Source organism: Pinus tabuliformis, chromosome 2_1 (assembly GCF_031772625.1).
Source record: "Pinus tabuliformis cultivar Carrire ecotype Pingquan chromosome 2_1, CPIR1, whole genome shotgun sequence".
In the NCBI taxonomy this organism is placed as follows: domain Eukaryota; kingdom Viridiplantae; phylum Streptophyta; class Pinopsida; order Pinales; family Pinaceae; genus Pinus; species Pinus tabuliformis.
This window is the reverse complement of record NC_142299.1, coordinates 323,714,436-323,858,614: the sequence shown is the minus strand read 5'-3', so window position 1 is coordinate 323,858,614 and position 144,179 is coordinate 323,714,436. Positions and strand designations below refer to the sequence as shown.

Sequence of the window (144,179 nt, the reverse complement as noted above, 5' to 3'; positions counted from 1 at the left end):
TGCAAGGTCCATAAGAGTTCTTGAACTTGAGGTTGTGAGACGTAAAGCAACACTGACTAAAGACCCATCAACACTACTACATGCAAAGGCAAGCACATCCCAAGCTAGCTCTTCATCATCATAAGAAGGTTTTCCCTCTATAGTAACTCCAACAAATACGTCCACACCTACAATTATCTCATTCAAGGTGCTCAATCCCTACCAGAGATATTGGTTGATACAAGGTAGAGAAACTACAAAGACAACATTGAGGACTTACAACAACACGCATGGCTCAGGAAAAGTCTTTGGCTTTAACCTTATTGATTGGGATAGAGATGAGATCCACCTTTCTGCATTTGTTGAATTGGATGAATCCTTTTATAATCTAATCCAAGTTGGGAAACTATACATTGTTTCGAATGGAACAGTGAAAGAAACAAACCCAAACTACAACCACCTAAAGAACAAATGGGAGATTTTTTTGTTTGTTGCATCCACTATCAAGCCATGTTCACAAGATGATCCAAGTTTTCCTTATCAATGCTTCCATTTCAAAACCATCAATGAAATCAAGTTTGGAAAATCGAATACCAATGTTGATGTTATTAGTATTGTTAGTTCCATCTCATCTTCCTCGATAATTCGACAAAGGGGTGGAACCGAAACACTCTGGAAAACCCTCACATCAAAGGACATGTCGGGATTTAGCATTGATGTAACATTTTGGGGAGAGCATTGTGACTTTGAAGGGAAGAAACTTATTGAATTGTGCTCTTTTGATAACCCATTAATCCTTGCAATTAAAGAAGGTTGTGTGTCTCAATTCAACCGAATCACCATAGGGACTGTCTCCACCAACATTCTCATCATAAATCTGAACATTGGAGAAACTCAAAAACTTCAAACATGGTTCCGTGAAACAGGCTTCGACTCTTCCTCTCCATATTTGAGGAGAAAATACAACATTTTTACTAAGCAAGCCCAAGAACAGAAGATGATTCATGACAAATTTCTTGCATGGAAATCTTCGAGAAAGAAATATTGGATTTCTATTCGTGAAATTATAACTGCTCTTCACATGGATGACTTCTACTTTCTTACATTCCAGTTGAGTTTAGATGTCAAGCAGTGCATGAAAAAAGTGATGCACCATTCTGACAATATGTAGAACTGCACAAAATGTAATGACGACTTCCCAGAATGTGATTATCATTACAAACTCAGACTTGAACTACATGACCATATTGGGCACTTAGACAACATCATAATTTCAATGGTGTTGGAAATGAACTCATGGGTGTTACAAAAATATATTTGTTTCTTCTTTCTATGGAACCATCTGATTTCCATTTGTGGAAGAATTTAGGTTGTCTTTTCCTCCTAACATTTTCCATAAAAACATACTTTTTCAATGGTGTTTAGTGTTTGCAAACAGTTCTGGTTTTCTTAGAAGAAATTTGTTACGACTCTACATCCAAAGAGGTCCTCAAAGACATCCAAGCAATGTCTACGACACAATGATATACTATTTGTCACCTTCGAGATCTCTTCATGGCTCCAAGGACCACTGTCATTTTGTACATGGAGTATCATATCTATAGAAATCATTGTTCCATGATTCTATAAAATATCTCCATGTTGTTGTAATACATTGTTTCTAGCCAAGACTCTTATTCAAAAAATCTAAAATATGTATGTTTACGCCTTTAAAATTTATAGAAAATGCATAGCAAAATTTGTAACAACTCCAATTTATTTTATGTTTTATAATGCTTATATATCTATACCTTAAATATTTGTCTTTTTAACTATTCGTGTTATCTCTGAAACATGTTCAAAAAAAAATTTGAATATCTCACTGCATTAATTCCGATATTTGAGGCTACAATAATGAAATTTCTCAAAATTCTATCATGTATCTTTGTAGACTTTCAAGCATGTCATGGACACACTATTTTCCTAATAATGCTAACTTTTCTTCTTTATTATATAAATTGTTTTTAAAATGTAAATATTCATAATTCATTTCCTATACATGTAGAATTCGTTTATACTTCTCTATAATTTGCTTATACCTCCATTCTAATAATAAATTATTTGCACTTGCTTAGATATGCCATCCAACAGTGAAAATGTGGATAAAAATGCACGAAGGTATCTTCTTTATGCACAGAACAAAAACACAATAAATTCACAATGGTGACTACTTTATAAAAAACACAAAAACCTCATTGCCTCACCTACTTCCCCTCCCATCTCATGTGCTCCCCCAAATGTGCAAACCAACTCACCTCACCTTTTCCAAAACCATCACAACCCTCACAACCCCCGCCACAATGATGAGCATCATTGCTTTCAACAAAGGATAGATAAAATTTATCCCATGCATGTTTGCACAATATGCAAAGAATCATACCCAGGAATGAAAACAAGGCTTCTACATGGAAATATTTCTTATTTTTGTTGTGCCTCATATAGTCCTCCATATAGTTTCTCTCATTCGAACAACATGGACCCCGACACACAACCACTTGTCCTTTATAATTTAACACAATTTGAAGAAATTCTCATTGCATGTGTCAACCCCATTCTACAAGTTACTCATGCTTGTGGCAGTCAATACAAATACAACAACCATACAATAAATTTCCCCCAAGACATCACTATTATTGCCAACTATTTACCTCATATGGTTTCCAAATTTGACATCCTCATTGTCAAAATACACAATACTTCTGAAAAGTTTTATGAATTATTTGTTTGTAAATCACGAGTAAAGGCGACACTTGAATACAAACTAATAAATGATCCCTACTACAAGGATGTCCAGCTCAACCCATCTGCAATTAATTCTTTGCCAGATTAACCTACAAATATATCTTTTCTTCTTCGTAGTGTAACCACCTCTTCAATTGAACCCGATGAAACTGTAATTGATTCTAATTATGACCCTGATGTCATCCTCACTCCATTAGATCTCTAACCTTCCTCTTTTGTTCCAATTCTCCCAAATTCATGTACTAAGCTTGAGCACATATGTGCTTATTTACACGACTCATTCAAATTCAACAAACTCACTTGATTGGCCTACAATATCCCTATCCCCTATAAATGAATACACCACCGAAGGCCTTTTTCGCCATGTCATTCCCCACACTTTTTCCTACAGGCATTGCCATGATCACACAACCAAGAATTACAAAATTTGAGATGCATGAATATGCTTTGCATTTAATGAACTACCATGATAATTGATTTTTCCATCATCCAAAATTTCGCTACTACTTATACAAAATTCTAATGCACCATCATGGCCGAGCAACTGCTACCATATTTGTGAAAAAACGCATTGAAAACAACATACCAACATTTGTTTCAGATCTTCGACAATGCCTTTGTGACTTTCCAAATTCCAAATTCCCAAAAGAAGTTATGCACTTTGGTTCGGGCCTTCAAGGAACACGTTCTTACTGGAATAAGTGATGATGTGAACTGACTAATCTGATCACAGAAATAGGAAGCCTGACATTGTTCTTCACCCTCAATGCAGTTGATCCCAAGTGGCATGACTTGCACATGGTCATGCCTAATAATGTTCCCTCAAATTTGAGCAATCTATACCAATGGAGAATTCAAAACGTAATAAAAAACCCACATATTACAACCCAATATATGCATTGCATATTTACAATTTTCCTTGAATAAGTTCTACAAAAAGGCTTTTACACACTTGATTATTGGTGCAAGTTTTCATATAAGAATTATTTTCTCGATTATTTTTCACATGTGAATATGCTTCTTCTACAAATTTTTCCATTTTTATATTTTCCATATATGAAAGGAAACATAGATTATCTGCACACATACATAGCTTCATTTGGCTACAAGATGCACCAAACATGGACACTCTTGATTGGAACAATGAAACAAAATTTGTTGATGCTAAGAATTATTTCGATCGATACATCACTGCTTGGAATCCACGTCATCTATAGTATCACAACCATATGCTTCATCAATCAACAATCCATGACCCATAAATTCTTGACACAACATCGATCTTCGCATCGACTTTGTCTAAAGGCTATGAAGAACTTGTCAATTATTTTCAATGACACAAAAGTGTCATGAATCTTCTTACCTTCGTAAAAAGGACAATGTCCTTAGTTATCAATATGGAGTACCATGGGAATTACACTCCACATCTTCAATGTTCATTGATTATAAAGGCTAGAAAATTTACGCACCCGCTCATAATGATGATAGATTAAACATCCAAAATGCCAATATGCTTTCCATTTGGAGAGAAAATTTTGATTCCAACATGTTCTATCGCACCATGATTTGTTAAAAATAAAATCAAAGTATGTAGAAAAAGTATAAACAAGATCATAAAGCTATTATAAAATGTTATCATACCTCTCACAACTTGTGCCTCTAGAAGCACCTATTGTTAATGTCGTCTGAAAAATCCTAACAAAAACTATTGCAGACAGAGATATTGGGGCACAAGAAATATTCCATATGCTACAAAAACTACCACTTTCACTCTGCAGTCGCATATTTGTTTCTTTTAATGTCCAAATTGTTTTAGACGTGTTTCCCATGATTCTGAAAAACCCCTATCAACACCAATTTTCATTCTCGCATACATGAATAGACTTGTTTCATTAGAATCATTGACTCTCCTTGAAGTTGCACATTCTTGGTCATTTTCTACTTGCCAAAAACAAAACCAATGGAAACACATATTCCCTCCATTGATTTTTCATGTATTACCACGATACAATACTATTTCTTCCCCTAGTGATCCTTGTTATCACTTTCTGTTGGAATGAACTATTGTTATATTTTCCTTTCCGTACGCTCCCTACTGAATTTGGTTCTACTAATGAAGAAATAATTACACATAAGGAACAAAAAAAGGGGACATATACACCATGGAATATTCATCAAGAACCCGAAACCCCACAATCCCTACATCTCGAAGATCCACCCACTCCTATGGTTGCCCCTCCTGACTCCATTAACATCGATGAATGGAAAACCCTTGCTCAACTCCACCTAGGATACAAAATTGAAGTTGATGACCTTGAAATTCTTAGCCATCACGACTTCGATACTAGGCATAATCGGTCATACTACTATTCCTCTCCACTTGCAAGAAATCACCATACATTTCATTGGATTCAACTGCTCAGCTACCCAAATCCAACACCATCACTTTTCAGCCCCACACCAAAACCACTCCTTCTGTCCCAACCAAAGAAGAACTTTTGACATTGTTCTTTCTACTACTTGCACCTACTAGAATTTCAACTTTCAACATAAATGCCCTTACAATCCATTCTTCCCTTCGCATCCCTATGCAAATAATGCATCCTCTTGAAGGACAATCACTTTTAAACTTCCAAGAGAAACTTCGCCATATAAAGTACATTCTAATTGATGAAATGAGCTTCATCAATCAAAAAATTCTTTCCCATATTGATGATCACCTGAGAGAAGAATTCTCTTCTGAACGAAATACACCATTTGGAAACCGCTCCATTATCATGGTTGGAGATTTAGGCAAGCTATCGCTTGTGAAAGACATTCTTCTTTATGTTGGCATAGCACAGGGTAATGCACTCTGGCACAGTTTCAACACATTCATTACACTTTCAACTATTTTTCGTCAACAAGGTGAAACCACTTCCCAAGTTGCTTTTCGTGAACTCCTCACAAATATTAGAAATGGAACACCTACTCTAGAAGACTATAATATTCTAATGTCAAGGAAAAACTCATATCTCACACATGAAGAGCATCAAATATTCGAATATTCCATGCACCTATATGCAATGAACCATTCGGTTACTTTGCATAATAAAATAATGTTAAAAAAATTGAACATGCCAATTGCAATATGACACGCAGAGCACTAAAGACAACAAACTTCTTTTGCAACAGAAGATGAACATTTATATAAAGAGGTCCTCTTATGCAATGAATAAAAATTTATACATACCAACAACTTGTGGGTCAATGCAAGCCTTGTTAATGGTGTGCTTGGAAAATTCATTTCAATCTTTTATGCACACAACTCAAAGCATCCAATATTGTCATCTTTTGTGGTGGTTGACTTCCACCAATACGGAGGGAAACAATGGGACCTTTCACATCCAACATATGTACCCATTTCCCCCATTACAAGAGGTTCATGTCGGTAGTTTCCCCTTTAAATGGCATGGGCTTTAACAATACATAAATCACAGGGCATGCCATTATACTAAGCAACTATAGACATTGGCACCAAAGAATGAAAGGGATTAATATTTACTGCCATATCAAGAGTAATATTGTTGTTGGATCAACGATTCAAACCAACATTTCCATTCTTATGCTTCTCATGTATGCAAGACAATCCATATCTCAAGCGTACACTTCTCGCATCAAAATACCCACAAGAAAATACACTATAATCAATCATATGCTATATCCTCTAAATTTACCAATGGTAAACATTGCTTTCTACTTTACCAACTTTTACATACAATTACTTTTTATTAAATTTACAACATATTGTTCTATTACTTTTTAGGAAAAAAAGATTTCATATTTGCTTATTTTGTTTAAAAAAAAAAAGTAATTCTCTTAACATACATTTCCACTAACAATTATTATATCTCTCTTTGTTTATGACCAACTCTGGTGTAGGAAAATTCTCTCTGCGGATAAAGACAATCCAGGGGAGAGGGTCTAGCCACAAACAAGACAATATAATATAAGTTCCCTTAGATCGAATAAGGATAAGCTCCTACCTCTTGTATCACTAATCCTTGTCTGATGAAGTCCTTGTGCCTTTGCTCCAACGATCAACTTCTTAGTGTCAAACAAGTCCCTAAAACAATGAGACAAGAAACCAAAGCACACATGATAGCATATAAAATATTCAATCTACTTAAGAGGCTAAGGAGTCTTAAGCTACCAACTAACATATGCAATTGATATAGGAAACAAAATATCAGTTGTTTTATTCATATGAAAAAAAGGAAAGTACAAACTTTGCCTTAGCGTTGCAGGTCTCCTTCGACGTGTTCGAGTTCCAGCACCACTGTTAGCATCTTATGATTCACCATCAAAACAATGGAAGTTCAAGGATTCTTCCTCTTTGCTCCAAACCAAACGCTACAAGCTTATTCTCCCTTTACAAACATGAACTAGAAGGCTAAAGCTATTAAGATATTGTTGGTTATTCAAGCTCCTTCATTAGCTAGCTGAGGTTGGAAAATGAGGAGTTTATATAGCTTTGATAGAGGGGATATGGATCCTCTTATGATGGGAGAGGCCTTCTCTCTTTGGTTTGTTCCATTTTAATAGGGGAAAGGAGCCCAAACAGTCTCTCTTGGCTCTATCTTGCTCAACCATTTACCAGACTTCCATTCAAAAAGCTTCTAGACCTGGAAGCTTCGACTCCATTTTTAAAAATTTTCCAAAAGAGGGTCGGCATGGGTCATGAATGGCTTAGAAGCATTGTTCGACGCTAGGCCTAGTGTTAGACTCTACAAATCGGCACAGGGAAGAAACTGAGTGCTAGCACTGGTCTTGAAAACTGAGTTTGAAGGAATATTCTTAGGAAATGATGTAAGAGGGAAATGTTCTGCAGATGAAGAGGGATGTAGGGACATGTTCTTCATGGCAGGGAAACACATGAGGGTCACTGTAGAGGTCCTCTAGGATCGAGGAAAAAGGAGTACAGGGATAGTGACAAAATGTTGTGTAACAGATGCCCCCTAAAGCATGAAGGTCTAACAAGAGTGAGGGGTGAAATGCTTTACAAGTAGGTGCATGGAACCGGAGACTGTCGTCGGAAAACGTGCAAGCAAGAATACATATACATCACTGAAACCTCTGATACATCCAGTGAGAAGGATCATATCTAACCCAAGATATGGTCGCAGCCATCCAGTAAGAAGGATCATATCTAACCCAAGGTATGGTCGCAGCCATCCAATAATGAGAAGGATCACATATAACAGACGCATGGTATGGTCACAGCCGTCCATCTGAAAGAGACATGTACATAAGCATGATCATGACACATTGTCTTGCAACCTGGAATTTTGTAATATGAGACCAGGGTCATGCGCTCCAACATGACTTGATAAAAGTACAAATTATAGCATGTGAATATATGTGTTGACGTAAAACATGCTAGAAAATCACTTGATTACCAATCAATAATGTGAACTGTTAACAAGCGCGAGAGAAACCACTAATAATGATAATGGCTCTCAAGGTACTAGCAACACAATTCATGGAGTGTGAATAAGGAACTAAAGTTGAACACCCGTGAAGTCACTCGATCGAAAGCCAATAATGAGAACTTTTCGTCGAGTGTGAAGAACTTTCCATTAGGGAATACAAGCTCTAAGGTATTGGGAGGGAGTCTCTCAGCCAACTTCTCGGATAATGAGCTAAAGTCGATAGGAAGTGACCTTGTCAAAGGAGGGCCATGATTTATCCCACATCATCGACACAAGACAAGGGATGCAATGATTATGGATGATACAGAGAATCAGGAATGAGTGTAAATTGCAGAAGGATTAACTCTTGAACATATCAGTGACACGACTCTGGAGTTTGGTAACTTTTGGATCCATAGGATTGGAGGTCATGATGACGTGGAAAAGATCAGATGGAAAGGCAAAAAGTGGTAGCCCAAACCCAGGAAGGTCAATGATGAAGTGGGGATATCCCAACCCAACACGAAGCAGAAAAGTGTCATGTTCAAGAGTGACAAGCTGCCGACACAACTGGTAAAAATTTTCCATTTTCCCCCACCATTTCTGGCAGGTACCCCAATTATTTTTTATCACAAGCTTGAAGGGGATAGCATATGCTTGTAATGTAAGTCCATCCTTCGGATAGATACGACCTAGTAAGATTAACAAGCCCTAGGAAGGAGGAGCTCGTGTCCATCATGGTGACGAACCCGATGTCATTTAAATTTTAATGAGTTCGACAAAGGGAAAACTCGGTATCTTTTTCATGTTTAGAGAGTTTGAAAAAGACATGGAAAATAAAACTCCAAAAGGTCCATTTTCGTAAAGTTGTCTCTCGAGCCCAAAAAGGTATAAAACAATACTTGAGAGAACCTCCTAGTCATGTTTGACTAAGGTATTCCTTTTTCATAAATAGTTTTGTCCCAACCCGAAAAAGGGGTAAACGTATACTGGGTAAATGATGTTTTGCAGCCTTTAACGAGTTCAAAACGACAAGAGCTCGTAAATATTTTCATATTTTGAGAGTCAGAAAAGAGATCAAAGATGACTCCTTGCTTTATTTGCTTTAACGAGTTTAAAAGATAAAAATACTCGGCAATCTTTTCATTTTTTACGAGTCAGAAAAGAGCTTAAAGATGACTCATCCTGAAGGAACGAGTGGTATAAAGGGTAGCAACTAGTTCCGGTTATGGTGGAACTGCTCAAAAACTAAGAGGTCAAGAGGGTGGCTAGTAAAACCACTCATTCCTACGGTTCCTCAAGAAATGAAGAAACAACCAAGTGAAAGCATATGATCAGCCAAAGAGATGGTGGCGATGGAATATAACAACCAAGGCTCATCTAGCAGAAATTAGCTAATAAAAACGACAATCACGAGATGCAAATAGGGCATGGGTTCATTTTTACACAAGCTTGAACCATGGGGAACTCTTCTTGAATTCGGTTTCATGTTTACACAAGCTTGAAACAAAGACAAACTATGCTTGAGTTAAGTTTGCATGCCCCCAGCATAACCACTCAATTCGAGGTACATGCCCCCCAAGCTTCATTTCATTCAGCGAGGTGGATGGAATGAAGGTTCATTTTCGAGATCTAGGAAAGACTCGATTGGGATTTTATGAGTTCTTAATCAAAGACTAGATTTGGAAAAGGGATTGGTTTCCTTTTTTAACGAGGTTGACATAGTAAAATAACTATCCTCGAATATTTGTTTCATTTTTAAACGAGGTAGATACAGGAAGAAACTATCCTCGGACATCGATTTCATTTTTTAACGAGGTTTATACAGGAAGAAACTATCCTCGAACATCGGTTTCATTTTTTAACGAGGTTGATACAGGAAGAAACTGTCCTCCTCGTAAAAGAACTATCCTCGGACATCTGTTTCATTTTTTAACAAGGTTGATACAAGAAGAAACTATCCTCGGACATCAGTTTCATTTTTTAACGAGGCTGATACAGGAAGAAACTATCCTCGGACTCCTTGATTCGTTTTTTAACGAGATTGACACAAGAAAAGGAACTATGCTCACATCCCTTGTTTCATATTTTAAGGAGCTTGGCACAACAAAAGGAACTATGCTCCAAGGTCCTTGTTTCATTTTTTAAGGAGATTGAAACAAGACAATCTAATATAAGTTCCCTTAGATCGAGTAAGGATAATCTACCTCTTGTATCGCTAATCCTTGTCTGATGAAATCCTTGTGCCTTTGCTCCAACGATCAACTCCTTAGTGTCAAACAAGTACCTGAAACAATGAGACAGGAAACCAAAGCACACATGATAGCATACAACATATTCAATCTACTTAAGAGGCTAAGGAGTCTTAAGCTACCAACTAACATATGCAATTGATATAAGAAACAAAATATCAGTTGTTTTATTCATACGATAAAAAGGAAAGTACAACCTTCGCCTTAGCGTTGCAAGTCTCCTTTGACGTGTCCGAGTTCTAGCACCACTATTAACATCTCATGATTCACCCTCAAAACAATGGAATTTCAAGGATTCTTCCTCTTTGCTCCAAACCAAACACTACAATATTATTCTCCCTTTACAAACATGAACTAGAAGGCTAAATCTATTAAAATATTGTTGGTTATTCAAGCTCCTTCATTAGCTAGCTGAGGTTGGAAAATGAGGAGTTTATATAGATTTGATAGAGGGGATATGGATCCTCTTATGATGGGAGAGGTCTTATCTCTTTGTTTTGTTCCATTTTAATAGGGGAAAGGAGCCCAAACAGTCTCTCTCGGCTCTATCTTTCTCAACCATTTACCAGACTTCCACTCACGAAGCTTCTAGACCTGGAAGCTTCGACTCCATTTTTAAAAACTTTCTAAAAGAGGGTCGGAATGGGTCATGAATGGCTTACCAGCATCATTCAGCACTAGGCCCAGTGTTAGACTCTACAAAATCGGTGCATGGAAGAAACTGAATGTTAGCGCTGGTCTTGAAACATTGAGTTTGAAGGAATATTCTTGGGAAATGTTGTAACAAGGAAATGTTCTGTAGATGTAGAGGGATGTAGGGACATGTTCTTCATGGCAGGGAAACACATGAGATTCACTGTAGAGGTCCTCTAGGATTGAGGAACGAGGAGTACAGGGACAGTGAAAAAATGTTGTGTAACACCAACAGATATGGATACGAGGTACATGTGCCCATTATATGAATATTGTCGAGAAATTCAACAAGAGGAACTTACTTTACAAGATTTACAATCTAAGATCATGCCACCACAATCTCTACCTCTTTATCGTCTACGACCAACTATTATCTTGTTAAGATTCCTGCAAAAAAATATCCACGTCCATTAAAGAGGCACACAGGAAAATACGAGCTGGGTGGCAGGAACGTCATTCACATATTGACATCACAATAAATATTAATTGGTGTTATCGATGCCATGAATCATTTTATATATATGATTAGTTCCTCACTGTCAACTACGTTTGTATATACCTCATCTTATATATATGGCATCACATACTTTTAAAGAACCTTTAGTTCCACATTGATCATGTTTTAGATTGAATATAATGCTATATTGTTTATAGTTGAATGCATTGTAAGATAGTCTTCAGTTATATGCTTTGCTTCCCCATAAAATAAGTTTGTTTTCCCATACCTTGTACGCATTATACATCTTTTTTGAATTTTTGGAGTCATCATTCTTGTTCATGTGCTCAAAATTGTTAATGTGTTTTGTTGTTATAAAGAATCAAATAAAGAAAATCATTTTCAAAACAGAGATAATAATCGTCACAAAATTCAGTGCTATTCTATATGTATAACATTATTCATGGCAGCCATTTCTATTCAAAGCTTTTGACTTTATCTATAATTTGCAGTGAATTCTTTAAAAAAATGAAAAATTTTATAATGCGTTGTATTCCAAGAATAAGAGGTCCCTGTTTTGGAGAATAAGAATAACACTACTTTGGATGGTAACTGGTTAGGTTTCTAATCTATAAATTTACTTTTACAATTAGGGTTATGACATAGTTCCCATATGAATATTAATACATGGCCCAAAGAGATATAGTCTCTTAGACTACAATCATCACAAGTTATCGTCTACATGGCCATGGTAAAGATGCCCTTGTAGTGTTTTCCCAAATCCAAGAAATAGGTGTAGATCTAAATCGTATTACTTTCACCCGTGTCATGTCTACTTACAGTCATGCAGGCCTAGTGGATGAAGGTAATTTTACGGGAGCGAATTAGCATTTTCCCAGGGAATTATTACATGGTTTCTTCATAATGTCTGCATAATTGGTTAGATATACTAATTTCGTGGTTCTGAAAGTGTTGCAAACATTTGGCTAAGACTGTAACTATCTTCTATATTCTTCATTTGATCCATCTGATATGTGGGACAACAACTTATTGGGATACATATCTTGTACAAAGGTTATGTTGGGTAGTTTCTCGATTAACCTTCTCTATATGTGGCTCCACATTCCCATTTTACTACACACTACTCCACCTAAATAATTATGCTTCTTTGATGTGTACAAACGTCTTTAAAACTTCCCAAATTCCATTGAATTATGCATGCTATGCATGTATATACTACCAAACTCCTGTAATATTAGAGCCTCGCCTTCACAAATAAATTTTGTGTCATATGCTCATCATACTTGTTCGCTTGAGATTGTAGGAGCATTATTTTGGTTAAGTGAGGTTGCATCTGAGTACATGTATGGTTGGCAAACTGACCATATGGTTGGATGAAGCTAGGCATCTCGATAAAGTTATTGAAGGTATATAATTGCTCAAACAACTGTATGTTTTTCCTCAATCCCAACGATTATACACCCTACAAGTTTTTCAATTATATGAAAACATTTCAGGACTCACATTTACAACTCTGAGATATTATTGGCAATGTGTAAGTTCAAGTCATACAATCATAAAATAATAAATAAGAAAGTAGTTTCCAAAAAATTGGTTGTTAAATTAAATCAGTTTTATGAACTTACCAGTTGGAGGCCTCTCCCAAACTTTATTCACTTGTGAATCAAGTATAGAAATTTCCCCACGGTAAGATCTATTAGCACCAAATATCAAGCCCAGTACAACAAAATTGTAACAAACCTGGTTAAAATTCCATGTAATAAAGTTAATAAAGGAAAAATAATAACCAAGGTCATGGGACACATATTCCAAGTTGAATGTTGGGCAAAACATCCTAGTGTGGGTGTTCATTTGGTTTATTATGGCTAAGGAAAATGTAAAAGGAAATGACTAAGGCTTTGGGAATGCATGGGGCATTAATTGGCATGTTATTTATGAAAATAATGGAAATTAGGATAAAAGGAAGGTGAAAGGTCATAGGTTGCATGTGAGGAGGAAAATGAAGAAAAACAATGGAAAGTTGAAGAAAATAGAGGCCTTATTAATAAAAACGCTTTTGAGGATCAATTGGCACATTTTTGTCAGTTCATTTTTGGAGCTCTCTCTATTCTTTCTCTCTCTCACTCTTGGACACTTAGATTTTTCTTGGAGTACTCTAGCATTAGATAAAGGAAAGCAAAGGAAGGTCTAATAAGTAAAAGGAAAGCAAATATCAAGCAAGGAAGAGAAACATCTAGCAGCTACAACGAGATTATTTGCAGGTATAAATTTGCATGTGTGATTTCCTTACTAGATTTGGCATGCATCGTACATGCATGTGTGATTTCCTTACTAGATTTGGCATGCATGGTACATGCATGTGTGTATTTGGTTCTCTTGTTGTCATTGGCATGGGTTTTGCTAGGTGTAACAGTGTTCTTTAGCCTTTCCTTTCCATTTCTGGATAGCCATGGTGTGATGGGTTCTCCGGTATTTGGTTGAGTTTGATTTCTAGATGGTTTCAAAACTAAGGGAGGTGGTCTCTGAAAGAAAGAACACAAGGCCTAGGAATCCCTAGACTAGAGAAGGTGGGATTGCAGTAAAGCTGGCTTTTGTGTGCCTCGATGGGCCTAAGAATCCTTGATCGGTGAATGGCGATATATACAGTAAATCCTAGAGGCATGCGCCCTCGATCAAGCCTAGGAATCCTCAACGGATGAATGGCAGGATATATAGTAAATCTTGGAGGGTGGAGTCTTGATTAGACCTAGAAATCCTCGACCATTGTATGGTAGGATATATGGTAAAGCCTAGAGACTAGGAGACGGGAAATTCCTCATGGTGTAGGTGGAGAAATCTGGTGGCATCCATGCTTGTTTAGGTCTTATTGATCCGATGGGGAATGTGGTAAAGCTGTGGAAACCTGGTTTGGTTTTGTTTTGAGCCCCACATTCATGTTTGGAATATGGCACGGGAGTGATTGACTGAAATAAATATTTGGTTCAACCAATCTATGGTCGGGTGGTTCGTGGAAGTCCAAAACCTGGTTGGATTTTTCATGAATTAATAAGAGCTCTTTCTCCTTGGTATTTCATGTGTAAATGTACTGGTTTATATGTGGATTTTATGGTTGTTATGTCCATGTTGTTTCTATTGGTTATGAGTACGTTTTATGAAGACTTGATGTATGTCTCTCATCATGTTTTGATTTACAAATGAATGTACAATGAATATAAGACCTAATAGATGATAATGCAGTTATTGTGATATGGCAACAATGCTTCTTTACAAATCTCAAATAAGTATGAGACCCCTATGCTCAAACCTTTTGTTATAACCTATATATTGCATATTTGTGACATGTTTGAAGAAATGTTTGTCATAGCTAGTGGGGGTCCGGTCAAGTCCTTACTCAAGTTTTTGCATTAGTACCTTTGATTCAATGTCATTACTCATTCCTGAAATTTTCATGAAGTTATGGGCTTGAAAAAGTGGCACAAATCCGGTTTCGTTGGCTCAAAACTGCCTGGAAAAGTCCACAATCACTAGCATGCCTTGTTGTGGGGGCAACTGGAAGGATTGGATCACATGCATGCCTTTTCATGGGAGTGACTAAGGCTCTAGGACAATAAAAAGATAATTTGTCTCAGGGGTTAAGCACCTAGAAGGGTTGGTTATCTCCTGAAGGGTCTGTAGCTCATGGGAAAGGTCAATTTCGTTGTGTTTTGTCGGTTCCACTTCCCTAATTGTATTTGGGGAGTTGAATCACATAACAATAGACTGTCGTCACGTATTTACCCCAGTGGACCAGTTAGCTTGGGTAAATGTGGGAGGAGGGCGTTACAAAGTGGTATCAGAGCATGGTTCACCCCTTAGACTAGATGGGCAGTGTGTTGGTAATGCAGTCATGTCGGTTGCATATATGTGTTCTCTATGCTTTTAGTCTATGTACTTGTTGTGTATGCATGGTGGTGGTCATGGTTGTAGTGGTGTCGCCATGTGAAAGTGGATGATGTGCTATTGGATGTGGTCATCATGAGTGTATGTCAGTTATGAATTGGTTATGCATGTCAGTGCTTATATTGTTATGCATACATTGATATGGTTGTAGTTATCATGCATGATGTCATGGTATGTGTTTGGAATGATCAGGCATTGATAACAGGTAGTGGTTAAATTGATGCTATATAATGATGTGATTATGATTATACATGTATCGTGCTAACCTGATTGATCTTGCAGATGAGATATCCTCCCCTAAACTATACTTAGTTGTGTTGATTATGTTATGTTTTGGTTTTAGCTGACATGGTGTACTTGCAGGAAAGAGATCACAAATGACTTGAAATATGGTAGACTACAGTTCACGAGATTCTCCCTAATGTTATGTAACCAATTCATAGAAAAGATAGATCAAAGACTTAAAAATTATCCTCTTTGAGGGGGAAACCTCCTTTACATTACATAAATGAACAATTCTTGGATGATACAAATGATAAGGCCTCCTTTTTATATATATGAGTCTAAGAGGTCACAATATAATCAGAGCTTGCATAACAATAATAATGTAAGGGAACAACAATAACAATAGTCAGCTTCTATGGGGCACAACAATAACAATATGGGGACTACATGGGAACAACAATAAAAATAAGGGAGATACACTAACAATAACAATAAGGGGGCTACACTAGTATTAAAGGGACCTAAATTGCCCCTCTCCTTCAAAAAAGTGTTTTCCTCAATGTTTGAGTAGTTCTAGATGCTTTTATATAAATTTTTCATCCTCCCATGTGGAATCTGTAGTGGGTAAGTTCTTCCACTTAATGAGATACTCTGAAATTGATCGCTTCCGTAGTTGTCAAGTTCTTGTTTCTATGATTGATTTAGGCTCAAATATGATTTTTCCTTCTTCATCAAGTTATGGAAATATTGTTTGAACAGGAAGCTTGTCATCTATGACCTTATTTAAGCATGAAACATGGAAAACTTGGTGTACTCGGGAAGATGCAGGCAGCTCCTATTTGTATGGCATAGTACCAATCATTTTCAACACCTTGTAAGGACCGTAGTACTTGGGTGATAATTTATTGTCCTTCTTAGTTTTATTGAGAGACATTTTCTTGTATGGTTGTAGCCGTAAGAATACCTAGTCACCTACATCAAAACTTCTTTCACTGCGATGTTGATATGCATGTTGTTTCATTTGATTATGTGTTAAAGTGAGGCTAACTTTTAAGAGTTGGAGAACTTATTTTTGATACTCGATGTGATCTTCCACTTCTTGAACCCTAGAATTTTCTCTTAAAAATGATGTGATGGATGGTGGATGATATCCATAAAGTGCCATAAATGGGGTCATTTTTTCTGCAACAGGGAAGAAAGTGCTATACCACCATTCAGCTAGAGGTAACCACTTGACCCATTGTGTTTGTTTATCAGATTCAAAGCAACGAAGATATCCTTCCAAACATTTGTTCACTATCTCAGTATTCCTGTCACATTGACGATGATAAGATGAGTTATGGCTAATTGAGTACCAAGACAAGAAAATAATTATGTCCAAAACTTTCCAGTGAAAATGGGATCTCTGTCACTTACTATAATCTTTGGGTTCCGTGAAGCTTTTGAATTGTTTCCATAAATGCAGTGGCAACTATATTGGATTTAAAAGTATGAAATAATGCACAAAAGTGTGCATACTTGGTAAGTCTATCAACTACCACCATGATGACACTCTTTCCTTCAGAGTTGGGTAAATTTGTGATAAAATCCATTGAGACCTCCTCCCAACGCTGACTTGGAATGGCTAAAGGTTGTAACAAACTCATGGTCTTAATTATCTCAACTTTATTTTGTTGGAAAACCAAACATCTACCACAAACTTCTGAATATCAGATTTAAGGCCATCCCAAAAAAAATTCTTCTTGACCCTATGGTAAGTTTTTAAAAATCTTGATTTCCCTCCTAAGGGAGAGGTCTGAAATTCCAAAAGAATGTTTTACTTGAGTTGGGAATCCTTACAAAGATATAAGTGATATTTGTACCATAATGAATCACTTTTCCAACTAAATGTATCAGATGTATTGGGATCTTGCTTCAACTTTTGAATGAGAGTCCGCACCTCTTCATCATTCTTCCATTCATACCTTGCTTTGGTTATCCACTTAGTTTGGATAATAGAAATGGCACAAAGCAATGCTTCCACATCCTCATCCTTTCCTGAGATTGTATCTGCAACAAAATTTTGCTTCCCTTTTTAGTAGATGATTTAAAAGTCATAATTCAACATCTTTGTCACCTATTTTTTGCTTCTCTTATGAAGATAATATTTGTTCCAAAAAGTATTTTAGACTATCATGATTCGTTTTTACTTTGAAGAGTCTTCCCATTAGGTAAGGTAGCCATTGTTTTAGTGCATTTATTATTGCCAACATTTCTGTCTCATAAATAGGTTTATGTAAATACTTTCCTTTGATTTGACTACTTTCAAAAGCAATGGCTCTTCCTTCTTGCATTAAAGCAACACCAATTCCATTTACTGAGGCATTACATTCAACAATAAAGGTTTTTGTGAATTCTGGTGTAGCTAAGAGTCTTATGGAGTGAAATAAAATGCATCTTTCTTTAGTAATGATGTTAGAGGTGCTGCTATTGTCCCATAATCCTTAACAAACTTGCGATAATACCCCATCAACCCAAGAAATCCTCGAAGATTCTTTATGGTTGTGGGGATTTTCCATTCCTTATTGGATTTAATTTTATTAGGGTATACCTTAACACCCTCATGAGATACAATATGACCCAAATATTCCACCTATTGTACTCCAAATAAACATTTGGATGTTTTTGCATATAATTGTTTCTCCTCTAATAGTTTGAGCACCCTGTCAACATGTTGAACATGATCCTTCCAAGACTTATTGTAGTATATCATCAAAAAATACTAACACAAATTTTCTAAAGAAGGGCTTGAAAATGGAATTCATCAAACCTTGAAATGTGGAAGGTGCATTAGTAAGGCCAAAAGGAATGACCAAAAATTCATAGTGACCCTCATGAGTTCTAAATTTTGTTTTCGAAATGTCTTCATTATTCATTCTAATTTTATGATATCCTGAATGAAGATCCATCTTGGTGAAGTAAATTTATCCATGTAATTCATCCAACAATTCATCAATGACAGGAATGGGAAATTTATCTTTAATAGTGAGATTATTGAACTCCCTATAATCCAAACACATATGCCGTGATCTATCCTTCTTGTGAACCAATACTATTGGAGCAAAGAAAGAACTTTGACTAGGTTGAATTATACCCGCCTCTCGCATTTACGCAACCATACATTCAATTTCACTCTTTTAGGCATAAAGATATCTGTAAGGCCTGATGTTTGGAGGAACACGTCCTAAAATCAAATGAATAGCATGATCATGATCATGCATAGGTGTTAGGCATTAGTCTCAAACACCTTGGAATGATTGTCCTATAATTTTTGGAAATCTAGAGAAATAGATCATTTCGATGTTTGAACCTCTAGTGAGCATAATTTTGAAATTACACCCTGTTTTTCTTTCTTAAAAATCTTTGTCATGCCATTAGAGATGATTCTCTTTCCTAGTTTCCCTGTTATACCCCTGTTGTGGTAAAACACAACCACCCCCATTTTTCACTTTTAAATCTCACATGGGGACCCTTTTAACTGATCGTTTGGTAATATTGTTATTGGATTTTGAGAATGTGGATGACCTAAATGAGTTCGATGTGTCTTTATCTGTCTAGCTAAATTTGTTTGACCTCATTTGGATTAGTTGTTTGCGAATTACGCTTGTTTGAATATTGGATGTGTTTTAGCCACTTGACTTTGAGGCGTTCTCAGGGGTTGATCATGACTTGGTTGTTGCAATGAGCTCCTTGTTTGCTTAGTGTTTAGATTTTACGATCATGACCATATTCCATTACTGGTCACGAGAAGGCGATATGGCACCTTCAGTAGCCACATCACCACACATTTCACATTTGATCACATGTGTTGCTTGGCTCTCTTCAACTACATGACTTAATACATGCATTGATAAAAATAACTAATCATTAGTTAGTCATTTTTGTAAATAGATTTTAACACAAATTGTATATATCTATATATATAATTATTAATTAATTTAGTTTTATAAATATAATATAATTTAATTAGTTGAGAATATTATAATACATTGTAAATAAACACTGGTTGAAAATAAAATGGATAATAAACAATATTATTGTACATAATGTGATTAGTAATATTAGATTGATTAAAAAGCATTTTAAATAATATTGTATATATATTAAAAATATCAAATTGTTTGTAATATCGAACACTGAAAATGGGAGAATGAAACACAACCCAATGTATAACCAACATTGCTACATGACCAACAACACGTTATTACTTTGATTTTTTCAGTGAAAGGAGGAATCGTTGCATATCTACACGACATATTTTATCATAATGCGATGCATGTGGGATAATTACTACAAAGTGAGCAAACAAACCGCAACTAACACCTCCCACGTGGCTCTGCAACCTAAACAAGCCATCATAATCTCTAGATCCAATTGTGTGAATCGTCACAAAAAAACATCGCAAGCCAATTTAAAAAAGGAAATTAATCAATAATCACGGGAATTTCGTTGACGTCAAACTAATTGCCAAACTTTGAGGCAAAATATCAGCTTTGGAGCGCTTTAATCCACCTATCGCACTTTGCTTTACAGCAATACAACTATACACTGCGAGTTTAACTGAAAGAGTTCTATTGCGATTTTCATGGTTCAACGTAGCACAAATGTTTCATCCCATCACCACATTTTCTGGGAAATGCAACCTATCATACCGATGTATATTCACACATATCATCACAATTGCAGATTACAACTTTCATGTCAAGATTTAATTCTCTGTTTTGGTGACCATTGCAGGTATTTTCTGAAGCTGTTGACTTTATCTTTGGAAACACAGAATTTCAGGGCGCACCACATAGCTCCATATGGCAATTTTTATGCGCAAATCCAGGCATACAAGAGGAAGGACAACTACGCAGAAAGAACAAGACGGTTCCATGAAATAATTTAGCGTTAGATATTTTGGAATCAAACAGCATAGGCCAGAAGAGACAGAGCGGCATTCCCCGGAGATTGTTATCAAAACTGCTTCTATTTTTGCATTATTTTTTACAAATTAAGGGATTTGTTAAACTTCCCCAATGTTGTGGGCAATGTTCTATTTTCTACGTTTTCCATTTGCTATATAAACTCTTTCATTGTAACAAAGAGGGGGTCACGATCCAACATAGGGGATTCTCTACTATGATTCAATTTGTGCTTATGCACTTCTGTTTTACACAGAGAGAGTGATTGTAGAGATTGAAAGAGGGTTTTTGGCCCTGTTTTATTGCTTAGCACTATTGCATGCAGTAAGATCATAGGTCTCAAATTCTCAAGGACTGTGTATTTTGTAAAAGATTTTGGCATTGTTTAAATGAATTTCCATTCATGTGTACTATTATCGGAATGCTGAATTTTTATTTTTATTTTTGTCCAAGTTTTGTAATTGATTTCCATCTTTATTCTAAATAGTATTTCTTGTGATATCTAACACTATTGTTGGTTCAAATTTGATATGTTATTGAAGTTTTATAGGAGTTATCTCCAAGAGGAGATCGAATGTATAATGAATTCATTGAAGTATATATGAGATAAATGATAACTATTTATCATTTAATCGCAAATATATTTTTCTTTTTATTCCATTAATTAATATGAACTATTTCTTTTAATTAATGGAAATCACACGCTGAATTCGCTCATAAACCAGTCCTTCCCCTTGTTTTATTTCATTTGCTCTCGGATTAGGAGAGGGCTATCCCATTCTAGTTCGAGATAGGATTTTCGTTTTAAATTAGTTTTGCATTTGTAAATTAATTATGCATAAAGTCCTCTTTCGTTAGAGGCAAACATCTTGCTTCTCAGGTGGCAAGATTGAGCCCTTATATTAGTCAAATTTCTTGGTTGATTTTAATCTTTATTCAAAACACTAAAAAATCAATCATAAGGATTAATGTAATATTCGACTGAAAGCAAGGGGATACCGCAGTCAAGATTGGCTTTGGCTGTTAGACCGTTTCTTCCGCAAAATCGCAGGCTGGGAAATGCGTCTTCTTTCTCTTGCAGGTAGACTTATTCTGGTGCAATCTGTCCTCTCCCAGCTTGCGGTATACTGGGGTCATCTCTTTTTTCTCCCGGCCTCCATCTCAAAGAAATTGAAATCTATAGCTGCTAATTTTCTGTGGGGCGGCCATTCACATCAAACGAAATATCACCTAGCTTCTATGGATTCCATCTCTCGGCCTAAGAAAGCTGGCGGTTGGGGCCTTCTTAATATGAAATTCTTTGGACAGGCGCTTATTTGCAAATCTCTGCTTCGAGCCATCTTTGGTTCCAGCCCTTGGAGCGCCCTCATCAAACAGAGATATCTCAAAGGCAAACCCTTATCCTACTGGTACAGGAGATCATCTCTTGGCATTCGATCGGGCTCCCCTATTTGGATCTGCTTCAGAAAGCTCCAGCCTTTCTTCCTGATGCATTTGAAATGGACTATTTCTTCTGGTTCTAAAGTTTACATTGGTATTGACCGTACCCTACATAACCTTGAATCTATGATTCCTTTGCCTCTGCTCTCCTTTTTCCATGCAAGAGGTCTTATCACCTGGGACAAACTTATTCACGCATGGTCCTCACAGGAGCCCATTTGGAAATCTGATCTCCAACTAGCTTTACCTCCGTACCTACGCCCCTTTTGGCTCTCTTTCACCAACCATTTCTCTCTCTCTGCTTTCTCTCAAATTGGGACATCAGATGCTTTGACTTGGTCTTTGGACAATGCTATCCGCCCTATCCTGGTAAAAAGCCTCTACTCTGCTCTCTCCCCTCCTGCCCCGCCCCCCTCCCCTCCTTTCCCTGCCTGTTTCTGGACAGCCCACTGCCCTCTTAAATCCATTCTCTTCTCTTGGCTTCTTTTCTCGAACAAGAACCTCTCCTGGGAGGTCCTCCAAAAAAAAGGATGGCAGGGCCCAAGTGTTTGTCGTTTTTGCACAGATGCGGCAGAAACAAATCATCATATGTTTTTTTACTGTTCCGCCTCCTCAGTAATCTGGTATGACCTCTCTCTTTCTTATGGTTTTCCTCTTCGATCCTTTGCCACAGTTCAGGAGGCTTTTGCATGGTGGAGCGCTCAATGCCCCGTCCTGCATGCTCTTCTCATTCTTACATGTTGGAATCTATGGAAATGGCGAAATCGAAACATCTTTCAGGGCTGCTCTCTGCCTCTAAATTCTGTTTTGTCTCAAATAATAGCGCTCATGCCTTCACAGGACTAGGCGGGTTCCTCTACAGGCTCTCTTTTTGTTTCAACGTGATGCTTCTCTTGGTGGGCTATCCATCTGTTTCTTACTCAATGGTTCTTCCAGGTTTGCCGCTCCAGCGGCCTCAGATCTTTCTATGCTCTTCTTGGTGGGCTATCCATCTGATTCTCACTGAATGGTTCTTCCAGGTTTGCCGCTCCAGCGGCCACAGATTTTTCTGCTGTCTCTTCTGGTCACTCTTGGCTACTTGCCTTCATGTATTCCTAACTTGATCCGCGGCTATCATGGTTTTCAGGTTGCGGCTATCTGCCTCTAAGTCATTCCTGATCATGTCACATTTTGCCTCTTTATATTTCCTGTACACGATATGCAACCATTTCCGCGGCCTCTTTCTGGCCTCTCCTCCATCTATGGCTATTTTGGGTTTTTCGGTTTGTGGCTTTACGCCTCCATGTATTCCAGAACATGCCACATTCTGCCTTTTTGTAGTTCCTGAACAGGACATGGGGCTATCCTTCTGGTTGAGGCCCCATGCCTCCATGTATTTCTGAACTTTATATTTTCTCAATATAACATATATTGCTTTTTTCTTCTGAAAAAAAAAAGGATTAATGTAATATATTGTATATTAATTTATTTATTTTTAATCAATAACACTTAACATTTGAAATTACTTTTCTTTTCTTTTTTACAGATAAATTTAGCATACTAATTATTAATTAGTTTTCTAACATTAACTTTCAATAAATAATAATAACCTAAAAGAATTAGAGTAATTTTAATTTTACTTTGGTAGTGTATTTAATTAGATCTTATTTTAATTAAATGTGTCCTTAGAATAATAATAACATTATTTAATTTAATTAACATTTATTTTATATTTTATCATACATATATTATAATCTCGTAATAAACTAGATTATATATTTAGTTTTATTGTTAGAATTATATTAGTAATATTTAGGATATAGTACAATATAGTTATTTTATTATAAAATAGTATTAGTATAATATAAGGTATATTTATTTATATAGTATAGTTAGTTAATTAGTATAATATCATATGATATATTAGTTTAGATTTGGCATATGAGATAAATAGGAATACTTTAGTACCTAACAAGATTTTAATGATAGTGTAGTATTAACATTGTGTTACTTTGGAATTGATAAATAGTATTAAACTAACAAGTTTCATAGGGATACCATTATCATAGTATCGTATAGGATTAACAATTAATATTAACTTAATACCATAGAGTTAGTTAGGTTAATTTTAAGTCATAACTTAGTCTTGGCTTAGCTGAGCTCTAGATCAGCTTAAGGATCACTTTCCTGTCGAATGAGCAAGAGGGATGATTTGATGTCTCTTCTCCATTGATGGATGAAAGTCATATCTTGAGTCATCGAAGATTGAGAAAAGGTAACTGGACCTAGTTAAACCAGTCGAAGCCACTAATCCAAATGGATAAGAGACGGTATTAAAGTCCCCGACCGGGTGGCTTTTCCCCCATGTTGTTGCAGCGATTTTTGAGGCATCAACAACCCCTTAATTCATCTTCCCTTCCTTCCCAAAAAAAATTCAAAAGAAGTTCTTGAAAATTGAAAGTTATCGCCCCCAAAGATTGTAACCATTGGACTCCTAGTACAACATCACCACCACCCATTGGAATGGAAAACATTGGATTATTCAATAAATATTCCCCCATGGTTAACTTGATATTATGGCACTTTCTTGAGCAATTTATAGTTCCTCCATTTTCAACCATCACTTGACACTCTAGTGTTTTATATAGGAAGGAGTTAAATTCCTTGGCTATCTTACAATGAATAAAAGTGGGTACTACCCGAATCAATCAACACTATTACCTTTTTCTTCTTGATATATCCTTCTATATTGAGAGTTTGAGGAGTGGTAATTCTTGCCAATGCATTACAAGATATGGTCAGATTCATTTCTTCTTTCTATGGGATTGGTTCTGGTGTATATCCTCCTCTTTTGTTGTTTCTTGTTCCTTTTCTTCCTCCTCTTCACAATCTATGCAGAATAATTTATTCTTAACACACTTATGACCTTTAGTGTATTTTCTATCACAACTGTAACAAAGCCCTTTGGCTCTTTTTTCCTCCAATTCTTGTGGTGTCAACCTTGTAGGTTGTGGAAGACTATGACCAACAAAACTTCCATCTTTACAGTTGTGAGTGGTAGAATTCCTTGTTTCCATAATTTTTCTTTCAACTTTTCTTGCCACCCTGAATGCCTACTCCAATGAATCAGGATCCCAAAGGTGAACCTCATGTTGCATTTTATCTTTTAAAGTCCCTATGAAGACGTCAATCCTTTGCCCCTCTGGAATATATGTTACCCTAATATTCAATTTTTGGAAGTCTTCAATGTGCTTTTCCATTAAACCATTTTGTTTTACATTTATCAATTGGCTAACGAAGGTGTTTCTCTTTGTTCCTTCGTAAAAATTGACCAGGTGATAAGTGGTTTATGAGAACAAATCCATATATACCATACAAACTGATTGTGTTCTAAATATAAAGATGATATACGTACCTTTTGTAAGGGTTACACATCATATAGAACAAAATATTGATTCATCTGTAGTATCCATGTTACCAAATCCTTGCCATCAAACTTCTTCATATCTATGTTTGGAATGTGGTGGTTTTTAAACCCCACGTTTGAGTCTCTAAAATCATAATTCATATTCCTTTTTTCCTCATCATAAATTTCATGGATTACCTTGTCACCACTGGGAAGCCTTTCTTGCAACAACCTTGTCAACCCTTCTAACTTGACATTCATCGCATCCATCTCTACTTTAAAAACCTCCATGTTTCCTTTTATACCATCCATGTCCCATTTTAAGCCATCGATGCCCCCTTTTAGTTCATCTTTGGTTTCTCTTTGTGAGAGCGAAATTCATTGCGTTTTTGAATGCATGAATATGAGAATGTGAATTTTTATTGTTATTTGTAATGCTTGTATTATTTTTGGAGAGATAAATTATGTGTCAAAATTTGGAATGTCCATTGTGAGTGGACACTCCACCCATAATGAGGGACAATAAAAGTTATAGAATGATATCAAAGGAAAGTGTTAGACTTTGAATTTATAGAGAAATTTTAATAACTGTTGTATCTATTTTAACTGACATCTCAAATTCCCCTTAGTAAATCCCTCTCTAACACCCTCCCAATATGTTCCATATTCTATTCCTACTACTGTCATAAATCTATCCTACACAAATTTAGACCCTCCAACCATCCAACTCTTGGATAAGGGATTTAGTTTTTCTGTCTCCCCTCATTATGTTTCCACTGAAAATGTTCTTTTTTCTATCAAGTCTATAACTCATCATTGTTGACTACATGAAATTGAAGAAATTCAACAAGATTGTGTTAGAATTCTTTGTTGTTCTAAACCCCCTAAATTGATTTTTTCCTAAGAAGAATTTCAATCCATTCGTTGTATAAGTGACAACCCCAGTGTAATTATATTAAAATCTAATAAAGGAAATGCTACAATTCTCATAAATACTTCTCACTATGAATCCTATGTATCTGACCTTCTCTCAACCTCTTCATATAAAACCCTCCCCGAAAACCCTATCAATTCCATTACCACCTTAGTTGATGATACATTCATTGTTTATCCTTTAGCCACCTTCTCTAACCTCTATCTTCAACCATATAAATAACATCTACCCCCCACATCCAATTTACTATGGAAATCAAGAAATATATCTCCCTTCCCTTTCTTGACGTCCTTATTATACATCAACCTAATGGTACCCCAACCCATCAAGTCTACAAAAAAATACCCCCATTGATATATACCTTCATGCCCAGTCACACCATCACCCAAACCAAAAATCTATAGTTCTTAAAGCTTTGATCATTTATGCGATTTGAATATCTGCCCCCCAGATCATTGAAAAAGAAAGTTCATCTTACAAAATCCTTTAAGGCAAATAGGTAGTCCTCATCCAAAATTCATAAATATCTTCAATCCACCCACAAATTCTAAATCTACTAAGTTTATCCCTCATCCCCCCAACTCCCATATCTCTTCCCTATGTCCTAGGAACTACATACCAAATCTTCAAGATCTTAGCTAAAGGGAATATCAAAACCATATTTAAACTCTACAAAAAATTTAAATATCTTTTCAAAACTGCTAAATACAAAGTTGGCCCATGTTTGGCCCTAGTGTTTACCCTATTCGGTGTTCCTATGGCAATTCCTACTTTGGAAAATTTGGAAGGTGCTTCAAATCCCACCCAAAGAACATGTTTCTAACATTTGTCATAACCACATCTCCAAATCAACCATCAGAAAACACTTTCATAACTCCAAACACCTTATCTGTTTTAATGAAACCAAAATTCTTGCTTCAAAACCTTATTACTCTACCTGTATCATTTGAGAAGCACTTGAAATTGAAAAGCATCATAATAATTTCAATAATGAAGATAATTATTAACTTAGTCACTCCTAAAAACCTATTATTCACCAACTCAATCAATAAAATAACCCCTCTCATTATGCCCTTTGATTGATTTGCTTCCAAAATTTCTCATTACTTGCATTATCCATCAATCTCCTTTCCTTCGTTTCATCTCTTTTTTTCCTCATTACTTGCTTTATCCATCAATCTCCTTTCCTTTACTCTTTCCTCCTCTCCCCTCTCCCTTTTTGGCTTGTGGTTTCTTTCTTTTCTTTTCCTCTCTAATTTAACTTACACTCCTATGCTTTGTGGTTTATAAGTCATCATTATTACGACGAGAGACATTGTCCATCCCAGTATGAAAGAGATGTTGTAATGTCATGTTGTAATGTCTTGTCCTATTACGTTAAACATTGTCCATCCCAGTATGAAAGAGATGTTGTAATGTCTTGTCCTATTACGTTAAACATTTTGACTCGGTCAAATTACATAAAAAAATAAAAATAAAAAATAAATTAAATTAAATTAATTATTTAATTAATAATTATAATTATCAATCAAATATTTGGATTCGTTAAATTACATAAAAATAAAAATAAATTATCTTTATATTTATAATTATAATTAATTATAATCCATAATTAAACCAACCTAGATCCATCTTCACTCCAAATCTACCAATAGTTAACTAAATTCAAACTTTATTATTATTATTATTATTATTATTGATGATAAAAATAGTTAATATGTAAGTTCAACATATATACATTTAAAAAAACATGTAACAAGATTCTTGTCTGATCCAGATTTATGAATGAAGGAAATGAAATACATATTTTAAATAGAAACACAGAAATACGACAACACTGAATTTCAATTAATAAATAGCAAATACTGAAAATTGTTTACATTCAAAATGAAAACAAACTAGCTGGAGTGATGATAACTTATCTCTGAGAAAATATGTGACAACTACATGTCTTCTGAACTGTGTTATAATGAGGCTCGAAGGACTTTTTATCATAAAGAAACAATGAAAAACCTTAAACATCCAAAAACGTAACCCTAGGAAATGAAGGGCCAAAAGCTATGATCCCCAAAGGGATTAGTTGGAACATGAATCATGAAATTTAATAGGCATAGTCTAACTTATAGAAGAAATGACCTTTTTTAAAGCATTTTTCTGGTTAATTTTAATCAAAATATGGTAGATATTTCTAAACAGTTGACTTTAAGTTGTTTAATCTATAGAAATGACCTATTTCAAAGCATTTTTCTAGTTATTTTTAATCAAAATATGGTAGATATTTCTAAACACTTGACTTTAAGTTGTTTAATCTATAGAATTCGGGTGCCCTGGAGTTTTTCAGGTACTGAATCCGTTTATGCATTCAAAGATATATTTTAAACAACAACTTGGCTTTAAGTTGTGTAATTTATAGAATTTGAGTGCCCCAGGGTTTTTCAAGTCCTGAGTCCATTTATGCATTCAAAAATATATTTTAAACAACAAAAATTCATAATCTTGTTTCAGATTCTATTAATAGATTTCAATAAAAAACCATTTCTTTTATAAATTAGACTAGACCAATTTAATATTCGTAATTCTTGCCAATCATTCATAAACATAATTTTTCAAATCATTTATAAACTAAATTTTTTAACTTAGAAATTATTTAAGTTTCACATTCAAACCAAAATTTTATATATTTATTTACTTTTACAATCAAGGTGATGTCTAGGATGCATAATTAAGGTTAAGCATAAGTTGTTTGAGGGAATTACCTAATTCCTTTGCTTGGCTTAACCTTTAACGTGTGATACTCTTTTTTCTTTTGCTATAAAGATGAAAATGGTGTAATTATATCTAATTAGTTGAGAATTATAACCTAAAATTATATCTGAATATAACTTAAAAATATAGGTTTTATTTCATTTTTTTAAAATAAAATAATATTGTTAGATCCTAGGCTTGATCCATAATGTAATAAACATGTCTTTCAGATTAATCACATCAATGTTATTTGGTTGACGTTTCCAACCAAGTAATGTGGTTTCCAACCAAGTAATGTGGTTCGACCTTTGTGCTGAGGATGAACCACATTAGTTGGTTCGAAAGGTCAACCAAATAACATTGATGTGATTAATCCCAAAGACATGCTTAAAATAATATTGCTTTACATAGGGTTATAAATTAAAAGTTAATACAAACTAAACTTGTGATATTGCTTTATAGTAAGGTTTTTTATTTTAATAGTGAGAAAAATTGTGGGGAAACTTATTTGTGGCAATAGTAGGGAGGACAATCACTTATTTGTCGGAATAGTAGTGAGGACAATCATATCTCGCAGCTATTTAAGGAATAGCAAGGAAAATCACTTATTTGTCGGAATAGTAGGAGAACAATCATATAGCATTGCTGTTTAGGGAAAACCACGTTACTTGGAATAACTTATTTGTAATTTATAAGGAGCAAGTTTTTACTTCTATCAAATACTTCTAGATATTGATCCATTACCTTCATATCTTCTACGTATTGGTCCATTACCTTTTATATTAAAAAAAAAACTAGTCACCAAATAAAAACAAAAAACAATTTTAAAACTTTACGTGAAATTGTGAAATTTTAAATTCAGTGAAAATTTTCATATATATATAAATAGGGAAAACCAGGTTACTTGGAATAACTTATTTGTAATTTATAAGGAGCAAGTTTTTACTTCTATCAAATACTTCTAGATATTGATCCATTACCTTCATATCTTCTACGTATTGGTCCATTACCTTTTATATTAAAAAAAAAACTAGTCACCAAATAGAAACAAAAAACAATTTTAAAACTTTACGTGAAATTGTGAAATTTTAAATTCAGTGAAAATTTTCATATATATATAATACACCTTTTATAATAACAAACTTAAAGTGCACGATGTATTGGTCGGGGTGGTAGGTTTACACGCCCCGGCCAGGTTCAAATCCTGCTGAGCTGCGCCCCAGTGCTGCAGCGTATTCCCTGCTCAATATGAGTTGTTTACAGCGACTGTATGTGTTGATTTGACGGCGTATTCCCTGCTCAATATGAGGGCTGTTTACAGCTAATGTATGTGTTGATTTGACAGTTTGTCAACTTAGTCTGACAGTGTAATATAATTAAAAAAAGGCCCCATTCTGCTTCTCTCGAAACTAGCCCCTCCCTTTAAAATAAAAAACCATGGCAATAAAACTTTTCCAAACAAGAAGCGATTGCGAGGGAAAATTAAAAGGCTAGAAACAATGCCACCCTACTCCGGTGGTTGTGAATTTTAAACGCGCCTCATATACATATACATTAAGAGATTAAGGAGCATCGATTCATTCATCGGACTTGTTTAATTCTGTTGTATTTTCGCCATTACCAGCGCTTGGATTTCGCTTCCGTTTCGGCCCTAAGTAGCAACGAAGACAACGCTATTACAATTACGAACACAGAACAGTTGGCCAGAGAAACCAACAAATATCAGTCAGGTCAATTTTTTTGCTGAGTTCTTCTGATTTTGTCAAATCTGTTGGATGTATACATTACTGTTATGAATCCTTCCCTTCATCAATTTTTTTTCGAGTTATATCGCTTTATTGCTGTGGTAGGTTGTTAGTATACTGAACAATAAAATTGGTTACATGAGTATTAATTGCCGTATGTTTTATAGCATGTAATATTTTCCGGTAGTTTGAAAATCCGGCATTTTGTACCTGTTTGATGCTATACTATGTGCTCTATAATTTCGTGGTTTATAACAGAAAAATAATTTGTTCAAATAGTTAGAACCCAATAGTCTGGTTCGAATCTTGATGTAGACTGTAAGAGGCCGAGGGCGGCCACAGGAGCTGTGTCCATTGAATCTGCAGTCACATCGGAAAAAATATTATGTGTTTTCATAAATTCCTTTGACCTGAGTCTTGATTGAGTTGGTCAAAATTATCCAAAGAAAACCACTTTACAAGTAATTATCACTTCAATGAAAACCACGGCACATGTAATTATCCATTGGTGGTCTATTTCTTAAATTAGAGGAAGATGAACTCTCAACCAAAAGCAATTTTATATATATATATATATATAATTTTTCATTGTTTAAATTACATTTTTGAACATTTTACTATTATTTACATTTTATATTAAAAATTGAATGACATTTCTCTTTTATTAATAAGCAACTAAATTATTTTATTTTTAATTACTTCTTCCTTTTGAGTATTGGAATGTTTTAATATGGTCATCTTATATATATATATATATATTTTATTTGTAATTTCAAGAGTAAAAGTGAAATATTTTTACCACATGATCATAATGAATGGTAATATTAACAACCAATTAAAAAAAAAAAACCATTATCAACTCCACTTTGAACATAAACATAAACATACATTACCATAATCACATATTACTTTCATACTTATAAAATATGCTCTTAAAATAATTATCTTTAATCCTTCTCTTTCCCGCTTAAGACCATGAATGATATAAAAAATGTTCCTTTGAAAAATTTAGATACCAAAATATGAAAAAGATTCCATGAAACTCGAAAATGAAAAAGTAATAGTAGTAGAACCTTTTTCATGCCAAATCAAAAAATATTACCCATTACTTCAATTCCTCATGAGAGGGGAGGGAAAACAAAAACAGAGACAGAGGACAAGTAAAAGAAAAAAACAAAGGATTTTGAGTTTCGAATCAATATTTAGTTGTCTTCGATTAACGAAAAGTTTGATTTAGCCACTTTCTTGCGAGATCTATGTTCTTTTTTAGCTTTGTTATTTACAACTAGATTGTAGCGATATCCATGTAGAAAGAATCGGTGAGCTCTATGCACCCGGTGGATGCTAGTGGAACTTATCCAACTACGAATTTCTCATGGATAGAGTTTATTGTCAAATGTTGTTAGTTAATATTTTAATAAAGTAGTTTAAATAGGTTATAAATTAGTTAAGAAAATAGTGGAAATTTCGGTATGATTTTTGTTAAAATTTGGTAAAATTTTTAGAAAATTTGGGTTATAATGCTATCAAATTTCAGGATTTTAGGTGTCGGGTTTTTCATGGCATTGAACTCGCTTTTGTAACACCTGCAACCAGAAAGTAACAACACATTAGAAAAGGCTAACAGACAATGAACTATATGCAAATTCGCAGGGTTGTAAATCTTATACTCACAGGTTCTTGCTGCACGGGAAAGCAAAGCCATCTGCTCCAGTCATGGTAACCTCGGCCCTTAATAAACCCTCATGTAATGAAACGCTAAACCTAGAGCCGAACTTACCAGAAGTGAAACCCAGGCAGCGGAGGCGAGCGCCGAAGAATGAAGGAGTATAATGGAACTCATCACCATCAAGCAAGGCGTTGAAGATTTCCAGGACAAAGCTTAACCCTCGGATCAAAGACCAAGCCACCTCACCATTGATTAAGCGAGGGAAATGAAGTAGTTAGTGCAGCTGGTGGGCAACAGAGCGAGAGGACGGAGCCTGCTCTCGCCACGTCTCCATGGCAGAGCATAACATTAATTCCAAATCAATTGCAAATCAAACCAAAGTAGAGAATGCTATGTATACTTAAAGAAAATCGCATGTGAATTTAAAACCCTGTCAAAGCTCCATTGGAATATGGACTAATGTACACAGATGTAGAAAAAGCCCTTAACCTTAGTACGAGTCATTATATGTCAAGCACAAATGTAAATAGAAATATAATCATGCCATGTCGATAATTTACTATGGTGGAAATTTTTTTTATTTTTTATTTTTGGGTATGTTTGTTTATGGAGGTGTGACAAGTGGTATCAGAGCCAAGGTTACCAAACTAAGGCCTCTGGAGCTAAACCAGTAAGTAAATATAATTATTGTTAATTGATAATTTTGTGTATGTTTAGAGAGAAAGAGCAAAGGAAGAACATGAGAAGGACGAACATCGTTCCTCATAGAAACCTGACAGGCCTAGGACCTGCAACTTTCCCTGAAACCAACCCTAAAGTATGGGTACAGTTAGGAGAAGAAACTCGCAACACCAATCCTACTATATTGGAAGTTTTGCATGAATTAAAGAACGAGATGGACCAACTACGGACAGACAATGAAAGACTAATGCTGGAACAGGAAAAGATTATGAAAACCATGTCAGATAAGCAAAATCAGTGTGAGCCGATTCCCAGCCCCAAATATGGACATATGTCAGGAGAACAAGAGTATTGAACTGAGTATGTGGAAATAGAGGTGGGGAGAGAAAATCAAGAAGAGAAGTCAGATAATGCTTCAGAGCATAAAACACAGAAGAGACAAAGGACATAATTACAAGGAGAGTTTCGGAAGATAAAGCCACCACTCTTTGACGAGGAACTGGAGGAGGCAGCTGAGGCCTGGCTGATTAACATGAATAAATATTTTCAGTTCTACGAATATGACCACAACTTAAAGGCTCGTTTGGCCATTTTCTGGCTACAGGGGAAGGCCACCTTATGGTGGGAGGAGGTAAAAACTGTACGAGGGGTAAATGAACAAAATATAACCTGGGAAAAGTTTCAGAGATACTTTAAAGAAAGATATTTAACTAAATGATTCTACGACGAGAAGGCAAAAGAGTTCCATGACCTGCGGCTTGGACAACAAACAATGGATGAGTTTATTACCAGATTTACCTCCTTACTTCGATATGTACCTTACATACAAGAAGAGAAGGAAAAAGTACATCGATTTGTCAGTAGTTTACCATTGTTTATGAAAGAGCGAATTGAGTTCGATAACCCGAAAATGATGGATGAGGTCATACGAAAGGCTGGGATATGCTATCAGCAAAGCAAACAAAAAGCAGAAGTTATGGGGAAGAAATGGACTGACAAGAAGGGCAATAAGTTCACTGCTTGCAATAAGGGAAATCAAGGCAATATCAGCAAAGGACCTCCCAAGGGTCATATCAACAGAAATATGCATAGAAATCAGTCTAGATTTAGACCTCCCCATGAACCCAAACTCAACGAGCAATCAGGAAGAATTGAAATCGAAGAAGCAGCCAAACCTCTAGTACAATGTTGGGGATGTGGAGGTCCACATTATATTAAAAATTGTCCTAATCATAAGGACATTGAACAGATTTCGCAGATTCATGAAGCCTCTACGATAGGAGACGTAGCCCAGAGTATTCCAAAAATTAATGTTGCTCTTGAAGATCATCAAGCAGAATACTAGCTGACTATAGTGGAATTTGAAGGCAAAATCTTTGATCATATTGTATCTGTTTTAATTGATCCTGGAGCTACGTTAATTTTTGTTAGTCCCGAGATAGTTGAACAATGTAAATTACAAGCTGTCAAGTTTAAAAACCCCTGGTTAGTACAGCTAGCTACAGGGGAAAAGATACGTGTGTTGGCCAAGGTCAATGACTGTCCTTTGGAAATAGCAGGTCAGCCCTTAGTGGCAGATCTATACATACTTCCCCTAGGATCATATGCTGTCTTGATAGGCACGGACTGGCTGGAAAAGCGTTGATCCATTATAAACTGGAAAACAAAAACTATTTGTTACATGAACGAGCAAGGAGACAAATAGGAGATGCAAGGCATTTTGAGACCATTAAAATTACGGCCAATAACTGCCTCTCAACTAGCAAAGTGCATCAGAAAAGGATGCCAGACTTATGCTATTTAGGTTGGTTATGCCAGCTCAAAGGACAAGTTTGTAACCCTGGAAAGTATCCTTGTAATTCAGAATTTTACCGATGTATATCCTGAAGAAATACCAAGGATACCACTAAAGAGAGACATAGATTTCACCATTGATCTAGTGCCAAGAGCAGCCCCGGTATCCCGAGCTCCTTATCGGATGAGCACACCAGAATTGAAGGAACTAAAAATGCAATTACAGGAGCTGTTGGATAAAAATTACATCTGCCCCAGTGTGTTGCCTTGGGGAGCCCCCGTACTATTCGTCAAAAAGAAGGACGGGATCGTACGTATGTGTATGGACTATCGTCAGTTGAATAAGTTGACTATTAAGAACAAATACCCTTTACCCCGCATCGATGAACTTTTTGACTAAGTGAAAGGGGGGATAATATTTTCAAAAATTGATTTACGATCAGGATAACACCAGATCAAAATCAAGGAGGAAGACATAGCTAAAACCGCTTTTAGGACCCGCTATGGGCACTACGAGTTTGTAGTGCTACCCTTTGGGCTAACCAACGCCCCTGCAACCTTTATGTGTCTAATGAATAGTATATTTCATCAGTATTTAGATAAATTTGTATTAATCTATATTATTGACATACTGATTTACACCCGGAATATTGAAGAACATAAGGAGCACCGCAGGATAGTGTTGCAGACTCTCCAGGAACATCAACTAAATTCAACAAGTGTGATTTTTTTAGGGAACAAATTCAATACTTAGGCCACATCATTACCAAGGATGGAATCGTCGTGGACCCCGAAAAGATAAAGACCATAATGGAATGGCTAGTACCAAAGGATGTAGCCGATATAAGATCTTTCATGGGTTTGGCAAGATATTATAAACAGTTTGTGGAAAGATTTTTCAGAGTGGCCTATCCTATTACCTCCTTACAGAAAAAGGGAAATTTTTTTAAATGGACAGCAAAATGTCAAAAGAGTTTTTAGCAGCTTAAGCATCTTCTCACCATTGCACCAATTTTAAGCATAGCAGATCCAACCAAGGACTATGTGGTGTGTATAGATGTCAATAAGGAAGGGGTAGGTGGAGTATTAATGCAAGATGAAAAGGTAATTGCCTATGAGTATAGGAAATTAAAGGAGCACGAGCAGAAATATTTTGCCTACGACTTAGAATTGGCAGTCATCATTCACGCTTTAAAAATGTGGCGTCACTACTTGATGGGTGGGAAGTTTCTGTTAATGACTGATCATCACAGCTTGACTAATTATTTCAAGCAGCCCACTTTAAATGCTAGATAAGCCAGGTGGGTAGATTTTCTAAGTGGATTTGATTTCGAGATCAAACATATGAAGGGAAAGGAGAACCAGGTAGCTGACGCTTTAAGTCGAAAGGTACATTATCTCTATGAGGTTACTTACAACGAAGTGCAAACTACCTTCGACGAATTAATTAAAGAAGCAGCGAAGCAGGACCTGGAATATCAGCAATTAGGACAACAAGCTCAAAATACAAACAGCCATGCATATCAGCTAGGATATGTAATGGATTCCACAGGTATGCTGAATTATAAGAAAAGATTATATGTGCCCAATCAGAATAACATTAAAAATCTGATTCTGGATGAATATCACAAGAGTCCCTACGCAGGACACCCAAGATACCAAAAACTAATTACAGCACTCCGAAAGGAGTACTATTGGCCAGGAATGAAAAAAGATGTAGCAGAATATTTGACATGCTGCTTGGAATGTCAACAAGTTAAAACAGAACATCAGCATCCCACTGGGTTACTGCATCCATTACCAATTCCGGAATGGAAGTGGGAGACCATCTCTCTTGATTTTATCACAGGACTACCCAAATCCAAAAAGAAAAACGACTCAATAATGGTGGTAGTAGACAAATTAAGCAAATCAACTCATTTTATACCAGTACAGTCCACCTTCAGGGCAGTACAGATTGCCAATATTTTCATGCAAAATATTTTTAGGCTACATGGGCTGCCAAAAACCATAATTTCTGACCGTGATGTAAAGTTTACATCAGCTTTCTGGAGGACCCTGTTTGAAGGGTTAGGTACTCAATTAAACTTCAGTACCGCCTATCATCCTCAAACGAATGGGCAAACAGAACAGGTGAATCAGGTAGTGGAAGACATGCTAAGAACATATGTAATGCAACAACCATCCAAATGGGAAGAATACTTACATCTGGTCGAATTTGCTTATAATAACGGCTACCATACCTCCTTACAAATGAGCCCATTTGAAGTTTTGTACGGACGAAAGTGTCGCACACCATCCAGTTAGGGGGGACTAGAGGACAAGTTGATGTTGGGACCTGATATGTTAAAGAAAATGGAAGAGATGGTTAAGAAGGTGCGTTCTAACTTAAAGGTTGCCCAAGACATGCAAAAGAACTTCGTTGATCGTAAAAGGAATTTCAGAGAATTCCAAGTAGGAGATCATGTATATGTGAGAGTATGTGCTAAGAAGAGTACGTTACAATGGAGCGGGTGTGCTAAGTTAGCACCCCGGTTTTGTGGTCCATTCCAAATTCTGGCAAGGGTCGAGCCAGTAGCACACTAACTCGCCTTACCCATCCATATTCGAGTCCACAATGTTTTCCATGTGTATGTGTTGAAAAGATATGTTTATGATCCTAAACATATAATCAATTGGTAAGATATACATGTAAGAAAGTTTCTTAGGTAAGCCAAATAAACTTTAATGATAATGGAAAACTGATTCAAATTACTATTTTGTTTCAGGTTGAACCGGAAGGAGAATTCTTGGTCAAGCCTTTGGTTATACTCGATCGGAGAGAAGTAATGTTGCGGAAATGAGCTATCACCCAGGTTAAAGTGCAATGGCAACACTTTGGGCCAGATGAGGCCACCTGGGAGGATGAACAGCTCATGAAAGAAGCCTTTCCAGGACTGTTTGCAGCTAGAAAACATCGGGACGATGTTTGATTTCAGGGGGGGGAGATGTAATGTCCCCAGAAGATTGTAAATATTTTATTTTACCGCAGTAAAAACAAAAACTGGATATTATGATTATTATTTGAGTTAAGTATTAATGTGTGTTTATTATGAAAAAGAGAAAATTGTTTGAGTATTAACAGATCTTGTAACTTCTCATAACAAGGAAGTTAGGGTAGGCAGTTGCCAAGAAAACCCTAACTATCTCCCTGACTATGAATTCTCCAAAGAAATCCCTAGAGGGGGGAGGAGAGGTGGAGGAACCGTGCTGAGAGGTCAAACAGAAGAATAGCTAAGTCTGGTGGTGACCAGATAGCTAAAGCACTGTGTGCAGAAACTTGCAGATAGACATTGGTCTTATGAGAAAGCTCGGGGGGAGACTTGGACCTGACGGCAAGTCTCATGGTTGGGAGGATTGAAAACTGCAAGTAACAGAGTTGACTTCAACAGTTGAAATTTTCTTTTTCTATAGCAGTTCAGGTAGGTAATAATCCTGGAATTAATTTTTTGTTTTAACCTATGTATTGAGTGTCAGCAGTTATATTTTGGAAATAGCACATAACAGGAATAGTTAATATTTGAGTTGGTACTAATTAAATTATCCATAAAAAAACTCTGCCAGAGAATGACAGGGAGCTCTGCACGCCCTCGGCCCTCGAGATCCGCCTTTACGGGCTCTGATCCTGCGCCCTCCCAGCCTTCTGAGGCTTCTCCGATCGGATCAACAGACAATCGACCCTCTGGCTTGGGCGTGGCTGCTGCTGTGCTGCCCTTGTGGCGGCCGGCACAGGGTCTGATCAGATGGAAACCCAGGGACAAGATCCGCCCTCTGGTCCTGCAGCTGAAGCCTTTCATCAGCTCCTGGCAGGCCTGCCTCCGAAGAAAAGAAGTGACGTCTCAAAATTCGTCAAGAAACTAGATGAAATCCCTGAGATCTCTTTGCCTCCGGAGACCCCCATGCAAGTAGCTTTGTCGCTGGCGGATCGTGGACTTATTGGCCAATTTACAGGACTTTGGCCCTCTCCAAAAACCACAGAGCAATGGGTTAACAGGAATTGGGCGCCTCTGATCAGCCAAAGTGTAACCTCTTATTTTCTAGGGCGAGGGTATTTTCTCTTCGAATTTACCTCCAAAGAAGACAAAGATCTGATCTTTCGAAATGGGCCGTATTTCATGGGTCCTCAGGGCCTCTACCTGAATAAATGGACCCCGGATTTTGACCCAGCGGTCGACATCCCCAAGGCTGTTCCGGTTTGGGTTCGGCTCCCAAATCTGCCAGTTCACTGTTGGAACTGGGACTCCATGAAGCACATCGGCAACTCCCTCGGGAAATTCATAGATCGGGCAAGCAACAAGGATCAATACGATTGTGCCAGGATCTGTGTGGAGGTGGATCTAGAGGTGGGTCTACCAGAGGCAATCAAAATCAAAGTCGGCAGTTGGTCACATGTGCAGATCTTGGATTATGAACAGTTACCATTCAAATGCAGGAAATGCCACGTGTATGGGCACTTCGCTAGAAACTGCCCGACCAATGCAGAGACAGAGAAAGGGAATGAAGAGGGTTGGAACCAAGTCAGGCGAGCAAGAGCCAATCATAAGGGGCAGAAACAGGGCGGCCCCTCCGGCAAAGGCAATCCCCAGGCAAATGTCCAAAGGCCCCCTCCCAAAAAGGCGCAAGAAAACAAATTTGACCCTCTAAGCCAGCCATCAGAAGGCACTCCAAAGGTAGAAATTCAAGATCCAGACTCTTTAAGTAAAAGCACACCCCCAGCTTCCCCCAAAGAAGTGGAAAACCCCAAAGGCATGGCCCTTGAGGATGAGGAAGAAAGGCAAGAAACCGATGAGTCAGAAGAAGAAGGAGAAATAGGTGAGTCCCAAAGCTCGGTAAGAAGATCTGCAAGAGGCCGCAAAACAGACAAAGAAAAAAGGGAGCAGCAGACCTATAAAGATAAGCTACAGGGCAGTCAACCAACTCTGGAAAAACTGCTAGCCTCAAAGCCCAAAATGATGAAAAATCAGCCTCAAGGCTCCAAGGGAGCCCACCAGAAGCATAAATAATGAAGGTCATCTCCTGGAATTGCAGAGGTTTGGGGAGCAAAGTTAAGGAAGAAGCCATAAGGAACCTAATAAGAACAGAAACCCCAGATATACTTCTCGTCCAGGAGACCAAGCTGGAAGACAAAATCTTCCTGCATGCAAGCAAAAATTTGTGGCCCAAAAGCGAAGCAAGAGCAGTCTCAGCCAGGGGTGCCTTGGGAGGGATTGGTACATTATGGAACCCCAATAAATATGCTCTCATCTTTGAAGCGAGCAACACTCATTGGTTGCTGCTAAAAATGCAGAATCTCGATACAAAGGAAATATTCAGTCTCTTCAATGTATACTCCCCAGTTAATATCCGGGAGAAAAAGGATTGCTGGGACACTATAAGACAACAGGCAGATCAGACAAATTTGGAAAATACAATCATTGCTGGAGATCTCAATCTCACACTTCACTCGACTGAAAAAAGGGGAGGAAGCGCAGTCCGAGATCCGGCAAGAGAATGGGCGGAGGATCTCTTGCAAGATTGGGATTTGCTGGACATCAAACCCACTTCAGGTAAGTTCTCTTGGTCAAACAAAAGAGTAGGCCCTGGACATATTGCTGCCAGGCTAGATAGATTCTTCATCCAAAGTTCTTTTCTGTTATTTGGTCTAGAACCTAGAATGCACATTCTTGCTAGCAGTGTCTCGGATCATAAACCTGTAAAGCTAGAGCTCCTTGCCCACCTAGATCTGGGCCCCATCCCTTTTCGATTTAGTCCTCTCTGGGTAAAGGAGCCCCTTTTCATGCAAACATTCAAAGATTGCTGGAGTCAGCCTGTCAAAGGTTCTCCCTTCTTCATCTGGGAGGAAAAGCTCAGAAGGGTTAAAGGAGTCTTGAAACTGTGGGCCAAAACCCTCTCCAATCCAACATCAGAAAGGAAAGCCATCAAAGTCTCTCTTGCCACTCATCAAACCCACATGGAGAGCGCCCCAATCACAGAGGAGATGCTTGATCAAGAAAACAAGCTGCAACAGAGCTATCACAAGGCCTGCTTAGCCGAAGAAGAATATTGGAGATTAAAATCTCGAAACCTGTGGCTCAGAGCAGGTGATAGAAACACGAGCTTCTTTCATAAGCAAGCCCAGGCCAGGAAATGTTTTAACACTATCTCTGAGATCAAGGAAGACAATGGCACGCACAAGGAGTTCGCAGACATCAAGAAGGCAGCCTTCTCCCATTTTCAAAACTTGTACAGTGATGATCAGGAATCGCCCCAACACCAAGAGCTGCTAGATATCATCCCTCAAGCAATATCCCCCCGCATGAACAGGAGTCTAGAGGCCAAAATCACTAAAGAGGAAGTGAAAAAGGCCCTCTTTGACATGGACCCGGACAAGGCCCCGGGGCCAGATGGATTCTCCGCCAGATTTCTTCAAGTCTGTTGGCCGATTGTTGAAAAGGACCTTTTCAAAATGATACAAAAGTCTCAAAATTCCCAGAAAATAGGAGGCAGCACAAACTCAGCTTTCTTAGCCCTCATTCCAAAGGAAAAAGGCGCCAATAACTTTAGCAGATTTCGCCCGATCTCACTTTGCAACACTGGGTACAAATTAATTACCAAGGTCATTGCTAATAGACTGAAGCCCATCCTGCCAAGAATCATTCCGGAAAATCAAGGAGGCTTTATCCAGGGAAGGCAAATCGTGGACAACTTCACGCTAGTTCAAGAGGCAATACATTCAAGTCTTCTTCGAAAGGAACAAGGTATGGTGATCAAACTCGACTTAGCAAATGCCTTTGATCGAGTTAATCATAGTTTTCTTTTAAAAGTCATGTGTAAATTTGGGTTCGGAACAAATTTCATAAATTGGGTCCGGGCATGCATCTCAGAGCCTTGGATTGCCCCGCTTGTAAATGGTAGGGCCACTGAATTTTTCAAAGCTTCGAGAGGTCTTAGGCAGGGATGCCCTCTCTCTCCTCTGCTCTTTGTCATCCAAGCCTCTGTCTTCAGCTTTCTGTTAGAAAAAAAGATGCAAGATCAAGAAATCAATGGCCTAAGTATAGCTAGAGGGGTCAAAAGCATAAACCATGCCTTATTTGCAGATGACACCCTGCTGTTAGGCAGCGCCACCCTCTCCTCCGCTCTTAAGTTTAAAGCTGCCCTGGATGTCTTCAGAAAGGTCTCAGGCAGCGTCTTTAACATAAACAAATGCCACATATACAGCTGGAATACCTCGCCCAGGATTCTTTCTGCCATTTCTAACTGTCTGGGTTTTGCAGCCTCAGCCTCCTGGACCTCATTTAAATATTTGGGCCTCCCTGTTTTTCACAAGAGACTTTCAATCAAATACTGGCAACCTCAGCTTGAAAAATTCAAATCCAGGATCCAATCCTGGGGCTATCGATGGCTCAACGCTGCTGGCAAGTCAGTGCTTATAAAGTCTGTGCTCTCCAGCCTCCCTTTATTCCAATTTGCAGGACTTCTCGCCCCGGTAACTATACTAAATAAAATGGAAGAATTTATTCGCAGGTTTTTCTGGAAGGGAGGAAAGCTGAATGAAAAGAAAATTCCACTCATCAGCTGGGAAACAATCACCAAGCCGCTGTGGGAAGGTGGACTGAATTTCAAAAAGATATGCCAACAGAATGTGGCCATGGCAGCGAAGACAGTTTGGAGAATAATTTCTCCCAAACCTGGATGGGCCCAGCTGGCTCTATGGAAAAAATATTTCAGAGGATCGCGGTTAAGATGCCTAGAAAATGAAATCCAATTGAAGAACTCGCCATTCCTCAAGTTGTACGCAAAAGCAGGGCAGTTAATCAAAACGCATTCGTTTTGGATCCCTGGAAATGGCAGAAAAATTAGTATATGGTCTGATAAAATAATGAACGCGGAGCCTATTGAAAACAGGTCCTCCAACAGAGATTTGTGAATCTGGATGGAAAGAAATGGAATGCGCACTCTCTGGGACATATCTCTCTGGCGAGACTCGACCTGGACAGGATGGAAAATTGTTGAAGTCCCGGACCACCTGCGCAGCGATTGGAACACGCTATTAGAGCACCTCCACGGCCTGGCTCCCACGCATCTGTGGAAAAAGGATCGGATTGGTTGGGGTGCGACAAACAGAGGATACACGGTGGCTATGGGATACAAGAAAATTAATGAAAGACCACACGTAGCTCCTGATCCAGTGCCCTGGCAAGGAGTTTGGCGCACTCCCTCATGGCCAAAGATTGATTTTTTTGCCTGGCAACTCTGCCACGGAAGAATCCTTACGTATGACAATCTGCAAAGAAAAGGGTTCCACGGGCCATCTATATGTGCGCTGTGCAATAACAATTCTGAATCAGTCACACACTTAATATTCGAATGCAACTTCTCCAAACAACTCTGGCGCTCCTTCACGCAGAATCTGAACTCCAATTTTGTGATGCCTTGTTCCACTGTGGAGCTGTTCTCCAATTGGGTAGCCAGATACCCAGGTCCGCCGCCTAAAAACCAGGTAATTAAAGCAGCATGGGCCAATCTTCCAAAGATCACTTGCTGGCAGATTTGGCTGGAACGAAATAGAAGAATTTTCAGAAGCACAAAGCAGAACAACAAGGCTCTAGAAATCAAAATTAAATGCCAAATCAAGGAATGCCTTGTTGATATTAAAGACGATACCAACCTCAGCCAACAAGATATTATTTGGGGTTCCATACTTGACTTACAATTCCAGCCAGCAAACAGAATCAGTCTCCCTATCAAAAACTGGCAAATTAGAAAATCTGAAGATGACTTTCAAGATTGGCTCAAGTCGCTCTCAAGGCATTCTCTTTTCTTTGATGGGGCAGCAAAGGGAAACCCGGGCAAAGCAGGTGCAGGAGGTGTCATCGTGAATCCATATGGGGAAAAAATCCATTCCTTCGCGTGGGGGCTTGGACATACAACAAGTATTCAAGCTGAGGCCCTGGCTCTTTATCAAGGTCTCAAGGTCCTCAAAGACATAAACATTGAAGAAGCTAATGTAATTGGTGACTCACAAATTATTATAAATGCTATGATATCTAACTCCCTAGTGCTGGACCTCAAGCTAACAAGACTGATATCTAGAATCAAGGGCCTGGGAAAAGGCTTCCAGAAGATAAACTACTTCCATGTGCTGAGAGTCCTCAATAAAGAGGCGGACAAAGAGGCCAATAAAGCTGCACTCCTTCCAACAGGGATCAAGCAGAAAGACAAAGAAGAATCATGGGATCCCATCCCTTAATCTGAATGTTGCCATGTTCTACTGTTTACTTTTAAAGCAATTCGTCTGCATTTCCAAGTGGGGGAATATTTCAGAAATAAAAAATATAGACGCTATATCAAGAAAGAAGTCTACAAGTTTTAGAGGCATGCTCACTCAAAGAAGTGAATCGCACCAGGACACAGAAGTCCTCTATGTAATCAGTATTTTTGGCATTTAGCCCAAGAGGAATACAATCATACCATACCCGTTTCTGTCAATATATATATATATATATATATATATATTTGAGTTGGTACTATACAGGTATAGTTAAAAATTGAGTTAGTGATGTACATGCTTAGTTATATTGGAACTAGAATTTTTCAGGAATTATCCGAAGCCTAGGCAGAAAAATAACTACACAAAAGAGATTCGTCACCTAGAAAACAGACTCAGGAAAAATAAACCTGTTTATTTTCCTCTGCTAAGAAGGAGAATGAAAACTAAAACATGCACAACATTGCAAATAATAGAATTAAACCTATATAATCTAACATAATAGAAGTAAAACTGCACAACTTAGTATATCAGTTGGAAACAGAAAAGAACGATTGAGTAAATAACCCTTTGCGAGCATCAATAAAGGGAATGGTGTAAAACTGAACTAGGGTAATTGAGAAACTCTAGTAAAAGATTGTTTTTAACTTCTTTCTTTAACCTTCATTGAGATTGGTATTTAAATAAAAACCAGAAACATAATACTGGCATGCAACATCTAGAATCACTGTAATTTATTCCTTAACATTTATTGAAATTGGCATTTACAATAAACCCATAAAACAAAATATTGGCATGCAACATAAAGTCGACACTCGAAACCCTTGGAAAAGCATTACCTTGCAAGTAAAAGTATAATATCATTGTATAATAGGAGCAATCACGAAAAAGACAAAGACTTATTTACAGTTCGATAAACTCCATGGAAAAACGAAAAGATTGCATATCATTATAGAATTCATGGGCAATGTCTAAACTCAAACAAGGACCCAGCACCTCAAACTCTTCGTATCTAGGAATTAAAAAGAAACAAAATAACACTTAGACCCGAGTCTCAATAAATACACATTAACATTTCCGAACTTGGAAATTACACAGCACCTCGAGAGATCCACAACCCAAAACTTGGACAGGTGGAATCAAGTACGCCAAATTACATTACAGTTCTATAATCAATAATAATAAAAAAAACAACATGCTGGGGTAGCCATAGCTACAGGCCTCGCATGCCAAATAGTGTTACAACTGGAAAAGCCACAGAGGATGGTCTCTGGTCTTTGACCGAAACTTCCAGAAAATGAATGATTAAACCCTGAAAGGATTACAAAGGAAACTGAACGCATGAACCCAAAAATATAAAAGGCTTCCATCAAAAGACCGCAAAAGAGTAGAATCCTGTATAAACTACACAACATAGGGTAATCTCGTCCACATCCTATGTTAAGCTGAAAATTAAAATCCTAAACCGAAATCTGTTAGGGCCAATGAATAGAGAAACCCTCAATGTTTGAGAGCAACAAGCAACAAATCAACCAACGATTTTCCTTCTCAGTTAACATATTACAAGAGCAGCTTGACAAGACTTACCCGTAAACCCTTGAATGACTGAAGCAGGGGAACGGAGGAAAAATCCACGAAACCCTCCATGGAGTATTTTGAGCTTCTCTTGCCCGCTTCTGCAACACCTGCAACCAGAAAGCGGCAACACATTAGAAAAGGCTAACAGACAATGAACTATATGCAAATTCGCAGGGTTGTAAACCTTATACTCACCGGGTTCTTGCTGCACAGGGAAAGCAAAGCCATCTGCTCCAGTGATGGTAACCTCAACCCTCAATAAACCCTCATGTAATGAAACCCTAAACCCAGAGCCGAACTTACCAGAAGTGAAACCTGGGCAACAAAGGTGAGCGCTGAAGAACGAAGGAGTATAATGGAACTCATCACCAATAAGCAAGGCGTTGAAGATTTCCAGGACAAAGCTCAACCCTTGGATCAAAGACCAAGCCACCTCATCGTTGATGAAGCAAGGAAAACGAGGTAGCCAATACAGCTGGTGGGCAGCAGAGCGAGAGGACGGAGCATGCTCTCGCCACGTCTCCATGGCATAGCATAACATTAATTGCAAATCAATTACAAATCAAACCAAAGCAGAGAATGCTATGTATACTTAAAGAAAATCGCATGTGAATTTAAAACCCTGTTAGAGCTACATTGGAATATGGACTAATGTACACGGATGTAGAAAAAGCCCTTAACCTTAGTACGAGTCATTATATGCCAATCACAAATGTAAATAGAATTATAATCATGCCATGTGGATAATTTACTATGGTGGAATTTTTTTATTTTTTTATTATTTTTGGATATGTTTGTTTATGGAGGGTGACATGTGAGCGGCTACATATATCACCAAAATAACAGGCAGGTAAGCTTTTGTTGTTGCGATCTACTCCTCTTGTTTTCCTAATTCTAAAGGGTGTGTTTGTATTTTCTGTTTTGGGCTAGTCAAGGTCAATCAATCAACTAAAAGTTAATAGAGATAAAAAAAATTATATTGTTTTAGATAATTTATTATAATTTAGTAGTAAAAATAATTATTTTTAGTTTCTATTCTAGAATGTAGGCTGAGTCATTACCGTTATTCAAGGAAAACCACGTCACTTGAAATAACCCGCTAGTACTCTATAAAAGGAAGATTTTCACTCTTAACAAATGTATCGACATCTTGGGCAGTTAACCCATCTCAAATGTTTCCTTACATACAAGAAAAAGAAGCTCCTCAACTAACAAAAACAGTTTTAAAACTTTACATGAATAAGATTTTCATATGTTTAAAAAAGAAAATATACACCTTTCATAATAATAAAACTTGTCAGCCCACGGGGCTTTGGATTGACGGTGAATAGGTGCGCTGTTAAGGCACTCCTTGCGATAGATCACTGGTTCAATTCCCCGTGGGTACTTAGTTTAGTCTTAACCTAGAAAAAAAAAATAATAAAACTTGTCAAATTTGTTGGTCAAAAACATTCTTCTTTTCACCCGTGTGACTTTAAGAATGTTGGTTAAACTCAATGATAAACATAGAGACAAACTTACTCTTCGTTGGTCTCTAAATAAGGCATCTTAACATCTTATTTATACATGTCTAGGGGTGTGACAACCCAAGGGACATGTTCCTTCACTGGTTGGTCGACGACTTGATTTTTCTTGGGCCTATTTGTCTCAAAAAAAAAAAAAAAATTACATAATTCTTCTAAGGCCAACTTTGAGACCTTCTAGCCATGTGTGAATACCTCTCTATGCTACAAAAATCAACAAAGAGAAGTGAGAGAAGCATTCCCAAATCACCATAGTTTTGCAACCTTAATATGTAAAGAAGGTTGGTAGTGTAAGAGATATTTTGAAAATTAGAACATATTTGACTATAAGTTTGGAAATCTAAGAGAAAGTGATTTTCATCTTCAACACTCTTAGTATCACACAAGTGACATACTCTTTCTTCCTATGGCGTTTTTGGAGTAGACCAACTTCCAATTTCACTATGAAATTTATGAGAGCTATTTCTATTTTAGCAATGCTCATTTTCTTCTTAACACTAATCAAGACAAATAAATAATTTTGGTTTTCAAGGTTGGGGTTGATCACTTCATATAATATCTTACTTTCCATTTCCACTCTAACTCTTTGTTGCTCCATAACTTCTCCTTAAATTTGGAAGTAATAAGATTTTCAATATTATCCTTATTCTACAGGATGATCTCCTCCTTTATCCCCCAATGGTCTATCCAAGATTTTACATCCTTATGTCATCATTACTTGAACCAAAGGTGGGGGTTTTGGCTAGAGTGAGAAGCAATTTCAGGAAACCTATTGGCTTCCATGTTGTATAACTTCTTCTTACACATGATATCCTAGGTCATAGCCATGCTTTCAGTAGGGGAAAGGTTAGCTTCAATAAGAAAGATAGGCTGTTAGGGTCCCACCCTAACCCCCTTATTTATGTAGTTGGATCGAGTCATAGTTATAGTTAAGTAAGGAGTCAATAAAGCCCATATTAATAATTGTAAGTGGTTAACCTGCAATTAATGACAGGACCACAGTTAGTTGCAAATGGGCCATGGTATTAGATAGATGGTATTAATAAGAACCATGGTATTGATCCATGGTATTGCATGTATGACTCATATATAAAGGATAGAGACTCCCTGCGAGGAGCATCGTGTCTTATTTTGTAATCGAGCTCTGCTCTATTGGAGGTTGCCCCCTCAAAGAGGCAAGTGAACATTTCTTTCTGAATAATAAAATATTTGTTGTTGTTTCTCACTATTCTATGTTCTGGGTATATTTCTTCGCATATTTTGTATTCTGGTACCATCTTGCAGGTTAAGAGCATAACAAGTGGTATCAGAGCTCTTTCCAGGGCTGGTGGGATCTCCATTTCTTAGCAATTTTTTTTTTTGGCTAGAGATGTGTTCCGGCGTCTTTAAACCACGGGATCTATCGTTGAGCGCATAAACCTACGGATTTGGGGAGGCATGCACACAAGAAATACAAGAGGTGGTCACGCTTGTTGGACTCCCTTGTAACCCCTGTGGGTACCCCTTCGAGTAGTAGCGCATTAGACGGAACCGCGCATGGACTGTCTTCCAAGTACCCTTTGGGTATATCGGAAGCCCCCTAGCTCCTTTGAAACCTCGCCATAGATAAACCGTCGGTCGTCTTGCTGCTACTATACATCGATAACAGCACTCGGAGAGATTACTCGCCCGTACGATAGGGTAGTCAGGTTGTACGGCTAAGGGTACGGTTGATCCTCGTTAGTTAGAGCCCTGAAACATTGGGTCGAGTACTACTGTCAGACCCTTATGTATATTGCGATCTGTAGCACCTGACACTCCTCGAGACCATAGTTCCCTTTTCTAACTTGGGATCACGCATAATCTTTGCCAGATCAGATCTTGCAAGGGGGTTTGCAGCAACAGCAGACATTAGTCCCACAGTTCTGAGTTAGCAGACCAGCCATTCCGATCTATTAGATCCATCAGATCCACAGCAGCAATCTGTTCCGTCGATCAGAGCTACCCGATCAACCATTCAGATCTCTCAGATCCACCAGATCTGAGTAGTTGTGTGGGGTTCCTATACCGGGGCGTGATTTCCGCAGGACTTTTGGCAACATTGACATTTTGAGGATTCGACTACTGCAGTATTCCTAAATAAGGAGTAAAACTCCGTTAGGAATCAGGACGACGAGGTCGCTTATTGATGATCTAGCCCATAAGAATTAGGACGACGAGCTGATCAAGGTGGTACCATTCAATTGTTAGCCAAAAAAATTCGGGCAGTCCCAAATTTCAAGTACACCGGATCGATGCATGGTAGAAACTAGAGATCAAGCTATGGCCAATGAGAAGATCGACAAACTTGAACAATCCTTGCAAGCCATCCAAGCTCAGCTTGAGAAACTATCTGATGCACTCTCTAAGGGCAAGGAGGAAGCCTGCGAGGAGGCGTATATTGGCAATGGACATAGTGAGGGTGAGTCTAACCACTCTCTTCACCTCTGGGGCACCCACCAACAATCCCGTCCGCGACCTCCCAAGCTGGATATGCATAAATTAGATGGTTCTCACCCGGCTGCATGGGTAGCACAAATGGAGTAGTATTTCAATCTGAATAACATCTTAGATAATGAGACTCAGCTTATGGTGGGGAGCATGTACTTGGACAATGAAAGATGGCAACAATGGAAGTTTTATGACTTGGGCCACCTTCAAAAAAGCTCTTACAGAGCGCTTTGACCAGGAATCTTCTTTTTTGGGTTGTCTCACTAAGCTCCGACAGACTGGCACAGTGGATGAATATGTTACAGCCTTTGAAGCCTTAGCTTTCCGCACTAGGGATCTTCCATATGCGTTCTACACGGAATGTTTTATCAGCGGTCTTACAGAGGCCATACAAGCCCACGTCCAACTACACTACCCTCCCACATGGTTGGAGGCTTGCAAGGTAGCTCGTAACGTGGAACGTGCATTAGCAGCCCAGTCCATTCGCCCAAATTTCACCACCAAGGGTCACCCCCCACAGGCTCACAGCACGACTCAAACACTTAAGGTTCAAAAGGTGTCACCTGCAGAAATGGCCGAAAGAAGAAAGCAGGGATTATGTTACTACTGTGACGAAAAATACTCCCCAGGTCACAAATTCAAGGAGCTTACATTTGTTCAAATTGATGCCACTGATTACAGCTCATCGGAGGAAGCCCCACCACTTGAGGAACCGGAAGAGGTAGAAGAGGACAACCAGAAGGACAATGTCCCTGACGAACCAATTATTTCGCTGCATGCTTTGGTAGGGATTTCTTCACCTCAAACTCTCAAAATCAGAGGTTTTATTAAACATCACCCAGTAGTAGTCTTGATTGATAGTGGAAGTACACATAATTTCATCCATCAAAAAGTCGTGGAAGCAGTGCATTGTTTTGTACGAGCAGTTTCTAACTTCCAAATCCAAATTGTGGATGGGGGAACAATGAAATGTGAAGGCCGTTGTGAAAATGTCAAACTTCAAATGGGGGATTATCAGTTGAAAACCCACATGTTTGCCATACACATGGGAGGGTGCGACATTGTCCTCGGTGCTGAATGGCCTCACACTCTTGGGCCAATCACAATGGATTTCCAGGAGTTATATATGAGCTTTAAGCAAAACAACTCCACACATACCCTCTGTGAACTCCAGGCGGGAGATCCCTCTATCATCAGCTCACATAGGATGGAAAAATTGCTAAACCTCATGAGCTTCCACCCTGGCGAGGGGAACATGATCATAGCATCACCTTGGTTCTAGGGGCCCAACCACCAAATGTGCACCCATACAAATATCTGTTCACCCAAAAGAATGAAATAGAAAAAATAATCAAGGAACTTTTGGAAGCAGGTGTCATTCGTCCCAACATTAGTCCTTATTCATCACCGGTGGTCATGGTGCTCAAGAAAGATGGGGAATGGCGGATGTGTCCAGACTTCAGGGCCCTCAATAAGTTGACAATCAAAGATAAATTTCCCATCCCGGTTTTTGATGATTTGCTGAATGAACTCAATGGGGCTCAATTCTTCACTAAGTTGGATCTTCACTCAGGCTACCACCAAATTCACATGAAGGAAGTCGACATTCCAAACACTGCTTTCAGAACTCATGAAGGCCATTATGAGTTCCTGGTCATGCCATTCGGTCTTTGTAATGCCCCATCTACTTTTCAGAGCCTTATGAACCACCTTCTCAAACCATATCTCAAGAAATTTGTCCTGGTCTTCTTCAATGACATCCTCATCTATAGTTGCACTTGGGCCGCACATCTTCAGCATGTAGATCTGCTCTTGCAACTGCTCCACAAGCATAAATTATTTGTTAAGATGACCAAATGTTCTTTTGGCATGGAAGAAGTTGAGTATTTGGGCCACATTGTGGGGCGTGAAGGTGTCAAGGTGGACCCCAAAAAGATCCAGGCAATGCAGGATTGGCCTCAACCTAAGACCTTGAAGAGCCTGAGAGGATTTTTGGGTCTCACAGGCTATTATCGCAAATTTGTCCGCAATTATGGTCGCATTGCGAAGCCCCTCACTCAACTCCTCAAGAAAAATTCATTCTTCTGGAATGATGATGCACAACAGGCATTTACAGCTCTCAAAAATGCCATGTGTTCCACTCCAGTCTTAGCACTACCTGATTTCACCAAATCTTTTGTCATTGAATGTGATGCTTCAGGTACGGGTATTGGGGCGGTCTTAATGCAGGAAGGTCGACCCTTGGCCTTCACAAGCCAACAACTAAGTGGGAGGAATCTAGGACAATCTACCTATGAGAAGGAAATGATGGCCATCTTACATGCAGTAGATACCTGGTGACCTTACTTACTAGGGCGACGTTTCCAAATACACACAAACCATCATAGTCTTAAATATTTTTTGGAGCAACGCCTATCCTCCCCACAACAAAATAAATGGCTCGCCAAAATGCTAGGATATGATTATGAGATCATTTACAAGAAAGGGCGTGAAAATAGTGTAGCAGATGCATTATCTCACCAATTTGAGGAGGAAAGTACCCTGCTCGCAATTTCCTTTCCCATTCCATAATGGATTGAAGAGGCTCGCAGGGAATGGTTTTCACATCCCTGTCTCTCCCAACTCATTACTCAATTGCAGGCGGATCCAAATTCCACCAAGGGCTATTGATGGCAGGATGAGATTCTTCGCTACAAGGATAGAGTCGTAATATCACCAACATCGACCCTCAAAAGCCGCATTTTGGCAGAATTGCACTCATCCCCCATTGCAGGACATTCAGGCTTTCAGAAGACATATGCTCGCACTAGAAGATCATTTTTTTGGACAGGCATGAAAAAGGACATCCTTAATTTTGTAGCGGAATGCGATGTCTGTCAATGCCACAAAGGGGAGACAGTCAAAGCACCAGGCGCATTACAATCGTTGCCCATCTCGGCATCTATATGGACGGAGGTTTCTATGGATTTCATTACAGGTCTTCCAAAGTCAGGAAACAAGTCAGTCATCATAGTGGTTGTGGACCGACTTCCTAAGTATGCTCATTTCTGCGCCCTACCCCACCCGTTTACACCGATTTTGGTCGCTCAATCTTTCATGGATCATATCTTCAAATTGCATGGCATGCCCACTTCTATTGTGTTTGATTGTGACCCGATCTTCACCAGTAATTTTTCGCAGGAACTCTTCAGGCTACAAGGCACCCAACTAAAACTCAGTACTTCCTATCATCGACAAACGGATGGTCAAACTGAAGCCGTCAACAAATGTCTAGAAACCTACCTTAGGTGTTTCACTTCAGAAAAGCAACATCTATGGGTACAGTGGTTGCCTCTAGCTGAATGGTGGTATAACACCAACTATCATGCCACCACCAAAGTGACTCCCTATGAAGCAGTTTATGGTCAACTCCCTCCTTCCCCTACTTCTTATATCAAGGGGTGCTCAAAGGTACAAGCAGTGGATCAACTCCTACAAAACTGCACAACCATGCTCACCCATCTTAGAGAGAATATTCATTAAGCTCAAAACCGCATGAAGCAACAGGTAGATCAGCATCGCTCAGAGCGCCAATTTCAAGAAGGGGATTAGGTATTTTTGAGGTTGCAACCATATAAGTGAACTTCACTCAAAGACAAGGGTTATCATAAACTATCTCCAAAATTCTACGGACCATATCAAGTACTTCAGCGCATTGGAGAAGTGGCCTATAAGCTAGCTTTGCCACCCACTGCAAAAATCCATCCAGTTTTCCATGTCTCATGCCTCAAGAAAGTGATTGGGAACAATTTTAGAATTCAAACCAGTCTATCTGAATTGGATGAAGAAGGGTCAATCTAGCTCCAACCTAAGCAGGTCCTAGACTCACGAGAATGGCACCTGCGTGACCGCATGATCAGGGAAGTCCTCGTCAAGTGGAAAGACACCTCTCCGGAAGATGCAACCTGGGAACCAGCCACTATTCTTCAGCAGTTTCCGTAGCTTCAGCCTTGAGGACAAGGCTATTCTTAAGGGGGAGGGCATGTTAGGGTCCCACCCTAACCCCCTTATTTATGTAGTTGGATCGAGTCATAGTTATAGTTAAGTAAGGAGTCAATAAAGCCCATATTAATAATTGTAAGTGGTTAACCCGCAATTAATGGCGGGACCACAGTTAGTTGCAAATGGGCCATGGTATTAGATAGATGGTATTAATGAGAACCATGGTATTGATCCATGGTATTGCATGTATGAGTCATATATAAAGGATAGAGACTCTTTGCGAGGAGCATCGTGTCGTATTTTGTAATCGAGCTCTACTCTATTGGAGGTTGCCCCCTCGAAGAGGCAAGTGAACATTTCTTTCTGAATAATAATACTTGCTATTGTTTCTCACTATTCTATGTTCTGGGTATATTTCTTCGCATATTCTGTATTTTGGTATCGTCTTGCAGGTTAAGAGCATAACATAGGCGAGGGAGTACATCATTCAATCTTGAGGTTGTAGGTTATAAAATTCTTTTGGATTTGCTCAATCTTCCTCCTTGATTCTTTAGATATACTTCAACCCCAAATCTCATAGCCATATAATATAACAGGGATGACCAGATTCTCAAAGAGGGACTTTTTTTATCCCAAATCCAAATATTTTCTAACTTGCAATTGTTTTCAAGCCCATAATAAGCTTTCCCATTCTCCACTTGTCCTTTTTTCACTGGTATACTTCCAATTGAGCTAATGATTAATGTTGATCCCAGAAATTTGTATGAAGGAACTTCCTCCAAGTAGCCATTCTTGTAAATGAAACTGTCATAGGAAATATTTTTGGATTTAATTATCCTGACTTTAGTCTTATTAGTGTTAATAATCATTACCCATCTTGGAGAAAAAATATTGGAGGATTCTTAGTTGGATTTCAAGATCATCATGACTCCTTGGCAAAAGAACAATATCGTTAGCATAAAGGAGAAGAGTTATGACGATACTAGTGAACATGGGGCCAACACATCCTCCCACTTCTAAACACTATCCAAGCTTATTAATGTAAATGCCAAAAAGGGTAGGTGCTTGAATCTGATATTGCAATTAATTTATTTTGACCAACCCTCAGTGGTCTTAAGCTTAGAAATAACATTCTTGTACAACCTTGTCACAACAGCACTCAACTTGAAAGGAACCATTAGCTCCTCTAGCCTCTTTCATAGCTTCATCTTAGTAACAATGTCAAAAGATTTTCTAAAGTCCACAAAACAAGAGAAGAGTTCAATCTTATCATCGTGACATTCCTTTGCAATGATCCTAAGAGTAACGAGATGGTTAACAATTGAATGGTGTCTCGTAAAACCAACTTGGCCTTTACCTATTTTATCGTGGTTTTCAAGCCATAAGCTAATCTTCTTTTCCAAAATAAGTCTCTAAAACTTGGCTAAAACATGCCTGATCATAATAGCATTAAAGGGAATGATTTTATCCCCACTTTTAAGGATAGACACAATAAGGCTTTGTGTCCAAGGCTTAGGAAATCCTTTCTTCACTACCAAATTGAAGAGCTTGTGTATGTGAGGGATGAGGACAAGCCCTCCCATTTTAAAAATTTCAACTTGATAGCCTTCAATATCCTTAGCTTTCCCATTAGCGAGGTGCTTAACCCCAAATTCAATGTCTTCTAAAGAAAATATATCATCCTATATAGGAGCATTCAAAATGGTGCCCTAGAATTAGGGGACTCATAAAGGTTTTTGAGGTAGATATTCCAATTCTTTAAGGGAATCACATTATTTTCTTTAGATTTTATGAATTAGAATTTTCCTCCAAAACTTTTTGGGATCAACTTTAGAAAGGTGAAGTAGTTGCTCTTGCTTCCTATTTATATAACATATTTTCTTTCTTTTAATAAGAGATTTGTACAAATTTATCTTATCAAGTTTTAAGGTTTCACTAGGAGCATCCCTAATCGACTTTCTAGCAATTTTACAATCATTATCATACCAAGGGTTGGTAGTTCTATTATTCTTTTTATATGTCACCTTGGCATAGAACTTATCGATGGTAGTGGATAGGGTTGTAGTAAAATTATGATAAAGGTTCTCAATGTTATCCTTATAAGTTAAAAGTTATAAATCCTTTTTTAAATACTTTAAAAATAGGTCCATTTTACTTTTATCAAAGAGTAGGTGCCTTTGACTATCATAATTCTCTTACATGCAGCTAGTGTGCATATCAAAGTTTAGAGTTGATGATAAAGGTCAATGACCAAAATCAGTCTCATGGTCATTTAAGAGGTCAAAATTTACAATTTGGTTGGAGAAAGGGATATCAGATATCACATAATCCATGACACTACTACCAAGTCCATGAATACAAGTCACCTGGTTTGACTTTGGCCACTTGGTTATGCTATTACAAATTATAGGATCTTGGGAACTATATAGCTTGGTTAACTCAGTACCAATTAAATTCTCAGTTTGGTTTTCAAAGCTTCTTTTGAATCTACTAGCTAAGTCAAGGTCCTTATCTAGCCAAAGAGGATTAGAGTTGGAGTCATTACTTAGAAGAATAGCTTGGCTAGTTGCAGTTCTAACATTGAAGTCTCTTAACAAGAGGGTATTACCTTCATTCCTTAGATTATGAATATCCTGTTCTAGGGTATTATAGGGGCAATTCTTATCTAGGTTGTTTTTCTTAGAGAAGGTAGAGTTGATAGGTGCAAAATAACAAATTGCGATATAAATACTCTTAGTGTTAGTGTCATTTATTTCGATCCAAATGTATCGATTAAGGGATTCTAACTTATGAAGCTGAATGTGAGGGGAAACATTGTTTGTTGTATCACAAGCTATATGTCCAATTCATCTGTGAGAGGATTTCTTATTCCATGCCGACCATAAAACGAATCCATCTATGTGACATACCTTAGACTCCTCATGTTCCAAAGTTTTTACTAAGAAAACGATATAGATTTCACTTGAGATCCAACTTAACATGGGACCTTTATGCCATGGAAACCTATGATAGTTCCGAAAGAGGATCCAAAGTGTTCCAAATTCCTATTTATCACTCTCATTTTGGTCTTTATCCATAACAATAACTTTCCTATTTCTAATGATTGCCCATTTTCCTTCTTTTCTAGCTTCCTTTACCTTTTGAATCCCTTTGCTTAATTAAGCTTGGTCTGCTGGAATGAGATCCTCATTTATAAAGATTCTTGTCCCTTTTAGGCTAAGAGATTTACTGGGTATGCCAAATTTATGGTCACTATAACTTACCCTAACACAGATCAAACTATCTTTATGCTCGAGTATCTTTCGTGACCTACTTGCTTCTATGAGATATGTTGTTTCAATTTGTGGCTTATTTTTTAGTTCTTGTTTTACTATTTCTAACGTGTTTTCATCTTTATGCTCTTTTATGCCAACAATTATAAGATTCAAGGCTCTTCTATTACAATCATGATCTGACTCAATTAGTTTGTTTTTTTTCTCTTTGATCTCTAATTTATTCTCTTGGCTACTTAGAGCCAAATTGTTATTTATTTTTTCTTAGTTTATTTTTTTTCTCTTTGATGTCTAATTTATTCTCTTGGCTACTTAGAGCCAAATTGTTATTTATTTTTTCTTAGTTTATTTTTTTTCTCTTTGATGTCTAATTTATTCTCTTGGCTACTTAGAGCCAAATTGTTATTTATTTTTTCTTTTCACTCTTTAATCTCGTCTCTCAAGATGCAATTTTATTCAATTGTTAATTGTTTTTGGTTTCCACTTTACTTGGCCTCTCCTTGTTAAATGAAAATTTTGATATGTGTGGTGAAATGCTCATAATTAAACAAAAATAAATAAATAAATAAATAATTTAACCAATAATAAAATAACTTATACACCTAATTATGAGTTGGACCAATTTACCAAAAGAACTATGCACCTAGTTATAAGTTGGATCAATTAACCATGTGAATTATGCACATAGTTATGAGTTAGACCAATTAACCAAGTGAATTATTTAACTCTTGTAGTTTAAATGTATTCAACATTCAGTTCAGGTTCGATAAAAGCCCATAATAGGTTTGATTCTCGAAGAATTTCACCGAGAAAAAATCACCACAGATATGATCCTCTAAGAAAAATTCAGCTGGTTCCAAAAATTAGAAATTCATCCCAAGTTTGATAATTATAATTTCTCCCCAAGTCTCAAACATTAAAATTTATTCATCACAAGGTATGAGAATTATAAATTTAGTGAAAATAGTGATATAATTAATAATTATGTTTTAATATTTTTTTTTTTTTGGTAATCAAGGAATTGATAATTAGGTCAGTGTTTTGTAGTACGGGTGGTGAGGGTATTTATATACCGTTCGAAATTGAATTTTTTTGAGTCCTGTGTTCTGGCAGGTATTAATTTCTCTTTTATTCTGTTTGGTTTTTGTTGTAGTATATCTCTGATTTTTCACATTGGGCATCTGCACAGTATGACACATGGCAAGAGTTCTCTGCGTCACTGGTTTGATTTTCATCGCAACAACTGTTATGAGATGAAAATTGTACACTGTCTGCAGACACTGCCGCGAAGAGTGTCCCATTACTTCAATTTTGGGGACTTGATTTCCTGCTTGTACAGTAATGGAGGACAAGACTGAGTTTTTCATTATTATTATTTTTTTCAGAATGAAAAAGCATAATTGTATTATATTGAGACTATATAAAGGTTCCAGATAGTACAAATATCAAGCTTTTAGAAGCTGGATGATCTTGATCTTGAAAACAAAAACTGAAGGATGTGTTCCTTCATAAAGGGAAAAAACGATCTGAGCTGTTCCAAACATCAGAAAACAAATACAAGTTTTATATGCATCACATGCAGAACATTTCTGAGATGAAACCTTGATTTCAGAGATTGTTGGACATCCATATATCATACATATACGAAGATTAAACAAAAAGGATGAAAAAGAGTAGACCTGGAAATAATCAAAGGTGAGTTAAGATCCAGGGATTGAGAAGTCCTGAATAATACAGGATTTCTCACCATATATTACCTTCATGGACCAGGAACCTGTTTCTAGTAGAAGACCTTCCTTTGACAGGTTGTCCGCTTGCTAGTTCTGAGCTCGGTAAATGTGTTGAATGGAGCAATCTTTCACAAGTCCCCCAAAAAACATAATCCTGTCCATCCAACCTGCGAGGTGTGGGCATAAACCGTTATTATTATATCTCTAGTGTCTATGATTTATTTTTTTCATGAACCAAATTACTCTTAAAAACATAAAACCTGCATCTTTTAATTTACACAATACTTCATTTCACAACAACTACTAATTAAACTATAACTTAAAAATATATTAATATTTATTTAATAAATATTACCATTATCTTTTTGTAAACTAAGGCGAGATACTGTATTTCTATTACTGGAAAAAAAGAACCATACATACATGGGCAGGTCTCAACCCGCCCTGAAGGGAAACTGGGTTTCTTGACCACCTGAAATTCTTAACAGCCATCCAAAAATAGAATACAACCAGTCTTTCTGTCCATGCTATATATCCATCTAATCTTACTACATTCAAACTAAGTTTCATCTGAGTCATTAGTAACTAGTATATCTAAACAAAACTGAAAGTAAAAAACCTCCTTGCAGCAGCTCCATCTTCTACTGATGCCTTGTCTCTAGATTGGCCTCTTCCTCTGTCTTGACTCCCACACCATTTGCTTGAAGTAGCTTCATAATCTCATCCATCTTCCTCTCTTGCATCAGTAAAGTAACTTGTATATTTTTCAGTTCCTTTTTCATGACAGGGATACCTTGAGCCAATTCGACCATTTCCATGGCTACCTGCTCGAGTGCTTTAGCTAATAATCTCTTCATGCCCCAATAGACATGTAAAGATTGTTTATATAATGACATCCTCCCTCTTGTATGTCCTGGGTCAGGCAAATACTGCTCCCAATCTTCCATTTCTGGCTCTGAATGCTCCTGCATAGCTTCATCTTCCAAATGCTCAATGATTCTTCGAATATTCGGGTTGGTGTTTTGATGATAAGCCTCTTCTGCCTCCTGCAATTTCTTCCTCATATCTCTTTTACCTCTTTTCCTTCCCCTGGCCTCACTCGCAGTTCCTTCTTCAAACTCTGATCTTTCATTCCTACCCACTCTTCCTCCTCGTCCGCTCGAACCCCCTCTGCCTCGCTGGCTGACATAATCCTTCTTCTGCCCTCGCGTTCCATGTCTCCTCCCTCGTCGGCCACCCGCCGGTTGCTCGCCCGCTTCCTCATACTCCTCATCTGCTTCCCGGTCCTCATCCTCATCCCTCTGCCCCTTTCCCCGACCATCTTTACCTGCTTGTACTCGCCGGGGTTCCTCCTCCACAAGATAATCCCGTATATCAAAATCAGTCTCTGAATCATCTGAGATATTCAGCAAAATCTTCTTCATGGTCTCCTCGACTTGGCGCTTACCTTTTAACTCTCGACTGGCCTCCTTACTTCTCGTCCATCGCCCAACATCTCTGTCTTGACCCTCTGCCATTTCTTCTACCCCCGTCTGCTCCAAAATCCTATCACTTCTCTTCACCTTACTGTGGTTCACGATTAATTTCCCACTTCGATTTATTCGAATGCATGCATAGCTTAATGTATTGTCGCTCGGCCACCTTAGTTTCTTGAAGCTTCCTTGCGTCCCGGCCTCGTCATTAATCCGCATTCCATTTGTGTTATCATAATTGGGATCGATCACCATCACTCTGACAGAACGACCTCCCGTCCTCGGTACCCTGTCCCCTTTCCTTCTTGGAATGAGCAATCGGCCCTTGGGTTGATTAATCCTACCCTCCTGAACATTAAAGTCATACGCGCGAGCCTGCAGACACTCTACACCATCATGATTTATTGTACGTTTATCCCTCCTTACCATGATCAGGAGGTGATTATGCGTTCCCTGCTTGTGCGTTCGCTTCATTTAAATCCCGGGTTAATATATTGTTTAACTCGATCCACCTCGGATCATCTTTTACCAACCTCCAACTACCGTCGATTCTCCTGTCCGCGCCTCCACTTCCCCAATTAGCCAATAAGTCAGCTGCCCGGTTACCATTTCGCAATACGTGATTAATAAATATTACCATTATCATTATTATACATATTCATATATATTTTTAATTAAAAATAATACTTTTATTTTATTATTTTTCATTAAATTTAATTTAATATATAAAAAATAAATTACTTCGGAGCTTTTCAAAATTTCTGCCTATCAAATATCTACCTAATGCTTTCCAAACACTCGTACAGTGTACGATACATTAAATTAATATATATATATAAATATATATAAACATAAACTTTTAATACATTTAAAAACTGACATCCACTCGCTGATTATGACATACACACACTTTCCTTGACTTAACCAAGATTCGAAGTTCAACTACTCAAAACATGGTCAGATTTTGGTTGGGTTAAGATGGTCGTCAATAAGATTGGGCGGAAAAAGTGTCTTTATATATTTTGAAATTATTTATTAAATGAAATGTATAATCTTTATTTTATATATGCGTGACATTAAAAATTAATTAGTATAAAAATAAATAAATATAAATTAGTTATATGAGAATGTAAGTTTTGAGGAATTTAGACTTCTATGATCCATAATATTGTAAGAAAATCTTCGGCAAAATCACATAACGAATCTTTTGTCGACGCGTTTCGAACCAACCAGTGTGGTTCATCGTCAGGACAAGTTGAACCACACTGGTTGGTTCGAAACGCGTCGACAAAAGATTCGTTATGTGATTTTGCCGAAGATTTTCTTACAATGTAAGTTTTGATCATTTATTTTTAATGTTTATGTTATTTTCAGAGATAAATTATGTATAAGAGTTTGAAATGTTTAGTAAATATTTTATTATTTTTTTGAGACAATACAAATTATAAACGGATATCAAAATAAAGTGTTAGAGTTTATATTTATAGATAAATATTAGTAATTATTGTAAATGATAATTAAAAAATTATATATTTTTTGAAAAATATAAAATTTAACACTCATGATCTTTACCAATCATTCATAAACATGATTTTTTATAATAATAATAATAATAATAATAATTATTATTATTATTTAATTTATAAATTATTTAATTTTTCAAATTCAAACTGAAATTTTATATAATTTATATATTTATTTACTTTGTCAACTAGGTGATATGTTTTGGTTATATATATATATATATATTTGGGGGTTAAGATAAGTTGTTTGAGGAAATTACATAATTCCTTTGCTTTGCTGACACTGATACTGATGTGATACTCTTTTTTTCTCTAACAATAGATTTGCATGAAAATGGTGTAATTACATTGCTTGAGAGTTATAACTTAAAATAACATTTAATTATAATTTGAAAATATAAGTTTATAAATCAACCATTAATATTTTGAATTTCAAAATTTTAAAATATTTCAATTTTTTAAAATAAAAGAATATTGTTTTAGATAGAGTTTTAAAGTAAAAATTAATGGAGATAAAAATTTTGATATTGATTTAGATAAGTTATTATAATTTAGTAGTGAAGATAATTCTTTCTAGTTGCTATTCTAGAATGTAGACTTAGTCATCACCATTATTTAAGGAAAACCACTATTCAAGAAAAACCACATTACTTGAAATAACAGGCTAATAGCCTATAACAAAGAAAATTTTCACTCTTAACAAATATCTCTACCTCTTATGCAATTAACCCATTCAAATATTTCCTTACATCCAAAAAAAACTCCCCACCTAACAAACTTAGTTTTAAAACTTTACTTTATTAAGATTTTCATATGTTTAAAAAAGAAAATATACACCTTTCATATTAATAAAATTTATTCAACCCATGGGAATAAAACTTTTCCAAACAACAAATTATTTCGAGAAACAATCCCACCCGGCCCTACTCTGACAGTGGTGAATTTTAAACGTGCCTTGTACATATAAATTTTTTTCCAAAAAAAAGATTATATTATATTGAGACAATATAAAGATAACAAATAGTACCTTGTACATATAAATATATATGGATTGAATAAGAGCATTCATTCACTAATTGTGTTGTATTCCTATTCCATATTCGCCGTTACCAGCGCTTGGATTTGGCTTCGGTATCGGCCATACGCAGCAGCGAAGACAACGCTATTACTATTTATTGTTACCAACACAAAACAGGCGGCCAGATTAACCAGCAAATATCAGGCAGGTCAGTCTCTTTTGTTGAGCTCCCTCTCTCTTGTTTATGTTGTTCTTCTAATTTGGTCAAATCTCTCGTTGCTTCTGCATACTGTTATGAATCCTCGCTGTCATCATTTTGTTTCGACTAAAATCACTTTATTGCACTGGTAGTTTGTTGGTATTGCCAGCAATAAAATTGTTTAAATGGGTATTAATTGCTGTATGTTTTATCGGATGTAATATATTTTACGGTGGTTTGAAAATCCGACATTTTGGACCTGTTTGATGCTATACTATGTGCTCTATAATTAAGTGGTTTATAACAGAAAGATAATTTGTTCAAATAGTTAGAGCCCAATTGTGTGGTTCGAATCTTGATGTAGACTGTAAGATGCCGAAAGCGAATGCATGGCCAAGGGGGCTGCGTCCATTGAATCCGCAGTCATTGAGCTGGTCAAATTTCCTCAATCGCTACTGCTGAGCTAAGAACCAGAGTGTTTATGAAAGTATTGACATAGGATTTTGTGTGTATTTATAGAATTGGGAAAACTACTTTATGATTATGAATATTTATAGTTTTTTTAAGTGAATAGAGGAATTGATAATGAGACTGGTTTCCAATTTGGGTAGATAATCTCAGATTAGAGAATTTAAACTTCTAATCTCATGGTACATGATGCTTCATTATCACCATTGCCTAATAAAACTGCCTAGCTTATAAACATTTACGTTATATTTTTACATACAGTTGTTTCTGTTGTTCATGTGGTTTTGCAAATGTTTTTCTTTATGAAATGTTAATTACATTTTAATTTTGGAAATAGGTTGTTTAATCAGTATCACTATGCCCAACAACATGTGGTTTTGCAAATGTTTTTCTTTATGAAATGTTAATTACATTTTAATTTTGGAAATAGGTTGTTTAATCAGTATCACTATTGCCCAATAAAACTGCCTAGGTTATGAACATTTATGTTATATCTCCACACACCTGTTTTTGTTGTTCATGTGGTTTTGCAAATGTTTTTGCTTATGAAATGTCGATTAGATTCTAATTTTGGGGATAGGTTGGTTAATCATTATCACTATTGCCCAATAAAACTGGCCAGGTTATGAACATTTATGTTATATCTCCACACAACCCTGTTTGTGTTGTTCATGTGGTTTTGCAAATGTTTTTGTTTATGAAATGTCAATCAGATTTTAATTTTAGGGATAAGTTGGTTAATTAGTATCACTATTGCTCAATAAAATTGCCTAGGCTATGAACATTTATGTTATATCTCCACACACACCACTGGTGGGGTGCGTGAAAGCCGACTGCTCCAACCGTGTGACCCAATGTGTGGCGCTGCACCACAGCTTATACTGTTTCATTGAGAATGTAATGAGAATGTATATTGTGATTGATGTGATGATTTCGCTCCGCAGCTTCGGCTGTTGTATCTGCTCGCTTCGGCGTATATATGTAAATATGTTGCTTCTTGGATGTACTTCCCCCAAAAAAATATCTCCCCACACACCTGTTTCTGTTGTTCATGTGATTTTGCCTGTTTCTGTTGTTCATGTGATTTTGCAAATATTTTTGTTTATGAAATGTCAATTAGATTTAATTTTAGGGATATGTTGTTTAAGCAGTACAAGTATGGGATTTCACTGTTTGGATTTGAAACAAGAACTAGGGTACTCTGCAAATCATTCCTTTTAGTAGAGACTTCAATAAGAGACCGCTTATGGTAATCCATGGTGATCTTGTGGTGTTGTACGAATCTATTGGACTGTATCATTTTGTCTCTGTTCAGTTCTACAGGTGGGTTAAAAGATCCCTGAACATGATATGCTACTACACATTTACATTGCCAAAATTTTATGGATGAAATTATGGTTTTAAAGTTGCATCAAAAGTGACAACAAGTGTCGAACTTGATTAGGGTGAGTTTTTCCCACCCAGATTTAGGGTCTTTTCAGTGAATCTTCTTGTGGTATAAAACTCTCAGCAATAGCTGTGTTATACAAAGTGACTAGGTAGGTGAAGAGTCCGAGGGATATATATTTTTTCAAAATTATCTCGAAGTGAGCTCATCTTTGTTGAAAGTGCTTTGACTTACCTATGGGTTCATCATTGTTAAAAGCGCTTTTACTTATGATGAATTAACTTGGTACAGAGAGGGAAAATACTTTAATACGTTTTTAATTTGGCTCATCATTACACCCATCACTGAAATTTGAAGTTCACCACTGAAACTTCAAGTTCACAGAAGATTTTGAGGAAGAAGCCGTGTTATCATAATCTGTGGGGTTTTATGAACTATATAACGAGAGCATAATTGATCATAGATATCAAGAGAGTTTTGAATTTTTCTCATTTTGGTGTACATTTTGAATCTCGAATCCATTTTATCGTTGTAACTAACTGTGGAATAAGAGAGCATAATTATATATAGAGTTTTTAAGTGGTTTTAAAATTTGATATTCATCGGTGATATAAGAATTACTTTTATTATCCATTATTATGAGGTATTTTAAGAAGGAGATAAGTTTAATTAAGCTGTGAGCCTTTTCAAATAGATTTTCAAATATTAGGAATTTTTAAAATTCATTTCTAATTAAGAGATAAATCTATATATTCTTAAATCTATATAAATTAGTATTGTTTTAATTAAGAAAATGAGATTCAAGGAAAGAGTTTGAAAAGGCCTAATCAAGATAAAATAATAATTTAGACGAAGAAACTAAGGACTTCGCCTAAATTATTCTCATACATCTAGACTAATCAACACATACAAACTATCTCAAAAATGAGAGGCCTCATGTCGTCCACGTTCATTGTGTATGAAAGTGCCTTAGAAACTTTACACACACAACAATCTAACAAGGGATACATATGTGGTGAGAAACAAGTGTGAAGTCCGTACACTATATATGAGATCCCAATCCCCCTTGCAGGTATGGTGATACCCTACCTTGTTAGGTTTAGACATCATGATGTAATGTGGGTAGCAAACAAAACTTGTCAATCTGCTAATGCCCTTAGGGCCTAAGTTAACAAAACTATTAGATCTCTCAACATGGGGTGTGTTCAAGCTTCAAAACCCTTGACCATTCGACTCAAACAAAGTGGCTTCATTGTATGAAGGGTAGAATCCATTTATAAATTTGCAATATAGGGCATTTTGGTTTTCATTTTTTTTTGTAAGCTTGGTGGTTCCTTTTTATTAATTTTCGTAAATAAGGCAGGTTACATCCATATATCCATGAGTTAGGTGGCCTCAACCTGCTTGGTGGGAAACTAGGTCTGTTGGCCACCTATCTGCAAAATAAGCCATCCATAAACACAAAAATATAAGTTTGTCCAACCATGCCATATACACCTGAGAGTCTTTGTACTTCCTATGCGCTAGATAATTGTAAACATAACTGCTAATAAGTCTATAACTATATAAAAACATTCAAAAAAGATCAAGGGTGCACTGTCACTATTCATCATCAGCAGAGTTAACTGGAGCGGGGTCGAACCAGGAAGCTCCGAGTGCGGAATGCACGGGATATGCTGCTCGATCTGGCTCAGCCTTCCACTCTGCTACTACAACTGAAACTATATTTTTTGCAATTCCTTCATAAACTCTGACTTCTCCGAATTTCCCTGAGGGCCTGCACGCTAGTCTAGAGGGAACTGTTCCATTGCCTTCGTCAGGATACTTTTCATCATCTAAAACAGTTGTATAGCCTACTTATAATGGGTTACTCTCCCTCTCGTATGACCTGGTGCTACCTCTTGCCACTCGTCCAGGTCTAACTCGGAATTTTCCTTTGCCTGGTGAATTTCCTCCTCCCACTCTACAATTAATTGCTTGACCGGGTTCGAGCTGCTAGCATGATAGGCTTGGGCTACTTCATCGATGATATGCAATGTCGTCTTACGCCCACGATCCCTCCCTGTCACCCTGCCAGAAGAGCTGGGCAGGTTGCTCGGAGCTGGGGCAACCTTTCTCTGCCTCCCACGGCCTCTGTTCCCTCCTCCATTGTTTCTTACCCCCTTTACTCAAGCCATGTTGCTGCCTCTGTCTGTCGAATTCTCCTCTCCTCCTTATTCTTTCAACTTTTCTCTTGCCCAGGGCTGTGGGATGGGAACTCGACGCAGCTAGTGGTCTCGTCCCTCCGACAAACCTGCTACAAAGTCAAAGGATACCAGACGAGTAAGAGTCTCCTTCCACTGTCTGCTATGGATTGAATACCAACACAGGATTCTTGTGTCCTCATGATTACCAACCTTCCCCTGCCCAATGCAGAGTTGGACCAGACATAATAGAGCCATACCAACAATCGTCATATCATCCATCATATGGTTACAATTTCCAACAAAATTCAAATTAATCAATTGAACACATTTACTAGGACTGGAGTGGGTTACAAGTTTTTCGCGGGGATGAGTCCATCTCCCCCCAAACCCTCTGCATAGAAACCCCTTACAGGGTGTTTGGACATTGGAATTTGGACCCGAATTGAGCAGGGCCAGTTTCAATTTCACAGCAGAATCCCAAACCCTCCCCCCATCTCTAAACTGAATGTCACCCACGCCAAGGAGCCCAACCCAGGGAGAATGAATCCAGAGGCCCAGTCTAACCCGAGGCTTGGCCGACCTGGTTACGCTGCTTCCCACCCCCCTACCCCGCCAAAACCACCAGATGGTTTATCTAGGGTGTCTTGAGCCCCTTGTTATTTTGGTTTTCATTTTAAATTAATAGAAGATTGTGATATAATTTTCTCAAGTGATATGTATTTTCTAACATTTAGTGCATTGTATTTAAACATATTGTACCTGGACTTCAATCTAGAAGAGGTGTTTCCCACCATGCTTTCAATGTGGGTCTTGCTCTCCCCTCTACCTCTAAATATCTAGGACGATGAAACCTTCAAAGAAATTAATACCAACCTAAGGAAATTTCTAGAAAACAAGTGAGCTAGGTTGGGGTATGCTCTCTTATGCTCAAATATGAGTAGAGGTAAACCTACAAGAAGGCCTTCTGGAGGCTTTAGATGGATGGATAACCAAACATATACAAGTAGTTGGAGTATGAAAAACTTCCTTTTAATTACAATGATTGCCATGAGTATGGCTACTGCAATAAAAACTATTCAAAAAGTAAAAAAAAAAACTCCTTCACTAACCCTCCTAAAAAGTAAGAAGAATTTTATAAATTCCCCAAGCCCTCAAAGATAAAAAATTTTACCCCCAACCCTCTTCCTAGCCAAGAGACAAAGCAAATGCTAGTTTGACTTAAAATAAATTTTCTACTATGGAGTCAACTCTAGATAGCCATGTTGTCTTGAAATAAAAAAAATCCCACCTCTCTCGACAAAGGAGAAAAGATAAACCTATTTTGCTAAAAAACATTGAGTGGAAGAGTTAATTGAAAGAGCTTTACCTTAATGAACTTTTGAACAACATGATATGTGAGAAACTCTCATAAACTAGCATAGATCCATCTTAACTACATATCTACTAAATGCTTAGAAGGATCAAGAGATCTCTTGATATGAAAATCTATTTTTAGAATGAAAAACTTGAAAAAGGGCTTACATGGCAAGAGATTTAATCCCTTTTAGTGCTTGGTAAATCTGTGATTAAGATGGATCAACCTTCTCTGTCTCTCTCAACAAATGCAAGTTGACTCATCATTGTTCTTCAAGAAAAACCACATCACATGTAATTATCTGTTGGTGGTCTATTTCCTTAAGTTAGAGGAACACGAGCTCTTAGCCAAGCAAAACAATTATATATAGATATATATATATATATATATATATATAATTTTTCATTGTGTAAATTGTATTTTTGAAAATTTCACTGTTGTCTACTTTTTATATTAAAAATTGAATGAATTACACATTTCCTTCTTATTAATAAGTAACTAAATTATTTTACTTTTGATTACTTCTTCTTTTTTAGCATTGGAATGTTTTATTATGGTTATCTTATATATATATAAATATTTGATTTATAATTTCAAGAATAAAAGTGAAATATTTTTACCACATGACCATAATGAATTGTAATACTAACAACCAATTCAAAGAATGAGATTAAAAAGACACCAGTATCAACTCCATTTTGACCATAGACATAATCATACATTACCATAATCACAGATTACTTTCATATTAGACTATAGAATATGTGTCTCAAAACAACTATCAAAGATTATTAGGAAAACTAGTTAATCCTTTTCTTTTAGGCTTAAGACCATGAATTGTATAAAAACACGTTCCTTTGAAAAATTTAGATATCACAATATAATTTTTTTTTTATGAATCTCCAAAATGAAAAAGTAATAGTAGTAAATTTTTTTTTAAAAAAATAAAAAAATATTACCCATGAGTTCAATCACATAAAAGGAGAGGGAAAACAAAAAAGAGTTACCCTATTAGTTCAATCTCATGAAAGGGGAAGGAAAACAAAAAAGACACTAAGAGAACAAATAAAAGAAAGAAACAAAGGCTTTTGATTCTCAAGTCAATATTTAGTTGTCTTTCAATTAACGAAAAGTTTAATTCAGCGACTTTCTTGCAAGATCTATGTTCTTCTTTTAGCTTTGTTATTTACAACTAGCTTGTAACGATATCCATGTAGACAGAAAGGGTGAGCTCTATGCACCCTGTGGATGCTATTGGAACTTGATCCAACCACCACATTTACGATTCTCTCACAAGCGGGATAGAGTTTGTTGTGAACTTGATCCAACTACCACATTTATGACTCTCTTACAAGATGGATAGAGGTTGATATGACAAGTTGTTAGTTAACATTTTAATAGAGTAGTTTAAATAGGTTATAAATGGGAAATTTTGTTAGATTTTTTGGGAATTGAATCTATTTCTACCATAAAAAAATTCAAACATTCCTATGATCAGATTTTTTGAAAAAATAAATCACGAGATTCTTGCCAAAAATAATTTTCTGAACAAATTTGTGGCCTTGATAGACAGGGCCTTGAGGAAACTCTAGAATTTTTTATTCTTTTGAAAATACAAATCTTTTTAAATTTGTATGGTTGAAATTATACTTTTAATTTCAATTACATATGATATTTGTAATTTTTATTTTTATTTTTTAGTTTTTATCGATATATATTCAATATCTCAATTGAATTTAGTCTAAGTAGTTGGCAGAATTGTTATGATCTTCCTTACCTTGAAATGTTCTAAATTGACATGTTTAAGTTTAAAATAGAATATTATGTTACACTATGAAGCGAGTATATATTGTAGATTGGCAAGGGAGGAGCTATTTCGTCTTATGGTTGAGAGAGAATTGTTATGATCTTCCTTACCTTGAAATGTTCTAAATTGACATGTTTAAGTTTAAAATAGAATATTATGTTACACTATGAAGCCAGTATATATTGTAGATTGGCAAGGGAGGAGCTATTTCGTCTTAGGGTTGAGAGACCCTGAAATATTCAATTCATATATAAGATTTTTAATATAAATATTATAATGTTTATCATTTTTTGTTTTTTATAATTAAAAATTTATTTTTACTATTCCTTGATGTTTTTATCTCAAGGAAAGATGATGGTTCTTTCTCCCACCATGTTTTTCTTAAGAAAGTCCAGAGTGAGTAGTATCTTCATGCTCAAAATCTAGGGGTTCTCAATACTCTAGCTACTAGGGCTATAAGGGTTTCTAATGAAGACCATATGATGGATGAGGAAAACCATCTTTTAAATGCCTTCAAGAAGAATGATTATAATAAGTTCCAAGGTCTCCCAGCCTTTTTAAAAGCTAGTCAAGGACCTAGAACTAAGAAAGAGGTTGAGGTGACCTCTAGTGTCTAGCTTCCCTTTATCTAAGGGAGCACTGACAAGATTGCTAGGATTATGTGGAAACAAAAGATTGGCTCCACCTTTAGACCTTTACAAACCATTCATAGCTCTTTAAGATTTGTCTAAGACCCTATTGATCCCAAATGCATGAACAATGTTTATTTAATTCCATGTTCTTATGGAACCCCCTGGTCGTTCCATCTAACAAAGGATTCAGGAGCACGCATCGGACCTTAGACATTGTAGGCCCTCCTCTGCTCTACCAAAAGATGTTGAATTAACAAAGCAAATATTAACAAAGCACCATATTTGCTTATAGGATTCTAAGGTCCTCACTAAGGTTGATCATTTCCATCACCGAAAATTAAGAGAAGCCATTGAAATTGAAAAGAGGAGTAAGACTCTTAACCCCTTGTTTTCCTTCTTCTTTCTTGGTTGATGTGAGTTCTATTCTAAAGCTTGGTTTCCTCCTTTCGTTGTTGATGTGAGTTCTATTCTAACGCCTTGCTTCCTTTATTGGGTCGATTTTATTTATTTATTTATTAGATTTCTAAAATTATATGAATAATTCAACCATGATAATCACATGACCGTTGATATTATTAATATTATTATTATTGTAATATTGTTGTATTATTATAATTATTGTATTTATTAGTTTTTTTAGTAATAATATTTTTATCATATAATTTTCTTTTATTAATAGATAAATATTATATTTTTAAATAATCATTATTAAAATTAATATAATTTTAATTGATAATATATGTGTATCTTATTAGATTATATAATAAAATATTAGAAATTGTTGTTAAAGTCTATTATTTTTGTGAATAATTAAAATTGAAAAATAAAATAAATTAAAATAAAATTCAAAATTAACTAATAAATAAATTTATTTTTGTCCTTTAACGTTCTTTTTTACTATTTTTTTTACCGTTGGAAATTTACCGTTGCATCTCTGAGATATATATTAAAGATCAGTTGATCTTGCTCCTCATCCTGGTGGTGATGATGAACCTAGATTTATGAACCCTTTGTTTTCTATTTGATTTTCTTTTGAAGATCTAACCATTACAATAAATATTTATGTTAAATATAAATAAATAACATTATTTAATATAAAATATTATAATACTATTTTTTAATAAACCAATTATATTCATTTGAAATAATTATAATTAAGATTGAATTTAAGCTTCTATGATGATGTGATTTTTACCAAAAGTTTTCTTACTTTTTATAATAAAGATATTTACTATATTAAAAATATGTTAAATGTAATTAAATATAGAATATGATTTGTCTATATCTATATAAATATAAATATAAATCAATTTATAAATATAAATCAATTTATAAATGAATTTAAGCTTCTATGATGATGTGATTTTTACCAAAAGTTTTCTTACTTTTTATAATAAAGATATTTACTATATTAAAAATATGTTAAATGTAATTAAATATAGAATATGATTTGTCTATATCTATATAAATATAAATATAAATATAAATCAATTTATAAACATTAGATCAAAAGATCATTTTAATTGGTTAAGTGTCAATAATAATATGTAACTTTAATTGGTTAAGTGTCAATAATAATATGTATTTTTAATTGGTTAAGTGTCAATAATAATATGTACCTTTGTCTAGTTGGTTCGAATAAGTTGAAAGACATTATTATTCACAATAAAGATCACAAAAATCTAAAATCTAATAAAATATTTGGATTAAAAAAAAACCTAAATTATAATTTATTTTAGACTATTATTATTATTAAAAAATTAATATATGAATTAAATTATTTTAGACTATTAGATAAATAAATAACCTGAACTATAATTTATATAAACCATACCTCATATATTAAAACAATTTATTGAATATATTCTTTAAGAATGATAATGGTGGATAAAATTACTTGATTTATTTATAAAAATATTTTATATTTTAAAAACTTTAGAAAATATAAAATTTTTTTAATTTTTTGATGAGTTAAAAAATCAAGAAAATTTATATTATAATAAATATTTTAAAATAAAAAGTAATAATGTAGACAATTTTCTGTGAAAATAAATTATGGATAATAATACATGAAAACCTATAATTTAGAAAAAATGGTAAATAATTTATCTTTTTCTTCATCATTGTTGTATATATATAAACTAGAATGAGCATTTGTATTATATAATTTTGCCCATATTTTGCAACAAATAACATTAAGCATTATAGAGTTAATTAATTAGAAATTTCCATTTGTCTTCTCCTTTCCCATACAAACATATGATTTTCTTAAGGAAAATATATATTGAGCAACACAAATAGGGGTTTAGTAAGTGAATATCTTAGAAAACTATTTTTTTTAATAGACTTCATCTGCCATTAAAGAATTATAGCAGACTTGATTTGACCATTAATTTTTAATTCACCTATCTTCAATTTACACCCCTTGTTAGCATAATTGTTTGCTTCTCAATTGAAGTCTCTTAGAACATGGAAATATGCTTTCGATAGGATATCTTTTGCTACTCATTGGGAGGAAGCCTTTCACTAGATGAGACAATTTCCCATAATCGAAAGTGTGTCCACCAGATGTTTTTTTTGCTAATAGATATTTCTAGTAGAGACCATATATATGTGCTTTATTATTTGCCATATGACCTATACCCCATGAGTATGTAAGCACTTTTCCTTCCTTGAGGCCATAAAGTACCCCTCTCTTGCCACCCCTTATTATTATTATTTTGTTATCATATAAATATTTTGTAAGTAGTAGGGGTATTTAATCACAAAAATTAATCTTTAATTCTTTTTTTTTGAACTAAACCTATGGTATAAGAAGCCACCACATAGTAGTATCTAAGGCATCAAAAGCATTTGGGGATAGTATAGTATCTACCTTATGTCACATTAACACTTAACATTAATTTGGATAGCCATACAAAATGAAATCCTTTGAAATCATTGACATTTTTTTTAGATAAAATTCAAAATAGTATTGTTCCGTCTAGAGGCGCTCTACAACCTAGTATGGGGGTAGATCTCACATAAAAACGTAAAAACGTAAATGTAAACTTCATGTTTAACATTTAACATTTTTAATTTAATGTCAATCCTATTTAAAAATCAATCTAATTATTGGTATGTATAAACACAATATAAATTTAAAATATAAAGAGATTTACGAAGACCCAAAAAAGAAGTATGGTAAATAAATGAAAATGTAAACTAAATGTAAAAGTAAAAATCAATCTAGTTATTAGTATCTACAAACACAATATAAATTTAAAATATAAAGAGGTTTACGAACACTTAAAAAAGAGGTATGGTAAATAAATAAAAACTTAAATGGAAATGTAAAGGTAAACGTAAATGTAAATGTAAACAACCCAGTATGGGGTAGATCTAGATCCATCTTACTCCGGATCTATCAAGCGCCCAGAGGGACGAAATCTCTTGAGGTGCAAACATTTTTTTTAGGGATCAAATCTTTTAAGGTGCAAACCTCTTTTTTGAGTGAAAAACTTGAGAAAAATAAATAATTTATGATTTAAATAAACAAATTTATTTTATAATTTGAAATGAACATGTGAACATTATATTTCATTATCATAAATGATGGAGACAGAATGTGAAAATGGTTTAAATACTAATCATAATAGTTTAAAAAATTATTAAATCTAAAAAGTAATATAAATATATCTCTTTATATTTAGGTTTTTTTTTTACCTATGAAATAATAAAATGAAATTAAACATTTCTTTTATTAAATCTAAAAAAATAATAAATATATCTATTATGATGGCTGGAAGAATAGCAGTTGTCGGATCCCCACCCCTTTCCCTGTATCCACCACACTCCGCTTCCCTTGGTTGGTTCCATTGTGGCATTTTTTCTATCTGGTTTTTTCTCCCTTGTCTTCGGGATTGTTTATTTCCCCTTTATTACCTTTGCTAGTGTTTTCATTTTTTTCCTTTGATTCTCATTAACTTTTTATTTAATTAGTATTATTAATATTTTATTCTTATTAGTTGATGGTTACTGAAGTCTCTCTCTTTTCCTTTTATTAGATTTAATTTCCTATAATCTTACATTTATCTAGGTTTTATTATTTGTGATTCTTATAAAACTTAAATATAGTCTTATTAACTAATTTGTGGGTTATTTAATAAACTTTTAGACCATGATATCTTTAATATTTAATTTAACTAATTATTTATATTCAATTTATCCGATAAATCTTCATAGAATTTAACTTTATCCTATTACTTAGGTAATTACAGATATAGTAAAAGTAAATAAATAAATGAACTTATGATCATGTTAACTAATTAACTAACTATTTTAGTTTTATAATAGTCTTTTAATAATACAAATCTTAGGGTAGTTTTAAATGTTTTAAGCTCTTTAAAACATTTAGTTAATCGTAAACAAATTTGTTGGTTAAAAATAAAAATAATAACGAATTGTTTTAACAAACTAAATTTTTAATTAATAAATTAAATAAATCTTACTTCTTTCCTGGTCTCTTGGTCCAGTCAAACGCTGTTGCCTTATCCTTTGTAGCTGTTTCTTTGGTCAAAAGTTGCCGTTGAATGATGGGTCTGTCTATTTAACTTGGGGCCATGATCTGATCCTTCATCTAGACGATGAACCACACTTGTTCGTTGAATGATGGGTCTGTCTATTTAACTTGGGGCCATGATCTGATTCTTCATCTAGTCCTGACTATGAACCACACTTGTTGGTTCTAAACGCATCGACAAATAAATTTCAATGTGATTATTGCCAAAAAAACATCTTAATAATCTTGATATAGATCATAAAAACCTAAATTCAACAACTATCTATTTATATTTAGATTTTTTTTTTTTAACCTATAAAATAATAAAAGTGAAATCAAATAAACTTTTAAAATAAATATGATAGGCATCTTATAGGGCAAATATTAATAATTTTAAAAGAAATACTATTTAGTAAAATAAAAAAAATAATTAAAATTAATATAGATATCATTTAAATTTAAGTTTTTAATCCTTGAAAACAGTGTTTAACGTTTCAAAACCAGCCAAGTAGCCCCCAAAAAATATTAAAATATTTAACAACATTAAAATAGTAAAACGATTTTCATGTTCTCCAAAAAGGTGTGGACTCCCCAAAAATAAATTGAAAAAAGACATATATCCCACCCAACGTAGTGCCCCTACTCAAATAAATTTCACATCCATTCGCTCGCTTTACTGCTTCATTTGTTGTGCGTTATTCTGCAATAATCACCGTCACCATCGCTTTGGCAAGACGCAGCGGCGAAGTCAGATAAAAGAAGAGACTACTGTGGGGCGAGCGGCTAGATATATCACAGGCAGGTAAGCTTCTGTTTTCGCGATCTACTCTGCTTGTTTTTCTAGTTCTAAAACGCGAGTTTGTATTTTCCGTTGTGGGCAAGTCAAGGTCAATCAATCGTCCACACTTCATATATCTTGTTTTCTATCCTCAAACCAGCCGCTGCTTCGTCGTTGTTTACTCCTCGATTAGTCCGTAGCCCACTTTATCCCCCCACTTATTACTATCATGTTCACATATTTTGCTTAGATCCTCATCGTCTGGATCGAAATCCCGTCGTATACTGTATGATAAAGCATGGCCAAAGGCCGCAGTATGCTTCTCAAGAAAGTTTAGCATATCTGTTAGATGAGGGGAAAAGGCCGGAGTATTCTTCTCAAGAAAGGTTAGCATATCTTTAAGAAAAGTAATAGAAATTTTGAAAAAGGTTTAACATATTTTTTTGGATAAGAGAAAAGTAATAGAAATTTTGAAAAAATTGTTATATAATTCTTAATATATTTGTCTTTGGGCAAAATTTATATAATATAAATACTATTTTTAGTTTTCAAGGGAATGTGCCCATTGCATCAGAAGAGTGGGATGGAAATAACTGTGTTTTCCTATATTCCCTTGATTGGAACCATGATTCACTGTGTCAAATTCCTGTCACTTTGTTGCTGGGCAAAGGTGCTACGAGTGTTTATTAGAGTATTGAGATATGATGGACGCAGAAGATTCTTCCGTGGATTTACAAAATGGTTTAAACTATTTTGTAATTTATGGGCAGTTATGATATTTGTATATTGCCAGTTCCTTTTGTTCATAACGGTGGTTTTATCTTTCGAAAGTGTTTTTTCATAAATATACTGGATTTCTAAGGATAGGTTTGTTAATTGAGTATAAGTGTTAGCTTTCGCTGTCTCGATTTGAAACAAAAGCGAGGATATCCTGGACATCAATATTTTTTTGTACAGACTTCCATTGGAGATCGCTAATGGTAATACATATTGTTTGGTTGGTGTTGTATGAATTTATTGGAGTATATCATTGTGTTTCTTTTTGGAGGTGCATGGGAGCTACAGACCCCCTCTTAACAATGCACATGACATGCTACTCCACATCTTTACATTGCCAAAATTCTATGGGTTATATATTTTGTCAAAATCACTTAAAACTTGTAACTCGTTTCAAGTACTTTGTTGGTTTAGAAAACCATGGTGTTATTATGTGTAATATTCTTAATTAGCCATGGCTAATTGGAATATTCGATTTTGTTCAATTTTTGTTTTCTATAGTTATTTGTAAATAAAAAAGTGAGGAAGGGGGACATAACACACTTTTAAAATAAAAAGTCACTTCCTAGTAGCATAATGTTGTGACTTAAAGGGGAGCCAAGGGGGCCAAAGGGGGGCGTAGAAATGGAGCCCACGCAGACACATGGAGGGACTGCGCAGGAGGGAAGAAACACATGGCAAGAGAGGAATCACGCAGGAGGAGGTGAGCCTTGGGATTGAGAGAGGCAAAAGCTATAAAGGAGAGAGGAGCCCCCTCATTTTGATAATTTAGTTATGAGAATTTGTGATAGTCATTTTGACTTAGAGCACGCTGGCTGTTTAGCTAGTCTGCAACACTGTTTAGTGCATTGAGTGTTTTCGTTCAGAGATCTCACCCTTAGCCCTGGGGGACTTCGAGTGCCTGCTCAGGCAAGGTATTTCCATTGGCATTCCAGCAATAGTTTAATCAACATTTTAGCAGTAGTTTCATCAGCGTTTTGGAGGACTGCGCAGCACTGAGAGGGGGACGCAGTTCTTTCTGGCAGGAGTCTGGGTTGAGGGTTTGTAGGAGGATTTGTGCTGAGAGATAGAGTAGGGGATCAACCCTTGCATATTGGAGAGTTTTGGCAGGGGTTTCAGGCAGATTTCTGGAGGGTTTCATTCAATGCCAGCACAGAGAATTGAGGGACTGCGAAGAACCCCAAGGGGGTGATTTTCGGGGGTCGGCCATTTCAGAAAAGCTCTTTGGGCTTTTCTAGGTTTCTTGAGTAGAGTCCGATTCCAGAATTTCAGCCTTTTTTGAAGAGGGGAGCAGCCCCAAATCCTCATTTGATTTCTGGCAGCAGCAGCAGCACGACAGTTCTCCAGTAGCTTGGACACAGTTCAGAGAGGGGCCATTCCTTTGCTATTCTGAGTGTATTTCTTCACTTGCCTTGTGCAAGTCGAGGTGCCATCTTTTTGATCACCTCCTGTACTCATTCTATTACTCAGTATAATAAAATGGCTTAGCATTCCTCTCTGCATTTCTTAAGTATCTGCTTATGGTTATATTGTTATATGTTGCAACATTGTTATTTTTATCTCTTTGAGCATTCTCGGCTATTATACCACTTGTGTGTTTCTCCTACACTCTTAGACAGAGTCTGGAAAGGGCCAGGTAGCCTCCGGATCTCGTCCTCTTTTAAGAGGCAATATATCTGGTAAATGCCCTCCCAGTCCATCTCTGGTTGGAGTTCGTGTGTTTTTGAGGAATATTCTTGATAAGGGATATTACATTATGGGAAAACAAGCCCACTGGTTTAAAAGCTCTCCAACTTGCCCTAGCCCGATGGACATATTAGTGGCTAAACTCCTTTTTATTGAAGTTGCATCAAAGCAACATAAGTGTTTAAGTTATATCGGGGTGAGATTTTCTCGTTACCGAATTCCATGCAAGATCTACTTCATACACATTGACTACCTTTAGCTACTAGCCATCACTAAGGGTTATATATTTTGTCAAAATCACTTAAAACTTGTAACTGGTTTCAAGTACTTTGTTGGTTTAGAAAACCATGGTGTTATTATGGGAAAACAAGCCCACTGGTTTAAAAGCTCTCCAACTTGCCCTAGCCCAATGGACATATTAGTGGCTAATCTCCTTTTTATTGATCGGAAAGGGGACAAAAACCCATGCAAGATTTACTTTAAGTGTAGCTTGTAAAGACAACTCTTTTGGTCATGCCCTATTCATTGTACCAAAGTTGGCACTTGAGACCCCCCTTGCATGGACCCACCCACCCTACACTCTTGGGTATTGAAACCCTTGAGGAGACACCTGACTTATGCTATTAGGTTTTGATATCATTTTAGGGACCAATGTTATCATAATTGGATCGATTTTGTCAAAATTGGTCAGTTGGACCAGTTCTAGGGTTATATTGATCTGGTTGAGTTTCAAAATGGTGATCGCTGGTTTTGTACCAAACCAACTGATTTCATATTGAGCTGGCTATAAATGCCAAAACCAGCTGGTTTTGTACAACCAATGATGGGAACCACTTCAACTCATTTTTTTAAAAATCAATTAAATAAAAAGGTGAAACATTAAACCTAAAAATTTGTCCCCTTCAATGCTATCTTAAAGAGCCCCCCACTTTCCATTTCACTCACACAATTCATTTGAGCAATTTGGAATTTTTGAGTTGAGTTTCTTGGGTTGATTTGGAGAGAAGGGTTGATTAGAAGAATTTGTTGGGCTGATTTGAGGAGCTTGATTGAAGGATTGATTTGGAGAGTTGGATGGGTACCTTTAAGGCCAGGGGCATCAAGTTAGAATCCCATTTTTGGATTTAGTCATTTTGAGGCATCTCTCATATGATTAGATTGTATAGTCTAGTGTCTAGACTACAATTATTAATTAGTACTATGCTTATTTTTGGACTCTAGAGGCCATTTAGAACTTTTTTGTTGACGTATTTTGTTCAGATATGGATTGCACTCAATGCTATTTTGGTTGTCTGCATAGCTACTTGATATATATACGAGAAACTTTGCATATATACAAGTATATGAAAATTATAATGGTTTGGATTCACATGAATGTTATGAAAATATTTCTTGTTTCAAAATTTGAATATTTTATGTAGTTTTTGATCGACTGGTTTTGTACTTCAATATATATTTATTTTTTTCTAGCATTTGTTTGGTTCTGGTTTTTGGAGTTGATTGATTTGATAACCAGTCTAGTTTTGATAAAATTTCTAGGAACGCACCCACCCTACCCACATGTGTTTCAACCTCACGACATAGATTGGACATCAAACCTAGTTTGCCAATCCACCTACACCCTCAAAGGCCATTAATAGACCTTGTCTAAGGATGTACCCATGCTATCTCCTTGAGTGTTTGATATGGGCACGTGACAGCTATTGGATATTCACATACAAGAGCAAAATCCCAAGAGAAAGAATAAACATGCAAGTAGAAAGGAGATTATTGCACTGTACACTTTGTTGTACACTCATTTGTATTATCTCAATATGGGAGTACAACATTATAGGAGAGTGATGAAGTTTGACTATGTTTCTAATAAAATGCAATAAAAGGCGAGTAATCACATTTAACGATGAGATAAGAGAATAATACAGTGTAATGTGTAAATTACAATTAAAATACATAGTCTAACAAACTTTAATACAAATTCAGGGACTAATTAAGTCTTATTAGTTTCAACCTCCTCACATAGCTTGAGCCTCAAATTGAACTTACCAATCCACCTACTATAGAAATTTTCCAAATTGGAGTTTTAGTACAAAACATAAAATTTCATCTCTTTGACTAGAGGTTTCTCAGATCTCAACTCTCTGAATTTTCAGCCTTAGGGCTGTCATGTAATAGAATATAAAAGAACAACGGAAAAGACACAATATTTTATTCTCAAACAATGCAATTTTCTAGGTAATCCAAGGAGATAAGATACCATACTGTCTAGATAAGTTTCATTCCTCTAGAGCAAATTATCACACATAAAGCAGATCTGAAAATTCACTTTGGCAACAGTTATAACAGTGGTAAAACAACAGATATGACCACAACAGAAAACCCCTTAAGTTCTTCAATGATGATGTCAAGTATTCAACAAATTGTCCTTTTACTTATGTCAAATCATCAAGACATATATAGCTGTTAATAAAGATACACGAAGAACGTGTATGGCTGAAAATCAAATATGGAAATTGCACAAGTTTTGGATAGTTGGAAGCTTCATTAATATGCTCAAGATAAAGGCTCCATAGCCTTCTCTCAATGCTAGTACAAGCCACTAGTGCTCTAGTACCCTAGCTAGGGAAAACAATGAAAATCCGATCTCAATCAAGGAGCTCCAACATGCAATAATCACTCCAACAATCCTCCAAGAAAATGCATTCTTTTCTCTTCTTCTCCACCAAAGCTACCCTAGGGTTTTATTAAAATACCCTCATCTAGAACCTCCAAGGGTAAACCCCAATGTTCCACCAAGTTTCCAAGATAGGGGGCACAGGAACGAGAAAACACATATGGGGGATGTTATGAGAATACTGAAAATGAACAATGAACTAATGTTATCGGAATTGGACTCGTCATCGAACCAATTGACTGCAAAACTAGGAACCGGAGAAAAAATGGATCAAAAAACCGATCGACCAATAAATACATAAACATTCAATTTTTCAAAAAATAAATGAACATTCATGTGTGTAGGGCCGCTCCATATGACCCCAATTTTCTGCTCATTTTTTTTTCAAGGACAGGTAAATACATCTATAAATGTAATTGCAAAACTTTACAGCTTCAATACTTAAGCACACTGTCACTATTAAATTCTACATCAACATACAAAACAATAATGCATGAAATATAATAAAGAATGGTCAAATATTTTACTAATTAACCCATAAAACAAGTTACATGAGTTACTATTCACCCAATAGAAGTTAGAATCCTCAATGCAGGCTGTCGCGATCCTCATTCCTTTCTCATCGTGGTTGCAATGATTCGTTTTTTGCAATTCCCACCGTGCTTAACTGAATTTGTTGACCCACTTGGTTGTCCACCCTACCAACGCAAGGTACTCTTCTAAGTTCTTCCCTTTGGCTCCTCGAGCTGTAGTGGGGTTGTAGGTAGGAGGAGAGAATAACACTAGCCAGTAGGAATTTGGGCCCGCCACACTATCAACGATGCTCAAGATCACCAATGTACAACAAATCACAGGTTCTCACTAGAAAACATAGAATGCATGATGACACCCATCTAACATTAAGGAGCTCCAACATGTTCCCTTCATAAGAATGTGATCCTTTTATAGAGTCTTTTAGGCAAGGATTAGACGTGACAATTTTTTTCACATGCAAAATAATTGTTTATTAAATTTCATAAATTTGATTATCACCCAGCGACATGTCCTATCTAGAATTTTGCTCTCACGCAATTTCCTGTTATTTTATTTAAACTAAAGATTTTCTCTCACCCAAGATACACATGTTCCTAAATTTACTCCTAGATGTTCCCTTATGCCCCTTTTTCCCTTAATTTTTGCAACTTGTTTCTTGTGGCCTACCAAGAGTCCCAGTTAGTTGTAGTTACTCCCTTTAATTTCTCCTTTTCAAATTTTGTTATCTTTTTAGAATTTTCTCAATTAGGTGAGGTTCTTTTGATTTTAGTTTCTTAGAATTACTTATTTTAATAATTCAATTCTTGCACCCGTCTATTTTAATAATGCATTTATGTCCACATCAATTTAACTTTAGATTATTTTCCCTTTTAAACATGATATCTTGTAATTAACCTTGTATCTATCATTTACTTAGCTCTAACTTACATTAAACCCATTTTTAGGTATTAGTTTGCTAACATTAGTTAGGCAATTTCTTTTAGTTTAGTTTTCTAGTTATCACTTATTAAACTTTAGATTTACTTGATATTCAATAACATATCAATCCCTTAAAGACTTGATGAGAGCTACTTTAAAGACTTGATGGATCTCTCTTGTTATGAATTAACCAAATCATAGATTTCATTATCCTCCATTTGGTGCAAGGGTGCCAACTCTCATGCCCTTCAAGAACCGCACATTCCAAGGGTGCCACAGTTTAACCATCAAATGCTTGTGATTCAAGCAGGAAAAATAATTACTAGTGGAATGGAAACTCAATAGTCTCGTTGTCGCTTTTGTTGATAGTTCCATGGTCACTGAGGATCAAGGCTCTCCTCGATGCGCACCCCTCAATAATACCTCGTGAGTGACCATATCCATGGTCCAACCCTCACGACATCGTGCAATGCCAAGGATAAGTACCCCCTGTACTTCATCTTAAGCCACGACTGGAGTGCTAGCAAGTATAACCGAGGAGACTGATCATACCCCTCCAAATATGTTTGGTCTCCTTCACCTACAACCCCACTACCCTTGTGCGGGTCATTTGGTTAACACTCATCAGTGCCTGAAAAGAAATTTGTGAGAACATCCCTCAATATAATCCATATAATCATACCCATTATTTGCATCAATATCAAATATCAAAACATAAATATAAATCAGAACGTGACTCAAACCATCATAGTATGGGTTGTGTCCATAGTCCTCTTTTCCTACCACACAGAGGAAGTAGTTAGTAAAAGTTGATAGACATGATATAACTATCATCCAATAAGCATCATAAATGATCACATATAAAGGCCATAATCAACAACATCATCATCAGAATGAAGGTAAAATATCATAATATCATGAATACATGTCTCCTCAAAATACATAAAAAGTGTGGATCATCATGCTGATGTCATCAAAGAATAATATATAAATCAAATTATGTCTCAAGATGTTAGAAGTTTGGGTAGCTTAGAAGGTATTTTCAAGAGAAGGAAACCCATAAAGATGAGTTTGTTGGGCAATTTACCTAAAGTTGGGTTTTTGGACCCAAAGCAATGGTTTTAGGACCTAAAGAAACTAATTATTTATTCTAATGGGTTGAGAGGTTAAAACACTAAGATCTAGATGTGCGTAAGAGAGATGTGACTTCTCTTGTGTAGGGTGTGCCCTAGTGGAGGGCCAAGTTCTGCTCATGGAGGCTGAGATACCCTTGAGAAGACCGCAACTCTTGTTCTGAGAAGGTCGAGTCAAAGGTTAGAGGAGCAGTAAGAGGGCCAAAGTCTTGGAGAGTTGGAGATTAGGCCGAGCTTGATTTAGGGCCCGGTCTAGGCCAACAAAGGAGATCTAGCCATGCTACTGTAAACCTTGAAGGAGGTCAAATGCCTCAATCTGTGTGAACAAAAGATTTGTGGAGGGATGAGGGAAAAGGGTTTCCATGAGTGAGAACAAAACTAAAATACCAACTCATCTTTTGTTTGCATTAGCCCAAGAAGAAGACGTAGAATCTCAAGAGCAGCTGCAGTAAGGAGCAAAAGTTTATGGTTTGTTTGTGATGGAAAGAGGCCGAGTCTGCCCTGGTAGATAGGACGAGAATGATGTATGTGTCATAAGAGGGTTCTATCTAGGCGAAAACAAAGAGCACGAGGGCACTGAAAATTATGTCTGAAGTTAGGGTTATGTTTTGTGCAAAGGGAGGAGGGTCGAAAGGCCTTAGAAAGTTCGTTGGACTTTTGTGGTAAGGTCAAACCCTAGGAGAGGACGAAATTGACCTTAGATTTAGAACGAAGGCAATGAGTACCTCACGAAGAGAGAGAAGGCATTGGGACAATATGAAAAAGTTGATTTGTTGGAGAAGATGAATTGCTGAGATGGATTTCTAAAGTCTGTTCACTAATGGAGTTGTGAACAACAAGTTAAATGGTTGATTATATAGTGACCTTAAAGGATCTAAGTCATTCTGTGTAGTTGTAAGTTGTGGAGCTAAGTATGTAGTGTTTTTGAAGGACTAAACTCACTGTGAGAAATTGGGTATGCAGAGGAGTTAAAGGAGTTATTTCTGTGTGATGGAGGCAAACAACAACTAGATACATCAAAGGAAGAGAGGACAGAAAGGGATACAAGTAAGGGACTAACAACAAGTAAGTCAAGAATTTGTTCTTTGATTTGATGGGTAGATTGAGGATCTAATGGATATGACCTCAAGCCCTAACCTATTTGTGTACTATTTATACTAGTTGTACTAGTGATGTAAGGGGCCATGTGTGAAATTTCCTTGAAATTACATCAATTGGAATTTATTCTCCTAACTGATTAGTAGTTTAATTGTTTACGACAATTAGCGAAAAAATCACACAACAATACTTCACAAAATAATTAAGTTGTGGGAGTAAAATCAAGAACTAAGAAATAGATGCACACACATAAAAATGACATAATTATTTTGGACTAAAAAGTCCCCAGAAAAACCCCGAAGGGAAAATCGGTGCAACAAATGAGGGTTTATTTTAATTATTATGCAGCAAATTCTAGGAGTACAATAATCTGGATGCCCAATTGGCAATCCTCCAGAAAATATACTGGCAAAATAAAATGGAGAAAATTTCTCCCTTCTACAATCAATCTGGCCTCCACTGGCTTGCTCGAACCCCACACTGGCAAACTTACTCTGCCTGGAATTAGCATTGATTGGCGTGGATAATTTGCATTGCCTGCTAGCTAGCTCCAAGTGAGTCGTCCATCCTCCCTCTGCCCCTAGAAAATATTTGCTCTGCCTCTTGTTAGAAAATCATAAAGGCATAAATATTTTCTTATACTTGATAATTACTTGTGATGTTCTTGACTTCTTCTTAAGTTTCTTTTATATCTTCTTTCTTTTAGTTCATCAAGCAATTATCAAAGAAATAACACATAAACAATGGACACCAAATATAGGCACTATGCCAGGGAAAAACCCCCCCTTGAGGGGAAAACCCAGTGAAAATTCTCTTCCTTTCAATAGTATTCTTTGAGACTCTTCACCTTAGACAAAGACCAAACCTTCCCTCCACACCAAGTCAGCCTCCCAGATCTTCGACCTCTTTTCCAACAACTTCGACTATGTAGCAGCTTTCGACATCAACGAAACTTGGAAGACTTCGATCTCCCAAACTAGGACACGAAACAGAGAGAGAGGCACCAAAATTTCGTTTTTCTTCTTCTCCTTAGACTCCACCCAACTCGCACTTCCTTTGGCTTCATTAGACCCACTTCGCACTTCTCCGACTTCCTTAGAAATATCGAACTAGCTTGAGATGATATGCTCCAAATGAATTCAAATTGCTTCTATTTATAGGCTTCAAGGGAGGTCGAATTGATGTCCTTAGGCCGACTTGGTGTGGAGGATATATAAATTATATTTGACTCAATACTAAACCTTTTTACATGATTCAAAAGCCCAAGAGGGGTCTCTTTAAAAGTACAATGACACTTTTGACTTAGAATAAATCCTAGAAGTCCTTAATGGGGAACTTGACCTAAAACATGGTGACCCAAGCATGAAACCCATGCTTTAATAAGTCACAATAATAATAATATTTTTTTTTCTTTATTCTTTTGACAAGTACATTACAAGATGATTCAAATACATTAAATGGAGAACGAACCTAGTTACATTTTCCAACACTCCCTCTTAACTAGGGAGGTATGCATCATATACAAGTACAAGGAAGATCTCAACTATATGAACCATGAAGAACTTTAGGCACCACAATGCCATGGACTATATTCTTGACGAGGGAAATCTATCCATTGGTCTCTTGTAACGACCTATCTATAAATATCAAGAATGCAAGAATAATAGCAGGCATACGGTGCATGCATATGATAGCTACATATGCATGTGTCGCATACATCGCACTAGTATTATATACTAAATTAACTATAAGTGCTAAATACCATGACACTTCTTTAAATAGAGGTTCTACTCATCCATCAATATTGTTTAATGTATGGGTAAATATTAAAAGAGGACTATATAAATTATATATATTCCAGGTTATTGATAAAAATGATATTAATAAATTAAAATAAATTTTAAAATATATATAAGAAATAAATTAAAAAGGGGCACTAGGTATAAAGTTATAATGTTATATTAAAAGAATACTTTAATAAAACACAATGTGATATATTAAAACATAAGACATATATACGATATAATGTTTATATTAAAAAATAATATTTTAATAAAACATAATATGATTTATTAAAATATAAAACATATACATTCATGACCTTTAAAAGAGATAAGGGAAGAATATGAAAGGGAGGAGCGTGTCACCAGCAGACTGTGCGGTGGGCTGCAGAAGGAAGAGTGGCCACCGCCAAACAACAGGATAAAACCACGGGACAATGATTTGGGAAGGGCGGAAAAAACGGAGGGAAGAAGATGGGAAGGAGGAGGAACGTCATGTACGGAAATCATCCACAGGAAGAGCTTGAGTTGTTCTGAGGTTCTGGGCATGGGGGAAACAGTCGGCTTCTGCTAAGAAGCTTATTGGATTGAGCAACCAGGTTTTGCTCAGTTTGGTTGGGTGGATTCGGTCTTTTGATAACTGTAGCAGCGTAGTTGGAGGCATCTTCAACTGCAGGGCACAGGTAGGTACCTCAGCGGTTCTGTCAGTTGATTTTTGTAAGATTTTTAGGAAATTGTTTACAGGTTCATGATATAAATCCCTTTATTGTATTTGCATCTGTTTACGGTCTTTACATCTCTCAACAATTTAGGCGCCGCAATGCCACAGACTAGATTCTTGACCAGGGCAATCTATCCGAGTGGGAATAAGATGGCTTCAAGCTTTCAACCTCTCTAGGTACCGTCAGGCTTACTTGCTAACCACCAACCCAAAGATCCAGGTGTGTATCCAAAAACAAAGCTCTATAACCAACACCACCTTTTTTAACTTCGGGACCTAGACATCAACACAAAGTGTCGACCAAATGTCTTCCCAGGCAATGCTTCACTCACAAAGCCTCAACACTCCTTGAACCAACAGATCAAGGATAACCAATCTCTCCTAATCAAACTGATTCGTAACCAACATGTTATCAAAAACCTTCGAGAGATTCACTTGTACAAACACAACCCCAATCAATAATATACTTTCGCATGTACATAATCAAATACAAACCTTTGGGGTCATTCAGATGTTGCTTCTCAACACAGTAGGACTATCGATCAAATCCTTAACAAAAGATTTCTTCATCATACACTTTCCTTTCCTACTTATCATGCAGCAACATATCCTTCAAAATTCATTCTCCAATCAAAACTATGTTATGCCCTCCCTCTCAACCAGGGAGCATCTTTTTATCCAGACTCCCTCTTAATCTCAGGGAGATCTTTCTTACTCAGGCTCCCTCCTAATCCAGGGAGATCAACTTCTTTTCTTTGACATCAGAGAATCTTTTGTGGCATCCAACCATTTCATTAGAGTTATCATCATCCACATCATGCTTATCACATCAATGAACATCTTCACCATATTGAAGATTGTGTACCTACGCAACATAGATTGCAAGTACAACCAATTCTATAGAAGCATGAAGTTAGTCATATCAAAATTATGGAAGCATTTCAACTTTATATATATCAGATACTAAAACTTAACTATAAGTAGGTGATACATACTCTTCAACATCTTGATAGGGACTTTGTCATAAATCCTAGACTATTTCATAACAACTTTCATTACATCTAGGGTTTCAATGTTTCTTCCAAAGGTATGACATACCCTTTTGCAACATATAGCAAACCATATAAACAAATATAGATCTACAAGGCATCTAACTACTTTCAAAATTCATATGTTAGACTTCCCACTAGGGTTTCATACAAATCCTAGATTTCATACAAGAGTATTAATCAATCAAACCAATCACAACTTAGTCATCAACATGACTAGCTTCCACTAGGGTTAGTTGCAAACCCTAGATTTTTCAATCAACCATCAATCACAACTAAAACTCAGATTTCAGCAATCTTACACAAATCTCAAATTATCACATTGTCGTCATACATAAGAGATTTTTAATTCTACTAAGGTTTAACTCCAAAACACTAGAATTTTATTTTCACAATCTCAACAATCATTATATAAATAGATCTCAAATTGTTATATCACACATACTAGAGAATTTAACTACTACTAGGGTTTAACTGCAAAACCTTAGATTTCTAAATATCATCATCCTAGCATATCAGACAAGGACTTATATTATACTTATGACCATCAATAATTAGGTCAACACAAATATCTAGGAATTCATTATCATGCATAAGCATATCATATGTCAGACAACATTAATACATTAGAAATGTATTGACCTAGACCAAGCTAGGGTTTTGACTAAATGTACACATATATATGCCTAGGGCTTCATTCCTAGGGTCTTACTTTAAAAACATAACAAAGGTTTTTCTTATAGGCTCAATCAAACCCTAAATATCTAGGGTTTCATAACTTAGCAATGCAAACCCTACTATTCCAAAATTTCAAAGGTTCGAGATCTCAGACAAATATCATTCAACCCTAACAAGTTAAGAGCTCATAGTTCTTCAAAAGTGGGAGCTTCCTTCTAACTGTTAAGTCCTGCAGCAAATGCACCCCAAGTAGGTGGCAATCCTAATAGAGCAGTGATCACGAGTTCTTTGTCTGGAACAATTTCATTAATGGCCAAAAGATCATCTTTGATTCTTGCTATCTTCACAAAGAAGGAGGCCACTGTATCTTCTTTAGTCATCTTTGTGGTCCTTAGTTCATTTTTCAAGCTTGCCACTTGACCAATGTTCTTAATAGCAAATAACTTTGACAAGGCTTCATTTATTTCTTGAGCATGATTGATATTGGCTATAAATGGGACAAGGTTGTCCTTTATTCCTTCTACCATTAGAATCATGGCCACCAATTCTAATTCTTTGAACTTTACTTTGTCAGCATCACTAGAGTCATATGTAGGCTTCTTTACTTTTCCTTTGACCAAGTCAAATACTTTGTTCTTTTCAAGGATGAGATCAATCCTTCTCTCCCTTGATTGTGTTAGACTGAGACATCTTCCTTGAATATAGTAGACTTCTTCCCTGAGATAATCCCTTTGAATGGTTCCTTGATCAAGTGCTTGAGACTGCCTTTTTCTTCTTTCTTCATCAAAGCTTTGTTACCATGTTAGAAAATTAGAAAGGCAGAAAGATTTTCTTATACTTGATAATTACTTGTGATGTTCTTCACTTCTTATTAAGTTTTTTTTATATCTTCTTTCTTTTAGTTCATCAAGCAATTACCAAAGCAATAACACATAAACAATGGACACCAGATATAGGCACTATGCTAGGGCAAAACCCCCTTCGAAGGGAAAACCCAGTCAAAATTCTCTTCCTTTCAATAGTATTCTTTGAGACTCTTCACCTTAGATAGACCAAAATTTCTCTCCACACCAAGTCAGCCTCCCAAATATTCGACCTTTTTTCCAACAACATTGACTATGTAACAACTTCTGACATCAGGTAGCTTCTGACATCAACGAAACTTGGAAGACTTCGATCTCCCAAACTAGGGCACGAAACAGAGAGAGAGAGAGAGAGGCACCAAAATTTTGTTTTTCTTCTTCTCCTTAGACTCCAGCCAACTCGCACTTCATTTGGCTTCATTAGACCCACTTTGCACTTCTCCGACTTCCTTAGAGATATCGAACTAGTTTGAGATGATATGCTCCAAATGAATTCGACTTGCTTCTATTTATAGGCTTCAAGGGAGGTCAAATTGATGTCCTTAGGCCGACTTGATCTCTTCTTGGCCGACTTGGTGTGGAAGATACATAAATTATCTTTGACTCAATACTAAACCTTTTTGCATGATTCAAAAGCCCAAGAAGGGTCTCTATAAAAGTACAATGACTCTATTGACTTAGAATAAATCCTAGAAGTCCTCAATGGGGACTTTGACCTAAAACATGGTGACCCAAGCATGAAACCCATGCTTTAATAAGTCACAATAATAATAATAATAATTCTTTTGACAAGTACATTAGAAAATGATTCAAATACATTAAATGAAGACCGAACCTAGTTACATTTTCCAACCTCCTAGATGATCTCCTGGCCTCCGACAATTGAAACAAACCCTCTCTTGCAACTCACATTGGGGTTTCTAGCTACTCGCACTAGATTTTGCGACCCTTTCTATAGATAATTCAACCTTCTTTCTCCTACCAATCAGACACTGGAGAAACAATGGAAAATCTCCCGGAATCCTCTTGAATTTTCAACTACTCCTCTCCAATGCTATCCCTTCGGTTCAAGTTGTGCCCTCACTAACTGCAAATTAGGTAGCTCGATTTGCCAAGAAAACTGATGCTCAATGTGTCTCTCTCCATCCCTTCGAGCTGCTCTTATAATCTCTTGTTGAGACTTCAACGACCAAGATTAAATCCTCATCAATGACTAAGATCAATTAGACGTCATCAATGAAAGTCTCTAGAGCAATCTCGAACATCCTTAATTAATTAAATTTAATTAACCAATTTTCCTAAGTTAGACTTAGGAAATAATTTAATTATTGGCTAATTAATTTAATTAAGGTGTTTTGGAGCCATATCTCGTGAAACTATTACTGGGTATTGGAGATCTTGTGTTCCTTAGCCTCTCAACACCATTTGAGACTAGAACAACTATTCGGTGCTACCATACCATCTAAAAACTAACACTCCCTTTTAGCAAGGAAGGTGTTTTCCACTATGGCCATTTGTTCTTTAAAGTAGATGAACTTAGCTCTCCCTAGAGATTTCGTGAATATATCAGCAACTTGCTGCTTTGTGGGACTATTGGGAACATTCTATAGTTGGACTGACCCACGCTACACACAATCTCTGATGAAGTGGTATCATATGTCTATATGCTTTGGCCTATCATGGAACATTGGATTCTCAAAGATCCTGATGCCACTCTGATTATCGTAGTAGATATTAGTTGCCTCCATCTTCTAACTGAACAAACTCACTAACAACTTCCGAAGCCAAATAGCTTCACATGTGGCCATGCTATCTATCATGTACTCTGCTTCTCTAGAGCTCAATGCCAGAAAATTTTGCTTCCTACTAAATCAAGTGTTAATGTTGAAGCAACACCTTGATGTGCTCTTCCGATCCACTGAATTGCCTGCCCAATTTGCATCTGTAAAACCACATAACCTGACACCATCACCTAGAATATACCTCAACCCATACTCGACCGCGCTGCATAAATACCTTAGTATGCCTCGCTGTTGTCCAATGCACTCTCTTTGGTCCCACTATAAACTAACTGAGAGGGTTGACCACGAAGCAGATATTTGGCCCAGTGTTAACCAGATACATGAACGAATCAATGAGTTGTCTATACAATGTAGAGTCCACGTCCTTGTCCTCTAATTCATCTATCTTCCTCCAGTTGCTAATCATAGGCGTAGACATATGCCTACAATCCTACATCCTAAACCTCTTCAGAATCTCTACAGTGTATCTCTCTTGATGAAGGAGGATCTCCCCATCCCTCTGCCATACCTCTAGGCCTAGGAAGTAATGTATCAGTCCTAAATCCTTCATCTCAAACTCTGTTGCCAAGTTCCTCTTGCAGTCCTCTATGAGCCTTTATGACCCTGTTAGAAAGAGGTCGTCTACATACAATACTAGGATGAGTGGCTCACCCTCTACCATGAGATAGTAAAGGTTGGGATCTGCATCACTCTTGACAAATCCCATCTGCTGCAAGTAGTTGTTAATTTGAGCGTACCATGCCCTGGATGCTTGTTTGAGCTAGTATAGTGCTCTCTCCAGTGTGCACACGTGTCCCCCTCTCATGTGTCTCGAAGCCCTCTGGTTGTTTGATGTATACCTCCTCCTTTATCATCCCGTTTAAGAAAGTTGTCTTGACATCCAAATAGTGAATCTACCATCCCATTTGTGTTGCTAGAGATATAACTAACCAGATGGAAGTATACCTTCATCAATGACTATTCCAGGAACCCTAGTTGCACGGAACCCCACATCATCGTGTTCCATGCTTAATTCTGGAACACTTGTCACTATCTCCTTGAGCATCCGAAGTGCTCCATGGTGTAAATTTCCTATTCTCCTATGCCATAATTCATTCAGGTCTATCCCACTGCTAATGTCATCACTATTGTTGCTGCTAACTAGTGCCTTTCGAGAGTCAAGTTGCAACTTGTATAACTTGTTGCTTCGAACTCCAATCTGTTTCATCTTCTTCTTCCAATCCTGGTGTTTAATGAACAACTTCTTCCCTATGAAGTGGACATCATATCCCTTGTCTTGTAGTTCTGAGATTGAAATCAGGTTCATGCCCAAGCCTAGCACATGCAACACATTTGTAACACTGGTGCTTGCTCTTGATTCCCTTTGAATCTTGATGGTACCTACTCCAACTGGAGTACATTTACTCTTGTTTCCCATCTAGATTTGGAAGTCCGTTTGCTCCTCTTCATAGTTGGAGAAGTATTCTCTAACTCCTGTCATATGAGTAGACACTCCACTGTCTATATACTAGACACCTTGTGAAGTTGAGCTAGAGAGGCAAGCTATCTAAGCGAATTCATCCTCCAATTTGGAAGACAAATATGTAGCCTCCTGAACGTTAATTCTCTTTGCGGCCATACTAGAGAATTCTAAGAATTTTAATGGGGAAGTCTTGGGTAAAACTTGTCATGTGCTTTTCTCTTCCTACCTAGCGCAGATCTGCAACTGCAGCCCTTGTTGCAAATTTTCTGCGTCGAGATCTACTTAGCAAATCAACTAATATGCACATTGGAATTGCTTCTCAACAACCACAATGCTTGCAAATTTTGCTTCAGAGGCTATCGAATTTTTCTCCTGATTGGATTTGGAAATTGAACCCTCTGCCTCTGCAATTCTCACTCCATGCCTGGCCTGTGCAGATCTAAGCCATGTGCTTCATATCTCCCTCTAAAACTACACAATCTATTGATCTTTTGCCTTTGAGCTTCCGATCTGATAAAAGATGCTTTGCTACCATGTGGAATTTCCCTGAAATTGCATCAACTAGAATTTATTCTCCTAATTGATTAGCAATTTAATTGTTTATAGCAATTAACAAATAAATCACACTGCATTTCTTCACAAAATAATTACACTGCGGAAGTAATATCAGAAACCGAGAACTAGATGCACACAAATAAAAATGACACAATTATTTTGCACAAAAAAGTCCCCGAAAAAACCTCAAAGGGAAAACCGGTGCCACAGATGAGGGTTTATTTTTATTATTATGCAACAAATCTTGAGAGTACAATAATATGGATGCCCAATTGGCATAATAAAATGGAGAAATTTTTTGCCTAAAGTAATCGATTTGGCCTCCACTAGCCTGCTCGAACCCCACACTAACAAACTTGCTCTGCCTATAATTCGCACTACTTGGTGTGGATAATTCGCACTGCTTGGCGTGGATAATTCGCATTGCCTGATAGCTAGCTCTAAGTGAGTTGTCTAGCCTCCCTCTGCCCCTGGATAATATTCGCTTTGCCTTCTAGATGATCTCTCGACCTCCGACAACTGAAATGAACCCTCTCTAGTAACTCACACTAGCTTCTGCGACCCTGTCTATAGATAATTCAACTTCCTTTCTCCTACCAATCCAGCACTGGAGAAACACTGGAAAATTCCCTGGAATCCTCCTGAATTTTTGGTTGCTCCCTCTTTGGCTTGGATTGTGCCCTCACTAACTGTGAATTGGGTAGCTTGACCTGCCAAGAAAATTGATGCTTGATGTGTCTCTCTCCATTCTTTCGAGCTACTCTTATAATCTCTCGTTGAGACTTCAACGAGCAAGATTAAATCCTCATCGACGACTAAGATCAATTAGACTTCATCAATGAAAGTCTTTAGAGAAATTTCAAACATCCTTAATTAATTAACTTTAATTAACCAATTTCCCTAAGTTAGACTTAGGCAATAATTTAATTATTGGCTAATTAATTTAATTAAGGTGTTTCAGAGCCATATCTTGCGAAACCATTTCTGGGTATTGAAGATCTTGTGTTCCTTAGCCTCTCAGCACCATCTGAGACTAGAACACCTGTCTGATGCTACCATACTATCCAAAAAATAACACCATAATCCCTGGTATGGGAGCTCCATGATTATTTTATTGATGGACTAATAAAAAATTGAGCTTTGGACTCAATATCTATGTGTACTTTATTCATTTCACTATTGTAGATTTCAATTGTGCACAATGGTTGTAAGTTGGGGATTCCTAGTGTGTTTGTGTGACTGGTTAGCGATAAACCGGATCTAGGGCCTATGGAAAATCCAACATGGTATCAGAGCTACTTTGAAGGCAGGTGGATCAGAGTGTGTGCAGGAAGCAGAGTGAGCCAGTGGAGGTTGTGTAGGCTTAGAGGGAGTCTAGCTTCAAATGAAGACTGTGAAGGATTGTCAGTTGCCCTATGGAACTCTGAATCTTCAAGTTATAACGAGATAGAGGAGTTCTCAATCGATGCAAGGATAGTGACAGACCATGCAAGAACATTCATGGTGGTGCAAAGAAAATATATTTTTGCATGCGAGGACAGTCATGCACCATGCAAGACAAAGCTAGGCCTAGTATTATGAAGACATGGCACATACGAGGATAGATATGGCTACACAAGGAAAGTCATGACTCATGTGAGGACGATCATGGGCATGCAAGGAAAGTCATGGAGCTGGAAGCGTGAAGGAAATACCTTCCTCACTAAGAGGGAGTGTTAGAATTTTGGGTAGCTCGGAAGGTATTTTCGAGAGAAGGAAACCAATCAAAGTGAGTTTGTTGAGAAATTTACCCAAATTTGGGGTTTTTGACCCAAACCACTAGATTTAGGACCTAAAGAAACTAATTATTTATTCTAATGGGTTGAGAGGTTAAAATCCTAAGATCTAGAGGTTTCCTAAATGACTCGAGAGAAATAATAAATAAAGGAGCCAAAGGAGAGGTCCAGTCTGCATAAGAGAGATGTGACTTCTCTTGTGTAGGGTGTGCCTTAGTGGAGGGCCAAGTTCTTCTCATGGAGGCCGAGATACCCTTGAGAAGACCACAACTCCTATTCTGAGAGGGTCGAGTCAAAGGTTAGAGGAGCAGTAAGAGGGTCGAAGTCTTGGAGAGCTAGAGATCAGGCCGAGCTTGATTTAGGGCCTAGTCTAGGCCAACAAAGGAGATCCGACCTTGCTATTGTAACCCTTGAAGGAGTCCAAATGCCTCATTGTGTGTGAAAAAAATATCTATGGAGGGCCGAGGGCAAAGGGTTTCCATGAGTGAGAACATAATCGAAAGAACAACTCATCTTGTGTCTGCATTAGCCCAAGAATGAGACGCAAAATCACAAGAGAAGTCGCAACATGAAGGAGCAAAAGTTTATGGCCTGTTTGTGTTGGAAAGTGGCTAAGTTTTCTATGTAGAAAATCCTTGTAACCTTGCAACTGCTAAAGAGAGCAAACTAATCACAAAAGACACAAGATTTCTCTACCAAAATTCCACAGTAAGAAAACAGCGAATAAAAACACAATCACATAGATCAATCACACATAGAAATTTATCTGGGGAACCCAACTGGGAAAAACCTTTCTTGCTTATATTAAATCAATTGAGCAATTTTATATATTACAAAGAATATGCTTCAAGCCTGAAGCCCTTGCAATACTGATCAACTCTACACACGGCTGCCCAACACTTAGCCAAATAAACTTGCAAGGAAGCTCTTATTTCCTTGCGCAATTCAACCCCTAAAAAATAGGAATTTCCTCCTATTTCCTTGCGCAATTCCCAAGAAAAATTGCTCTGCTTGATCCTCAAGTCTCTCTACACAAAAACTTGTGTACAATGAATAAATAGATCTGTGCCTTCATTCAATCTCAATAGGCAATTCGAAATGCATGACCTACTAGGGCTAAATTTAGTAGCTGCAACTTGCAACTAGTTCAATGAGAGTCAGTTGTGTTAACAAAAGTCAACTAAACTCAAGAACTCAAGTCTATCTCTATTCTATAACTAGAGATAGTTAACTGAAAGGCACTAGGGTTTAACTCCACTAGATAACTAATTTTAGCCATCAACTAGTCCACAACTCACCGCATGCCATCAACTAATCCACAACTCACTGCATACCATCTAACTCAAATTAATGACAACAACTCAGTGATAGACTACATCACACATGTTAACTAAAATCTAACTCAAGAAACTATGAAACTAAATTCAAATTAGCAACTTTGACTAAGGCACAAGTCAAAGAAGCCATTCCTTGCTACAAATTCAACATTCCCAAGTAGGTAGGCCGAGAATTTTGTGGATGATCTGTGCTCTAAGAGGGTTCTGTCCGAGCCAGAACGAGGGGTAGGAAGGCAATGAAAATTGTCTAAAGTTAGGGTTCTGTTATGTGCAAAGGGAGGAGGGTTGAGCCTTGAAAGAGGCCTAACAAACCTTAGTTCACCTACTATGTTGGGCCGAAAGGTCTCAAAAGGTTTGCTGGATTTTTGTGGTAAGGTCGAGCCTTAGGAGAGGCCGAAATTGACGTTAGACTTGGAATAGAAGTAGCGAGGACCTCAGGAAGAGAGAGAAGGTAGTAGGACAGTATGAAAAATTGATATGGTGAAGAAGATGAATTGCTTAAATGGATTTCTGAAGTTCGTTCACTAATGGAGTTGTGAACAGTGTGTTAAAGGGTTGATTATACAGTGACCTTAAACGATCTAAGTCACTATGTGTACTTGTAAGTTCTAGAGTTGATTATGCAGTGTTTTTGAAGGGCTAAACTCATTTTGAGCAGTTGGTTACGCAGAGGAGTTAAAGGAGTTACTTCTCTATGTGATGGAGGCAAAGGACAACCAGGTACATCAAGGGCAAAGAGGACAGAAAGGGCTGCAAGCAAGGGACTGATATGGCAAGTAAGTCAAGAATTTGTTCTTTGATGTGATGGAAAAATTGAGGATCTGATGGATCTAACCTCAATCCCTAACCTATTTGTATACTATGTGTGCTAGTTGTACTAGTGATTTGAAGGGCCATGATCCTTGGTAAGGGAGCCCTGTGATTCCTTTATTGATGGACTAATAAAAAATCGAGCTTTGGGCTCAATATCTCTGTGTACTTTATTGATTTCATTGTTGTAGATTTCTACTGTGCAAAGTGCTTGTAAGTTGGGGCTTACTAGTGTGTTTGTGTGCCTGGTTAGCCATAGAACAGATCTAGGGCCTATGGAAAACCCAACACAAGATGGTGTAAATCTCCTATCAACTAGAGCAGGGCACTACAATGTGGATCCAAGTGAATCCAAACGACTATACACAAATATGTAAAGTTTCTCATATGTATAGCAAGGGTGCATATAACTGAAATAACACCGAGTACAATCCATCTTTGAACCAAAAATACATCAACAAAGAGGCTCTATGTAGATTCTATAGTCCAACAAAATTCATGATACAAAAAATACCTACATATCATCAAATCATTACCTATATTGGGATCCTCATATTTAATATCACCCTCTTAACATTCAAATAATGTCTAATCCAGATTTTGTTTTAGTGATAGGAACAATTTTGTTAGGTTCATGATAAAGTAGTTCAACAATCAATGCCACCAACATTGAGGTACATAGTGTAATATCCTTTTTTTATCATTTTTCGTTAAAATATTAGAGATTTTACTTAGACAAAATTATTCCATGAACTACATCCAAAAGCACCATAAAAATGTGCAGAATTTTGCACGATAGATATTCCCAGCAAATTAAACAAATTTGCAATAAAAACCCAGAAATTTAATGAAGTGTTGCAACTCAAAAAGACATGCGAGAAATGGAAGCAAACTCAACAAAATTCAGCCTTATTATATTAAATAGGGTTCTAAGAACCTGTTACAAATACTAGCCAAAGGTTGACAATAGCTCCTGATCTTCCATTACATCACTAGAAATGAAGCCCAAATTGGAGATCTGCGTGATCCCCACTTCCAACCCACATATCTGCTCACCAACTAATGCCAATGAAGCTCTATGAGATATTTGAATGAAATCACCACAATAGTGAGTTGGGGTTTCATCCAACACGCTAAGAAAACCAAGGGTTTTCATGCTATGGCTCTCTAAACTTGAAACCAAGTTCTCAAACTTCCCAAAAGAAAATATTCCAAATCCAAGATATCCCAATGACTTGTTTCCCCTCTTTTAAAACTTGATGGATCTCTCTTCAACCTTCTAAAAGCTCTTAATTTATTATTTTATTTTCACTCTAGAAGCTTCTCCCTTTTATTTTATTTAAGTGACTCTTTTATTTTATTTTATTTAAGTCAGTTTTAATCTTGGAAAATGATTAATCTGCCTTTATGTTTCCTTCAGCCATAGAAAGCCACTTTTCATCATCCCATCCTGTAGATCTCTTCATCCCGGTTCCAACGAGCTATTACATTGAGGTGTTTCTCCAAATAATCTGCTCCAAATAACACCTTTAGTGTATTTAATTAAAATATGCTTAATAATAACCCCGTTTATGGGAGTTGTTGAAATGCAACGAAACCAAGAACAAGTTGTGCGGAGTTGACCCTGATGATGAAATATAGCAAGCGAACCCCATTAGACACCGTCAAAATCCTCCAAAACCCTCTGATCCCATTGATGGTGTAGTCTCGCTCATGTAACTTGGCTGATACAAACCCTGGGAATCCACCCTAATCGCATCATAAGGGAAACTAAAAATGGGGATATTACAAATCCTCATACCCTCAAGCAATCCACATTTGTCAATTGTAAAGGCATTTGTACACTAATACCATAATCCCATATGAACCATTGTGTAGCATCATGCCTCTGTCCCACCCAATCATGAATGGATCCCTCGATACCTAGATCCCAAACAAACTTCTGACTCATCATGCCACCAATAGATCCATTGGGATCTTAAGGCCACCTTGGCCATCGATCATCGCCCATGTCCCATGGCTCCAACTATACTTTGTCCCTGGTTATGGATGTTGCTCCATAAATTATCCACTCAGTAGGATACCAACTCATCACTTCTCTCCAATCCATCCCCTGGCATGGACCTTGTGCATAAGTGCCCATGCAAGAGTCAATCTCACCATGTTGATGTTGGGCTAGTGCAATTGGAATGCTGATGAATTGTCAACCTATATCCCATTGCCAACTCGGACATCTCGTGTCCCTCATGTCTAAGGGATCCTGCTATGCTATGCTCCTGACTAACAATATCCTCCCCAAAATCGCCCCATCAATAGAATACCAACTCATAATCTCTCACCAATCCATCCTGTGGGGAGGATAGAATGCATGAACACCTGTACATGGAATAGGTCCACTATTGCAATGTTGCCCCATGCTCAACTCATGTTGCTTCACCTGGTCAACCCATAAGATCCATTTAGAAAACTCTGCTCCTCTCTCTCGAATGTACAGAGGTAGGATGATAGTGTTATAAGCCCTGTCTATGTACTCCTAAAAAGGGTTATGTTGAAACTCTAGAATATGCTTCCCTGGCTGCCTAGTTAGGGACGTTAGTTGTTCCCCAATGCTAGAAAGCTTGGTCATTGACTTGGTACACACAACTCCAAGCTCCTTATGTTTACTGATCTGTTGCAAGATGGTGCCTTAGAGTGTCTAGGTCTTCTTCATCACCATAAGATCTGTCCTGAAATTCTCAATCTTCCTTTGGGGCTTCTGTAGTCATGCTAGATGCCTCTGCATCTACTTTCAAGTTTCACCTCATCAATGGCTGGCCCCAAAGATGGATGCTTAACTCCCTCGACCATGGCTCCAACTTGAGCCTTCAACGGGCTCTTCAAGGATGACTCATAATGCACATTATGTATATCATACTCCTCATGTTCATGCACCTCTGAGTGCTCTTGATGCTTGATCATCATTAGTGGCTCATCCCCACTATCATTCATCATGAATTATGGTTGGGATTTCCTTAGTGTCTTCTCCTTGGCCTTCTTCACACATGGGAACAATCTGTTGGTCACTAGGAGCTTCATTTATCTCCTCCTCATGCTGGCCATTTTAACTATCAAACATGGATGCATAAGTGAACTACTGTCAACATGATCAATGGACTCAACTATAGTAGAAGAACCCATCTCGTTCTCATCAGAATTATCAAAAGGATTCCCCTCTTGTTCTACCCTTGTCATCTCTACATATCACCCAAGCATGAGTGATTAGGCTCCCAAGGTCCCTTGTAGCTGAAGCAAAGATTTTTCTTCCTTAATTTGTTCTTGTTGTCTATTTGAACCTTTGCGTCCTTGTCTTCACAAACACCATTCAAGTGATTAGATGAACAAATTTGCTCCTTCATCCTCATTAGTGCCTCATTGGTCAACTGTCTTTTGATTAGCCTTATGTTCTGCTGAACCAACCTTTTTGCTAGTTCATAAGCAATAGGTGAGACAATCTGGTCCTCCCTCCAAAAAGGCCAATAACTTGGATTGTAGCGGCTTGCAAATGGCATCATGGTCACCCATAGCTCTGACCATGACTTCTAAAATATTGAGCATCTTTCCCCATGTAGGACCCATGGTATTATGCGACCCCTGAAAGCTTTCTACTATCAACTGGAAAAATTTCCTCATAATGTCATCATTATAAGGAGGTATAGGTTAAATTAACCTTATCATCTCATTAAGACAGTAAGCAACCATAAGCCTTACTCATTCACAAGGGTGCTCCAAGAACTTGTGCTATATCAAGGCAAGCATGGATGGTTTTAGGGCCCAATTTAAACTCCTCCAATATGATTGGTTCACCTCAAAACTATGTGAGTCTAATTTCCCCAATTTAAGAAGGGCATTCACTATAATTTTCATGATCTTCAAGTCTGACCCAAGTGCAAAAATAAAATTTCCTATTTTTCTTTTCTTTTTGCATATCCCTTGGCTACTCTAGTTGTAGAATAGCATGGAATCCTCTTGAGAAAGGTCTACTGATTTGTTTTATTCTTTGCTACATTTTGCTCAAAGAAACACTTGATGTACTAAATTGATATTGCTTTCTCTCCAAGTTATTTATGGCTTTTGTGAGGCCTTCTAAGGCTTGTTGCCATTGTCCATGAGCCAATAAATTTGCAAATTTTCAAATTCCTCTTATGCTAACATCCATTAAAATCCCTTCCAAAATTCATTGTACTGCTCCCTACTTAATGTGTAGCAAAATCTCTGTCAGCACTCAACAATAATGTATTGACAATACGAGGCTCATGCTTGAAATCCTAACATATAATGACAACAATGGCAATGAACTCTCTGCAAGACCTTTGCCCATACAACTAAGATGGATAACCCCTCATGACAATACTATGACAAATACATGCCCAAAAATGTGTAGCATAAGATGGCTATAACAATATAACTCCTATAATGCAAATACAATTCTGCTTCTAACGTCAATACACACTTTGAATCATAACATTTAGCAACAACTTCAATATTCAATGTCATTTCAAAGTTGTCTCATACATCATACTGATAGACCAAATTCTCAGTGCTTAGCGCATGCGCACAATACTCCATAGTCTCTATTTGTAGCACTTTTGAACCAATGCACAAGTATATTCAGACTTCACCATCGCACCACAGGTACTGCATCGGGCCTCTACCAAAAACTCAACCTCTGCCACAAATGCACACAACATCTTTTCACGAGAGACTTAATGCACAAATCACTTGCATTATTTCACCATACTCTTGCTTTGTCATTGCTAACACACTTTGATCATGGAGTTAATGCACAACAAAATGAATTGCGTCCAACAAAAAACATAGGGCATGACAAGATTGATGTGAAAACTAGAGACTTGGCCCGATTTGGAATGTCTCGTTTTTGTGTCTTTGCCAAGAATATGGTCAGTTGACGTTAAATTACCCGACTCAGCACCTTTGATCTACCATAGACGTTGGAATAAAAATCATCCTCAAATGAATTTAGCCCAACAAATCAACCACAACTTTTGCAACTTGGCTTCAAAGAATTCGGTTTTGACTCCTGCAACAATTGATAGATCCCAAAAAATTGACAAGAAAACCCTAAGGCTAGCAACAAAACCAACTCAGATACCATTGTAATATCCTTTTTTTATCATTTTCGTTAAAATATTAGGGGTTTTACTTCGACAAAATTATTCCATGAATTACATCCAAAAACACCACAAAATGCGTAGAATTTTACACGATAGATATTGCCAACAAATTAATCAAATTTGCAATAAAAACCCAGAAATTAAATGAAATGCTGCAACTCAAAAATACACACGAGAAATGACAACAAACTCAACAAAATTCAGCCTTATTATATTAAATAGGGTTCTGAGAATCTGTTACAAATACCAGCAAATCGCTGACAATAATTCCTGATCTTCCATTACATCACTGAAAATGAAGCCCAAATTTGAGATTTGGTGGATGACCACTTGCAACCCACATATTTGCTTCTGATCTGCTCACCAACTGAGGTCGATGAAGCTCTATGAGATTTGTGAATGAAATCTCCACAATAGTGAGTTGGTGTTTTGTCCAACACACCAAGATGTTGGAAAAGTAACTAGTTTTGGTCTTCATAATTGTCTTTGTACTTATGTCATTATGTATATTTTATGTGTCAAGCAAAAGAAGAAAGCAAATATTGTTTTTCAGGCATGGGTTTCATGCTCCATTTAATGGTCATCTATGTTAAGCATGCATTTCATGCTCCTAGAGTTTGTCAAGAGTCAAAAGAATTATTGTCATATGTAAAAGACCCTTTTGGGCAAATTTGTATTAAGAAAGAAACATTATTTGGACTCCCAATACCAAGTCGACCCTACCAAGACGAAGTTAGCCTAGAAGAGGGTTGTCGACTTCGTGAAGAGTGTATATATAGCATGAGACTTCGACTTATTTGGAGCACTTGCACAAGTTCGATCTATAGTAAGATAAGAAGATTTTTCAAGAACAAAAGTCAAGGAAGGAAGGACAATTCAAGCGCTAAGGAAGAAGACATGGAAATTGAATTATCTTTTCTCACACGTGCGAGATGTTAGGGTGTTTTTGGCAAGTTGAAAATTGCAGGCCGAATTGCAAACCTAAAGTTGCAGGACCGAGACTTTAGTAGATTTTGTCTTGTTTGGAGGAGATCATTTGGAGCGCCTACTTGAGGCTTGAGGAGGTCTTGGACTTGGTCTTTGGGTCTTGGAGGTCTCATTTTGATATGATTCTATAAGAAGAGGATTGTTCGGGTTTTCCCCAGTTGTGGGGTTTTGCCCTGGCGTGGAGCCTATATCTTGTGTTCTTTGTGTTTTTTGATCTTCATGTTTTTGATAATTGCTTGATGAAGAAGTAAAACTAAATAATAAAATGCCAACAAATATCACAAATAATTATCAAGTAAGGAGAATCAATATTAATTTTTTAAATACCTTGATTTTCCAACACAAGAAACCCAAGGGTTTTTGTCATAGGGCTCTCTGAACCTGAAACCAAGTTCTCAAACTTCCCAAAAGAAAATATTCCAAATCCAAGATATCTCAATACTTGTTTTCCCCTCTTTTAAAGACTTGATGGATCTGTCTTCAATATTATTTCATTTTCATTCTAGAAGCTTCTCCCTTTTATTTTATTTAAGTGACTCTCATTTTTTTATTTAAGTCTCTTTTTATCCCATGAAATGATTAATCTGCCTTTATGATTCCTGTGGCCACTAAAAGTCACTTTTCATCATCCCATCGTGTATATCTCTTCTTCCCGGTTCCAAGGATTTTTACACTAAGGTGTTTCTTCGAATAATCCGCTCTGAATAACACATTTAGCGTATTTAATTAAAATATGCTTGATAATAACCTTGTTTTACAAGAGTCATTAGAATGCAATGGAAACATTACAATCCCCTAATCATGAAATCCTTAAAACTATTACGTCTGCTGGATTTTGAGTGGGGTCTAATGTTCTACTTTCTCCATATGAAATCCAATGAGGTTGGAACCACTCTCAAACATACTGAGTCAATTATTTGTAATAAAAATTTAAGTCACTTTTACTCTAAGAATTTAACATTACCATAAATTACATAGCATTAGTAGGGGCATAGGGTTGAATATTAGGCTTTCCCAATCATAAATTCTTGTTTTTAGACAAAATTCAGGGGGGCACCAAGCCCTTCTTGAGGGGGGGACGTCCATAAGCACCCATTTTTGGAAAACATGTCCGCCACATTAGGGAAGCGTTTCCCCCTGAATGTTTGTGAGTTTCCCCAAAAGAGGGGCATGGGGAAGCTTTTCCCAAGGCATCCACCCATCCCAGGTGCATGGGAAACGTGGGGAGCGTGCTCCCTACTCTGGGGGATGCATCTTTGTGGAACACTAGTAAACCCTTACCATAGGCTTCCAAGTTGCTCTAAAAAGACCAAGAAACCCTAGCGACTCCAAGATAGAAGACTAATGCGTACTCCTCTATGTCACATCTCAACTCAAGAGTGAATGTAAGAGTGAACAATGATATGAATGATGTTAGTTTTTGTAGCATCGGACGATGTTCTAGTCTTAAGAGAAGTCCTTACACATGTTTTATGTCAAGCTCATTTGTGATATCCTATTCTCCCTTTACAACACATAACTATCAGATGGGATTCTAGGAATGCATAGGTATTTCATGTACATATAAGTTGAAGGAGATAAGAAGATACAATAGTTTAGTGGGCCAAAACATATATGGCTGCAAGAACACCTAAAAGGTGGAAAGAAGGGGAAAGGTAAAGGAAAGAAGATAGTTGTAGTTACAATAGAAAAATAAAACCCTAACAAGCATTGTAATGTGGATGGCCTCATAGAGGAGAAATTTTGGAAACTACATCTTGACTTGAGGCCTAAATAGTCAAAACATTAGTAGAAGAAGAACAAAAGACTTTGTTAGTTGTATATGGGGATCAAAGGGTGGACGAAAACTTAGACATTGAGCTAAGGTGACCTATGCTATTATTTAAAGAGAGGTAACCTAGAGTAGGATCAACCCAAGGGAGGAAAGAGAGATGACTTAACTCTTTCACATTTAGATTCAAGTGAATTAAACTATGATATATTGCTTGTTTGAAACTTTGACCTTGGATCATAGTCAAATTTGGTTTTAGCTTGGTTGATTGAGAAGCTTGGATTGGAGCAATGTTATCAAAATTGAATCTCTCATCAAATTGGGCAACCCCACGAACTGGGAACCAGTTTGGAATAAAAAAATCGAACCAAAAAACTAGTCGACCAAAAAATACATAAAAAATTCAAATTTTAAAGAAAAACATATATATTCATGTGCATCCATATGAATCCAAACCATTTATACACAAATATGCAAAAGTTCTCATTTGTATAATAAGAGTGCATATAAAAAAATAGCACTTAGTGCAATACATCTCTGAAATAAATATACATCATCAAAGAGGCTAGATGGTCTTGTTACCCTGTGGATAGTTTGTATAGGAGAATTTTTTTCTTCTAGATGATCCTTAGTTGGCAACTAGCAGCCCCTTGCAACCACCAGATAGTTCAATGTGCCATTATCTCCTCCACTTGAGCCAACCATGTGGTCCCTTGCCCATTTGTTATGATTGTATGTTTCAAGGTGGGTCTCCAGACCCCAAAAGTATGGCTTTTCATTGGTATAGTTGATTAATTTTCCTTATTTGTGATGAGCCTTTTTGGGCATGGATTGGTGGGGGATTCGACGGAAAGAGTGGGCTAGGTCTGTACTCGTCTCTCCACTGACCGATTTCGTGGTTAGCCTTGTACCCTAGTCCCATGGGATCTCTTTTACTATCCATTAGCTTAAGGGTTGACACTACATGGGAAATCTCGATTTTGGTTGCATGGTCCCATTTCCCGACACCATATAGATCACTCCCTTCCACTCAATTTAGCCCCATTCATCTCTTTTGCCATTCGGGTCTACATGTGTCCACATAGGGTTAGTTTCCCCCTCCCCTTTTCTACACCTTGGGTCAGGCTTGGAACGATGCCTCAGAGGTTGTTGCAGCTAAAACGAAATGAAAAAGCATGATTTTTCCACTCTCAACATGAAATGTACCACAAAATGCAAAAGATGGTTGGGACGTACAAATTTAGCACGTGGGAAAAGCAAAACATGAGCTCTACCCCTTATCCATGGCCATCACATTGGTTCCTGTGGGCCCTAGATGAGCCCCCTCCATCATTAAGGAACCCATGATTGTCCCAACCCCTGGTGGGCAATGAAATGCCCCACCTTAAAAAGAGGTACCTACTATTACATACTTCACATCATGCTCTCATCCCCTGGAGCTCCAAGTAGTTATGAAGAAAAATCAATCAAAGGAAAAGGCATATGAAGAAGGGTGGAAAAACAAAGGCCGGGGTAACACATGTACCACGATTTTCTCCCTCCTACACTCATATACCCAAGTGTGGGATTCCCTTATTATAGCTAGCCTTGTACCATGGCATGTGGCTTGGAGCATTCCCTTGATCCCCATTTAGTTCCATCACTATATCATTTGCCATCGACTACCTGATATATGTACCATGGACATTTCACCCCCTTTAAAGGTTGAAACTACCTAATAGGGTCCTTTATTAACTCCCTTATTGAGCTTGGAGACACATACATCCCAAAGCCCACTATGGAAGGGCATGCCACCATGAAGTGCCCCATTGGTTCCATGAATTGTAAGCTCTTTTACATGATTATTTTAATGATTTGTTGTATTGGAGGGCAAGGGGACACACTAGATTTTATGTAGGATTGTAGGTGGGTCTCCATTTGGGGCTTGGTCTCCCTATACGGGGCCTTAGCCTTCTAGAGGGCCACATTGGTACTTGTAGGGTGAGGGTTGAGAGCCATGGGCCTCCCTCATAATAGAGATTAATCCACCATAACAGAGATTACTTCATGGATCCCCAACACCACTCATCGTTTGCTCGTGTTCCACCTTTTGGATGAGGATGATGCACCTGGTTCACCATGCCCAGCCGGCTCCACACTTGCACCTTACACTTGGCAGATGTTCTAGGGTTCAGATGAGGATGTGTTTCACTACAGGAGACAAAGGGAGGGCTTATGTCATTATCCTAGCCCTTATAGATGGTTTGCGTGCACTTTCGATCCACTTGGAAATCCCTGAGGATGTCCTTGTGCCCCCACACCCACTTGGGAGCACCACAGTGACTTGCTTGGAAAACAAAGGGCCAACCCCTTGTCCACTATGTTTGGAGTCTGTTCTCTCACCATGGCACACTTTGGACTTCATTAGGCCTTCTCAATGGCCCAACGACTCATCATGTTAATTAGTTTGCTCTCTTGAGAGGCTTATTTTTATATTATTGAGCTATCTTGGTGGGCTTGTCACCAAGGGATGTTATCATTACAAATTATTTTATTATTTGGGGCTTAATTAGGCCAATTAGCCAAATCGAACTCATTAGAGATGGTATAAATTAATGAGGTGATTCATTTCTCTCATCATCACTTGGATTGGATTAGTATCTCTTGAGAGATTTTTGCACTTGTTTCTGGTACGAAATTTTTGGAGTTTCTTGATGCACTATGATGTTTGGAATTTTTCTATTGTCTTTGGAGCTTCTTTGTAATGCAAAGTTGATGAATGGATATACTCTCTCTCTCATGTCATTGAAATTTAATGCTATTCTTGTTATCTTACTTGTCTAATGCATGGTATTGTTAACATTATTCTTGTATGGGTTAAAATAATGTGAAATTGTTCTGGAGACCTTGAATAAGTGATTTAGTGCATGCGTTGCTCTTTGAGGGAGTGGGTGAATGTTCCTAGTGGCACCTCATAGGTTGAAAGCCTTGAAACTTCACCTCTTTTGCAATTTGAAGTATAAATCTCTAAATGCCCTTGTTGTTGCACCTTGAAAGGCTAGCGAAAGTCACCTAGGACTCCTTAGCACATGAAAATTCTTGATCTAGGTGTATCTTGACTCCATTAAGCCCAAGAAGCAAGGCACTGATCCTCACATCCCTTTGCTGGTCTAAATTGACCCTCTTTTTTTCATCTCTTCTAATTCTAGGCCTAACCCTAGGGCATCAAGCGAAATCCTTTGTAGCCATTCAAAACCCTTGAGTTTTGGTCCACTACTGCGCTAGGGTTTTCCTAAGAGGTCCTTCAAGTTTGAGGAAAATCCGACGGTGGAATCCCGAGATATAGCAAACCCTAGCCATAAGACCATCTCTTTCCCTAGGTTGATTTGGGTTAGTGTCCTCACTTGGGTTATTTCTTTTCAATATCAAAGAAAATTTGTCCTTTGATCTTATTCTCATCCCTAAACAGGTCAAGCCCATCTAGTATTGATTAACTCCATATCCTTGACCTAGTTTGGGTCCACTTTGGTTCTTTGTGGTCCCATAACTCTACAACTCAAATTCCACAAGGATTGCATAGAAGCCAATTCTCCACAAGGATTCTTAGGTCAAGGAAGCTTCTTGTCAAGGGATATTCTCCAAGCCTGGGCTTAAGTATCCTCTTACCCCTTCCTAGAGAGCTCGCCACCTTGCTTCTTAAGCAAGTAAACCATTTAATTGTGTCTCTCTTGTAAATAGGCTCTAGGAATCACTCTCCAGCCATTCATTGATCTATTTATTCTTGTAATTCCTCTTATATCAGGTCTCCTCCCATCGGTGAAAGTCCGTAAAAGAGCAGGGAGTTGTAGCTGAGGTGACAGTGGGCTATTGCTCCATTGTTGCCACTTGGCCTAGTAGTAGCTCCATAGGACCCCCCCTAGTTTGAGCGGTAACAGGTCTTAGAGTAAAAAAAAAAAAAATCATGCTACAACAAATACCTATGTATCATCAAAATCATTGCGTATATTGGGATCCTCATCATCAATATCACCCTATAAGCATTAAAATAACATAGAAAAAACTTTACATGTCAATCATTCTATCGTGATGATGTGTAATGTTCCCCTTTGGAAAATTCCCAATTTTGCCACTGAAATCTTTGGTTTCACTAAATTTGTCTTAGATGAGTTTCATCAAACAGTTTAGAAACATAAGGCTGTAGGTTCATTTTCTTCACTTAATTCCCAATGCATTATTATAGTACTGTCAAAGCACACCCAAACTCTTTCAGGTGACAAGATAAACTTCAGATTTAACTTCAGCAATGAATATATTATTATTGGGTACCATGCCAAATCAAACTAGGCATTTTACAGAGATAATCAATTCAGAAATACACAGTGATAAACTATTAATTAGTGGACTGATATAATAGCAAATCAGAGCTTTAATTGCGAGCGAAGTCACTGTTTATCAAGGCAAAGTCTGATCTTTTTCAAGGGCAAACATTCCAAATTCTACAATGCCATTGGGAAGGAAACACCTGGAACAAGCTCCATCTAGTAAGAAATTAACTCGCTGATTGTAGGCACCTCTGAAATTAACTCGACTTTCTGAGTAGGCAAGCTACTACAGGATTTGGCAAAAGTCTCCAAATCTGTACACTGAATATAACGATAGCCTCCTTCAATTCAGAACTTGGTCTTCCTTATTAAATTGGAAGCTATGATCACTGCTACAAACATACTATTCGGTCTCTTTGGAAATCTGTTGTGTAGACTAGAAGATCAATCCTCCCTTCTTATAGGCAACTCAGCTCTCCACTAGGACAGAATTCAAGTTCCTTTGCACAAGAGTTTGGCTTCTATACTCCTGGAAAATATGCAAATAAGAAGAATGAGTATACGGCCTCAACTTCAATGAGTTTTCTCCTTAATTAAAATTGGTCTTGGCAGTAGTTTTGGGATAGAAACTCGTCCTGGTCATCCTCAAGACTCTGAGCACATTTAAATCAGAAATACAGCCTCCTCCTTATCACTTCGATCCTCCAGCAAGTAACAATTAAATTCGGCTCTTCTAATGCTGATACAAGATGACATAGTCCCTTTAATAGCCTCAATGAACTGTCAAAGGAGAAATGCAGACGCTTCCCTTGGTGCTTCTGATCTCTGAGTAAGATTAAATTTAGAAATGGTTTGCAGGACCTTCTCCTTAGTTTTGAGTAATTCGACTTCCTTCTAGTATGGCAGACAATATGGCCTTAGCCAGTTCTATTTGGCCCAGCTGATCTGTGACGGATTGGATGAAATCTGGCCTTGATTCTCGCTCAGAAATTAATCATTGAACCCTTAGTATTTGGCCCATTTGATGGTGATGAGCTTAGCCTTCTTGTAGCTTCTATAGTCCTACAATCAATTTATAACCACAATGTCGGAGCCTCCTGCAACAATGATAATTAGATCTCTGCAATAAACACAATGGATGATCTGAAATAATCTTCCGAAGGAGCTAACTCGGGTGGCACTCGAAGTCTACCAAAACTAGCTTTGAGTTTTGCTTGAAACTCTTGAAACTCACTGGAGCTTCTTTTCTATGTCAAGAGATAAATAGGAATAGATTGATTTGCAATTGAGTTCCTCTTTTTATAACTCTTCATGGAGCCTCCCTCTAGCTTCTAGTTTCTCATTTTTCCTATTATTTTATTGGTGGGGGCTATTTTCCACTAGGAGACTTTTTGCCGCCATTTTAAATAAAATAATAATTTGTCGCCATTCCAATAAAATAATAATTTTCCTCCATTCTCCAATAAAATATTATTTTGCCGCCATTCTCCATTAAAATAATAATTTTCCTTCCTTCTCCAATAAAATATTATTTTGTTGCCATTCTCCATTAAAATAATAATTTCCACCTTTCTCCCACAAAATAATAATTTCCCCCTTTAATTTAATATTCCCAAAAACTGGCAAAACTCCTTAGTGATTTTGCATTCACAAAATTGGGAACATTACATGGTGGGTCTTGTTCTGGGCTCAAAATGTCGATTAAAAATGATGACTGTGTTGAAAATGCAACAAGATGATGGAGCTTAGTGGAAAGGAATCGCCTTCACTAAGTGGGCCCATAGGCTATTTTTGGTGCAAAGTCTATTTTTAGACTATGTCTATTTTTAGACATATGGATCATGGTCTATGAGTTGCAGGATGCTATTTATGGATGATTGGTCATGTTGGGAAAAATAGATGGACTTCTATTTTTGGTTCACAGAGGAGTGATCAGAGTCTATTTTTAGACTGCCAGGCTAAAAATAGAAACAGTCAAATATTATTAGCCCTTAGTAATATGTGGACTCTAAACATTATCTTATTCTCTTGGAGCACTGCAGTTCGAGCTACGGATGTGGCACATGCACCTGACAAAAGGAATCACGTGGTTTCTTATGTGTTAGTTGAGCTATTGCATGGAGGACTTCAGTTAGAACTCATGCATGTGAGTTCTGTGGAGTTGGATGTGGAGTTGATGGAGTTGTGTTCAGTTTGTCTTAGTTGAAGTAGTTGTATTTAGTCTAACTAAAGAATACACTAGTGATGAGTTGTGTGAATTAAATATTAATTAATTCACTAATTATTAACTCATAAAGAAACTAAAGAACACATCAGTTAACTCAGTGCATGGACAGTTCAACAGAGACATGTGTTAGAGGTAAGTGAAAGGGTGAGTTGTGACTATCAGTTGTGCTTGAGATTTGCACGATGCATGGATTGAGTAATGCCAATGAGGATTGTGCAGTGTGGGCCAATACCAAGGCAATTGTAGCTTGTGCTCACGTGATTTTCGCTTTGGATTGTGCAGTGGAGGTAGGCAGAGCAACGAAGAAGATTTGAACTTGTGACTTGTTCGGATTTGAGCTAGTTTTGTGTATAACAGGTGGAGATAGTACTGAGTACTTGTGAGGAGTATTGTACTATGTATTGTTACATGTTCTCAATCATTATAATATACAGATAGTGTGGGGTTTTCAGTTGTATGCTTTCCCTGGGTTACATACTGTGTTAATTTGCACATGCGATTGATGTTTCATTGTTTTTAATGCTGCTAAATTGATGATCAACGTAGAGGAGGTTATGTATTATGCATGTATTCCGCAATAGTGTATAATCAGGATAATCTCTGTGAATAAGTGTCATATTATTCAAAATTTCTACATGGTATCGGAGCTGTTGATCATCAGATCTATTATTCAGAAAGTGTTTACATTTTATTTCTTCAGGCAGAGTCTGTAATTGGGCCAGGTTGCCTCTGGATTCATCCTTCCTTTGGAAGGTGAGATATCCGGTAAAAGCCCATACAGTCAATCTCTGTACGAGAAATACTTTGTTCTCACAAATTCTAGATTAGAGGCGGTTGAGTTGTTGAGCTGGTGGAATTCGAATTTGCAGCAGTGTTTTCTTGGTGTCAACGTTGCAATGTCTTTCAACGGATTGCGATTGGAGTATGCTTTTGAGGGCAGCTCGAACTATATTGCATGGAAGGACAGGATGGAGGCGGTTTTAGATGATAATGGGCTGAAGGAGTTCATAGAGGCTGAGGTCCCAAAGCCTACTGATGCTGCCGAAGCTGAGGTTTGGCAAAAGAAGACAGCAAAGTGTCTAAGGATTCTGTTGGAGGGCGTGAAGGATCACATTGTATCCAGCCTGCATGGAAAGGCTTCTCCATACTTGATGTGGAAAGCGTTGACAGATCTATTCCAAAGCAAGAGCGACCAGAGGAAGTTGGCGCTCAAGGATAAACTCAAAAACATTAAGTGTGAGAATGGAGACAGTATGTCCAGGTATGTCATGAAGTTCACCCAGTGCCGGGATGAGTTGGGAAGTGTGGGGGTGGCTGTTGATGATGAGGACTTGGTGAGCTTGGCTCTCCTTGGTCTTCTGAAGAGTTGGCATTCCTATCAGGACTCTGTCAATGGTCGGGAGAAATTGCTAGGATGGGAGAGACTTTGGTCGGATCTTGTGCAAGAGGAGATCAGACGGAGCACCAGAGACAGTTCTTCATGCATGCATGATGAGGAGAACTGTGCCTTAGCGAGTAAGGCGAAGAAGGGGAAGGAGAAGGGTTCTCTTTCCGAATCTAGTTCTTCCAATGATGGGAAGAAGGTTGACAAGTCGAAGGTGAGATGCTTTCGTTGTCATGAGTTGGGCCATTATGCTACTAATTGCCCAAAGAAGAAGTCCAAGAAGGGATCCGGGGAAGGATCTGAAGGTGAGGCACTTGCTTCACAATTTGAGTTGGATTTCACACTCTTCGCATGCATGGTTTCATCCATGGTGGGAAGTGGTTGGTTTCTTGACAGTGGAGCTTCTTTCCACATGACTGGTGACAAGAGTTTGTTCAGTACTTTGGAGGAGAAAGATCTCCAGATACGCATAGCGATTGGTAATGATGAGAAGTATAGTGTCTCAGGTGTAGGCACGGTTATTTTTTAGAGGGAGCATGGAGCTCGCCTTACCTTGACTGATGTCAAGTATGTACCAGGACTGAAGAGAAACTTGGTGTCGATCGCGATGCTGGAAGACAGAGGCTGTGATGTAGTCTTTAGTAAGGGAAAGGTTTTCCTTAGACACATCATCACTAGACAGGTGAAGCAGATTGGTTCACGAGTCAAGAACCTGTATGCTCTTGAGGTTCAAGATGTATGCAAAGCCTTGAGCAGCGAGGCAACTGATGGAGACTTGGTGGTTGAGAGGGAGCATATATTACCTCTCAACATGCAGAGCCAGAAGAAGTCTCAGACGATTGTGGAGGAGCCATGATTGGTGCAGCAGCTTCAGGAGGTTGTGGAGCAGCCACAACAAGGGAAGCTGAGAGGAGATCGAGTAGAGACATCTACTCATGCAAAGACCTCCAGTAGGGGAAACTTCGAGTCAGGTGGGCTGAGGGATCGCCTGCAGCCATACCTCCAGGTAGGAGGTGGGGTGATGTGGATTGATCGTCCCAAGGAGGAGGGGCAGGATCCTTGAGGTACCCAACCTCTTGAATGAGACTTTGCTACGGGAACCCCGATGTGGAGTAGCAGGAACTGATTGATTGGGTAGAGACAGATGCAGATGGAGCAGCAGAGAGAGCGACAATGTAGGGAATCCCAGGACAGCGCATAGCTAGCAGGTTGCAGCAATGCGAGAGGCACAAGTGTTTTGCACAGTGCTAGGTGGCACAAAGAGGTGTGAAATGGTGCAGGATGCATGGAGATGTTGCAGTAGTGCAGATGTCAGAGAGGGAGCACTTGTCAGCAGCAGGTAGAGCTTCAACATCAGAGTATGTTCCTAGCCCAACAGAGTGGTCGTTTGGAAGTGTTTTTGTTCCAAGTGTTGTTGGAGCAAGTGGACTGGGCAAATGTGTTGCATGTAGAACATTCCAGAGTTACAGGATAAGGGTTGCTGATAATCCATATCTTGTTGAGAGGGAGTGTTGAAAATGCAACAAGATGATGGAGCTTAGTGGAAAGGAGTCGCCTTCAGTAAGTGGGCCCGCAGGCTATTTTTGGCGCAAAGTCTATTTTTAGACTATGTCTATTTTTAGACATATGGATCATGGTCTATGAGTTGCAAGATGCTATTTAAGGATTATTGGTCATGTTGGGAAAAATAGATGGACTTATATTTTTGGTTCACAGCGGAGTGATCAGAGTCTATTTTTAGACTGCCAGGCTAAAAATAGAAACAGTCAAATATTATTATCCCTTAGTAATATTTGGACTCTAAACATTATCTTATTCTCTTGGAGCACTTCAGTTCGAGCTACGGATGTGGCACATGTAGCTGACAAAAGGAATCACGTGGTTTCTTATGTGTTAGTTGAACTATTGCATGGAGGACTTCAGTTAGAACTCAAGCATGTGAGTTCTGTGGAGTTGGATGTGGAGTTGATGGAGTTGTGTTCAGTTTGACTTAGTTGAAGTAGTTGTATTTAGTCTAACTAAAGAATACACTAGTGATGAGTTGTGTGAATTAAATATTAATTAATTCACTAATTATTAACTCATAAAGAAACTAAAGAATACATCAGTTAACTCAGTGCATGGACAGTTCAACAGAGACAGGTGTTAGAGGTAAGTGAAAGGGTGAGTTGTGACTCAGTTGTGCATGAGATTTGCACAATGCATGGATTGAGTAATGCCAATGAGGATTGTGGAGTGTGGGCCAATACCAAGGCAATTGTAGCTTGTGCTCACGTGATTTTCACTTTGGATTGTGCAGTGGAGGCAGGCAGAGCAGCGGAGAAGATTTGAACGCGTGACTTGTTCGGATCTGAGCTAGTTTTGTGTGTAACAGGTGGAGATAGTACTGAGTACTTGTGAGGAGTATTGTACTATGTATTGTTACATGTTCTCAATCATTATAATATACAGATAGTGTGGGGTTTTCAGCTGTATGCTTTCCCCGGGTTACATACTGTGTTAATGTGCGCATGCGATTGATGTTTCATTGTTTTTAATGCTGCTAAATTGATGATCAACGTAGAGGAGGTTATGTATTATGCATGTATTCTGCAATAGTGTATAATCGGGATAATCTCTGTGAATAAGTGTCATATTATTCAAAATTTCTACAGACTGTGGATGAAATTCTAAACTCGAATTCTTCGAATTCTGACCACCATAGTAGCTGGCAAACAAATGTCAAATTGAGATTTTGTTTGAGTGATTGGTACATTTTTACTAGGTCATGATCAAGGAGTTTAACAATCAATGGCACTAATATCGAGGTACATGGAGGGCTTGGTGCCCTTGATTAAATGTTGGGCCAATACCCTCGTACATGACAAAATCCAATGGAAATGTTGTAATCCCCCCAATCTTGAAATCCTAAAAACTGTCAAGTCTGTTGTATTTTTAGTGGGATCTAAAGTTCTACTTTCTCCATATGAAATTCAATGAGGTTGGAACCACTGAAACATCGTGAAACAATTAATGGTAATGTTAAAAATTTAAGTAAAAGTGGCATTCTCAACACTTTTACTTTAAGAATTTAACATACCATTAATTATAGAGCATTAGTAGGGTTGAATATTTGGTTGCCCCATTGTTTTTCTTATTTTATAAATTTGTATTTAGAGGGTACTTGGTTGCATTGTATAAACTGGATGGTTTTGTACAAAGTCGACCAATTCAGTGAGAAAAGGCTGGTTCAATAATGAAACAATATTTTCCACGTTTTGTGCCATTTGTTAGTTTGATTTAGGTAGCAGAATAGTTGGGCTGACTTGTTCCATCGGCTTCGATAACACTGTACTAGAGGTGCATGATTATCCTTATCCATACCCATTGGGATGGATATGCAGTATATGAAGTTACAAGAAATAAAGGTTCAAATTTTCTATTACTGTAAACATCATTGATGAGGTAGAAGCATATGTCATTCCTTTGTATGTTTGTGCCACAAAAAATGTCGGTTCAAATTTTCTATTAGTGCAAACTTCATTGATGAGTTAGAAACATATATCATTCCATTGTATGTTTATGGAATAATTTTGGGGAGCCCTTATCTCTATGTTAGGAATTCTAACTTCAAAAGAAGAGCTAACCAATATACACGCACCAGTTCACTGTCTTGAGGTGTCTCTCCAACTGCAGCAAGCTCATTCCGGACATCCTGAATACTGGTGAGGTAGGGAGTAACTCCTCCCTTCTGCATGCTAGTGGTTCTCAGCTTCTCCTTCAGGAACATCTTCTGATTCTTAGAAGGATTTTGGTAGAGTGATGTGAGAGCATCCCATATTTCTTTGGTCGTATTCTTGGCCGCTAAGTGTGAGACTATATGATCCCGAACGCCATAAAGGATCAACCGCTTTGCCTTGGCCATCTCCTTATTGTAATTCTCTAGTTGTTGTGGGTCTGTATGTATGGCTACAACTCTCTTTGCATACGTCTTCAGACCATGCTCATCTAGCAGGAAAGTCATCCTAGCTTTCCAGATACAATAATTCGAGGCTCCATCTAGCCTATCCTGATCTCGAAGTCTTGCTGAGGCCATTTTCTGCAAAACTCACAACTGGGAAAATAAACAGGAATCTCCTCCTTTCCTGCTCGGTTGCTTGCTCAACTACTTGCACTCACTCTTGGAATGTGCAGTTTTGTTAGCTGCTACTGCCCCCTGCAACTAGAAATCAAGGATTTCCTCCAGAGAACTGAACCTAGAAACCCTCTAAGAAAAATCTCTGTGTGTGTTATTATCTTCCTCTCGGTGTTGATTCTTCTTTTGCAATCACTGCTGCAAAATTACTGCGCCCAGATTTGCTACACAAATTATCTGTTCTGCTCTCCAGAACTGCTTCCCAGCTACACTATTGCCTGCTGGAACTGCTTATGAACAAATCGAACCCCTGTCCAGCAATTCGAACTGCCTGGCAAGCCTTTGCGTAAACCCAAAAGAAATTCGCTCAGACTCCCCCTGAATTGCGAAAGTTCTCCCTCTCTGTCTCTGATCTGTCAAACTTGCTCTAATACCATGTGAAATTTCTAATATATTATAGCAACTGGAAATTATTCTTCTAACTAATTAAAAATTAAGTGTAGTTTATTTGCTACGACAACCAATGGATAAAATCACAACTGCAATTTTCACTACAAAATGTTGCGGAAAATAAAAATGTTGGAACTGAGAAATATAGAGCAAACATGCAAAAATTGGACACAGTTATTTTTGGGCAAATGTCCTCGGAAAAACCCAATGCGAGAAAATTGGTATAACATATGAGGGTTTTATAATTATGCAACAATAAAATAATCTGAGTACAATCTATGGATGCCTAGTTGCCTATCCAATCAACAAATATCTGATAAAAATTCTAGAGAGAAAATTCTCTCTCCACAAGCAATCTTAGCATTGGCTACCTCAGAAATACTGTCCATCCAAACCCTTGGGAAATCCTTGTGTTGCCCCTTGCATGTGTGGCTCTATTCATCCTCTGATGAATCTTTCCTACCTGTCTCTGTTGCTAGAAGTAACTTTCCAGCCCTCTGGAAAAATTTTCCGGCCTTTGGAAGCTGAATCGAGATTCCTCTCAATTGAATCAAACTGCTCACTGAAGCTATTGCGCAACCCCGGCGCAACTTCACCGTGGAATACTTCTGTCACTTGGAGCAGTGCCTTGTTCTTTGGGAGAATGGAGTCTAGGATGATTTAGGTTAGCTAAACTTGTTTTCAAGGAGGCCGAAATTTGATGCCCTAGCAAGCAAATTTCAAGCATTTACCCACTCAATGAAAAATGGATTTTTATGGGAGAGCTACAATGAGTTCACCACTAGGACTATTCATCACATGTTATACATGAGTAATGTATGCAATATTCATCTAGATAGCAATTCAATTAATTTTCAACAAATTAGGGCACAATTTTACCATGACCTAGAATCAATAATTCCATACATTAGACATAGAAAAATAGATATTCAACAATAAAGTGCACTTACAAGACAACATGTGATAATTCATTCCATTATCCAAAGAATGGCTCCATGAAATATCCAAGAATAAGCTCCAAATGTCAAAATGCATCCAATAGATCCAAATCCTCCACAAGAGAACAAGTGTGAATTCACTGGATAGGCCAAATTCCAATTGTGATGATGATGACAGATCAAATGAAATGATCTCTAATATATACAAGTCCTACTAATGTCTATTATAGCCTACAAGCCCCTCAAATAATAAAATAATGGGCAATCACTAATCAAGGTCACAAGCCAACCTTGTATCTAATGTAAAAACAAGATAAATCTCCAATAAGAGGGTTGAAATGTTGACGCCATGCTATCGTAAGCCCTTCTAGGGCATGCGTTGAGCTCTTCTAGTGCTAAGACAAGTGTAGAGGGCTCCTAAATCAAGGTCTGGGGTTGGCCCCTAAATCTCTCTGCAAATCATCCTATAGCCCCCAAATGTGGGTTTGGGGCACAAAACTAGGCCTCATGGGTCTCCAAGTGATGAATAAGCCTAAATCTGCTCCAACATTAAGGTAATAGAAGATGGTGCTAGCCCTCCCATGTCTCAAGGCATGAGACAAACCTCATCTAGGCCCAGGATCAACTGCCACATCATGTAATTAGTGCTAAGCCGGCTAGGGGTATGCTAGTCCAGAGTGCATAATTCCATGAATAATAAAGAAAATGCAGGAATGTTGTAGGTGCTGAAGGTGCCCATGGCTGTGAATGATGCTCTATAACTGTTTGGAGTCCCATGGCTCTCAATGCATCACCTATAGGTGTCAATATGTTCCTTTGGAGGACGTTAATAGACGACCCTATCATGTGTTCCCAACCTCCAAAGGGAAATGACTTGTCCTTGGTCTACCCATCAATTGATAGGTGCCATGTGAATAATGATGGAACAGAGGGGAAAGAACTCGATGGCCAAGTGCCATGGTCAAATGGATTGGCTATGATGGAATACCTCATCTTGGGTGTATAGATGTGAGGAGGGAGAAATCATGGATGCATGAGTTACCTCGCCTTTGTTTTTCCACCCCTTTATATTGCCTTTTACTTTTTCTTGATTTTTCTTTGCATTACTACTTGTAGCTCAAGGAATGAGAGCTTTCTTTGTATGATGTATAGCACTTATTACCCCCTTTATGATGAATCAGTGCATTGCCCATCAGGGGTTGGGACATGCAAGGGTTCCTTGTCTTCTATGAGATAGGGAAATATTGGCCTAGGAACTGGTTGATGGCCATATGATAGAGGTAGAGCTCATGCTTGGCTTTTGCCCACGTGCTAATTTGTAAGTCCTAGACATATTTTGCATTTGTTTTTTCTTTCATTTTTCTTGCGGCCATTATATGATTTTTTTGTTTCTTTTAAATGCATCAACTTCCCAAGGTGCATTTCCAGGCACTACCCAGGTATAAAGATGTGTGGGTGCCAAATCCCAGAGAACTAATGGTTAGTTGACCCAAAGAAGGGAGGTGGAATAAGGGCTTATAATGTAAGATGGAAAGTGGTAAGCATGGAATAGGGATAGATGGGGTTGTGCTATCTCAATCATGGTTTCCCAATGCCCTTTCCTAAAGCCAAGGGCCATTAGGGGGGGTTGCACTGGACTAGGATTGAAAATTAATCCCCCATTTAAGGTGAGGGAACAAGACTATGGCCAAGACCCTTCTTTCTTCCAAGTTACCCCATAATCCATGCCAAAGTGCCTAAATACAAAGAAGCATAAGCACCTGATTGCTGAATGACTAAAGAACCTGTTGATTAGAAACCCACCTTCCAACATGCGCTTTGGCAAATGGGCAAGGGGACACATGACTGATGCAGGTGGCAGAGATATAAATGGCACATCACATCAACTACAAAGTGGGTCTCAGGGTTTGCTGGTTGCCAGCTGGAAGAGATGAATAGGAGAAAATCTTTTCCTAGGGATCACCCAATTTTGGTGGGTAACAAGGCCTTTATTCTTAGAAATGTAGTATTAGAGTTGTACCAAGGTGCTAGTGTTGACCAATGCTTATTATTCCTCTTGTTGCGTGCCTTTGATTGCTATTTATGCAAGAAGAGAGAAGCTTCTTTGGGCCTTTCTCTGTGCTAAGTAGAAAGGGAAAAGATGATTCCATCAGGTTAATTGGAGTTTTTGTTTCACACGAAAGGATCATGGAGGCTTAGCGATCATCATTGGTTTCAAAGAAGATCTAGATTTGTTTTTCAAATGGATAATCATTTCCCTTGAATGATGGATAATGGAAGCTGTTGCTTCACAACTACATTTCAAGGAAATTCCTATGGGAACAAAAAGTGTGGTGAAGCCTTAACTTTCAAGCACTCATTACCCCATCTACTTCTAAAATTGAAATCTCATGTGTTGCAAAGAGTATTTGGAAAGCCTCATAAACTGTCAAGCCCTTCCAAAAGGGGACCATTTCAGAGTTGGACCTTCCATCCACTTCAACTCCCGCTAGTGGTGACTTGTCATTCTTGATGAGGGAAATCCTCTCTATAATAACCCTTGGTTCTAGTCTGTGCATTTTTTTAATGAAATTAGAACCTTCTAGGACATTTTCTCATTAGAAGCAAAAGATTGGATCACATGGACTCAACTAAAGAAAAATTTCAAACTTCCTTTTCTTTTTGGTTGGGTAAGTTCCTTTTAACCAAATGAGATCCTTTCTCTAAAGTTCTAGTATCCTCTACTTCTCAAGCACTTCAAGGCATTTGAGCTTATAGATTATACCCAATTTCCCAATTGCATATTTTATTTCACCTTGTTCAAGTACTTTGCTTCACAATCCCACCTCATGTTGAGACTCGAGAGTGAACTCTCTCTCTCTCTCTCTTATATTTATTTATCAAGGTAAACCCAGACACCTCTTTTTCTTGTTCTGGCACAACAATAGCATTGGAGCATCTCTGATTTTGGTCTGATGGTTTATCTGGTTATCAAATCTCTCTAGGAAGACTCATATGCAGCAAATCTCTCTGTGAATTTTGGTGGGCTGGTTACCATGATTTCTGGCTGAGGAAGTCTCAATGCAGCAGAAGGGCACTGAGATCCAGTCTGAGGTACAGCAGCAAGACGTTTGAGATTTTGTTTGCAGACCGCAGGGCCATAGGCAGACTCCAGGCTGCAGGGACAAATTTTCTGTTGCAGGTATCCTCAGACAGCCGAATCCTATTACAGACTGTTTCTGCAGCTATGTTCAGGGGACAACTCAGATTCTGTGGATCAAGGATGAATTAGGGTCTTCTACAATCAGTCAAGTTCGGGCAGCCATCTCCAGCAACAATGAGCCAGTGAAATCCAGCTGCCGTCATCCCTAATTCCGATTAATGTCACAGCGAGTCAAACAGCAGAGATATGATATGTTGTGAGTCATTGGAGTAAAGAACAAGGAGCCAGATCTCTGTGGCAGTAATTCGGATCCCACTGGAACAGCACATACCATCACAGTTGGCCAAGGGCATCAAACAGTGAGTTGTAATTAGTGTGCTGTTTGCCCTTAGACATTAGGCAGTGAGCTATGATTGGTGTAGTCACAGTAGGATTGGATAAGTAGTTGAATTGCTGAGTATTGATCTTGAAAATCAGAATTATATTGTGATAATTGGTTGGAAGAATCTACTGTTTGGTTGGGCAGTCATCCCTAACTTAGGAATCATATTGCTGTTAGAGATATTTATTACGGTGGAAATATTTGTGCTATTTCAATGATGTCTACTATTGAAAAAATGAACACTGCTGTTGTATAATCTTGTTGAATTATTGTAACCCTGATAAACATATAATCCTAATGGCTAAAATTACCCTAGGACATTACATTATTATGGAGTCATATGAATCATGACATGGGTTTATATTCGGAGGACCCAACCCTAATACTGAAACCTCTGTCTATGTATCTCAATTTTCAACAGAACCCTCAATCTCTTAGCTCCAAGTCATCTGCAAGATTGAAATCATGGTTACTAGTCAAGATGAATTTCTTCTTTTACTGCAGTGTTTGGTATTGAATTTCCTCAGTCTATCCAAGATTTATGAGCTGTGCAATCAATCAATTAGAGGAATTTCTGAGTTGATCCTTACATTTGTACCATAATAAGCTTATCATATGTTAATGATGAAACAAACGTAGATTTACTCTGAACTCAATTATTATGCTTTCAGATTTGGCTAGGACTAAAGGAAAGGGAAACCACTGTTTGATGTGTTGAATCTAAGTTTGTCTATTCTGTTTCCAGCAATTTCCCATTTCAAGTACTTGAGTGTGTCGCTACTGCTGTTTATGGCCTTGAACTTGAAAATGCTAGGCTCCTAAAAAAAACTGTTTGTCTGTTCAGATCTCTATACTGTCATTAGATGAAGAGACTGTCTTTCACAATATAGGAAATGCAGTCATCTCTTCATGAAAGCAATGATCGGAGTGAGCCAATTCATGCAATATGTGGAAGTCCATTACTGTCATCAGCATCTACTTACTCCAGTGATGACTCTGATAGTCCACATATTACCCCCCGGATTGGAGATAATTATCAAGTCAAAGTGTCACCATTTAAGCTGCGAATGGGCTGTGATCAACTGGGAATAAATTACAGTAGGGACTATAAGGATGACAAGGCTGATGAATTTGAGCTACTGTTTGAGGAGGGATTACCTGTGCCAGTAATGCAGATAAGTTGTTTTTCACCTTTTGGAAATGGAACACTCTCAGATAATGAGTTCCCTTCAAAGCAGTCTTCCCCAGTTGGAGCCATAAAAAAAGAGTGTGAATTGTGTCAGGTTGATTTATCTGAACTGGAAAATGGTCAATGTACCCATGCGATCAGTAACAGTGGCCAACTTAGAGAAGACAATAGGTATATTACAGGTTTGAAGATAGATTTCTTAAGACCAGAGGACACCCTGACAGAATCTACTGGGGCAGCTAAGACCGTGCTTGATACTTCTTCCTGCTGTCATGGGTGTCGAAGAAAAAGGGGTAGGGTTGGTTGGAAGATGGTCAAGAAGATGAAAGTTGGTTTTTTGGACTTAAACAAGCACTGCATTGATTCCAATTGCCAGGTTCAGCAGAAAGGAATACATAATATGGGGGAAGATGCAAGCTCAAAAGGTTACATGATAGTGCCTGGCAGCCCAAGTGCATCCTGGAGTAGAAGTGAGGAAGATTTATTCATACTTGGGCTGTATATTTTTGGGAAAAATCTTAAAGCAGTGAAAGGATTTGTGGAAACTAAAGAAATGGGGGATATATTATCACACTATTATGGCAAGTTCTTCAATACAGAGTCATATTGCAGATGGGAAGAATCTAGAAAGACAAGAAGCAGAAAGTGTATCCAAGGCCAGCGCATTTTCTCTGGATGGCGACAACAGGAATTGTTGGCACGCCTTATTCCTGACATACCTGAGCATTTGAAACATGAGATCCCAGAGGTAAAATTTTCTCATCAAAAATTCAATTTGTTGTGTAAATGTAAAAATGGTATGCTGTCGTTAATCATACATCAATGGAATGCTGATATGACATTTTAATTTCCATGACACCAATTTAGTTTAAATGAGGTGCAAAAAGAGTTTGCATTATGATGTGATGATACATCTTGTGACTGATAGATATGAACTGAATTTAATAATCCAGTTGGACCAGATTAATCTTCTTGGTTCTGCAATAGATTTAACCTAAATGACAAATTAACCTATGATGAGAAACATGTGGACAGCATTCACAAAAGTGAACTCAATTCTTTGAGTAAGAAGAGTTGCTTTTTAAGATCTGCGTTATGAACTTTAAGGAATTTTCTTGCGTAGGCACATGCTGCTCCCTTGTATGTTGCCCAAGAAGCTGTAAAGGGATGTTTTTGTTTAATTTTTCCAGGCTCAGCCTTCTTCCTTGTATGAAATCCCAGGGATTTGTAAAGGGAAGCTCATTCGCCTCTCCCATGTTTTGTCTCTCATTGGGATTTGCTGTTCTTGGGAGTCTGGTTTTAGATTTTGGGCTTTGTCTTTTAATATTTTATCCCTTGATCCAATTTTGTGGTGATAGCCTATCTGCTGTCCTTATTTTCGTAATATTCTCGATTTATGTTTTTGCTCAATACAATTATGAAACACATTTAAAAAAAAAGTCTCCCAGTTGCAAAGTATATTGCCTTACTACTATTATGATATTTTGAATGTTCTTACAGCTATAGGGTCTCACAGGTTTTTCTGATAAACAGGTAACAAAGGCATTCAATGATGGAAGAGTTTCAATGGAAGAGTTTGCTGCAAAGCTGAAAGCATTAGCAGGACCAAATGCACTTGTTCAAGCCGTGGGAATTGGCAAAGGCAAGGAAGATCTTACTGCGGCGGTCATACACCCAACAAAGACAAACCCAGTCAGCACTTCTCATTATGAAATTCCTACAGGCAAGGCATGTTCCAGCCTTTCTACTGGAGAGATTATTAAGTTTGTAATTGGATATTTTAGGCTTAGCAAAGCTCAAGCATACGACTTATTTTGGGAAGCAGTGTGGCCTCGTCTCTTGGCAAAGGGATGGCATTCTGAGAAACCCGACAAAGCTGCCTATGAATTGAGGCAGCCTTTAGTGTTTCTGATCCCTGGTGTACAGAAGTTTTCAAGAAAAGATCTAACAAGAGGAATTCATTATTTTGATTCTGTTAGTGAGGTTTTAAGCTGGGTGGCATCAGATCCAAGGCTGCTTGAACTAGACACGCATGGTATACCAGGAGTCAAAGTGAAGCCAGAATGCTTCCATACTTCTGAGAATGCAGATAAAGAAAATGGGCATGCAGGCCATCCCTGTTCCTATCTTCAACCTAAACAAGTACAATCCTTTATATTTACAGTTGTTGACACCAGTCTAACATCACAAGGAGTAGGAACACCTAGGATACGAGAAAGAGTGACGTTGCCTCTGGATGATGGCTCTGATAGGTCTCAAACTGTGTCGTGGGAAACAGAAGATACAGACAATTTAGGAATACTACCATCTCAGCAATGGAAACATTGCACACATTACGCAGAGGGGGATTCATTGAACTGTAATTTGGAAAAGCCAGCCCGTGTTGTGGTTGATCATGAAAGCTCGGGTGAGAGGAATGAGATTTTTGGAATGTGCAAGGTACCAACCCCTGATCAGAGGGATTGCCTGCTCTCTCCCTTGAAGCAGAGAGAACTAACTACCTGTATAAAATACAAAGAAGATAAAAGTACTGCTAGTTTGGTAGAATATTGTGAGTCAAAAGATCAAACAACAATGCTGAAATTTGACCCCAAGGAAGAATCTCCTAAGCCTGAACCTCTTTTAGGTGCCAGTCCATCAGAATTAAGCATATCCCTACCATCTTCAACTCAAGCAAGTGCCAGGAGAAGCATCAATGCTACTTCTCCGAGTACAGATTCGCTTTATGGAAATAAGATCAATAACAATTCTCAGAATTCTACGATATGCAAATTGACACCTGATATAGTGCCTGATTTGAACTTACCCCATGATCAACCAATAAACATGACCATCAATTTTGTCTCAGATATAAGCAGTCAAGTGTCACAAGCTTCAAAGTCTGAAGAAACTTCTTATTCTGAGACAAATTCTGGGCATTCTCAGGAAGTGTTTAATAATCCAGGAGTTGCACAGTCCTCAAGTCCTGATCCAGATGAAAGCCATTCTATCAAGCCACAAGAAAAGAATGAAAGTACTCTACAGGAAAATGTACGAAGACAAAGCACAAGGGTCCGCCCCTTGACTACAAAAGCATTGGAGGCTTTTGCTTGTGGTTTTTTCTCTCCTAAACGGCGGAGAAAGGGTAGTGAGAAAACTTTGAATCCAGATGGTTGCCGCATGAAATCTATCTCCAGGCTGGTTCAAGATGACCTAATGCGTTCTCCGAATACTCATAGTTCAGAAAACAGTGACATTCTTCTAGGTCACTAGAATACTAGTGTGGAGTCTGTCGAGGATGATGACACAGTAACAGTCAAGTAGGTGTTAAGTCGGAGGTGATGTACAAATGGGTAAAACTACCCTTTGAGGGAAAGCCCAAAGACATATTTCTACTCAGAAAGTCAAAAAGATGTAGAAGGAAACAGAATAAATGTTTTGATCCCAGCAATTTAAGAGTGCAGAGTGGCCACACCAAAGGTCAGGCGGGCGAGGGAATGGCACGTAGTCTCGTTCCCTGGCTACTGAAGGACAGGTTCCCTCCATCGGCACTTGAAATTCTGAAGCAGAGAAGCCTCTGGAAGAACAGCAGCAGAACGATGATGGCTGGGAATTCACTGTTCCCAAGCCCGACCCAAAGGCTGGGAATGGCTGTCTAACAGATGATAAAGATGAACCCCCTGCATCTGCATATCTTTTATATTTTTATGATGATTAGTTATGGACCTTGGTTCTAGTGACCGTCAGCATGGCAAATTAATGTTCTTGGACTTTTTTTATCTTTTTGCTTCTCGTTCCAGGTGTGGTCTGTTGTAGCCAGCGATTTGTAACTCAGTTTCTAACGCTTATTTCAGTTTCTAAGATCTGCTTTTCTGTTGCCTAATTTTTTCTTTGTTGTTCTTTATGAACGCTTATAAATTTTGTCACATTATTATTAATAGAAACTACAGAAAGCATTTATTAAGAAAACGGCTCTTCGCAGTGGAGATTCAGATATGGAATCCACATTACAGAGTCCAACTAGATGCAGTTGTGCAATGTGCATGCATGTTGATATATGCCAAATTGTATAAGCCGGGCACAATGGACTCTGGAACCATGCCAACTTAAGCCATTTAAAATTTCATTTTCGGCTTTGTCAAGAAACTTGAAATTTCATATTCTCCTTTCTCACTTTCTTACTTGATGATAAGTCCATTTTTATTGATGATGATCTCTACATCATCTACATAGTTCTTACTGCTAACCGTGTGGAAGAAATCTGTCATTATCATCAATGTCCTCATCCCAGCTAGAACCTCATGTTCAAAGTGGACAACTATGTATGTACTGAATCCATCAAGCCATAAATTTAGTTTCCAATATCATTAACTGTCTGAAACGTGATGGCAACCCCACGAGGGATGCATCTCCGTACTATTTGAGTTTTGTAGTGTCGTTGGAGTTCTAGAACCTCATGTTCAAAGTGGACAACTATGTATGTACTGAATCCATCAAGCCATAACTTTAGTTTCCAATATCATTAACTGTCTGAAATGTGATGGCAACCCCATGAGGGGTGCATCTCCGTACTATTTGAGTTTTGGAGTATCATTGGAGTTCCCTAATACCACGGGGTTTGGATGCATCTCCCACAATGACCTGTACGAAAAAATTGTTAATAACAAAAAAGTGGAATTGGGAAGCCTGTGACCATGTTGAGTGGCCATTTCATCATTCCGATGTTTAAGGCCTCGTGCTTTGGCTCATCCTTCACTGGTGCTGTGGATATCCTCTTTGTGGAATGCTCCTGTCCATTAATGCAAATCTGAGGTGGTTTGTTTTGATCCATTAGGCAAGGTTGTCCACTAGCTCGAACCCTGTATGTGTTGCTTGTCAAAGTCCTGAGCCATTTGATCTGTCATAAGGTTGGAGCAGGGTTTGTTAAAGGTATCCAATCCCTGAACTTAATTATAGCTAGATGGTGAACAACCACAGGGGATGACTCTTTTTTACCATTTTGGATGATCAGATTTCTTGGGACTGCACGATATAGTGTTTGGATACATTTTGTTTGGCCTTGTTCTCAAATACATGATGGCATAAAATCCGGTGATATAGACAAAGTCAACGCCCAGATCCATATTAGTACGTTGTTTAGAATTTGTCTTGATTTCCATTGGGCCAGAAATTTAAATTCCTCGGTATTCTTTTTTCTTTTCAGGGTTTCAAAGACTTATGAGAAGTGGTGATGCAGAGTGTTGAAAAAAATCGATAAGTGGGTCACAATCCTTTGGTGATATTAGCTAAGTTACAAATTTGAACAAAATTTTTGGCTGTGGCTCACGTTCATTACTGTTTGTTTTGGGTATTTTCTATGTTGGGGCAACAGTGCATGGAAAAGGCTCCGAGGTACATCTTTTGGGCCAACAATGCTAATGGCTAAGCGTTTCATAGCGTTACTTGGGATATATGTGACACTCCTGAATATGCTGGTTGGGGATTTATCAAAACTTGGATTCAGGGCCAAGCTCCTTGTGCCAAATGGTTGGTGAGGGCATGAGTGGGAATAAGGCTTTGAAAGTTATACTCAAACATACCATTAGTCAAGGTTTCCCACTAGGCAAGTGTGTCTGGTAGTGTATTTCCTTGCAAAACTTGGTTGTCACTCCTATGCATGTTAAGATAGTTCATATGTTTGTGGTTCAGAGTACCTGGGAGGCTAACATGGAGAGATGTCTTCTTATGACCTTGACTTGTCATTAAATGAATATTGTTTATGGTAGTCTCCCCTAGTCCATGATGAATTGCTCCTAGTGAAGTCTTCATGATTTTTACCCTTGAAACTGTATAAAAGGGCTATTTAGACAGCCAAGGACTTCTTCAACAACAAAATCAGAGACTGGATCCCCTAGATGGAAATAAACATAAAATCAGACAGGCCAATCTACAAAGCCTAATCTCAAAGTGATACTCCTCCTATGTTGGGCCTTCTTGTTCTGCAAACATGGTGGTGAGATTGGAAATGAGGGTGCCACATTGTTCATTAACTATAAGCTTGCTCTAGGCTACAAATAGATTTGTCTCATACTAGCATTAGAAAATAGCTTGAATAAGCTTTGGTGAGTTAGGTCCAAGAAGAAAACATGGTTGTGTTTGTTGTGAAACCTTTTGAAGTCAACCTTGGAGCTGAAGAAAGCTCTTTCCATGGTTCTTTATTGTGGGAGGTTTGAGGATAAATGATTAACATCCTTAGGTGCAAAATCTATGGTGCCCCCAATGTGAGGAAATGAAACCTTAAACATTTCCATTTGGTTTGTACCTTAGCCAAGTCAACAAGGGCCTAGTTACTATGTCAATGATGTCTCCATATGTCCATTTCATGGAAAACTTTCTTGTTAAGCAACTATCTCCTATAGGTGATATAAATCCATTCTCCCTAGATTCTAGTTTGTGTTGAAGCTTTTTTTTTCTATGGAAGAAGCACAACAAACTAAGTTGCACTGAAACAAATATAGATATGGGGTTTGGAACAGATATGGCAAATTTTCAAAAATCGGGATACAATATGGCAAGGAAACGACATATATAAGAATTTCATATTACCATTCATCTTTTAGAATCTAGATTCTATATCTAAAAATACATAATCATCATCATGAATTCAATATAAACTAATCTCATCATCAATTCAACGTTAACATTATCACCATCATTAGTGATTATTATAACATTCAACATATTATCATCTTCATTAGTAATGTAATCATAAATGCTACAACCTTTGTGCTTTCGGATCCAACTCCTTCAAATAACGTGTCATGCATGGCAGATGGTATCTATGTTCCTTGCATGGCAATTAAAAGGCCCATGGGACCATTGGGATATTATGTTAAGACCTATTTGAACATTTCAATCTTCTCAATGTCAACTTGGTCTCTTGACTATATGCAGACAAAAGATTGGCTAGAGAAGATGTGTTATATTGGAGGGATTAATGAAACCAAGAACAAAATCAATTACAATTAACAAAACTGAAAATTAATTGCTCAAATAAATCTCTTTACGAAGACATTCATCAAATCTTTATGTTTGTATTTTTGAACATCTATCTTTTATGAGTAGTAAGAATCCTTGATAAATATATGGAGTGTTGTTTCTAAAGATTTAGAAGAGACGTTATGAGACTGTGTTTATAGTGAGTTTATTTGCAAATCTGATTTTTTCATTTTTATTATTTATTTATGGCTATACAAATTTTAATCCTTTTTAACATTTTAAGGATGGATTCCCATCATGATTTTGGTGGATCCATTTAAAACCCTTGGAAACATATACAATTCCAAATCCGAAGTTTTTGATTTTTTGAAACAATGTAAAAAGCATTTCTACGACGTTTCAGACAAGGATCATATTTTGTTTCCGCTTCGAAAACGGGGATCTGCATTCCCGGTAACTTAGACAACGAAGTGTTGTTTAATGCTAGAGATATTTCATGGAGTTTCTTGTGATATGATAATGTATTAACATGTTCCAACTTATCCTTAAGATTATTGTGCAAGTATGGAAGCTTCGAAGGAAGATAGAGCATTTACAACTACTTTTGGACTTTTGGGGTTGTCTCCCCTTGCAAAATTGTAGGGAACCACTTGGCCATTCTTGGCCTCGATGAGCATAATGTTACTAAGGTGATAGAAGGGCTCAACATTTGGTAGGCAAGTAAATTTTAGAGGTGGGAGTGTGGATATATTTTCCTCTTTCGACAACTAGAAACGGAAATCAATTTATGAATTTAGGACTGGCCATTTTAGGGAACCCAAAGCCTCTTGACCCAACTAATTATGGCTAGGAGCATATTGTGGATGAGGATCCCTTGTTGATTGGATGAGACCCCACCACTAATGACCAATGATGAAACCTTAATGCATTCTGGAAGTTGTACATGATGAATATCCAGTTTCTCTTTGCAAGCAAATCATCAGACCATGGGAAGAAATCTAGTGCAACAAAAATTGACATGGGTTAAGACACTACAAAGATAACAACAACTTGGATTAATTTTCAAGGCCAATGAAGTTTGTTAGTGGAGGTTTTTTGGAAAAAAAAGCATCAAGCAACAATGAGGAAAAAGATAATTGTAAACATTGCAATTGCATTGGTCACATTGAAGTTCATTGTTTTGATCTCCATCCTTGTCACCATTATGGCAAGACGAATCATCCATTAGAGAGTTGCTCCAAAAGAAAAAAACATGCAAGATTGAAGATCGACTATCGATGGATTGATCATTTGGAGTGGTCGTCAACAATCAAACGATTATGTAAGTCTTACTAAAGAATTCAATCTCGAGTAAAGACATGGTGCAGCAAAAAGTGAAATGAAAATGGTACTCTCATAAGCCTGGAAGGGGGAGTACAATGGTGACACCCTCCTACATCCTAAGGGGGGAGTCTAAAATCAAATGCAAATGGTTAGTGGTAAAACAAAAACCGCTTGTGGTCTCTCCTTTCAACTTACAAAGGGGAGAATTGAAGATGGTTGTTAGGCTGAAAGTTTCGACAAACCCACAATGAAATTGCCAAATGGGCATCAAATTTTCCAGTGGTCATCAAAATTTGCCAAATGGGCAAGTAAACTTTGCAAAAGCTATGGTTCAATATTTAGCAATTGAATCATACATTGGATATATGATTGAGAGCAATATTGTAGACATTTTTGTTCATTTGGATGGTCATTCGACCTAACAATGGATAGATGTATCCTTTTGCATTGCAACTTGGCATTAGATTGAATGGCCAAGCATTTTCAGGGATGTATCAAACTTGTAGTCGATTCGCTTCTCTTGGTTCATTCTCTTCATATTGAAGTTTTCAACATCTAGTTTGGCAGTTTTTCAGGCATTTCTTCATTGCAACTCAACACATGAGTTTTAGTATGAATATTTGGAGATAATACTAGCTTACATTGCGTTTCTGGTATTATTGCATGGGCTTATAATTGGGGAGGGGGGTTGGGGTGTGGATGTTAGCCTCTTAATTAAATAATCATTAAGTCCTAATGTACCACCTTTAGTCATTTCACATATTAGGACATAGTTTTTATCGTAGGTATGTTTCTAGAGTTTCTAGATCCTATTTCTCTTATCATTTTTTATCTCTTTTGTGAGGTGTCAAGGTGAGAACATATGAGGTGGTATCATCATTGTATTATATATTTGTATCATTGGAAGACCAATATACAATTGTGAATATACATTATGGCTTAAAGCATTTTCCACAAGTGTCATTGTCTATGATATTATTCTTTTGTTTTCTTATATTTCTTTACCTGCCAATTGTTGGGTTGATTATTTCTTAGTGTTTATGATCAACTATGTACCTTATGGTTCCTAGACTTTAGTGCATGTTAATTTGGACTTAATATGACAACACTATGTATTTAATGGTTTTGGCATAAGACAACCTACATTTTTTAGTGTGATGGTTTTCAATAATGCTTGTGGTGGTTGTGTATATGTCCCCCATCTTTTGTGTGTGTATTAAAACTATGTACATATTGTTATTCTAATGGTCTAAAAGTCAAATAAATATTTAATATCCGAATAAATAAATAATATTGTTTCCTCATAAATCAAATAAAAAGTGTTTGGTTCTTCCTAATCTAATTTCTTCGCTATTTAACTCACTTGAACACTAATCTCATTGTGTCAATAGTTCAATAATAGCAACACCAAGGTTAATGATGGAATTTTATGGAGAGAAAGTTTTCAAATATATTACGAATGCACTCAAATTAATGTCAACATGAGGTTTTTCATTGAATACAACTCTTCAAATTATATGTCTATGTGTGTGGGGGGGGGGGGTGTGATCAATTACATCATGAATATTGATGCATTTATTGCTTATAAATTTCAAAATTCGGGATTAATTTTACATAGAGAGAGATGTTTTATTATGTAAATTTAATCGTGTGTATATATATATATATATATATATATATATATATATATATATATATATATATGTTAGGGGGGGTGATCAATTACATCATGAATATTGATGCATTTATTGCTTATAAATTTCAAAATTCGGGATTAATTTTACATAGAGAGAGATGTTTTATTATGTAAATTTAACCATCTATATATATATATATATATATATATATATATATATATATATATATATATATATATATTTGTGTGTGTGTGTGTGTATAAGAGTAAAATCCTCAATATCGGGGATACCAAAGATCTCTACAACATCCCCTCAAATTTTGGAGAGTATATCCACAAATATTAAAGGCAAGCTCATGCATTCACCAATCTTAAAAATATTTACATCTTTTTGATACAAAAAGTATGAATATTTATTTTGACAAAAGATTTAATAAATGGTCATACATCCATCTAACTATAATTTTTTGTTGGGTCTCAAGAATGAACTCATTTTGTCATATTTTCACCATTTGTTTTGCTTATCATGTCTAGAAGCCTGCCATATTCATCATCTCACAATCCAATGTTATCATTTTGGTATAAAATCACGCCTTGAGTTACGAAGGGTTACATATTAGAGAAATTCAAGACAAAAGTGTCCATTTTTCTATAATTTCATATATTCTTTTGAGAAAACAATTTAAATGTCGTAGCTACAAAAATAAGATCATTTTATAGCTAGTCTTTGATTCTATAGTTGAGTCGTAGGTATACATAGTTGCACGAATGATATAATGAAAGCATAAGTTGGAAGATGTGGAAAATGGTGATCCCCAACTCCTCTCTCTATCATACTTGACGCTTTCCACGTTAGAACGAGAGCGAAGTCAAATGTATAGTGAGGCAGTGGTAGAGTAAGTCGCAACGGTGGCAGGACACACAATTTGGAACAAAGTTCTCGACAGAGGCTGTGGATTAAATCCATGAGAATCAAACTAGAAGATCTCAAGATTACATATGAGAATTCATTTGTGTAACCATGAATTTCTCATAATAGTTGACAACTTTAATTTATGGATCCACAAGATCCAAATTATGGTTCATTGTTTTAAAATCCCACAGTAAGATCTCAATGATCTTTGTTATGGGAAATATTCTAATATTTTTAATATAAACTCTATTGGTGGATAGGTAATTCCTTGTGCAAGTGTTGCTATTAGTTTATAAATGATTTGATAGTGTAATGTTGTAGCAATTCCAAGGTTTATACGACTTTCATAGCAGTGCACAACCAAGTTGAGAAGAGCCCCATGTGTGAGGGAAGGCATTTCTCTTTTCCTTTTCATTTTTGTGTAATTGTAGTTAGTTTTTATGCTAGTTAATATTTTTATTTTTTTCTATTTTTTGTTGGCTTCACCTCGAGCGATTTGAACTTTGAATTTCATGGTTTACATCATACTTCATAACAAGACGATCGCCAATTGAGGTGTCACTCATTAATATTTTTAATTTTGGTTCATTATAATGAGTTTTAATTTCCTTTACTTAGTTAATGTTTTTAGTTCTTGTTTATTGCAGTGAATTTCCATTGCTTTAACTTCTTGTTAATATACAACTTTCATTTACATTACTTACAACTCGGTGTGTTGTGTCAGCGCAGTGTAGGCTACTCATATGAATCATTTGATTGAATAAAGATTTGTTCATATTCAATTGTAGAATTAAAATTATAAGTTATATGACCAATTGAATTTATGATTGTCTCATGGAAATTTTTTACATGGCGAGTGTTTGAAAGTGTTTAGGACCATGACTATGTTGAATTAAATTGCAATTACTCTTCATAGATTAGACTTTGCTTTCACGTAAAATTTCAATAGAATAGTTAGAAACCCGAACCTAAATATATTGTGTATTACACTTAACAAGTTTACCAACTAGGATTGATGATTTAAATGTAACATAATTCTCAAGGAATAGAATTCACTGACATTTTTGGCACTGTTGTTGGCGAAGTGTACATAGACTTTGGTTTCTAATTTAGGCATAAAATTAGCTACATAAATAGAGCATGAAAATTAGGATGCATGAATAGGAAAAAAGATTTGTTAGAGGTAGAATCACTTCAACACTTCATCCACCTACCACCACAACTAGTTCAACACATTGCACAGTAAGAGCCACAACATCATCCACATCACGCATCCCCAGATTTGCAGGTAGAAGTAGGTACTTAGAGGAAACTAAAAGAATTCAAGAAAAAGAATAATGTTCACTAGAAGCAATGCTTTTCTACTCACATCCAACATGAAAGGTACTCCATGAACATTATTTGGAGATACCAATTGAAGAGACTATAACAGGGAAAAGTTCATTTGAAGAGAAACCAATTATAGAAAATCCAGTTGAAGAACCACCATACTCTCATACATCATAATCATCAATGGATGAAAATAGGCAAGAAGGGATAGGAGAAACATGAGTTGGAACTGGCACAAAAGCTAGAACTAGAAAAGGAGCTAGAGGAAATGGAAGAAGAAAATTACATCAAGAAGAAGAAGAAGAAGACGAGGAAGAATAATTTGGCTTCCCCATTTAGGATCCAACAACTAATGTGATCATGTAAAATATTTCACCCTCTGCGCTACCAAATTTTCATGGGTTAAGAACTAAAGATCCTGAATATTTCTCTTTGAATTTGAGGTAGTGTCGAAGCTATGAAAATTTAAAGTTATTTCTTGCTACTCTTAAAGATGGTTCTTATGATGGTTTATGAGATTATGTACAAACTCTGTTAGAACTTGGGATGAGATACATTATAACACCCTCCTCCCACATTTACCCAAGTTAACTAGTCCGTTGAGGTAAACATGTGGCGATAGGCTACTACGATCTGATTGAACTCCCCATGTACGGTTAAGGAAGTGGAACCAACACAACACAACCAATTTGACCTTTTGCACATGTGACAGAACCTATAGGAGCCAACAAACCCTTCTAGGGTATCAACCCCTGAGACAACTTGACACTTCACTGCCCTAGAGCCTCAGTCGCTTCCATGACATGGGCATGCGTGTGACTGGGGCCCTCCAGTCACTCTCACACCAAGGGCATGCAAGTGACTGGGGTCTTTTTCATCTAGTTTAGGGCCCGCGACCCTAGAATCCGTGCTACTTTTTTCAGGGCCAGGACTCAGGCCACTGCCCAGAACTTCCAAAATGAAAAGTAACATTGGAACAATGTGTAGAAATTTTGAATAATTTAACACATATTCAATGGAGATTATCCTGATCATGTACTATTGCGGAAAACATACACAATACATAAGCTCCTCTACGTTGATCAACAATATAGCAGCATCAATAACAATAAAACATCAAGAGCATTCACACATTAACACAGTATGTATCCCGGGGAAAGCATCGCGCTAAAAACCCCAACTATCTGTATATTAATGATTGAGTCATGTAACATTACACAGCATAATACTTCTCACAAGTATCTCCACCTCTGTTACACACAATACAGCTCAGATCTGATCTCCAAATCTCTTCCACTGCTTGCCTGCCTCTACTGCTCAATACCTGCTCAAGAACTGATGAGAATGGATTCCCAAACTCGTATTTCACCTCAAAATAATCACTCACACTTTGTTGGACGTGAGAAAAGGCTACAATACTGGGCAAATACGTGAGCAAACTCATTGGCATACTCAATCCCTTGATTGTGCAAGATCTGGTGCACAACTATAGTCACAACTGATAGCAATCTGATTCTCTACCACCTGTCCCTGTTGAACTGAACATGCACTGACATGCAACTGAGTTAACTGATGTATCCTATAGTTGCATTATGAGTTAATAACTTGTGAATTAATTAATAACTAATTCACCCAACTCATCTCTAGTCTATTGATCAGTTAGACTAAATACAACCATTTTAACAAAGCTAAACTGAACACAACTCCATCAACTACACCTCCAGTCCACTAAACTCAACTCACTTGAGTTCTAACTGAAGTCATGCATGCAACAACTCAACTGACTCATAAGAAAAGTATATTTCCTTCTGACAGCTGCATGTGCCACCTCTGTAGCTCAAACTGAAGTGCTCCAAGAGAATAAGATCAAGTTTATAGTCCAAATATTATTATGAGACAATAATATTTGACTTTCCTATTTTTGACAACCAGTCTAAAAATAGACTTTGATCACTCACACTGTGGTCACTCACACTTTGATCAAAAATAGAAGTCCATCTATTTTTCCCAACTTGACCAATCATCCATAAACAACAACCTGCAATCCATAGACATGATCCATATGTCTAAAAATAGACATAGTCTAAAAATAGACTTGCGCCAAAAATAGCCTGCGGGCCCACTTAGTGAAGGCGACTCTTTTCACTAAGCTCCATCATCTTGTTTGCACTCTCAACAAGCATTTCTTGTTGCACACTTTTCAACACTCCCTCTCAACAAGAAAGGCTTCCTCTCAAACCCGATCCTATAACTCTGGAATGTTCTCCATGCAACACATCTGACCGGTCCACTTGCTCTGTCATCAAAGTCTTTGACTGCTATTGCCTCTGTCGACTGAAACTCTGCATCTCTGTGCTCTTTAGTATCTGACTGCTCTAGCCTCTGTCACTTTGATCTCTGACTGCATCCGTGCTGCTGCTGGTTCTATCTCCCAGCATTGCATCCGCACTGCACCTCCCAACTGACCTCCCTGTTGGGATAGAAACATCCTCTGATGCTGAAGCTCTACCTGCTGCTGACAAGTGCTCCCTCTCTGACATCTGCGCTACTGCAACATCTCCATGCATCTCGCACCATTGCACACCTCTCTGTGCCACCTAGCACTGTGCAAAACACTTGTGCCTCTCGCATTGCTACAGCCTACTAGCTATGCGCTGTCCTGGGATTCCCTGCACTGTCGCTCTCTCTGCCGCTCCATCCGCATCTGTCTCTACCCAATCAGTCAGTTCCTGCTACTACACATCGGGGCTCCCGTAGCAAGGTCTCATCCAAGAGGTTGGGTACCTCAAGGATCCTGCCCCTCCTCCTTGGGACAATCAATCCACATCACCCCACCTCCTACCTGGAGGTATGCCTGCATGCGATCCTTCAGCCCATCTGGCTCGAAGTTTCCCCCTACTGGAGGTCTCTGGATGAGTAGATGTCTCTACTCGATCTCCTCTCAGCTTCCCCTGTTGTGGCTGCTCCATAACCTCCTGAAGCTGCTGCACCAATCGTGGCTCCTCCACAATCGTTTGAGACTTCTTCTGGCTCTCCATGTTGAGAGGTAATATACGCTTCCTCTCAACCACCAAGTCTCCATCAGTTGCCTCGCTGCTCAAGGCTTTGCATGCATCTTGAACCTTAAGAGCATACAGGTTCCTAACCCGTGAACCAATCTCATGACAACGAAAGCATCTCACCTTCGACTTGTCAACCTTGTTCCCATCATTGGAAGAACAAGATTCAGAAAGAGAAACCTTCCCTTTCACCTTCTTCACCTTACTCGCTAAGGCACAATTCTCCTCATCCTGCATAGATGAAGAACTGTCTCTGGTGCTCTGTCTAATCTCCTCCTGCACAAGATCTGACCATAGTCTTTCCCATTCTTGCAATTTCTCCCTTCCATTCACCGAGTCCTGGTAGCTATGCCAACTCTTAGGAAGGTCAAGGAGTGCTAGACTCACCATCCTCATCCGACAGTCACCCCCACACTTCCCAGCTCATCCCGGCATTGGGTGAACTTCGTGAGATACTGGGGCATACTGTCTCCATTCTCACACCGAATGTTTCTGAGTTTTATCTCTTGCTTTGGAATTAAATTCGAATTCCACCAGCTCAAAACTCAACCGCTTCTGATCTAGAATTCATGAGAACAAAGTATTTCTTGTACATAGATCGACTGTATGGGCATTCACTAGATATCTCACCTTCCAAAAGAAGGATGAATCCAGAGGCTACCTGGCCCGATTACAGACTCTGCCTGAAGAAATAAAATGTAAACACTTTCTGAATAATAGATCCGATGATCAATCCTCGCTTGATATCCTGTAAAAATCTCTTCTACAAATCAAGCAGCTCTGATACCATGTAGAAACTTTTTCTACAATTATCTAGCTCTGATACCATGTAGAAATTTTGAATAATTTAACACATATTCAATGGAGATTATCCTGATCATGTACTATTGCGGAAAACATACACAATACATAAGCTCCTCTACGTTGATCAACAATATAGCAGCATCAATAACAATAAAACATCAAGAGCATTCACACATTAACACAGTATGTATCCCGGGGAAAGCATCGCGCTAAAAACCCCAACTATCTGTATATTAATGATTGAGTCATGTAACATTACACAGCATAATACTTCTCACAAGTATCTCCACCTCTGTTACACACAATACAGCTCAGATCTGATCTCCAAATCTCTTCCACTGCTTGCCTGCCTCCACTGCTCAATACCTGCTCAAGAACTGATGAGAATGGATTCCCAAACTCGTATTTCACCTCAAAATAATCACTCACACTTTGTTGGACGTGAGCAAAGGCTACAATACTGGGCAAATACGTGAGCAAACTCATTGGCATACTCAATCCCTTGATTGTGCAAGATCTGGTGCACAACTATAGTCACAACTGATAGCAATCTGATTCTCTACCACCTGTCCCTGTTGAACTGAACATGCACTGACATGCAACTGAGTTAACTGATGTATCCTATAGTTGCATTATGAGTTAATAACTTGTGAATTAATTAATAACTAATTCACCCAACTCATCTCTAGTCTATTGATCAGTTAGACTAAATACAACCAGTTTAACAAAGCTAAACTGAACACAACTCCATCAACTACACCTCCAGTCCACTAAACTCAACTCACTTGAGTTCTAACTGAAGTCATGCATGCAACAACTCAACTGACTCATAAGAAAATCATATTTCCTTCTGACAGCTGCATGTGCCACCTCTGTAGCTCAAACTGAAGTGCTCCAAGAGAATAAGATCAAGTTTATAGTCCAAATATTATTATGAGACAATAATATTTGACTTTTCTATTTTTGACAACCAGTCTAAAAATAGACTTTGATCACTCACACTGTGATCACTCACACTTTGATCAAAAATAGAAGTCCATCTGTTTTTCCCAACTTGACCAATCATCCATAAACAACAACCTGCAATCCATAGACATGATCCATATGTCTAAAAATAGACATAGTCTAAAAATAGACTTGCGCCAAAAATAGCCTGTGGGCCCACTTAGTGAAGGCGACTCTTTTCAGTAAGCTCCATCATCTTGTTTGCACTCTCAACAAGCATTTCTTGTTGCACACTTTTCAACACAATGATACAATTGCAAATACTTGAAAAAATACTTAACTAGACCCCTACTACCCATGCTAGACATTTCTTCAAACATGTCACAAATATGCATTCTACATGTCATAACAACATATCTGAGCGTAGGAGTCCCATACTTATCTGAGAATTGCTAATAAACATTGATGTATTATCACACTAGCTGCATTATCATCTACTAGGTTACATATTCATTGTTCATTCATTTATAAATCAAAACATGACGAGAGCCATACATCATCACCGTCATAAAACATGTTCATAACCGTCATATAATCAACAAAAATAGCAAGGATATAACAACCATAAAATCCACATATAAACAAGTATATTTACCCATCAAATACAAGAGGAACGCATCTCTTATTAACATATGCAAAATGCAACCAGGTCAGGGACTTCGACGAACCACCCAACCATATACTAGGCTGAACTGGACCTCCGTTTCAGCCAATCACCCCCATTCCATATTCCAAGTATGAATGTGGGATCTCATGGAACACACCCAACAAAACCAAACCAGGAATTCTAGAGGCCAACCACCTCAACTCTCAACTAGTGATTTTGCCTCAAAGTCAGACATCACTAACCATTTCCAGATTGATCTATACCCAAGTTGTCAAGGCTCCAACCTGTTTGTTCCAACCAGGGTTCCAAGACTAGTAACTCAACGCACAATTGCCATTGGGATTCCAGAGTGTTTTTCCAACAAGGGCTTCCAGGACTAGTACTCAACCCACCAAGGGCTTTTGAAGCATTTGTCCAACCAAGGCTTCTAGGACTAGTAACTCAACCTAAGTTGTTACAGGGATTCAAGAGCATTTTTCCAACCAAGTCTTCCAGGAACTAGTAACTCAACCCACAACCAAAGGAATATGAGAACCAACTAGAAAACAAAAGAAAATAAGCCCACAACACCATGGCTATCCAGGAAATGGAAAAGCTAAGCAATCCACTGCCAATCTAGGCATTCCTCCATGTCAATGATAGATCATAACCAAGAAACCACATGCATATTCCATGCATGCCAAAACTAGAAAGGAAATCATACATGCAACTTGGTACCTACAAGAAAAACCCGTTGTAGTTGTTGATCCCGACGTCCTCTTGTGCTTTCCTGCTCTTCCTTTTCCTTCTTGCTCCAAAACTCCAAGTATGCAACACCCCTCCAAGAGTGCTCCAATGAAACGCTAAGTGTCCAAGAGTATGACATAGAGCTCCAAAACTGAACTGACAAAAGTCTGTCAACTGATCCTCATAAGCCTTTTTATTAATGAGGCTTTTATTTTCTTCAATTTTCCATTATTTTCCTTCAATTTCCTCCTCACATGCAACCTGTGACCTTTCACCTTCATTTTCTCCTAATTTCCATTATTTTCATAAAAAATGTCAATCTATGCCTCATTCCTTTCCAAATCCTTTGCCATTGCCATTGCCAATTTCCTTTGCCATTAATAAACCAAAGTGACACCCCACTTGGATGTTTTTACCACCATTCAACGTGGAATACGTGTCTCTTGACTTTGGTCTTATATATTTTTACATGGATTTTTTACTAGGGTTGTTACAGAACCCTCCCCCTTGGGGGAACACCGTCCTCAATGTTCAATGACACCTATAAACTAATAAACCACTGAAAACAAAACACACTGCCTAAGAAGCTTTATAACAAAACTCGTTGCAGTATTTACAATGACCACTGCTAAAGATATGACAATCATACCATTTGTTAGAGATTTATAACACAACTCATTACGATATTTACAATAATAACCACATATACACTCATACACATTTGCTTGAAATAGAATTTAATCATACTGTCTATGGAGCTTTATAAATCCACCTTGATACAACATTTACAATAATATACACACACATATGCACATTTTCTCAACCAACAAATAAAATGATACGATGTTTGCACCTGCAACAAGGGAATCCAGAGGCTCACACTTCCACCCTCAAAGTAATACCAGGATTCACCTCCTTCCCGGGAAGTCCAGAATCCACCGCTAAAGTCAAAGTTGCATCCAATGTCTAGCGCTATAATCTTGCACCACTTGTCCTATGAGTGAACAATTACCAACTCATTGTTTGAGGGCACACTTCCAATGTGCATATGATTCCATATAGCAATGCTGATGGCCAAAACAAATCCATCCTCGACCTTCCCTTCTCTGCTACATAGTTCCTCGAGCAATCCTGTCACCCCCTTCCATGTAGTCATACACCTTCCAAGTTCTGCGTGCATCCCCTTCTTTGTTACACAATCCCTCGGGTGACCCCTCCCTTGGCAAGGTTTCCTTGCATCGGAAGGTTGAAAAACCAAGGCATATCCCTTCCTCAAAACCATCATACCCGTCATAGCATGCTCATGGAAATCAATGGACACTATTAGGCACTAGTGGCCCACAATGACCCTACTCTTGAAGTGCTTTACCAACATATTGCTTTTTGTTCAATTCCTTTCACTGATGCTGCTAATTCTTACAATCGGATTCAACCACCCAATCGGGAATTTTCATGCTTTCCTATACCAAGCACATAAATTCCATTAGACTCAAAACGAATCAGAATAAACTCAAATCATACCTCATTGGTGGCTCGTTAATAAGGTACACCTGCAATTATGTTCACTTCTTGTCACAAGTCAAATTAGTTGTTTTGTTAAATCATCATATATAAACATATCACATCCAATTAGCTTAAAAAAAACTATCATAATCAAAATCATAGATCACAAGTAACTATCATAAATCAGAGTCATAAGTCACATGTAATCATCATAAACCAGAATCATAGATTACATGCATAATTAAAACTAAACTAAAATATTGATACTTATCCTTTAATCGATCCTTAGCTTC

General features: G+C 37.4%; 1 protein-coding gene across 4 annotated transcripts; it reads left to right on the top strand.

Annotated features, from left to right (window-relative positions):
• The first annotated feature begins 63,033 nt into the window (after positions 1-63,033).
• On the top strand, positions 63,034-127,864 carry LOC149200150 (uncharacterized). 4 transcript variants are annotated; one of them, XM_089402616.1, is made up of 4 exons: positions 76,204-76,342; positions 122,296-122,812; positions 123,680-124,772; positions 125,558-127,864. In XM_089402616.1, the coding sequence occupies exons 3-4, from the start codon at positions 123,729-123,731 to the stop codon at positions 127,274-127,276; spliced, it is 2,763 nt and encodes a 920-aa protein (XP_089258742.1). In that variant the 5' UTR covers positions 76,204-76,342; positions 122,296-122,812; positions 123,680-123,728; the 3' UTR covers positions 127,277-127,864. The 4 variants fall into 4 exon arrangements, with proteins under 4 accessions (XP_089258744.1, XP_089258742.1, XP_089258741.1 ...); XM_089402618.1 differs by lacking the exons at positions 76,204-76,342; positions 122,296-122,812 and adding an exon at positions 63,034-63,175; XM_089402615.1 differs by lacking the exon at positions 122,296-122,812.
• Positions 127,865-144,179: the final 16,315 nt, after the last annotated feature.

Excerpts from the sequence above, each read along its gene's own strand:
- LOC149200150 (XM_089402618.1), top strand. The coding sequence starts at position 123,729 with ATGCAGTCATCTCTTCATGAAAGCAATGATCGGAGTGAGCCAATTCAT. Across the intron at positions 124,773-125,557 it reads TGAAACATGAGATCCCAGAG|GTAACAAAGGCATTCAATGA; the intron begins GTAAAATTTTCT and ends TCTGATAAACAG.